At 40.5% G+C, this 119,525-nt stretch overlaps 2 protein-coding genes and 1 non-coding gene across 3 annotated transcripts; all 3 read left to right on the top strand.

Annotated features, from left to right (window-relative positions):
* Positions 1-31,126: 31,126 nt before the first annotated feature.
* Positions 31,127-51,126, top strand: LOC133080778 (RAD52 motif-containing protein 1-like). The gene is made up of 8 exons (XM_061176882.1): positions 31,127-31,251; positions 31,340-31,496; positions 31,877-32,056; positions 35,239-35,361; positions 35,737-35,905; positions 47,726-47,824; positions 49,478-49,563; positions 51,025-51,126. Exons 1-8 carry the CDS (start codon positions 31,127-31,129, stop codon positions 51,124-51,126), a joined length of 1,041 nt encoding a protein of 346 aa, XP_061032865.1.
* On the top strand, positions 32,131-32,203 carry TRNAK-UUU (transfer RNA lysine (anticodon UUU)). The gene has a single exon. It is a non-coding gene; the product is annotated as a tRNA-Lys (tRNA).
* A 5,711-nt stretch (positions 51,127-56,837) lies between the features above and the next one.
* On the top strand, positions 56,838-117,580 carry LOC133080599 (leucine-rich repeat-containing protein 37A-like). The gene is given in 14 exon segments (XM_061176583.1): positions 56,838-57,592; positions 58,046-58,217; positions 58,287-58,444; positions 60,835-60,906; positions 71,221-71,292; positions 74,560-74,631; positions 75,262-75,342; positions 89,304-89,375; positions 89,921-89,995; positions 106,923-107,041; positions 108,960-109,112; positions 110,480-110,769; positions 111,193-111,297; positions 117,498-117,580. Coding segments are annotated over 14 exon segments (2,208 nt in total). The 5' UTR covers positions 56,838-56,876; the 3' UTR covers positions 117,549-117,580.
* The last annotated feature ends 1,945 nt before the right edge of the window (positions 117,581-119,525 follow it).

Raw genomic sequence — 119,525 nt, 5'->3', positions numbered from 1 at the left:
CCCTTTGTAGTCAATCCATCCTCCTCCCACTACCAGCCCCTGGCAACCACCAATCTGATTTTTGTCCGTATAATGTTGCCTTTTCCAGAATATCTTATAAATGAAATCATGTGGCATGTAGCCTTTTGTTTTTGGCTTCTTTCACTTAGCCAGTCTCTTTGGAGATTCATCTGTTTTGTTGCACCTGTCAGTAGTTCATTCCTTTTTATTGCTGAGTAGTATTCTAGTTGTGTGGAGACACAGTTTGTTTACGCATTCATCATTTGATGAACATTTGAGTTGTTTCTAGTTTTTTGGCTATTATGAACAAAGCCTCTGAAAACACTCACATGTGTGTGTGTGAACATATGTTTTGTGCGAGCATATGTTTTCATTTCTTTGGGGTAAAATACCTAAGGGTGGGATTTCTTCATCATATGCTAAGTGCATATTTAACTTTTTATGAAAGTGCTAAACTGTTTTCTAAAGTGCCTGTGCCATTTTGCTTTCCCACTATCAGTCTATGAGAGTTGCAGTTGCTCCACATCTTCAACTGATCATTATATTTGTTTTTTAAAAACTTTTAACCTTTCTAGTAAGTGTGTAGTTGCATCTCGTGGTTTTTGCCATTTTGCATTTCTGTAATAGCTGATGATGTTGAGTGTCTATTCATGTGCAAATATCTTTTTAAATGAAGTGTCTGTTCAAATCTGTTTTTTAATTGGATGTTTATATTGAGTTTTAAGAGTGCTTTATATAAAAAGCAATGGAAAAAGTCCTTTCTCCCAGATATGTGTTTAGTAAATATCTTCTCCCAGATTGTGACTTATCTTCATTGTATTAAAGTGTCTCTGAAGACTAGAGGTTTTAAATTTTTGATGAACTCTAATTTAGCAATTTTTCTTTTTTTTTCATATTAATTTAATGTATTTATTTGGTTGTGCTGGGTCTTAGTTGTGGCTCATGGGCTTCTTAGTTGTGGCATGTGAACTCTTAGTTGTGGCATGCATGTGTGATCTAGTTCCCTGACCAGGGATCGAACCCAGGCCCCCTGCATTGGGAACTCAGAGTCTTAACCACCAGGGAAGACCCTTAGCAATTTTTCTTAGACGGTTTGTGCTTTTTTGTGTCTTATCTAAGAAATCTTTGTGTGAGACCCCATTGTCTAACCCAAAATCACAAAGATTTTCTCCTATGTTTTCTTCCAGAAGTTGTATAGTTACATTTAGGTCTATGATTCATTTTGAGTTAACTTTCATATATGTTGTGAGGGAAGGGTCAAGTTTCATTTTTTTGCAGTTTAAAAAACTATTTCTGTAGGACCGTATTGTGACAGTTTATTACATAACTAACTGCACCTTAAATTGTGCCATCCCCCCTCCAATATGGCAAGCTAATAGAAACTTTCTGTTATGCCAAGGCTAGTTGAGGGGATTGCATGAGATTAGTAGGCGGAAAGGGCCCTGCATTTAGCAGTCTGTTCCAACCGTCTTTGTCAGGTCAGCTGACAAATGACTGTCTTCACCACGCCATCACATCTGTTGGTCACTGCTCTAGCCTCATCTTCCTCAGCCTTCCACAGCATCTGCCACAGTTGCGATCCCTCTCCTGTCAGCTAGATGCCCTCCTCTCTGGATATTAAAAATTATTTCCCTATGTAACTACAGTACTGTTAACACACAGTATTGAAGAAATTAAATTCCTACACAATAATATTACCTAATAAAGAGTTGCTATTCAAATTTCCCCAATTGTCTCTCTCATATAATATCATTTCTTTTAACAGCTTTTTGAGGTATAATTGACATACAATAATCTGTGTTCACACACACACATACATACACACCATGAAGACATCATCAAAATCAAAATGTCCATCACCTCAGAAAGTTTCTTAATGTCTCTTTGTAATTCTTCCTTCCCATCGTTCCTTGCCCTTCCCAATCGCCATGCAACCGTTGATCTGCTTTCTGTTTGCATTTTCTAGAGTTTTATGTAAATGGAATCATACAGTGTATACTTTTTTCTAACTGGTTTCCTACTCAGCATGATTATTTTAATCTTCATCCATATTGTTGTATATATCAGTAATTCATTTCTGTTTATTGCTGAATAGTATTCCATTATATGGATGTACCACAATTTATCTATTCACCATTGATGGACATTTTAGTTGTTTCAGTCTTTGTCTATTACAGATAAAGTTGCTATGAATATTTGTGTACAAGTCTTTGTATGGATGTATACTTCCATTTCTCTTGGGTAAATACCTGCAAGTAGAATGGCTGGATCATTGGTAAGTGTATGTTTAAGTTTTTAAAAAATACCTGTTTTCCATAGTGGTTTGATCATTTTACATCTCTACCAGCAGTGTATGAGAGTTGCATTTTCTTCACGTTGTAGCCAACACTTGCTATGCTCAGTATTTTTAATTTTAGTTAGTTTAATAGGTGTGTAGTTGTATCTCACTGTAGCATCCCTAATGATTAATCATGTCAAACATCTTTTCATATGCTTATTTTCCATCTGTATATCTTTGAATCTTTTATCTATATTTTTCTGGAATTTTGAGAGTTCTTTATATATTCTGGAAATTAGTCCTTTATCCAATATGTAAGTTGCTAAGTATTTTCTCCCATTCTGTGACTCATCTTTTCATTCTCTCAGGAGTGTCTTTTGCAGGGCAGAAATTCTTAATTTTGATGGTGTCTAATTTATCTATTTTTTTCTTTTATGGATTATGCTTTTGGTGTTGTATCTAAGAAATCTTGCCTAACTCAAGGTCATAAAATTTTTCACCTGTTTTGTTCTAGAAGTTTCATAGTTTTATGTTTTTTAGTTTTATGTTTTACATTTAGATCTTTAAACCAATTTGAGTTCATTTCTGTATATGGTTTGGATGGAAGTTCAGTTTTTTTTTTTGCACCTGGATATTCAATTGTTCCAGCATCATTTGTTGAAAAGACTACCATTTCTCCACTTAAATGCCTTTGAACCTGAAAGTCAGTTGTCCACATCTCTCTACTTCTGAACTTTCTATTCTGTTCCTTTGATCTTTTTGTCTATCTTTACACTACTATCACAATGTCTTGAAAGTGTAGCTTCATAAGCCTTGAAATCAGTTACTGTTAGTTCTTCAACTTTGTTCTTTTTCAAAGTTGTTTTAGTTATTCTAATTTTATTTCCATATGAATTTTAGAATTAGCTTGTCAATTTCTATAGAAAAGCCTACTGGGATGTTGATCTATAAATCAATTTGGGGAGAATTGATGTCTTAACAATATTAAATCTTCTGATCCATGAATACATTATATCTCTCCAGTTAATTAGGTCTTCCTTAATTTCCCCCCAGCAGTATTTTACAGTTTTCCGTGTGCAAGTCTTTTACATCTTTTGTCAGATTTATTCTAAGTATTTTATATGTTTGATTCTATTATAAGTAGTATTTTAAAACTTTGATCTCTGCTTGTTTGTTGAGATAAATTAATCTTTTTGTATGTTGATCTTGTACCCTGAAAACTTGATAAACTCATTTGTTAGTTCCAGTAGCATTTTTGTAGATTCTATCAGGTTTTCTACATAATCATGTTATCTGCAAATAAAGATAGTTTTACTTCTTCCTTTCCATTCTGAATATCTCTTTTCTTTTTGTTGCCCTATTGCACTGGCTAGAACCTTCAGTGCAATGTCAAATAGAAGTAATGAGAGCAGACATCCTTGCCTTTGTCCTGATCCTGGAGAGAAAGTACTTTGTCCTTCACCATTAAATATGATGTTAGGTTTTTTGTCGAAGTCATTTATCAAGTTGAGGAAGTCTCCTTCCATTCCTAGTCTACTGAGGGCTGTTTTTTTCTTTAATCAGGAATGGATGTTAGATTTTTTCATTCTTTTCCTGCATCAATTGCAATGATTATGTGATTTTTCTCTTCTTTTCTTTTCTTAATTTGTTTATTTATTTTTGGCTGCATTGGGTCTTCATTGCTGCACGCAGGCTTTCTCTAGCTGTGGCGAGCAGGGACTACTCTTCGTTGCAGTATGCAGGCTTCTCATTGTGGTGGCTTCTCTTGTTGCAGAGCACGGGCTCTAGGTGCACGGGTTTCACTAGTTGTGGCACATGGGCTCAGTAGTTGTGGCTCACGGTCTCTAGAGCACAGGCTCAGTAGTTGTTGTGCATGGGCTTAGTTGCTCGGTGGCATGTGGGATCTTCCCGGACCAGGGCTCAAACCCATGTCCCCTGCACTGGCAGGTAGATTCTTAACCACTGCCCCACCAGAGATGTCCTGATTTTTCTTGTTTAGTGTACTAAGTTGGGTAAATTGATTTTCAAATATTAAACCAACCTTTCCTTCTTGAGATAAACCCCACTTGGTCATGATGTATCATCTTTTTATATATTATTGGATTTGATATGCTAAAATTTTGTTAAGAATTTTTGTCTCTGTGTTCATGAGAGATATTGGTCTATAGTTTTCTTGTAATGTCATTGTCTAATCTTGATATGGTGAAAGTTGGCCTTATAAATAAGTTGGGAAGTATTCCCTTCTCTTCAACTTTCTGGTAGAGTTTGTGTAGAATTGGCATTATTTTATTCCTTAAGTGTTCGGTAGAATTTCTCAGTTAAGCCACCTTGACTTGCAGCTTTCTTTGTTGGAAGGATTTAAACTGCACATCCAATTTCCTTAATATCTTTATTCTTGAATAAACTTTAGTAGTGCATGTCTTTCAAGGAATTTGTCCATTTCATCTTGAATTTATTGGTATAAAGTTTTCTATAATATTCTCTTACTATCCTTTTAATATCTATAGTATTTTTCTGTTCTCCATTTTATTTATTTCTACTTTGATCTTTATTGTGTTCTTTCTTCTCTTACTCTGTGATTAATTTGCTCTCGTTTTTCCAGTTTAAGGTGGAAGTTGAGGAAGCTGAGTACAGCGTTAGCAATATCCCACGTGTTGACATATTATGTTTTCAGTTTCAGTGAGTTGAAAATAGTTTCTGACTTCGCTTTTGATTTCTTCTTTGACCACAAAGTTACTCAGAAGTGTGTTGTTTAGTTTCCAAATATTTGGAGATTTTTCGGATTTGTTAATTTCTAATTTAATTCCATTGTGGTCAGAGACGTATATTGAATGACTAAAATCCTTTAAAAATTTTTTTTAAGCGTTTTTAAAAAAATTTATTTCTGCTGCGTTGGGTCTTTGTTGCTTCGCATGGGCTTTCTCTAGTTGCGGCGAGCAGGTGCTACTCTTCGTTGTGCTACATTGGCTTCTCATTGGATGGCTTCTCTCGTTGCAGAGCACAGGCTCTAGGTGCGTGGGCTTCAGTAGTTGTGGCACACAGGCTCTAGAGTGCAGGCTCAGTAGTTGTGGCATACAGGCTTAGTTGCTCTGCGGCATGTGGGATCTTCCCAGACCAGGGATCGAACCCGTGTCCCCTGCATTGGCAGGCAGATTCTTAACCACTGAACCACCAGGAAAATCCCAATTCCAGTATTCTTAATCTTTTGTGTAGATCCATATTCCAATCTGGTGTCATCTTCCTTCTGCTTAAAAATACTTCTTTTAACATTTCTTATAGTGAAAGTCTGCTAGTAATGAATTCTTTCAGCTTTTGTATGTCTGAGATAGTCTTTATTTTGCTTTTGTTTTGACAGATCTGGGTATAGAATTCTAGCTTGATAGAATTCAATTCACTACTTTAAAGATGTTATTCCACTGAGTTCTCGTTTACATTGTTTCCAACAAGAATTCTGCTGTCATTGTTATCTTTGTTCCTCTGTATGTAGTGTATAGTTTTTTCCTCTGGCTGCTTTTAAAATTTTCTCTTTATTGCTGGTTTTGAGCAATTTGATTATTTTTTGTGCCTTGGTGTACTTCTGTCCATGTTTCTTATGCTTAAAGTTCATTGTTCTTCTTGACTTTGTGAGTTTATAGTGTTTACCATTTTGGAAAAATTTTGGCTATTATTTCTTCAAATTTTTGTATTTCTCCTCTCCTTCATGGACTCTAAGTACCCATGTATTAGGCCACTTGAAGTTGTTGCACGACTCACTGATGCTCTATTCATTTTTGTTGTTGTTTTGTTTTGTTACTCTTTTTGTTTCATTTTGGATAGTTTCTATTACTATGCCTTAATGTTCACTGACCCTTTCTTCTGCAGTGTCTAATCTGCCATTAACCTCGTTCAATGTCTTTTTCATTTAGACATTGTTTTTAATCTCTAGAAGCTCAATTTGGGTCTGCTTTACATTTTCCATGCCTCTACTTAACATTTTCAGTGTTTAGTCTGGGTTTTTAAACATATGAAATACAGTTGTAATAACTTTTCTTCATGTATAATAACTTTTTAAATGTTCTTTTCTGCCAATTCTAACATCTGTATAGATTATGGGTTAGTTTTGATTGATTGCCTTTTCTCCTCAGTATGGGTCATATTTTCCTACTTCTTTGCATGCTTGGCAATTTTTCATATGATCCCAGATATTGTGAGTTTTAGTTTATTGTGTGCTATATATATTTATATTCCTGTAAGATGCTTGGGCTTTGTTTTGGGTGAAATTAAGTTACTCAAAACAATTTTATTCTTTTAGGTCTAGCTTTTAAGATTCGTTGGGTAGGAGTCCAAGTAGCCTTTAGTCTGGAGCTCATTATTTGCAAATACTGAGACAAGTCCTTTCTGAGTATCATGAGGTTTTGCAGTCTGACTTGTAGGAACAGATACTATTCCTACAACCCTGTGTGATGTCCAATTATTCTTATTATTAATCCTTTCATGTGGTTCTTTTCCTGGCATCAAGGAATTCCTCACACAAATGTACTGACCAATACTTTGTTGAATTCTCAAGAGATCCCTCTGCATATCTCCAGAGTTCTTTGTCTGTGCACTTCTTTTCTCTCTGTTACTCTGCTTTGTGAACTCTAGTTACCTCGGTTTTCCCAGACTCTCAGCTCCATTTCCTCAGTCAGGGAGTCCACCAGTCTCTGCCTGGACTTCTCTTCCCTGTATCATGACCTGGAAACTCTCTCAGAGAAGTAAGTTAGGGCAATTATAGGGATCTGTTCAATTATTTCCCATCTCCCGGGGATCACTGAACTTTATTGCGTGAGGTCCAGTTATTTGAAAACTCTTGTTTCATACGTTCTGTCTGATATTATCATTGTTTCAGGTGGGAGGTCAAATTGGACCTTGTTACTTCATCTTGGCCAGAAGCCAATAACATTCTTTAAGTCTGTTTTGTTTTGATACAGGGTCCAATTAAATATTAGGCATTGCATGTCATGTCTTTGTTTCCTTTAATCTAGAATATTTCCCTACTATTTTTTTTTCTTTTATGACATTGGCATTTTGGAAGAGTCTAAGCCAGTTGTCTTGTAAATTGCCCCACACTCTGGATTTGTCTGTTTCCTCATTAGATTCAAAGTAAACATTTTGGGAAAGAATATTATATAGGTGATGTATTCTTCATACTTCAGCACTTCAGGTGGCCCAGTGCTAAGTTTGATCACTTGACTAAGGTGGTATCTTCCATATCTCTCCATTGTAAAGTTATTTTTCCCTTTGGTAATTGATAAATAATATGTGGGGTGATACTTTGGGATCAGTGAAGATCCTACTTTCAAACAACTCTTCACCCAACTGTGCATCAATGAGAATCCTTGTCTGAATCGATTATTACATTGATAGTTGCAAAATGACACTTTCCTAATTCTATCATTCCTTTTGCATTTATTAGCTGACATTATTCTATAAAGAAGAGCTCCCCCACTTTTCATTTTGAGTATCATAAGGAACTCATGTGCTTTTTAAAAAATTAACTATGTTATACCTTATTATAATGATAATGTCTGCGCACACCCGTCTGCGCACGTGCTGTTTACAAACGGAAGCCTGAGGGGCGGAGCCAGTTTGGTGGGAGTGGGACGAGGGCGGTGGTCGGACCTCTCCCTCGCCCCTCCCACTCCGGGCTTGTCTCTGCCTCTAGTTCCCCTTCCGCAACTCCCGCGCCCAGAAGTCTTGGAGTTTACCGCTTCTATTCAAGTGTATTTTTAGCGTAGAGTCCAAAGTGTGCGTTAGCTGGATTGAATGGTGCGGACATCTAAAGCAGCTGGCTTCTTCTTCAAACTACCAGAGAAGACTAGAGTACTAAGTAATGAGCGCCAACTATCCACTGAACTTTAAAAATTTAGATTTCCTGACTCTGTGTGAGAAATGACCACCAAAGATGCAATCGTTCGACTTGAGTGTTTTCATGAGTCTTAAATATGCAAATCAAGGTATAACTCATTAAAGCCATCAACAGTCTAGTGTGAAACTCTTAAAAAGCTGGTTTCTAGCCCATTTTGCTAAAGTACCCCCAAATCACCGAGCACATTTCTCCATCCCCACCACGACTTTCTCCACCTCAATATATCAGACCCTTAGCCCCACCCATTACCTACTTCTGAGCTCTTTTACTTCAAAAATTGTTGACTTTGGAGGAATTACTTGGATCTTGATACTGTTTCAAACCAATAACTATAGATTTATTATCCATATCATTATCCATTGCATTCATTGTATGTATCCATTTATTCATTGTATCCATTATCTGTGTATGGAGAAGATCCATAATCTTCTCCAGAGCGATTATGAACACCTCATGAACAATATTTACAGATTTATCATTCTTTTTCTACTACCTAGCACACTCATACTCTATTAGGTACTCAAATATACTTGGGATTAATCCGTTGCGGAGCACGGGCTCTAGGCAAGCGGGCTTCAGTAGTTGCAGCACGACTGCTCAGTAGCTGTGGCTCGCAGAGTCTAGAGCACAGGCTCAGTAGTTGTGGCACACAGCCTTAGTTGCTCTGCGGCATGTGGGATCTTCCCGGACCAGGGCTCGAACCCATGTCCCCTGCATGGGCAGGCGGATTCTTAACTACTGCACCACCAGGGAAGTCTGGAAGGCGGATTCTTTACCACTGGACCATCAGGGAAGTCCCAGGATCAGCCTTTTAAAGAAGCATCCTAGAGATGTTTGAGTGTAGAGGTCCACAGACCATATTTTGAGAAATGATATTTCCCTATGGACACCTTTCCTCTGGCAGCCCTTTTGAATGGCAGCTATGTTCTCTCCGATGCTGCACTGCTTGCAGTCTACCCAGCTTTCATTCCAGTGAGAACATTCCAGAGACCAACTAAGGATCAACTCCAGGTGTTTCTCCAGTCACCTCTGGGGCCGACTGCATGTCACCAGCAACCAGTACCTCACCTGCTGCCCAACTACAGTGACACCTTCCAGATTTGTGACTCAGCTAGCTCTCCACCATGTTATTCTATGTGGACACCACCCCCCTTTTACAAAGCCTTGGACACCCATAAGCCTATAAAAAAAAAAAAGAAGTAGGGCTCCAGGACTACTCCAAGTACAGGTGGTGCCTCCTCACCATACCTGTATATGGACGCATGTTGGATAGTGTTGGTTGGCTCTTGACACCCATTTCTACCCCCTTCTCTGCAGGTGCTAGAAACCTGGGAACCATAATTCACAGATCCCCTCGACAGCAGGGTTCTACCAATAAAATGTACTTGTGTGAAATTTGGAAGGTGGAAAGCAGATGGAAATCATTCTTTCCTCCTCTGCAGCAGACTCCATATTCCCCATCTAGTCACCACCTTGGGGCTTTGGGGCTGCAATGACCTCATCAGTGGTTTCCCAAAGCTTCCTGACTTCTGAGTGGCAGCAGCAGTTTTGAGTCTATGGAAAGCAGCTGTGGTAAAGTAACCTGAAGGCTACTGCTGCAATGCCCCCCATCCCCAACTTTCACCACCATTGGCCCCCTCAATGATAAGCACCAACTGTTTGGATATAATCTTTCTTTCTGGCTTTTTTTTTGCTTGAAATATCTAGAGTGCTTTCTATTTTCTTGTCTATGGTAGTTTTAAAATATGTCCACAAATTCTTTGACTCTTCTTTCTTCAAAAGGTGGAGTCTAAATCCCCTCCTCTTGAATGTGAGCTGGAACGAGTGACTGACTTTTAACCATGTTATGTGGCAGAAGTGGTGCTATGTGCCTTCTGAGGCCAAGCCATAAGAGGAATAACCTCTCTCTCTCTCGGACAGCTCCCTCTGGAGGAAGCCAGCCATCATGTAGTGAGGACATTCAATCAAGTAGCAGGTGGACAGACAGGCCCATGCAGGGAGGAAATGAGGCCTCCCTCTAAGAACCAGCACCACCCTGACAGCCAGGTAAGGGAGTGAACCATCTTGGAAGTGGACCCTGCAGCCTCAGTCCAGCCATCAGATGACTGCAGCCCTGGCCGATATCTTGAGGACCTTATGAGAGACCCAGAGCCAGAACTGCCCAAGATATTCCCCTAAAGGCTTGACTCAGAAATTGTGAGGAATAAATGTTTATTGTTGTTTTGAGCCACTATTTTGGTGTGATCTGTTACATACCACCAGATAATCAATACACTGTCTGATTCAGGGGTTGAACCAGACAGACTTGAGACCATCAGTATTTTGAACTGGCATATTAATGAATGATGCCCTCATAACGGTTGGGGACTTCGGTCCTGGGCTCCAAGTCTTTTCTTCTACCACAATACTTGCCATGCCAACAAGCCACAGATTTTCCTGGGCACGAAATTCCTCAACCCCCTACTGTGCAAATATTCAGTAGGGTTTTATTGTTCGTGGGGGAACTTATAAGCAGAACAATAACAGAGTGCACTCAATCCCCCAAGCTTTCAGAGAAGGGGATTAGACCAGACTTAGCTGGATTGTGTGTCCCATGACCAGAGTTCCCGTAGAGGAGGAGCCAGCCTGGAGTGCGTCACAGTTACAGGGATGGTGAGGCAGGGAATGTCTATACTACTAACAGTGGCAACTGCTTGGTGACAGAAATGGTTGCAGTAGGAGGGGGAGCCTACTTTTTCCATTGAGCTCGCTGGTACCTGCTGAGCTAGCTTTTTGCTGAGCTACTGAAAGGGGAAAGGAATGAGTGTCCAGGACTATCCGAATTATTTCTCATCACCTTCTGGATTCCCAACACCTCACTGATCTCCATTCCCAGGTTACATTTGGAACTTATCATCATCAAGAATTTGTCATGAAAAATCTTAAAAGTACAATCTTTCATTCTCTGAACATAAGCTCTTGTCCTTTCAGTTCTCACTCATGTATATCCACCGTACATGCTCTTCAGTTGCATCAAAACCTCGAGTCTGGTGCCCCATTTTCTCCCAGTTTCTACTTGGTCTAAACACCCAAGTTGACCTCTCGGCCTCTCTACATTTAGGCCACCATCAAGGTACTCTTTATAAAACTCAAGCTTCGTCATGTCTCTTCTCTGTTTAAAACATTGTAGTTTGTGCTCTGTTTGGTCAAGGCCATGTGCCTTGACCAGGCCCTTTGGGATTGGTTCTCTGCTCACCCGCACAGCCTCACCTACTGCCCTTTCCTCCTTGTGCTTCATGCTTGGGAACACCAGACTGCACACGCTTCAAGCCCACCCAAGGTTTCATGCCTCTTGCCTCTGTACTGTCCTCCGTCTAGAATGCCTTTCCTTCATCTCATCCTCCCAAGAAACTTCTGTTTGGCTTTCTTCTTCTTCCCCTCCTCTAAGCCATCCCTCACATTTACTCCTTTGCAGCCAACCAAGAGCTGAACCACTTCTTGGTACACTGCCATTGTCATGTCAACACACTGTCTTCTCTGTATAATATGTCTTCAGGTGTCTGTGCCTCCTCTCAGTCTTAGGGTCCCACAAGAGCAGGGACTTTGTCCTAATCAACTCTTTCCCCAGCACTAGGCACAGTGTCTGGCATATAATCCAGTCCCAGATCAAGTTCTACCTTTTTCATGGACCCTCCCTAGTTTCCTAAACTTCCCTCCTCTGAATCCTACAATTTTCTTCTCTGTATCATTTTTGCCCTAATCATATATTGTCTCATTTCATTATCTTTTAAAAAGTGGCTAATTTCTCTGACAGATTTCATCGGAATCAGAATTTGCATTCATCTAGTAGCTCTTGGCCTTGTATCTCCCTCTCCCCTTCTATCTCTCAGGTCTCAGTAAGGAGTTGGGCTCTGAGCTAGTTTGTCCATCATAAGATGGTGACAGAGGCAGCACCAGGTGCCCATGTTTTGTACCACCTGACCCTGGGCACCCCTCCTGCTTCTGGGCCACAGCCAGGGATGAGTCCCTGATCCAAGGAGAGACAGCTCACTTACAGGCTGGCCAGGTGAAGTCTCTGGCTCTGGCAAAAACACTGCCCAATCTTGGTCAAGCTGGGCCAAGCAGAATCTTACTCTTGGGAATTTTAATTTAGAAATAAGGTAGGGTAGCATTTGAGACTAGTAAAAACTTGTGCAAATCTGAGGTAGTATGATACAAAAAATATCTAAACCTCATTTATGTACCAACTTTGAAATAATGGAAATATCCCAAACTAGGAACCTGGAGCTACCTGGAATCCTGGTCCACACTTTGGGAAGCCCAGCAGTACAAGGATCTCTACCCCTGGTTTCTCGTCAGCTCCCTGTCTTTGTGACCACCTCTCTTATTGAAATCAGACCCCCACTCATTACAGAGTTTGAGCGGGCATGGGGACTTTCTGCTCTTGTGACCTAATAGTGTAACCGAAGTGCCTAGTACTGTACCTGGTCCATAGCAGGTGCTCAATAAACAGCAGCTGCCTCCTTCTCCTCATTATTATCATTGTTATCAACTCTTTGGTGGCAAACACAGCTTATACTTCTCTGCATCCCTGTTGCAGTCTAACAGTTCTGGGCTCCAACCTTAACTCACACTTTTGGACGTGGGGCCTTGGGCCATTGAGCAGGTTACCTACATTCTTTAAACCCTGTTTCCTATCTGTCAAACGAGGCTAACAAGATATGCTTCCACGGACTGTTGGGCTAAATAAGACCATAAGATGCCTAACCCAGGGCTGGTCACCAAGCAAGCAAGTGGTAAATGTTAGCTGCTGCTGCTTCCTATTGTTAGTAGTATTAGTCATGCGCCTTAAACACAGTAAATACTTGTTGGCTCACTGAAGTCACCGCCCAGAGAAGAACACTTGTTTTTCATTCTCAGTAAGAACCTTTGGGAGGTGACTTGGGCAGGCACTGAGAGAACAGATGTCTCTCATGCAGCATCAGCAAACTCATAAATCAGAAAAACTGATGGGCCGTTCACTTTGCTTGGAACCCCACCCAACCGGCAGAACCTGCTGGGCTATCTCCCAGGCCCACTGATCCTCTGGGGGACCGTGTGCTATCACCCCATGGCTTGCACCATTCTTCACCCCATATTACTAAACCACCAGCACTATCTGTGGTCATTTTGGTAGATTATCAAATCTTGTTCATTCAGAATTTCTTTTACTCATTAATGTATTTAACTCTCACTGACTTTAAGAAATGTGATTAATGACTTTCTTTGCAGGACTGGAAGAGCCTTTGCACTTTTTGCAGGTGGCACTGTCACTATATAATCACTTGGAATCATGCAGCCCTGGGCCTGTGCTGGGTGAGGCAGGAGGTGGGTAGATTTGGTGCTGGGCTGAGCTGGAGGGAGCCGAGCAGCACACAGCTGACCCTCAGTGGGGTCAGGAGAGACCAGGGCCTGAGGGGGGCCGTCTTGGGCAATGGCTGCTCTCACACATTCTTCTTTACCCTGTCTTTCTGGCACCTCCCTGCTAGTTATCCAAGGGTTGGGATTTCTTTTTAAAGAAAAAAAACAACCCAATGGGAATTTTCCGCCAGCTTGAAATGGTGGAGAACCCCCTACCAAGACAGGGTACACATTTGTACATGAGTTTGAGAACTTGGGAGAAAAGTCAGGCCTTGGCTCCACAGTGGAGGGAGGCTCAGTGACCCAAATATTCTGGCATCCCCAATGACCGTATGAGAGGGGTCAGAAGTAGATGATCCTCTATGGGCAGGAGGTCGAGCATGTTGTAAATAACTGGTACTTGATGAACCAGGAGAGAGAGTACCAGAATAAACTGTTATTTGATTTAATGATCTATGCCCCTTGAGGATGGTATGTTTTCCAGTTCCCAGGGACTGATGATACTGGGGAAACAAGGGAGGGAAGCCCCTCTTCATCCTTCTACTCATCCTCCTTCGCCCACATTTCCTCTTGTGGAAGTACTGGCTACCATGAGGGATTCTAGTTTCAGCTCTGCTTCTTCTTGCAGGCCCTTGTTAGTGGTATATAAATATTCAACTATTTACATTTTAATTCCTTACCACATGGTTAGACTTGGTTATGAATTTATACATTTTATTATGAGAAAAATAAGTATTTTACAAGCAATGCTGAGAAGCCAATATTAGAAAATAAAATTTGCAGGTGGCTTGAGGCAGAACAGGGCTCACTCTGTGGCAGTCTCGTGTGCTGTCTCACTTTCCTCACCCGCCTCTTCATCAACCCAATATGCAGCCAGAAGCTTCTCTGCTGGGGCTTTGATGACTTCCCTGGGGTAAGGAGAATAATGCCAAGGCTTTTACTTTTGAAAGGAACAATTATAGTTTTCATTATTTCCTCATTTTAGATGAGAATTTTAAACTGTCCCCTATCATTTACCCTGCATCCTTATAGAATATCTCATCCTCATCAGAAGACTCCCTGTCGTGTAGCTTTTGTGCCGTTTTCCTTGCGTGTGGCGTTGAGAGGCCTATACATATCCCTAAGCCAAAGTGGCTGCCTTCTCCCAAAAAAGCCCTCCTAGAACACAGAAAGGGAAATATTAATTCAGCATCTCCCCTGATTTCTCTGGCCACAGTACTTTATCCTCCTCAAATTTAGCTGACTCTCACTTTCCCCTGATCTTCTCTTACTCAGCAAAAATCGAAAAAAGCCCCGTGGAGGAAAACACACACCGTTAGTGTTACATGTCATTTTTCATCTCTCTCACAATGTGTTATCTCTGGTCTTATTAGGACTAAATGGGTACCTCAGTCCATAATAACAATGAGCAAAATCACCACAGACCCGGGATCTTGAAAATCATTGCATGCATGCTGGCCTTCCAGAAGTTCTCTGTGTCTGTCCATAATGGCCCCCCCGTGTCTCTGGGGAGACCTTTGCATGTGGCTTAGCATGGAGTATAGGCAGGATTTTCAGCTCCGTTCACCTTTCCTGGTCCTTGGCCAAGTGCCCTCGTGCAGTGAAAACACTGCACTATGGCGCTGGGCAGAAACACGTTACTCTCTAGATGCGCTTCACACCAGTCCGCTTCGGACTTAGTCGCACATGCAGCATTTGCTGGCAGTGTGGGTGTGGGGAGAAGGTGCTTTTATTTTCCTGGCTGCTCTATCCTAACCTATAAGTTGAATCACACCAAGTAAACACCTGAACCCAACTAGCAAAGTTATCTATAGCTCTCTGACTTTCATACTGCAGGCTGTCACTGAGGTGTCAGTGAATTGTGAAATCAGTTTAAAGGCCATGACCAGCAGGGAAACACAAAATACTCTTTTTGAATACAAATAGAATAGAAAAAAAATCAGAGTTCACAATAAGTTTGTTTCAGAAACTACTTATGCCCCTATAGTATGTGTATACTGAATTGTGACATAAAACGGAGCTCACAGCCCAAGCACAGTGTGGTCAGTAGAGAAGTCCTCAGTGGAAAGGGACCATCTTCTTTTTTTTTTATTTTTAAATAAATTTATTTATTTATTTATTTATTTTTTATTTTTGGCTGCATTGGGTCTTTGCTGCGCGCGGGCTTTCTTTAGTTGCAGCGAGCGGGGGCTACTCTTCGTTATGGTGCGCAGGCTTCTCATTGAGGTGGCTTCTCTTGTTGTGGAGCACCGGCTCTAGGTGTGCGGGCTTCAGTGGTTGTGGCTCGCGGGCTCTAGAGCGCAGGCTCAATAGTTGCGGCGCACGGGCTTAGTTGCTCCGCGGCATGTGGGATCTTCCTGGACCAGGGCTCGAACTCGTGTCACCTGCCTTGGCAGGAAGATTCTTAACCACTGCGCCACCAGGGAAGCCCGACCATCTTCTTTTTGATAATCACTAGCAGTATGACCATGGGGCAAGATATATTCCCTTTCTCTTTCTCCATTTCCTTATTATAAAAGGAAGAGACAAACTGCTGTCTAAAGTTTCTCCCGGTTAAAATTCTATGAGGTTTGGATAAAGGGAATAGAGAGTAGGGGCCTGAAAAACAGTAGGGTGAGAAGGGAAGTTTTCTTGCCACTTTACAGAAGGGACTCATATGTTCTACCTTTCATCAGCTTTGAGTGAGGCCAGCCCCTAAATCCCCAACCATGTGGCCCTCCCTACCGCAGAGCCTCCTAGAAGGCCTCTGGCCTGGCCTGATGCCTAGGAACCAGGCACCAGGCCAGCAGGAACAGGTGCAACCAAAACCTCTCCCTGTCCACCCTCTTTCCTTAAAGGACTAGTGAAAGCAGATGAATCTGTGCCAGTCCTGTTCTAACTCAGCTTGGGCTGGGAAGCTAATTCTGCTGATAAATAAATTAGGGTAAACCATTAGGGTAATTAAACATTCTTCCTGCCTTTGGTGAGGAAATTGAAATAGATGAGTTCTAAGTTCTCCTCTAGTTGTAAAATTCTGCTTTAAAAGACCAATATTTACCTTCTGCTTCTCTTTTTATCTTCCCCTTTTGCAATTCTATGAGAATAAATCTGTTTTGAAAGAAAACATGATCATGATTATCCATTACAACTATTTCCAAATCCTTATTCATTCCTTTTTACTTTAAATCTTATCTACTCAGTGAGATGATAACTTTTTTAAGGAAAGGAATTCTACCCTGTTTAATAATCCTTTGACTCTTCCACAGTACCTTAGGGTCTTGCATGCAGCTGGCGATATATTTTATTGACTGTTTTAGATAACGTTCAACAGATAATTCCTAATAAAAATTCTTAGAAGTAGGAAAAGAAAATAAAAGTATCTAGCAGAAACCTAAGCATTGCTTTAAAGTCAAGAACAAGAGTAGGATGTCCATCATTACTGCTACTATCGATCATTGTGGAGGAGGTCTTAATCAGTACAATAAGAAAAACGAAGTATTGGAAAGGAAGAGACAAACATATTTGCATATGAAATGAGGGACCTAAAAAGACCAAAAGAATCAACCGAAATTTTATTGGAAGTAACATGAGCAAGATGGCTACATACAAAATCAAGAGATCAACATATAAGCCTCAATAGCTTTCCCATATAACACAAAGAACTCACTAAAAAACAGAAGAAACATCCCATTTACTATATCAATAAAAATGCATAAAGTACCTAGGAATAAACTTAACCAAAAATGTGTAAGACCTCTGTGATGAAAATATTAAAACTTTTCTGAAGGACATTAAGAAGAAGTACTTACATGGCATGAGATACCATCCTCCTAGAATGTTGTAAAGAGGTCATTTCTCCTCAAATTAACCTACAAATTCAATGCAATCCATTTATATCCAAAATAATTTTTAAATAGAACCTGGCCAGCTGACATTTGGTAGAGAATATATGTAAGAATAGTTATGAAATGGATGAAAAAGAAGGTCAAAGAGTAGGAACTTGCCCTACCAGATATAAAATATGTTACAGAGCAACTGGAATTAAGCAGTGTGATATTGGTACTGGTACAGGACAAGATAACTGGATCACAGAATACAGTCCAGATGAAGATTGTATATTAGACCAGGGAAAAAAGAATAAACCATTCAGTGAAAGATTTGAAAACAATTAGATCTTCATGTAGGGGGGAAAAGTTAGATCCCCTACCTCAACCACACTAAAAAACAAATACAACAAATTCTAGACAGATTATAAAAGTACTTGAAGAAAATATTAGAGATTATTTTTACGTCATGAGGTGACAAAGGCCTGGCTAACAAAATCCACCCCACATGAGCCATGAGGAGAGGATGGGCAGATATGGTGGCAGACTGTCAACACACCTGCTACTCTCAACAGCCCTTGCCCCCTTTTTCCCTGGACTGTTTGTCTTCTTCTTGTTGACTTATAAAACTCTTAGGAGTTCCCTGGTGGTCCAGTGGTTAGGGCTTGGCGCTTTCACTGCTGTGGCCCGAGTTTCAATCCCTGGTCAGGGAACTAAGATCCCACAAGCTGCACAGCATGGCCAAACCCCGCCACCCGCAAACAAACAAACAAACAAAAAACTCTTTATAGTAAAGAAATACTGGCTTTCATTGAATTCCAGTGTTTCGAATCTTTCCAGTGTTTTTGTCTCTAAGGAGACAACACAAAAGAGTGGAGTAGGGAGCACAAGCTTTGCAGTCGGGTGAAACTGGCTTCTGCTTTTGGTTTGGCCACTGGGGCCTTACAGTGATCTCCTTCATCTATGAAGGAGGGATAGTAATATCATCCTCACAGGACTGCGGGCATTAAATCAGACAATATATGGATAACTCTTCATCTTACGCTTGGCATGAATCAGTGCTAAGCTGGTGTCACAGACAAGATGGTGGAATATATCAAAGGCTCTGCTTGTGCCATCAGGCTCTGAAGGCTCTTTCCCACAATAAGATTATAAAAATATTGCTTTTATTTTCTTCTAATACCTTTATGTGGTCTTTTTTCACATTTATGGAAATATGTTGATTTAAGATGAAAAATGGGGATCTGCTATTCTTTACCCCCCAAGTAGTTAGGCAGCTATTCTATCACCATTTATTCATTTTCTCCCACTGATTGGAATATTAAAACATGACATTTCAAAAGTCTTAAGAACACATGGTCTATTGCTGGACTCGATGCTACTTCAAATAAATATTCGGTTGCCTGATTCCTCACTGTGGAATGAACATAACGCCTCATCTCTCTTCTGTAGAACACCATTAGTGTCTACCATAGGAAGAACACTGCATGGCCCCTGTCCTCAAAGAGCTTATCATATAAGTGGGGAGAGGAAATAACGGTTAGGACTCCTCGCTTTCACTGCCGAGGGTACAGGTGCAATCCCTACTTGGTGAACTAAGATCCCGCAGGCCAAAACAAAACAAAACAAATGCAAGGTTAAACTCCATAGAAGTTAGAAACAATAAAAAGGGGACTTTACAGAAATTCTAAAAAAGCAAAAGGCCATATGCCACCTGGAGATGTAGACGGTACAGTCTGGGCAATGGCCAATGACTAGCAAGCTGACCCCATGCTACTCCCCAGCTTCCTAGGCTCAGAAATCATACTCTTCCTCACCAAGAGAGAACTCACGTCTTCCTGTTGTGGCAGTCTCCTTTATCAATAGCACAGGATTGATCAAAAATCAGAATGCCAAATTATTACTTGACAATGAGAAATACATCTGTTCTACACACAGGGCATCCGTGTCTACACAATCAGAGAATTACCTTCTGTGGAGACAGGCCTCCGTGGCACACTAAAGCACAATCACACAAGCGAAGGCTACTTGGTGAGAACAGAATTAGAAAACGAATCAGCTGAATCCAGAATTTAATGGGAAGGCCTGAGGCAGCTGGATCCATCCATCTCCTCAACAGGCACAGCCTGGCTAGTGGGCCTGACTCTTCAGTTCTGCTGCCTAAGGTGCCATCTCTACTCTCGGGCAATGTGAGGATGGGCACTGCCCATGTTGGTCTCTCCTCACCTTTTCTATGCTTTCACTACTGACCAACCCTCCTGCAGATAGACACATTTCTCTGTAGAAGTTAGTACATCATGTCAGGTTTTATTCAAGTCTGATAGGCCAGGAAGCCATTGGTCCTTACACGTCTCTGCTCAGCTCCATGGTGTGCTAACCTTGGTGTTTCTCTCTTCGGGGGCTGCCTTTTAAAAAACTGCTTCCCACTTTTGTGAGTTCTGAGGGGAGGCGACTGCTTTGCTATGGCCCCTAAGAAATGGTGACAAACCTCACAGGACTAGGATCAGGAGGGCTGGAGTATTCAGGGAAGGCTTTATGAAGAAAGATATCTGAACTTGAGTTGGCCTTTGAGAGGTTCATAGGACTTCCACAGGCAAAGCAAAATCAAGGAAATTTAGATGGGCAAAGGCACAGACAAAAGTAGGAATGGATGTGGTGTAACTAGCGTATAGTGAGGAGCTGCTTTGGCTGCAATGGAGGGCTGCCATAACAAGAGAAAAGGTAAATAAAGTAGGTTGGACTGGTAGGGTAGAATCAAGATTGCCAGCTTATTAAAATCACTCTTTTAATGTTAGCAACTGCCTGTTGGGAAAAGTAACAAACCATTATGTAACTGACCAAAAGGTAAACAGGCTAGCTCCAGGAATAGGCTACTATAAATATGACATACTTTAGGGTAGCCTGCGGCAGGATTTTACTTGCAGTGTTTTAATGGAACCTATCTACACAATTCCTAATACACTGGAGAAGAAAGCTGCTAAGTAAACCTAAGGAATTGACAAGATCATACTTTTATCTTTTAGGCATGTCCTTTTAGCCCTCCCAGGGTGGCTAATAGCTCCGTGAGTATGGAGATCATATACCTCTCATCACTTCAGCCAACAAGGAAAGAAATCAACAGTAGACTGAGAGTGACAGGTGAGTACATCAAATCAGCATAGTTTTTTGAGTTGAAGAAATTTTACTATCATGTCAATTCTGGCCTTCTTATAAACTTGTCAAAATAGTCCAATGGCTTGTCATCATGGATCCAATTCCATAGAGATCTCCTGGCAGTGGAGTTCCTTTAAAAATCCTGTGGGGACTTCCCTGGTGGCACAATGGTTGAGAATCGGCCTGCCAGTGCAGGGGACACGGGTTCGATCCTTGGTCTGGGAAGGTCCCACATGCTGCGGAGCAACTAAGTCCGTGCGCCACAACTCCTGAGCCCGCGCGCCTAGAGCCCGCACTCTACAACAAGAGAAGCCACCGCAATGAGAAGCCCGTGCACCGCAATGAAGACCCAACACACCGAAAAAAAGAAAAAAAAAATCCTGGGGATATAATTTTCAGTAAAAGAACAAATTGTATCTCAGTCCTCATGACTAAAGAGAAGTATCAAGTAGTAGTAGGTGGAAAGGTGGCTTTCATTCTCAGTTTGTGGGTTCTGAATCTGAAAGAATTATTGTCCTTACCTCAATGAGACAGAGAATTGTAACCAAAATCGTCACTACTACAGTTACAGATATTGCCAAGATGAGTTTGTTGTTACAGCCATATCCTGGAACTTCTTCTGGGAGCTAAAAAAATAAATAACAATTTTTTAAAAACAAGGAGATAGAAGGGAGGAAAGCTAACTCTTCTTAAACCTCTTCTAAACAATAGCTAACCATTCTTAAACTACTATAAAACCCAATCCTTTCAGGCGAGTAGCTTCTATAAGAACAAGCTAAATTTAATGTTCTTAATCTTATCATTAGCATTTTCTTCTACAATTTATTTATCTACAGTTTATTTATCTTGTGTTATGTCCTTTTCTCGTCTACCCTAGGAATAGTGGCACACTCTCTAAATGAGCAAAGTGGGAGATCACTGTCTTAGCCAGTTTCATGGCTGAAGATAAGATACGGACTAGGAGCCCGTGGTACTCCTGCTTGGGCACGTTCATGGCATGTCCTAAACTGAGTAAAAGTCCAGGTCCCATGTTTCAGGGCTTCTCCTCACCTCACTTGACTCCTGCTCTTTCTGCTCACTCTGGGCTTCTGTGCTCTCACTGATAGAGTTGTCACTTTTCCACTGGTCCGTATCCCATTCCGCTTTGGACACCTTTACTTCCTGCTGCTTGCTGAGAAGCTTCATCAGGAGGCCTGTTCTAGAGATGAGGTTGGCACAGGCCAGCTGCACGTGGGTCTCCGAGCAGTCTATTTTCAAAGTCTGGATAACATGAGAAATGAGCCTTCGCATGTCATTGTTGGGGATGAGGGACTGTAGCTGCTGCTTTAGCTGAGTTTCAACTTGATCACCCGGGCATGTGAGCCCTGGAAAGTGAAGCCTGTGGGCTTAGAGGATAATTCAGTGCCCGTGTTGTGCTACTCCCATTGTGATTCGTTGGTGTGTTGAACAGTTAGCATACTGTTGTCTGCAGCAACAGTAGAATGTGCAGTGGAGAGTTTCCTATGGGTAGTGTTTCCAGGACCGGTTCCTCCTGGCAGAGTAGACTTTCCAATAGAAATAATTTCTGCAGAAACATTTTGTGCAGTATTGTTTTCTGAAGTAGTGTTTTCTGTAGAAGGGTCTGAAAGAGAAAATAATTCTGGAAAAGGATTTTCCTGAGAAGTCACTTCTCCTGAAGATGAAACAGCCTCTCGCGGAGGGGAATTTATGAGACTCCTCCCTACAGAGAACGGAGGGCTTGCAAGCATCATTCTATTGGGTGAACATTTCTTTCTGAACTTTCGACTCCTTTTGACTTTGGGTTTTCTGTGGACCCGATGAGTCCTAATTTTATGGAAGATGTATTATTTCCCAGAATGTGAGATTAGTTCAAAATCCTTAATATTTCTAACTCTAGCCTTTGCATCTTCTAAAACAAGTATAGTGTTGGATATGCCTTTTGATTTGCTTTTAACCTCAGGTGGGGATTTTGGAGGGATGGAGGCAGAAGGCCTGCCCTTGAAGTACTGTTTCAGGGTAGAGGAACCTGCTGCCTTGTGTTCCTTTATGAATGAAGACTCTGTATTGGAGGACTTTCCCACCAGCTTCCTGGGCCTCTGCACCATGAGAAGCTGTTTCAGCTTTCTTGGGGATGGCCTCCTGAGCCTTCTTTCTTCGGCAGTGCTCGCCACAGATGGCTGGGCATTCTGATTCCTCCTGACGCTCTCATCTCCCACTGCTTTGAGGTGCATTTTCTGTAGGCCCCTCCTGCCCTTGAGGACCCTGTTCACTCTCAGCAGCTTTTCCTCTGTACTCTCAGTCTTTGCTAGGCTGTCTTTTTTTCGTTGGGCAGTTTCCAATTTCTTTTGAAAGATGTAGCGTTTAAACATGGCACTTAAAAGGTTGGAACGCGTACGCGTGGCAGGTTTTTCTTCCTTTTTAACCTCATCCATTTTTTCTTGAGTTTCTGCATCTAACAAATTTTCCAGAAAATGGAGTTTCCTCAATTTATTGTTATTAGTTGAATTGTCGTGTACAGGTTTAACAGAAGGGTTCCGTGTATTGTTTTTCAAAAGGCCCAGCGCCATATCTCCATCTTGTGTATTTGAAAAAAGAAGTTGAAGGAATGGTAATAATGTTGATTCCACATCTCCTAGATTTCCCTCTGAGATGTAAGGCAGTATGTAATTTCGTGCCCCGATAATATCGCTTTTATTATGAAAGCCCAGCTGCTCATTCATGACGCCTGACAAGCTGACAGCACTTTTATCTGAGGATTCCCTCTCTGACTCAATCGTCAGCTCGGGGCTGTTGTTCTTCTTCCGCGCTTGTAACAACTTCATCAACGATCCTTCTGCATTCCCTAGAGATGTTTCTTTATCTGTCAAAAAAGAGGAGACTGTTTTTGATCACTGAAGACTGATGGGCCAGCTTTTTGTCAGTCCACAGCCAAATAAATTAGGAATCAGTCAACGTTTGAGTGCCACTTAGGACAAAAAGAAACCCACACTTAAGCCTATGACTGGCAACAACAAAATGTGAAAAAGATATCTCTTGAAAAAGTGGCTATCTACTCAGAAAATTCTGTAGCGTGAAATATAGTAACTATATTCAGGATTACTCCACTGGTTCCCAGGGGCCAGTACTCAAGAAAAGCCAAGGCTGGAAGACAAATACTCCCCTACTCAGATGGACTCTCTGCAGATCTACTGTGACTCCTCACATTCACATACCCCATCCTGTCCTGCCTCAGAGGCAGAGGAGTGTGAGGCTTTCTCTCTCCACCTCTTCAGTGTGCTTGCATTCTTGCTACTATCACAGATGACCACGACAACAACCGCTGCTAACAGGTGGTCACCTGGACATGCTCTTCTCCACCCACCCACCGAGTCCTTTGCTCAGTCCCTGCTTCCATATATCCCAGCCACCATAACAGAAGGCTCTATACAGAAAAAAACACTATGTCCGCCCTGGCTCTTTGCTAAAATTTGGGCAGAGATCTAGGGTATATGTTACGAGATTTGCCAGATGGTATGTCAATGTGGAATGTTCAACAAATCAATGTAATAATACTTGAGGTCCTAAAATGCAGAAGGGAGAAAGCAACTTGTGTCAGATGGCTACTTTGCTTTCATTTCATTTTACTTCCAATATTTCCAGCTTTACTTGGGGAATCATCCAAATCTTCTGACTTTGTGAAGGAAGTGTGTACGATTGTGTAGCTGGGCTTCTCTTCCAAAAGGATTAAAAGTACTTTTGGTCAGGGTCAAAGGAGGAGGAAAGGGTCATGAGAAAGGAGGAGCATGGGCTTGCAGAGAGCTCCAAACTGGGTACAGGAGTTTGGGCCTCTAGGGTCATAGCACTTAGCACCTCTGATCTAGTTTATCCTCACTTGTAAAAGGAGATTAAAAATGCCTTTTCTGCACACTTCTGGGCGAGAAGGGAGTAATATAATTAGTAAAAAAATTGTTAGGGGCAGTTCCCTGGTGATCTAGTGGTTAGGACCCAGCACTTTCCCTGCTGTGGCCCTGGTTCAATCCCTGGTTGGGGAACTAAGATCCCACAAGCAGTGTGGCATGGCCAAAAAAAAAAATTGTGTTGAAAAATCAGCAATATTGTCTTTATAGAAGTAGCAAAGTGTTATTATATATGATGTGCTTTAGATCACTGAAAGAGACCTGTATTCAAGCTACCTGGGCATGAAAGCACATTTTGGAAGTCATCAAGTTAGTGCCAATAAATCTAATATATAGAAAAATAGTTGAAAGCCCCTGAGTGGTTTGTGGCTAGAAAAGCTTGAGATTCAGAGCAAGTTCAGAGCTGGACAGTCCAAGAATAAACTAGCTCTCCCATCCATTAGAAGGGCTAGGTAGCAGCTTCTGGTTATGGAACCAGAAACTCTCAGGCTCCAAATAGGACATAAAACAGCATCACTTGTACTCTTTATAAAATTGCAGAAACAAACACAATAAACAAAAATATATTTACACCTGTCCTATAAGACAAAGGGTACTTGAGACCTAATGTATATAAAATCCGTTTACAAACTGTGATGCATTATATGAATAAGTTCTCATTTGCAGAGAGCACAGCATAGGATATGTGGTCATTAATGTTAATTCCCATCCCCCTTCCATTCCTTTCTCTTGTTCCTTTATGTATGCAGATCAGTTACATTATTAAGCTAACTATGTACCTGAGCTCTTTTTAGCTTAATAATGTAACCAAGAATCTGATTTTTAGCAAGGGGGTAGTTCTTAGAAACTTAGGGAGCTGCAACTCTAAATGAATGAATTAAAATAATGCAATTACATCATTAATTTGAAAATTTATCATCATTGATTAAAAATAAAAATTATTAAAAAATTAAATTAAAATTTAAAAATTTATTATCCCGCAATTGAGACTCACCACAACGTGTGACGTCTGTCAGGCATTCACTGTCACAACGCAGCTTGACTGTCTTACAGACAACCTCAATAGTATTTTTAAATTGGCAGAGGCAGCAGGCCATATGGCTAGGTAAGACCCTATAAATGGAAACACAGGTAATTAAATTCGTGGTAAAAGAGTTACTTGAGTAAGTAGAAGAGGTAGGCCAAGGCCACCACAGACCAGTGCAAAAAGGAGTTCTTGGGGCATATGGACTGGAGAACTGGATAGGGGCCGGTTGGCCAATTGCTGCTGTTGACTGTTGTAAATAAATCTAGAGGAGGAGAGAGGTGCCCAACAGAAGGATTAGGATGGCAGTAGGTATGGTATGCCTAGAAACAAAGGAATAGGGATTAGAATTGGGTGACATTGATATGTAGTTTAATTCAGAAGTATCTCCTTCCAACCCGAAAGCCTCACTTTGGGTTGAGAGTACACAGGAAGAAGGCAGACTTCTAAGAAGAGTCTGAATAAGACCGCACCTTCTGGAATCCCTTTCTCAGTTCCTATTTGTGAGTAGTAATATATTAGAAATTATTCTAGTAAGAAAAAAGCATCGTGTGGTTAAACAATAACAGAGATCGCATTGGCCAAATCTGGACAAAAGGAACATTCCAAAGAATAATATTATCATTATAATAAGGTATAACATAGTTAATTTTTTAAAAAGCACATGAGTTCATAATGATACGCAAAATGAAAAGTGGGGGAGCTCTTCTTTATAGAATAATGTCAGCTAATAAATGCAAAAGGAATGATAGAATTAGGAAAGTGTCATTTTGCAACTATCAATGTAATAATCGATTCAGACAAGGATTCTCATTGATGCACAGTTGGGTGAAGAGTTGTTTGAAAGTAGGATCTTCATTGATCCCAACGTATCACCCCACATATTATTTATCAATTACCAAGGGGAAAAATAACTTTACAATGGAGAGATATGGAAGATACCACCTTAGTCAAGTGACCAAACTTAGCACTGGGCCACCTGAAGTGATGAAGTATGAAGAATACATCACCTATATAGTATTCTTCCCCAAAATGCTTACTTTGAATCTAATGAGGAAACAGACAAATCCAGAGTGTGGGGCAATTTACAAGACAACTGGCTTAGAGTCTTCAAAAATGCCAATGTCATGAAAGATCAAAAAAAAAATAGTAGGGAAATATTCTAGATTAAAGGAAACAAAGACATGACATGCAATGCCTAATCTTTAACTGGACCCTGTATCAAAATAAAACAGACTTAAAATAGGTTATTGGCTGCTGGCCAAGATGAAGTAACAAGGACCAATTTAACCTCCTACCTGAAACAATGAAAAAATCAGACAGGACATATGAAACAACAGTTTTCAAGAAACTGGACCTCAGGCAATAAAGTTCAGTGATCCCCAGGAGATGGGAAATAAATGAACTGATCCCTCTAATCACCCTACCTTACTTCTCTGAGAGAGTTTCCAGGTCATGGTACAGGGAAGAGAGGTCCAGGCAGAGACTGGTGGACTCCCTGACTGAGGAAATGGAGCTGAGAGTCTGGGAAAACCAAGGTAACTAGAGTTCACAAAGCAGAGTATCAGAGAGAAAAGAAGTGCACAGACAAAGAACTCTGGAGATATGCAGAGGGATCTCTTGAGAATTCAACAAAGTATTGGACAGTACATTTGTGTGAGGAATTCCTTGATGCCAGGAAAAGAACCACATGAAAGGATTAATAGTAAGAATAACTGGATATCACACAGGGTTGTAGGAATAGTACCTGTTCCTACAAGTCAGACTGCAAAACCTCATGATACTCAGAAAGGACTTGTCTCCGTAGTTGCAAATAATGAGCTCCAGACTAAAGGCTACTTGGACTCCTACCCAACAAATCTTAAACGTTAGACCTAAAAGAATAAAATTGTTCTGAGTAACTTAATTTCACCCAACACAAAGCACAAGCATTTTACAGGAATATATATATATATATATATATAGCACACAATAAACTAAAACTCACAATATCTGGGATCATATGAAAAATTGCCAAGCATGCAAAGAAGTAGGAAAATATGACCCATACTGAGGAGAAAAGGCAATCAATCAAAACTAACCCATAGTCTATACAGATGTTAGAATTGGCAAAAAGAACATTTAAAAAGTTAGTATATATGAAGAAAAGTTATTACAACTGTATTTCATATGTTAAAAAACCCAGACTAAACATTGAAAATGTTAAGTACAGGCATGGAAAATGTAAAACAGACCCAAATTGCACTTCTAGAGATTAAAAACAATGTCTAAATGAAAAAGACATTGAACGAGGTTAATGACAGACTAGACACTGCAGAAGAAAGGGTCAGTGAACATTAAGGCGTAGTAATAGAAACTATCCAAAATGAAACAAAAAGAGTAACAAAACAAAACAACAACAAATATGAATAGAGCCTCAGTGAGTTGTGCAACAACTTCAAGTGTCCTAATACATGGCTACTTAAAGTCCATGAAGGAGAGGAGAAATACAAAAATTTGAAGAAATAATAGCCAACACTTTTCCAAATTGGTAAACACTATAAACCCACAAAGTCAAGAAGATCAATGAACTTTAAGCATAAGAAACATGGACAACACTACACCAAGGCACAAAAAATAATCAAATTGCTCAAAACCAGCAATAAAGAGAAAAATTGTAAAGCAGCCAGAGGAAAAAACTATATACTACATACAGAGGAACAAAGATAACAATGACAGTAGAATTCTTGTTGGAAACAATGTAAAGGAGAACTCAGTGGAATAACATCTTTAAAGTAGTGAATTGAATTCTATCAAGCTAGAATTCTATACCTAGATCTGTCCAAACAAAAGCAAAATGAAGACTATCTAAGACATACAAAAGCTGAAAGAATTCATTACTAGTAGACTTTCACTATAAGAAATGTTAAAAGAAGTATTTTTAAGCAGAAGGAAAATGACACCAGATTGGAATATGGATCTACACAAAAGATTAACAATACTGGAATTGGGACTTCCCTGGTGGTTCAGTGGTTAAGAATCTGCCTGCCAGTGCAGGGGACATGGGTTCGATCCCTGGTCTCGGAAGGTCCCACATGCTGCAGAGCAACTAAGTTCATGCGCCACAACTTCTGAGCCCATGAGCCTAGAGCCCATACTCCACAACAAGAGAAGCCACCGCAATGAGAAGCCCGTGCACCGCAATGAAGACCCAATGCAGCCAAAAAAAGAAAATTACAGACCAATACCAATGCAGCCTGGTCAGGGAACTAGGCCTCACGTGCATGCTGCAACTAAGAGTTTGCATGCCACAGTTAAGGAGCCTGCGAACCACAACTAAAGGAGCCTGCCTGCTGCAACTGGAGAGCCCACATGCCGCAACTGGGGAGCCCTTGAGCCGCAACTAAGGAGCCCGCCTGCTGCAACTAAGACCCGGTGCAACCAAATAAATAAATAAATAAAATTTAAAGAGAACGCATAATTAAAGTAGGTAACAATTTCGGGGGTGTGGGTAGTAAACTAAGGCTCTGCATTAAATATAGAAATCTAATACGAATGCCCTTTCCTCTCAACTCTATAGTGACTTGTAGAACATTTTCTTCATTACTCTATCAGTGACGGGCTTTATGCTGTGAAAATCTCAGAACCTAAGCTTATGGAATGGTCTTAATGTCCAATGTAAGAAAAGAACTCATTACTCACAACTGATACCAAGTAACTGTCTCATAATCTTTCCAGGACCATCCGTAATATCTGAGTGGTTATGTGAAATGGTCGCAGGGTCCGCAAATTAAATAATGCCTGACATGAAATCACTTCAGTCCCAGGGAGTACAGCCAGGATTGAAGAGGGTGTTAAACAGGGTACAGAAGTGGGAGGTAGTGTACCTGGAGTCACATCTGAGGAGAGTTCTCAGATTCAATAAAGGTGAAATCAGTGAGTAAAGAAATATGGGTGAGAATAGGCAGCAAGGTCAGTAGGAAGTAGCCAGAGCAAGAAGCCAATCAGAGAAGACACACAATTATAAAGTGAAAGCTCTGGGAAATCGAAGCCTCACTCACTTATTCAGAGGAATTGAAAAGGTCCTTGAAAAAGGAATGGTGGCTGAATGGAGGCACATAATGAAATGTTAATTCTGGGGAAGTAAAATTGGATGGCATGTTAATATGGAATAAGGTTTCTACAATGCATTAAAGAATATTTTAACCATTTTCTGGAATCTGAAGGGAGTTCTGAATAGGCAGTTTCAGAGTGATGATGATGACAAAGCCTCTTTTATGTTACATCTGACAAAAGTTTGTCACGCTCGGGACTTCCCGGGTGGCACAGTGGTTAAGAGTCCGCCTGCCAATGCAGGGGACACGGGTTTGATCCCCGGTACGGGGAGATCCCACATGCCGCAGAGCAACTAAGCCCGTGTGCCACAACTACTGAGCCTGTGCTCTAGAGCCCGTGAGCCACAACTACTGAAGCCCGCGTGCCTAGAACCCGTGCTCCGCAACAAGAGAAGCCATCGCGATGAGAAGCCCACGCACCACAACGAAGAGCAACCCATGCTCGCCGCAACTAGACAAAGCCGGCGCGCAGCAACAAGACCCAACGCAGCCAAAAATTAATTAATTAATTAATTAATTAATTTAAAAAACAATTTGTCAACCTCACAGATTTAAATCCACATATATAAGGAAGACTCTTGTGAAGATTTCTTAAATTAAGGGGCAGCATAAAATGACATGGTGTTTAACATCAGTGAAGTTTGGGTTTGGTCTCTACTTGCCACATTTACTGTCATGAACCTTAAGTAAGTCACTTAACCATCCTGAGTTCGAGTTTCTTCATCTAAAAAAAAGAAAGAAAGAACTGGGGAACTGGGAGATCAGTGGAGCAGTGCATCTGAGAGCATTCTGTACACCACAGTGCTGTACAAACACTGGCCTTTTTTTTCTCCCCCCCCAACCCCGGGATCTTAGTTCCCGGACCAGGGATTGAACCCGGGCCCTCAGCAGTGAAAGTGCAGAGTCCTAACCACTGGACCGCCTAGGAATTCCCGATGGCCTGTTAGTTTTAAATTCAGCACTTCATCCCAGTAGAGCGAGGAATTCCACATTTGGACCCACCTTCACTGGAGATGTCTGAAAAAGCTGCTTCTGGTCGCATGCCTTTTGGACTCTGTGGGCATCCCTTGATGATGGCATAGGACACAGGACCGGCCACTGCTGCATTTGGGAAGACTCGGACCGAATACAGCAGGCCAAACTGGGAGAAGACTGTGAACAGAGAATGCTGTAGGGTGGTCCCATGCTAAGTAAGTGCAGGAAATTTCACGCCCTGGACGCCAAACCGCCCGTTCCCTTCTATTCCCCCAGCCCTTCGCCGCAGGCAACTGTGGTGAGCCTGCAACTCCAAACACTTCTCATTTCAGGAACAGGTTTCCCTCTGAAATCCTAAGCTTCGAGAAGCATCAGGAGGCAATGCCGTCTGTTGGGAACTATATCTCAAAAATCTGTGGGGGCGAGCTGACTGCTCAGGTCGGCTCTAGAACTAAGATTCCTCTCAGCGGAGACCACAGGCAGATGAGGTGCTGAAGCAGTACCCCGGGGCACCCAGTTACTGAGGCGCAGGGTGGCTTCCTCCACCCCTCCCTCCGCCCCTGCTCGGCTCACTTGCAAGGCCTCGGCCGTGGGTCCAGAGCTCAGTTCCCATACCAGCAAGGTTTTGTCACCCACGATGGGAACCACAAAAGTTACCAACGTCACCAACCGACCGTTACCGCTCGTGCGCAGCTCGGTGCGCAAGCGGACTGCGCCTGCGCAGGCGCGTCTGCGCAGGCGCGCGTGCGCCTACGCAGACCGGTGCGCAGGTGCGCGTGCGCAGACGCGGTGAGCAGGGTGTCTGCGCAGACGCGCGTGCGCACCGCGTCTGCGCACCGCGTCTGCGCAGGCGCGCGTGCGCAGGCGCAGTCCGCTTGCGCACCGAGCCGCGCACGAGGGGTAACGGTCGGTTGGTGGCGTTGGTAACTTTTGTGGTTCCCATCGTGGGTGACAAAACCTTGCTGGTGTGGGAGCTGAGCTCTGGACCCACGGCCGAGGCCTTGCAAGTGAGCGGAGCCGGGGCGGAGGGAGGGGTGGAGGAAGCCACCCTGCGCCGCAGTAACTGGGCGCCCCGGGGTACTGCTTCAGCACCTCATCTGCCTGTGGTCTCCGCTGAGAGGAATCTTAGTTCTAGAGCCGACCTGAGCAGTCAGCTCGCCCCCACAGATTTTTGAGATATAGTTCCCAACAGACGGCATTGCCTCCTGATGCTTCTCGAAGCTTAGTATTTCAGAGGGAAACCTGTTCCTGAAATGAGAAGTGTTTGGAGTTGCAGGCTCACCACAGTTGCCTGCGGCGAAGGGCTGGGGGAATAGAAGGGAACGGGCGGTTTGGCTTCCAGGGCGTGAAATTTCCTGCACTTACTTAGCATGGGACCACCCTACAGCATTCTCTGTTCACAGTCTTCTCCCAGTTTGGCCTGCTGTATTCGGTCCGAGTCTTCCCAAATGCAGCAGTGGCCGGTCCTGTGTCCTATGCCATCATCAAGGTTTATTCAGCAAGGGATGCCCACAGAGTCCAAAAGGCATGCGACCAGAAGCAGCTTTTTCAGACATCTCCAGTGAAGGTGGGTCCAAATGTGGAATTCCTCGCTCTACTGGGATGAAGTGCTGAATTTAAAACTAATAGGCCATTGGGAATTCCTAGGCGGTCCAGTGGTTAGGACTCTGCACTTTTACTGCTGAGGGCCCGGGTTCAATCCCTGGTCCGGGAACTAAGATCCCGGGGCGGGGGGGGGAAGAAAAAAAAGGCCAGTGTTTGTACAGCACTGTGGTGTACAGAATGCTCTCAGATGCACTGCTCCACTGATCTCCCAGTTCCCCAGTTCTTTCTTTCTTTTTTTTAGATGAAGAAACTCGAACTCAGGATGGTTAAGTGACTTACTTAAGGTTCATGACAGTAAATGTGGCAAGTAGAGACCAAACCCAAACTTCACTGATGTTAAACACCATGTCATTTTATGCTGCCCCTTAATTTAAGAAATCTTCACAAGAGTCTTCCTTATATATGTGGATTTAAATCTGTGAGGTTGACAAATTGTTTTTTAAATTAATTAATTAATTAATTAATTAATTTTTGGCTGCGTTGGGTCTTGTTGCTGCGCGCCGGCTTTGTCTAGTTGCGGCGAGCATGGGTTGCTCTTCGTTGTGGTGCGTGGGCTTCTCATCGCGATGGCTTCTCTTGTTGCGGAGCACGGGTTCTAGGCACGCGGGCTTCAGTAGTTGTGGCTCACGGGCTCTAGAGCACAGGCTCAGTAGTTGTGGCACACGGGCTTAGTTGCTCTGCGGCATGTGGGATCTCCCCGTACCGGGGATCAAACCCGTGTCCCCTGCATTGGCAGGCGGACTCTTAACCACTGTGCCACCCGGGAAGTCCCGAGCGTGACAAACTTTTGTCAGATGTAACATAAAAGAGGCTTTGTCATCATCATCACTCTGAAACTGCCTATTCAGAACTCCCTTCAGATTCCAGAAAATGGTTAAAATATTCTTTAATGCATTGTAGAAACCTTATTCCATATTAACATGCCATCCAATTTTACTTCCCCAGAATTAACATTTCATTATGTGCCTCCATTCAGCCACCATTCCTTTTTCAAGGACCTTTTCAATTCCTCTGAATAAGTGAGTGAGGCTTCGATTTCCCAGAGCTTTCACTTTATAATTGTGTGTCTTCTCTGATTGGCTTCTTGCTCTGGCTACTTCCTACTGACCTTGCTGCCTATTCTCACCCATATTTCTTTACTCACTGATTTCACCTTTATTGAATCTGAGAACTCTCCTCAGATGTGACTCCAGGTACACTACCTCCCACTTCTGTACCCTGTTTAACACCCTCTTCAATCCTGGCTGTACTCCCTGGGACTGAAGTGATTTCATGTCAGGCATTATTTAATTTGCGGACCCTGCGACCATTTCACATAACCACTCAGATATTACGGATGGTCCTGGAAAGATTATGAGACAGTTACTTGGTATCAGTTGTGAGTAATGAGTTCTTTTCTTACATTGGACATTAAGACCATTCCATAAGCTTAGGTTCTGAGATTTTCACAGCATAAAGCCCGTCACTGATAGAGTAATGAAGAAAATGTTCTACAAGTCACTATAAGAGTTGAGAGGAAAGGGCATTCGTATTAGATTTCTATATTTAATGCAGAGCCTTAGTTTACTACCCACACCCCCGAAATTGTTACCTACTTTAATTATGCGTTCTCTTTAAATTTTATTTATTTATTTATTTGGTTGCACCGGGTCTTAGTTGCAGCAGGCGGGCTCCTTAGTTGTGGCTCAAGGGCTCCCCAGTTGCGGCATGTGGGCTCTCCAGTTGCAGCAGGCAGGCTCCTTTAGTTGTGGTTCGCAGGCTCCTTAACTGTGGCATGCAAACTCTTAGTTGCAGCATGCACGTGAGACCTAGTTCCCTGACCAGGGATCGAACCTGGGCCCCCTGCATTGGGAGCACAGAGTCTTAACCACTGCACCAGCAGGGAAGTTCCAATTATGTCTTCTTTTATTCATTAGCAGGTATACATACTTCTTATCTTTTTTCCCCTGTATTTTTCATAAATACAGACAAGAGAATAACATCTTCAAATAAAGTGAAGGAAAGGCCTAATGTATCTGAGTTTTTCTCAGTAGCACGAAGGGAAATGTTTGCCAGCAAGAACTGTGGCAAGGTTATCCCAGATGTCAACTGTCTCTACTACCCAGGGGCTCAGAGCCCTTCTGAAGCTTCCTAATTGTCCAGGACAGCTCCATTATGACTCACCGTACAGGGCCTAGCCTCCCTGTTTTAAATGTTGCGACACTCAACATTTAAAAATTAGTCTTCATTTCTCCTTCCCAGCAGGCAGCTTCAGTTGGAGAAAGTAATTTCATTTTCTTATGTACTCATTCATTCACTCAGTCAACAGACCATCACTCCTCTATTATATGCCAAGATCTATGCTTGTTTCTGGTAACAAGGAAAGAATAATATATGGTTCCTTCAAGCACTTAAGGAGCTCATAAACTAGTGACGGAGGAAGATGCACAAACAAATCAATAAAGAATTAACAATGCTTTGACTTTATTTGTATTATTTGAATTTTTATGACTATATTTATATACTACACCTTGTTCAAAATGGAAATAGACATTTAAGAAAGAACTAGTGATGTAAAAAATCCACAGTAATATGTAAGTTATTTAGAGAGTTAAGACTGGAAATATTTGCACTCTCAAAGAAGCTTGTTAGTGCAGATGAACCTCTAATTCTTTTGGTTGCTTTATTTACATTTATAGAAGTATATGTATTCCCTCTTCTAACAGGGGTTAGTAACTTGGGGAGGGGGTGCTACAGATTAAGGTCCTAATTCAGTGGCAGGTCTACCTTATCTCCACTTCAGGTCATATTCTCAAGCAGGAGCTACAGGATGAGACGACTAAAACAGTTCACTTCCTTTGCTTACCCCCAGCCCCGTAATAGGCTTCTGCTGGGCTTCCTTGGTTGCTTTCATCATCACTTTCACCACCAGAGGTCAGGGAACCTTCCGGTTAATCAGGGGCCCTGGAAATGATGCAGAAAAGTACTGACTTAAAAATAATAAATAACATTTATTTAGGGTTCACTGTGAACTCATTGCTTAAAATGTCCTACTTAATCTTTCTTCACAACCACTCTATGAAATTGGTATTGATAAATCTCAGGTATATCCAAAATAAGTCTCTATGTAGGGTTATGATATTTTTAGGTCTTTTATGTCTTTAGGTTCGTCTCGGCACCAGACATAAGGCGGTTCGACATAATACGCTTGCCCTAAACAGCTCCAGATGCCAAGAATTGGCAAATTACTACTTTGGTTTCAATGGGTGGTCAAAAAGGATCATCAGGGTAAACTCTGTAGATTTTCTTTGACTAACCAGACTCCTTTCAACATTGAACTCCTAGACTTTAGAGAGAAGAATAGAACAGGGCTATGGGGAGGAGATGTGAGAGGCTTGCACATGGAAGTATCTGAGCATTGGCCTGCCACCTAGAATTAGTGATAATCTCAATGACTTGGATGGTGGTGTTCATAATTTTCTCCAGTATTTGTATGGTATATAATAAAAAAGTGTTGTCTATATCTAGTCATTCATTTGCAAGTCTCACTTGATTTTGAAACTATAGCATACCTAAACTATTACCTGGGATTGCTGGAGTTTAGTTTTTATCTTTAACACCAGAATATTTTGAAGTCTAGCCTTTAATTCAAAATCCTAACAGCTTCAGGATCTTTCTAACCTTGAAGAAAGGGAAAATGAAGATATTGTGACACCACTTCAGAAGCAAAGCCTGAAGTTCTTCTGTGCTTTAGAGGTGGTGTTGCCCTCCCACGAGTGCAGGAGTCCTGGAGTTGGCATGGCTGAGGAACCTTTGGATAAGTTGGAGGAAGGTCTGTTTTCCAGTATGTGTGTGTGTGGGGGGAGGTGAGGGAGTGGGATTTCTCTTTTTTCCTTTCTTTCTGAAACTCAACTTTTAGATACATCATCACCTTGGCTAAGCAACTAAAGCCCTGGGCAGAATTTTACAAAATAGGTTTTTATCTTAGGCAATACCTGACAGCACCTTAAACTTTAGATTTTAGAACTGACTGCCTGCCAAGAAGCTTAGGAGGAGGGAAAATTAGTTATTTTTATTTATTTATTTTGGTTAATAATTTGTTTTGTGCTAAAATAGTCCTTCAAATACAGATGTCTTCTGGCCTTCAGTTATCCCAACAAAATCATTGTCTAAAGATTGAAATAAACTCTTGTGTAAATGTTCAGTCCTTTGCCTCCTATAGAGGGGCCTGAGCGGAAAAAGTAAATGTAGATCCCTAGAAAGGGGATTCCGATTGGTACTGAGTTTTTTCCTAGAATCCATGGCACTTGGGCTTAGGGTTTTAAGTCAGAGGCAGGGCTGTTCGCGAATGGAGTGGAGGAAGCTCCACCATCCACCTGAGTGGGTGATGGTTGAGGAGAGGCCAGATCATCTGCACTACCACCAAATCTATCTCACTGTATGAATCCAGCCCTTTACGCACAGGAGAGCAGGGTCTGTAGCAGTGTAGCCTCAGCTTGTCCATTTGAAATCTGTGAGTAACATGAGATTTGTGCCGCGTTCTTGGTTTGCATTTCCCATCGAGTATTTTAGGAACTTCCAGAATAGATCTGAGCGGTAAAAATGTGCCATGCCAGGGTATACCTACAACAGAGACATTCAACCGTACCCCAGTGTTGTGCCTGCCCTTAATCACTAAGATAATGATCTAAGAATGACAGATGCATTTTTAGTTTTAAACACATAACCTAGAAATCAGTTATTCAGCTAGGCATTTTAAATTCATCTGTTTTGGTTGGATTTAGGGTCATTATCATTCCTTATGAAAAGGAAGGTAACCCAGAAGCTTGCTATTCAGAAGGCTAAGACAGATGCATTCCGGCAACTGCTGATTGTGGTTTCAGGTAAGACTTTTTTTTTTTTTTTTTTTCAGTACTCAAAGTTCATTAAAATAAATGTCCTATGATATGTCCTTTAGTTGTAGTAAAAGTAGCTCTTATATACTTTATTTTTAACTTTTCTCTCTTTGAATATCAGTCACAGGCACAGACTCAACTTCTTATATAATGATAATAACTTTTTCTTACTGATGTTCAAGTATTCACAACTTAGCTACTAGTAGCAGCTTTAAGATGACTCTTTGTCCTTTCAACATTATCCTAGACAATTTCTTTTTTTTTTTTAACACACACACACACACACACACTGTATTTTATTTTTACAAGAGATAAATAGACTGACACCAAGCATTGTAAATGGATGACCACAACAAAAGCAACAATGATTGCAATTACCAAAGACGAAACACACTCATACTATGTCATAATATTGACATTCAGTCCAGTAATCCTCCACTGTAACAGCTCCTTTACTTTGCAGTGAAAATTGATTTTTATATTCTTTACCTCTGAGTCCTTGTGGAATTTTTTCTTTTTAATTCAAACAGAAAGTCACAAAAATTATAATCATCCTCATCAGTTCACTCAGTCCCATGTAATTAATTTTTTTTTCATCTTGATCTTTTGTTAGCACTTTTATGAGTTCATCAGTTTTCCATTAGAGTTCTGAAAATGCTTATTCATTCAGTTCAGCAGTACAGTTCCCAGAAACCTGTACTTGTCAGAGTCTTTTCTATGAATTCCTTGAAGATGAAACACTTTTATAGGAACATATTTGCAAAAGCATCAGAGTACATCCAGAACTGTCTGTAACTGACAAAAGACTTAAAAATGCCCATGGTTAAAGATTTGATGAAAGTTCATAATAGTGCAATTGACAATGAAATTTAGTTTTTTCTGAGATATACATTTTAAAGTAATAACTAGAATTATGACTTATAACATTATACCAGAACATATAAGATTTTTAGAAATTTCACGTAATGTCTGAAACATTTATATTAACATATTTCCATACAGATAACCCAATGAAAGTTTAGTATTAGTTGTTTTGTTTGTTTGTTTTTTTATACTGCAGGTTCTTATTAGTCATCAGTTTTATACAAATCAGTGTATACATGTCAATCCCAATCGTCCAATTCAGCACACCACCATCCCCACCCCACCGCAGTTTTCCCCCCTTGGTGTCCATATGTCTGTTCTCTACATCTGTATCTCAACTTCTGCCCTGCAAACCAGCTCATCTGTACCATTTTTCTAGGTTCCACATACATGCCTTAATATAGGATATTTGTTTTTCTCTTTCTGACTTACTTCACTCTGTATGACAGTCTCTAGATCCATCCACGTCTCAACAAATGACTCAGTTTCGTTCCTTTTTATGGCTGAGTAATATTCCATTGTATATATGTACCACATCTTCTTTAACCATTCGTCTGTCGATGGGCATTTAGGTTGCTTCCATGTCCTGGCTACTGTAAATAGTGCTGCAATGAACATTCGGGTGCATGTGTCTTTTTGAATTATGGTTTTCTCTGGGTATACGCCCAGTAGTGGGATTGCTGGATCATATGGTAAATCTATTTTTAGTTTTTTAAGGAACCTCCATACTGTTCTCCATAGTGGCTGTATCAATTTACATTCCCACCAACAGTGCAAGAGGGTTCCCCTTTCTCCACACCCTCTCCAGCATTTGCTGTTTGTAGATTTTCTGATGATACCCATTCTAACTGGTGTGAGGTGATACCTCATTGTAGTTTTGATTTGCATTTCTCTAATAATTAGTGATGTTGAGCCTCTTTTCATGTGCTTCTTGGCCATCTGTATGTCTTCTTTGGAGAAATGTCTATTTAGGTCTTCTGCCCATTTTTGGATTGGGTTGTTTGTTTCTTTAATATTGAGCTGAATGAGCTGTTTATATATTTTGGAGATTAATCCTTTGTCCATTGATTCGTTTGCAAATATCTTCTCCCATTCTGAGGGTTGTCTTTTCGTCTTGTTTATGGTTTCCTTTGCTGTGCAAAAGCTTTGAAGTTTCATTAGGTCCCATTTGTTAATTTTTGTTTTTATTTCCATTACTCTAGGAGGTGGATCAAAAAAGATCTTGCTGTGATTTATGTCAAAGAGTGTTCTTCCTATGTTTTCCTCTAAGAGTTTTATAGTGTCCGGTCTTACATTTAGGTCTCGAATCCATTTTGAGTTCACTTTTGTGTATGGTGTTAGGGAGTGTTCTAATTTCATTCTTTTACATGTATCTGTCCAGTTTTCCCAGCACTACTCATTGAAGAGACTGTCTTTTCTCCATTGTATATCTTTGCCTCCTTTGTCATAGATTAGTTGACCATAGGTGCGTGGGTTTATCTCTGGGCTTTCTATCTTGTTCCATTGATCTATGTTTCTGTTTTTGTGCCAGTACCATATTGTCTTGATTACTGTAGCTTTGTAGTATAGTCTGAAGTCAGGGAGTCTTATTCCTCCAGCTCTGTTTTTTTCCCTCAAGACTGCTTTGGCTATTTGGGGTCTTTTGTGTCTCCATACAAATTTTAAGATGATTTTTCTAGTTCCGTAAAAAATGCCATTGGTAATTTGATAGGGATTGCAGTGAATCTGTAGATTGCTTTGGGTAGTATAGTCATTTTCACAATATTGATTCTTCCAATCCAAGAACATGGTATATCTCTCCATCTGTTGGTATCATCTTTAATTTCTTTCATCAGTGTCTTATAGTTTTCTGCATACAGGTCTTTTGTCTCCCTAGGTAGGTTTATTCCTAGGTATTTTATTCTTTTTGTTGCAATGGTAAATGGGAGTGTTTCCATAATTTCTCTTTCAGATTGTTCATCATTAGTGTATAGGAATGCAAGAGATTTCTGTGCATTAATTTTGTATCCTGCAACTTTACCAAATTCATTGATTAGCTCTAGTAGTTTTCTGGTGGCATCTTTAGGAGTCCCTGTGTATAATATCATGTCATCTGCAAACAGTGACAGTTTTACTTCTTCTTTTCCAATTTGTATTCCTTTTATTTCTGTTTCTTCTCTGATTGCCGTGGCTAGGACTTCCAAAACTATGTTGAATAATAGTGGTGAGAGTGGACATCCTTGTCTCGTTCCTGATCTTAGAGGAAATGCTTCCAGTTTTTCACCATTGAGAATGATGTTTGCCTTGGGTTTGTCGTATATGGCCTTTATTATGTTGAGGTAAGTTCCCTCTATGCCCACTTTCTGGAGAGTTTTTATCATAAGTGGGTGTTGAATTTTGTCAAAAGCTTTTTCTGCATCTATTGAGATGATCATATGTTTTTTATTCTTCAATTTGTTAATATGGTGTATCACATTGATTGATTTGTGTATATTGAAGAATCCTTGCATCCCTGGGATAAATCCCACTTGATCGTGGTGTATGATCCTTTTAATGTGTTGTTGGATTCTGTTTGCTAGTATTTTGTTGAGGATTTTTGCATCTATATTCATCAGTGATATTGGTCTGTAATTTTCTTTTTTTGTAGTATCTTTGTCTGGTTTTGGTATCAGGGTGATGGTGGCCTCATAGAATGAGTTTGGGAGTGTTCCTTCGTCTGCAATTTTTTGGAAGAGTTTGAGAAGGATGGGTGTTACCTCTTCTCTAAATGTTTGATAGAATTCACCTGTGAAGCCATCTGGTCCTGGACTTTTGTTTGTTGGAAGATTTTTAATCACAGTTTCAATTTCATTACTTGTGATTGGTCTGTTCATATTTTCTGTTTCTTCCTGGTTCAGTCTGGGAAGGTTATACCTTTCTAAGAATTTGTCCATTTCTTCCAGGTTGTCCATTTTATTGGCATAGAGTTGCTTGTAGTAGTCTCTTAGGATGCTTTGTATTTCTGCGGTGTCTGTTGTAACTTCTCCTTTTTCATTTCTACTTTTATTGATTTGAGTCCTCTCCCTGTTTTTCTTGATGAGTCTGGCTAATGGCTTATCAATTTTTTTTATCTTCTCAAAAAACCAGCTTTTAGTTTTATTGATCTTTGCTATCGTTTTCTTTGTTTCTATTTCATTTATTTCCGCTCTGATCTTTATGATTTCTTTCCTTCTGCTAACTTTGGGTTTTGTTTGTTCTTCTTTCTCTAGTTCCTTTAGGTGTAAGGTTAGATTGTTTACTTGAGATTTTTCTTGTTTCTTTAGGTAGGCTTGTATAGCTATAAACTTCCGTCTTAAAACTGCTTTTGCTGCATCCCATAGGTTTTGGATCGTCGTGTTTTCATTGTCATTTGTCTCTAGGTATTTTTTGATTTCCTGCTTGATTTCTTCAGTGATCTCTTGGTTATTTAGTAATGTATTGTTTAGCCTCCATGTGTTTGTGTTTTTTACGTTTTTTTCCCTGTGATTCATTTCTAATCTCATAGCGTTGTGGTCAGAAAAGATGCTTGATATGATTTCAATTTTCTTAAATTTACTGAGGCTTGATTTGTGACCCAAGATGTGATCTATCCTGGAGAATGTTCCGTGCGCACTTGAGAAGAAAGTGTAATCTGCTGTTTTTGGATGGAATGTCCTATAAATATCAATTAAATCTATCTGGTCTATTGTGTCATTTAAAGCTTCTGTTTCCTTATTTATTTTCATTTTGGATGATCTGTCCATTGGTGTAAGTGAGGTGTTAAAGTCCCCCACTATTATTGTGTTACTGTTGATTTCCTCTTTTATAGCTGTTAGCAGTTACCTTATGTATTGAGGTGCTCCTATGTTGGGTGCATATATATTTATAATTGTTATATCTTCTTCTTGGATTGATCCCTTGATCATTATGTAGTGTCCTTCCTTGTCTCTTGTAACCTTCTTTATTTTAAAGTCTATTTTATCTGATATGAGTATAGCTACTGCAGCTTTCTTTTGATTTCCATTTGCATGGTATATCTTTTTCCGTCCCCTCACTTTCAGTCTGTATGTGTCCCTAGGTCTGAAGTGGGTCTCTTGTAGACAGCATATATATGGGTCTTGTTTTTGTATCCATTCAGCCAGCCTGTGTCTTTTGGTTGGAGCATTTAATCCATTCACTTTAAGGTAATTATCAATATGTATGTTCCTATGACCATTTTCTTAATTGTTTTGTTTTTGTTTTTGTAGGTCCTTTTCTTCTTTTGTGTTTCCCACTTAGATAAGTTCCTTTAGCATTTGTTGTAGAGCTGGTTTGGTGGTGCTGAATTCTCTTAGCTTTCGCTTGTCTGTAAAGCTTTTGATTTCTCTGTCAAATCTGAATGAGATCCTTGCCGGGTAGAGTAATCTTGGTTGTAGGTTCTTCCCTTTCATCACTTTAAGTATATCATGCCACTCCCTTCTGGCTTGTAGAGTTTCTGCTGAGAAATCAGCTGTTAACCTTATGGGAGTTCCCTTGTATGTTATTTGTCGTTTTTCCCTTGCTACTTTCAATAATTTTTCTTTGTCTTTAATTTTTGCCAATTTGATTACTATGTGTCTCGGCGTGTTTCTCCTTGGGTTTATCCTGTATGGGACTTGCTGCGCTTCCTGGACTTGGGTGGCTATTTCCTTTCCCATGTTAGGGAGGTTTTTGACTATAATCTCTTCAAATATTTTCTCGGCTCCTTTCTCTCTCTCTTCTCCTTCAGGGACCCCTATAATGCGAATGTTGTTGTGTTTCATGTTGTCCCAGAGGTCTCTTAGGCTGTCTTCATTTCTTTTCATTCTTTTTTCTTTAGTCTGTTCTGCAGCAGTGAATTCCACCATTCTGTCTTCCAGGTCACTTATCCGTTCTTCTGCCTCAGTTATTCTGCTATTGATTCTTTCTGGTGTAGTTTTCATTTCAGTTATTGTATTGTTCATCTCTGTTTGTTTGTTCTTTAATTCTTCTAGGTCTTTGTTAAACATTTCTTGCATCTTCTTGATCTTTGCCTCCATTCTTATTCCGAGGTCCTGGATCATCTTCACTATCATTATTCTGAATTCTTTTTCTGGAAGGTTGCCTATCTCCACTTCATTTAGTTGTTTTTCTGGGGTTTTATCTTGTTCCTTCATCTGTTATATAGCCCTCTGCCTTTTCATCTTGTCTGTCTTTCTGTGAATGTGGTTTTTGTGCCACAGGCTGCAGGATTATAGTTTTTCTTGCTTCTGCTGTCTGCCCTCTGGTGGTTGAGGCTATCTAAGAGGCTTGAAGGGAGGGTCTGGTGGTGGGTAGAGCTGACTGTTGCAGTGGTGGGCAGAGCTCAGTAAAACTTTAATCCACTTGACTGTTGATGGGTGGGGCTGGGTTCCCTCCCTGTTGGTTGTTTTGCCTGAGGCAACCCAACACTGGAGCCTACCTGGGCTCTTTGGTGGGGCTAATAACAGACTCTGGGAGGGCTCAGGCCAAGGAGTACGTCCCAGAACTTCTGCTGCCAGTGTCCTTGTCCCCTCGGTGAAACAGAGCCACCACCTGCCTCTGCAGGAGACCTTCCAACACTAACAGGTAGGTCTGGTTCAGTCTCCCCCGGGGTCACTGCTCCTTCCCCTGGGTCCCGATGTGCACACTATTTTGTGTGCGCCCTCCAAGAGTGGGGTCTCTGTTTCCCCCAGTCCTGTCGAAGTCCAGCAATCAATTCCCACTAGGCTTCAACGTCTGATTCTCTATGAATTCCTCCTCCCGTTGCTGGACCCCAGGTTGGGAAGCCTGACGTGGGGCTCAGAACCTTCACTCCACTGGGTGGACTTCTGTGTTATAAGTGTTCGCCAGTCTGTGAGTCACCCACCAACCAGTTATGGGATTTGATTTTACTCTGATTGCACCCCTCCTACCGTCTCATTGTGGCTTCTCCCTTGTCTTTGGATGTGGGGTATCTTTTTTGGTGAGTTCCAGCGTCCTCCTGTTGATGATTGTCCAGCAGCTAGTTGTGATTCTGGTGTTCTCACAAGAGGGAGTGAGAGCATGTCCTTCTACTCCACCATTTGAGGTCAATACCTGTGAAAAAAGGTATTTCTCCTTCCATATCCCAAAGCAACCTAATGATTGAAATTCTGTGTTTATTTTAAAAGTTAAATTTGGCAGGACCTCTTTAAAATCAGTAAGAGCCAATTTAAACTTATTTTCCATTATACAAGTAATACACGATTATATTCTCAATAGATAACAATGAAATAACAGGTATAGTGAAAACCCTCCTTGTGCCCTAATCCCCCACCCACTACTTTGAGTTTAGTATTAATCCTTCCAGACTCTTTTCCATACGTTTGAGTACATACATATTTACAGATAGCAAAATAGGTTTGTGTGTTTTTCTTATGTTTTTTTTACATAAGTAACATCCTGCAACTTGATTCCTTCATTTCATGATATGCCTTAGATTTCTTTCCTTCCCAGTACATAGAGGGTTACCTCATTCATTTAAACTCCTGCATAATATTCCATAGTATGACTGTATCACAGTTTAATAATGCCCCTATTGAAGGATGTTTAGATTATGTCCAGTTTTCTTGTTACTTGCATTGCTGCAATGAATATCCTTGTACATGCATTTTTGTGAGCCTGGTCATTTATTTCTATAGAATAGTTATCTAGAAATGGGATTGTTGGGGTGAAGACTATTTAGATATAAAATTTTAATTGCCCTCAAAAAAGTTGTGCCAGCTTATACTCCAGTCATCATGCTGTGATGCCATTCATTTCCCAACACCCTTCCACCACTGGATATTCTCCCCCCCCCCTTTTTTTTTTGCTAATGTGCTGGGTGAATAAAAGGGGTCCCATCTGAATTTGAATTTTTCTCATTACTTGTGAACTTAAATAACTTGATATGTTTACTGAACATTTGTATTTCATCTCTGAATTCTGTCCTTTGCCCATTTTTCTGTTACTATTTTTTTTTATTGATTTGTAGAAAAAGTCAGTTTAGATACATAAGTGATTTTGGAGAAAAACATTCAAAGTAATTTTTCATGACAATCTGTGGTCATATGCTTAGTTCAACTTGAATAGACAAGTCATAAAAGACTTCTGAATTAATAATAAGAGACATAACAGTCAATCTAAAAAGAGGTATTATGACCACCCTTAAAGAGATGCCCCCTTAGTCTGTCATCTTATTGGTAAGGAAAAAAATGCTATAACCAGGCAATTTTTTAAAATTTACAGATTTCCTAAATACTATATGTAGTTTATATTTCCCGTGATAGTATCTAACTTGGAGATTTTATTTCCCAAACTTGTAAGAAAAATGAAAGTCATTTGGCACAAGAAATAGATAATTTCCTCTGGGAGCGGAGAGGGGTGGTAGACTGAGGGACAGAGGTAAGAGAAAAAGTGTGAATTGTGTGCTACATATTTTTGGAATTTTGAGATGTGAATATATATGACATATTTTAAAAAAATAAATTGAATTTAAAAAAATAACTTTTAAAAAGCATGTGTTTGGGAGGCGATACACTATAACATGTGTCTGGTAAGGTTTGAAGACTTCTAAGTCAGCTTGAGGTTTCTACCTTATAAGCAGAGGTTCCTAACTTGAGGTCAGTGGTTCCCCAAAGCAGAATTTCTTAACCTCCCTCCTGCTCCCCCGTGTATACCTCTTTGGCCAGCTGCAGAAGCTTACGTTCTTGGGATAATGTTTTAAAATGTATAATAATTCAAAATATATAGAAAAACAAAGGAAATCAACTATACTGAAATAGTTTTCAGAATATTTTTAAAATTAGTGAAATAGTAATAAATATGCTTCTCTTAACACATTAAATAACAAGATATAGTGGTAGGTCTAATAAATATTATAATTCCAGGGTAGTGATGAGAATAAATGATATTTCGAGGTATCTGCAGCATATACGTGATATGAAATGACCTGTGATTTCTATTGGGGACCAAATTAACTATACTGCTGATCTACTGTGGTTTGTTGCCTACATTCATAATGGAAGGAAGTGCTGATTTTAGTTAGAGATTTGTGAAAACTGAGATGTAATTTTATTTCCCATCCAAGTTTGGCACTCTGGATTCAGTCCTCTCTATTCACAGACCTCTGCCCTAAAAGGATGATCCACAAGTCGAAATTGCATGCACACTTTTGCGTGTGTTCAAGAAAGTGCAGTTTTTTAGGGAAAAAGGCACAAAATGAAGTGTTAATTCTGGGGAAGTAAAATTGGATGGCATGTTAATATGGAATAAGGTTTCTACAATGCATTGAAGAATATTTTAACCATTTTCTGGAATCTGAAGGGAGTTCTGAATAGGCAGTTTGAGAGTGATGATGATGATGAAGCCTCCTTTATGTTACATCTGACAAAAGTTTGTCAATCTCGGGGCTTCCCTGGTGGCACAGTGGTTAAGAGTCCGCCTGCCAATGCAGGGGACACGGGTTCGATCCCTGGTCCGGGAAGATCCCACATGCCGCAGAGCAACTAAGTCCGTGTGCCACAACTACTGAGCCTGTGCTCTAGAGCCCGTGATCCACAACTACTGAAGCCCAATCTCAATGACTTGGATGGTGGTGTCCATAATTTTCCCCAGTATTTGTATGGTATATAATAAAAAATAGTTGTCCATATCTAGTCATTCATTTGCAAGTCTCACTTGATTTTGAAGCTATAGCATACCTAAACTATTACCTGGGATTGCTGGAGTTTAGTTTTTATCTCTAACACCAGAATATTTTGAAGTCTAGCCTTTAATTCAAAATCCTAACAGCTTCAGGATCTTTCTAACCTTGAAGAAAGGGAAAATGAAGATATTGTGACACCACTTCAGAAGCAAAGCCTGAAGTTCTTCTGTGCTTTAGAGGTGGTGTTGCCCTCCCACGAGTGCAGGAGTCCTGGAGTTGGCATGGCTGAGGAACCTTTGGATAAGTTGGAGGAAGGTCTGTTTTCCAGTATGTGTGTGTGTGTGGGGAGGTGAGGGAGTGGGATTTCTCTTTTTTCCTTTCTTTCTGAAACTCAACTTTTCAGATACATCATCACCTTGGCTAAGCAACTGAAGCCCTGGGCAGAATTTTTCTGCCTGACAATATAGGTTTTTGTCTTAGGCAATACCTGACAGCACCTTAAACTTTAGATTTTAGAACTGACTGCCTGCCAAGAAGCTTAGGAGGAGGGAAAATTAGTTATTTTTATTTATTTATTTTGGTTAATAATTTGTTTTGTGCTAAAATAGTCCTTCAAATACAGATGTCTTCTGGCCTTCAGTTATCCCAACAAAATCATTGTCTAAAGATTGAAATAAACTCTTGTGTAAATGTTCAGTCCTTTGCCTCCTAAAGAGGGGCCTGAGCGGAAAAAGTAAATGTAGATCCCTAGAAAGGGGATTCCGATTGGTACTGAGTTTTTTCCTAGAATCCATGGCACTTGGGCTTAGGGTTTTAAGTCAGAGGCAGGGCTGTTAGCGAATGGAGTGGAGGAGGCTCCACCATCCACCTGAGTGGTTGTTGGTTGAGGAGAGGCCAGATCATCTGCACTACCACCAAATCTATCTCACTGTATGAATCCAGCCCTTTACGCACAGGAGAGCAGGGTCTGTAGCAGTGTAGCCTCAGCTTGTCCATTTGAAATCTGTGAGTAACATGAGATTTGTGCCGCGTTCTTGGTTTGCATTTCCCATCGAGTATTTTAGGAACTTCCAGAATAGATCTGAGCGGTAAAAATGTGCCATGCCAGGGTATACCTACAACAGAGACATTCAACCGTACCCCAGTGTTGTGCCTGCCCTTAATCACTAAGATAATGATCTAAGAATGACAGATGCATTTTTAGTTTTAAACACATAACCTAGAAATCAGTTATTCAGCTAGGCATTTTAAATTCATCTGTTTTGGTTGGATTTAGGGTCATTATCATTCCTTATGAAAAGGAAGGTAACCCAGAAGCTTGCTATTCAGAAGGCTATGACAGATGCATTCCGGCAACTGCTGATTGTGGTTTTAGGTAAGACCTTTTTGATTGTCCTTGAAGTGCTTCAGTTTCAGTGAGCAAATCAACTTATTTGAAAAGTTAATTGGATGAAAATAATGGTTATCTAAAACATTACATATTCTTTCATTCACCAGATGCTTTCACAGCAGCAGTCTTAAATTTGTTCTTTGTGGCATTTATGAGAAAAACGACAGCAACTATTATTGTCCCCAGTGTTTAGATGTAGAATGACTTGCCTCAGTTCATACAGAAAGTGTTTGATCCAGTTCTTCCTCAACTGCTTGCTTATCATACAGAATAGTATAGTGATTATAAGCCTTGGACACCTGTATTTGAGTCCTACCTTTGTCTCTTAGATTTTGTTGTTGTTGTTGTTGCAATTTTAGGTTTTCCTAGCCAGAGACATTTGAAGGTATTTAATATCTGTAAGCTGCAATTTCTTTATCTGCAAATAGGGTTAGTAATTCAGCTTATCACCTAATGGGGGATATTGTAAGAGGAAATGAGAGGATGAATGTCAAAAGCTTAGAACTATGCCTGAAACATAGTAAGCAGACAAAATATATTGACTATTATTATTATCGTTGTTTTCTTGTTGAAGAGTTTATTAGATTATGTTTTTGGAATCAGCTTAAGTTCAGTTTTCATTTCTGATATATTGGGTGAATATGATTCTTATATAATAATCGGCTACGTTTTTGTGAGCCTTGAAAGGGGTCATGCTATTGAACAGCGTTGATTGTGTTCCCTATCGAGTTATACAGCAGTGAGAATGTCACAGGCTGTGCCCAAAGGAAACTTTATGATTAGTAGATTCCCGGAACAGAACTGCTCCTCTGCTTCACAGCCCTGCAGGCTTAGAGACTGAGAAATCCTAGCTAAGTTGTCAGAGACCTTATTTGCTTGTAAGAGTTGACCGTGGCTTGGTCTTGGCCTTCCAGACTGGGCAGTCCTTCCAGTGAAGTTTGACTTCCCTGGTCATCAGGCAGAATCTCCATCAGCTGTCAACTCTGGGTAACAACCTTTAAGAACCAAACTAAATGTCTGAGTTGTTTGTCCCTGATATGCAAAGGTATTGCTTATATGTACTCAAAACTCCTTAGACCAAAAAGCCTGGTGGCTCTAGCTTGCCTTGAGGAAAGCTGTATTGTCCAAAAGGTACATGGGCCAGTTTCTGCCAGTAGAGTGTTCAAATGCTCTCTCTCTCTGTCTCTGTCTCCAAAGCTTTGTTCATTGTATCTGGTAGAATTTTGGTCCCAAGGAGTAGGCACTTGCCTTGCTTCTAATATGAAGTATCTATTATAGTCCAGTGGTATCTATCCCAGGTTTGAACTCACTTTGACCCCCACCTAATGCCTTCCTATTTAATTGTATTGTGGTTGAACATTTTTGTTTCCACAGCTTTTAATTTCTATGTCATTATTCATTAGTTCTTATTTCTAAGATCATAAAAGTTTTTGAACCAAAGTTGATACTTCTTATATATTTTTTCACAAATAATTATGATAAAAACTGAAGTGTCAGATGAGGGCACTTCTAGGAAAGTGCTCTCATTTTCTGCTTTTAGAAATCAAAAGAATGTCTAATCATTGGGTGCTACCATTGTATACAGGAAGTTTTAGAACAAGAAAACTTCTGAATTGATCCTTGTTAACTTTATTTCAGAAAGTGGTAAAATAGCTGTGGCATATAGACCCTGTGAAGAGGTCACAGATGCTAGAACCGAAGAGGAGCTACAGGATTTAATTCAAGTATGTGGAGATTAAAAACTCAACGGGTACACAGCCAGTGTAGCCATAATTCAAAACAACCAGCAGGATTTGGAAGACTTTGGCATGCCTACTCAGCTCTGTCTTCCTTCGGAAAATGTGAAACTCTGAAACTGCTTTTGAGGCAGGGAATTTCTAGGACTTTTGCAAGTCCCGAGCCTTGTCTCTGGCTCCTTATTTGAAGTTTGGAGAGCAGGATTGAGGGCCATCAGTGTACGTCTACAGTTGTGGACACAGGAGAAGACACAGGCCTTTTAGAACTCCCCTCAAATAGAATTGCAGGGATTTGGGAACAAAGTAACTATGGCCTTAAGTGTGATTATGCTACAGTGTTTAAAAACTATTCATGCCTTTCAAGTAAGGTATATTACCCAGGTCTCAGCATCTCATATATATCTTGTGTTAAATATTTTGCCGAAGAACCTTTCTGTAAACCAATTATATGGATGCCTCGAATTAGGGATTAAGTTGTCAACGTAATTTCTAAAAGAAAACATTAATGTACTGCATATAGGATTTTTATTAAAAAGGAGCAAAAAAATGTGTTTCCTGTCATTGAGAGCTTAATTTGGGGCTAGATTTCTGATTATTTAACTCACCCCAATGTTGCAAAGTTTGTTCTGAAGGGAAGAAAGTAGAGAAAGAAAAGGTGGTTATGTTCTGAAAAATGTAAAAATTTTGAAAGTTTTTCCTGTACAAAATAATTATTTTAATTCAATTTAAATCAGTCAAGGAAACTTCAAACGTATCCATGTCTGGGCTTTAAGAAGTCTAGCTTCCTGTGAAATGTGAGAGGAAAGGATTCCGTATTGATACTAAAGATTTCGGAAAGCTGATTATAACAACAGATCCATTCCTAAATGAGGCCAATCTTGGAATCAGTTCCATTTAGAAACCATTATGTGCTAGGCACTGGAAATAAGATGAAGCTCCTTCTCTCTTGGAGTTTAGGTGTTAAAGGTGTACCAGACAATTAAAAATTTAGGACTAAAATTAAATAGATTATGAAAAGGACTGTGAAGAAAGTAAACTGGGTGCTAGTTACAGTATTTCAAGAAAACTACTTACCATGCTGACTTTAACATTCTAAGTGTCTTCTCCATGTGTGCACACAGGGTAGACCTCTGAAAAGTGACACTGTCGTTTTTTCTAGATTAATGGCTCTGTTGAGACAAGGTGGGTTGGGGGAAGTTTTCCCATGCTAATGTAAAGGGCCATTCACTTGGTTTTAGACTCTCTTTCCCAGAATGAATTGCTCACCTGCCCCAAAGCGCTCCTACAGAAGTTCTAGAGTCATCACTGATTCAGTGGTAACCCCTAATAACAGAGTGGTGAATTAATAATGAGACGTGAATACTGAGCGTTTGGAGGAAATGGCAACATTTTAGAATAACTGTAAGGTGTGCTCCCCTCCCGCTACCCTAACTGGTGCTCATTTTGCAGGTCAGCTACTTTTCTTGTCAGCCGTGTCGCCAAAGGGAGGAAGAATGCCTCTCAGACTTCAGCTTTGAGGAGGAAGTGTTCAGATTGCCAGAACTGGACTAGCACTTTTGAATGTCCCAGAATGCCAGGTCTTGTGGTTTCCTTGGGAAGCTCTGCATCCTTCCCAACCCCCCTCCACCCCTGGGCTGCTGGAGTTTGGGGCCACTCGGGTGTGCAGCCCAAATCCCGCCTCATTGTTCGGGGCCAGGGAGGGCAGGGAGGGGTTGGGAAGAGGGCCCGGCAGGACATAATTGTCGCCTTTGCAAGGAGAAGGATGGCTGGCGCCCTGGGGACTGTGGGAAAAAGGCCCACTCTGGTGGCGCGCATTGGATCTCCACACGAACCTAATAACGGTGGCGTAACTAAAGATGTCATAAATAACGGGTGGGACGTTAGGCAGGGGAGGGGCGCGCGATTGCTAACGGTGAGCCCTCGCGTCGCGGCGCTGGCATAGCGGTTCGGTTCGGCTCTGAAGGAGGATGTGGCTCCAGCTCCTCACTGGCCTGGGTTGCTGCGCCTGGGAGCCGCCACATGTTATGTGGCGGCTGCGCCTCTGTGTCGAGGGTGCGCCCCACGGCTCCTCCTCACATGGCAACGACGTTGGCTTCTAGTTCAGGCATTTCAGCCTCCGGAGTGGGCCCTGGGCCCCATCCAGGTGACCCCCAACCCCCCACGCGGCTGATCGAGGCTTGATCTTCACACGCCTCAGACCCCCCTCCCAAATTGCCCCATGCCCTTACACCCTGGCAGAAGCCGGGGGCTTTAATTACTTGACGTCCTCATCTCCAGTCCAGATGTTGGCCCCGCCTCATCAGGAGTTGACTGAGACTGAGGTTCCATACCCGGACACGGATTCGGTTGGAGAGCTGCCTACAGGGCCAGATCAGTTTGCTGTTCCACATCAGGATCTGAATAACAAGCAAACCCAACATCAAAAGCTCCCAGAGGAAGTTCCAGTGCTGGACTGGAATCAGAATCAGGCCTTGGTTCTGCCTTCTCAACGCAAATGTAAGACTAAAAACATGGGTCTAGATCAGGCTGAAGGTCACCAATCATTTGAAATACTTGTTCCACCTCTAGGTAGTAAGAGCTGAAAACCAATGAAGTTTATTGTTTCACCCCCAAACCTGAAGAAAGATCTAGTTCAGCATCAACGGCTTGCCAAAGTTGTTGTTGGAACTATAGGCCAATTTGAAAAAAAACACTCGGGGTCTAGAACAACAGTTGCAGGGTGATTATTTAGATCCCAGTATGGATGGATGCATTGTACCCTGAGGAGAGCCTACCTAGGGATTTTTTGGGGAGCCCAGATGAACCTCCAGAGCCCCCTGAGGAAGCTGAAATTTCTCCATCCCAGCAGGAGGCCCAAACTCGTCATCCAGAGCTCACTGAGGAGGCTGAATCTTTACCCCAGCAAGAGGCCCCTGCTCAGCATCCACAGACCCCTGAGGAGGTTGAATCTTTTTCACCCCAGGCAGAGGCCCGGGCTCAGCATCCAGAGCCCACTGAAGAGGTAGAGCTACCTCCACGTCAGCAGGAGGCTCCATCTCAGCCTTCAGAGGCCCCTGAGGAACTAGAAACTTCAAGTCCTCAGGAGGCCCTAGCCCAGCCTTTGGAGACACTTAAGGAGGTTGTAGTTCGACCAGTAGCACATCATGGGGTAAATGAAGCTCAGCAGTCAAACTTGTACAATGTCACTGTTAAACCTCTGGATCTGGCACTTACCATAACTCCACAGGTCACAAAAGAGGCTGAACCTTCTCCAGTCCAGCAGGAGACCCCATCTCATCCTCCAGAGAGCCCACAACCCAGCAGGAGACTCCAGATCAGCATCCACAGGCTCCTGAGGTTGTACCTTCTCCACCTCAGCAGGAAGCCACAGCTCAGCATCCACAGTCTCCTGGTGAGGTTGACTCCTCTCCAACCCAGTCTACAGAGCTCTCTAATGTGACTGTAGTTTTCTCTCCAGAGCATCATGTGACAACAGTTTCTCCTGTAGGTCAGGATCAAACTCCGCTTCTGCAGCGGCCTGATGTCACTGTTAAACCTGTGGATCTTGCACTTATCGTAACTGCAGCGTTCAGTAATGGGGTTGAAACTTCTCCACTCCAACAAGAAACCTCGGCTCAGTCTACAGTGTCCCCTGAGCAGTTGGAAGCTTTGTCAGTCCAGCAAGAGGTTTCAGATCAGCATCCAACCCCCTCTGAAAATGTTGAACCTTCTCCAGTTCAGCAGGGAGCTCCAACTCAACCTGAAGAGCTTCCTGAGGAAACTGAACCTTCTCCAAGCCAGCAGCAGAGCTCAGCTCAGCATCCAAAGCCCACTGAGTGGGTTGGCCCTTCTCCAGTCCAGCATCAGCACCCAACTCAGCTTCCAGGGGCCTCTACAGGTGGTGCAGCTCAACCTTCAGTACATAATGAAGTGACATTTTCACCTCTAGGTCCAGGTGAAGTTGAACATCCAGTGTTGCCTAATATCACAGTTAAACCCATGGATCTTGTGGTTGTCTTAACTCTAGAGCCCACTAAAGAGGTTGAACATCCTCCAGTGCAGCAGGAGGACCCTACTCAGACTCCAGATCCCCCTGGAGGGATCGAGCTTTCTTTAGTCCAGGAGGAGGCCCCAGCTCAGTCTCCAGTTCCCCAGGGGGGCTCAGCTATATCTCCTGAGCCCCCTAAGGAGGTGGTACCTTCTCCCACACAGCAGGAGCTTCAGGCTCAGTCACCAGAGCTCCCTGCAAAGGTGGAACCATTTCCAGTCCCTCAAGGGACCCTTCATCAGCTTCTACAGCCCCCTGAGAATATGGAATCTTCTCCAGTCCAACAGGAGTTCCCAGACCTACCTCTGGAACCTCTGAAAGAGACAGAACCTTCTCCAGCCCAGCAGGAGGCCCCATCTCAGCCTCCAGAGAGCCCTGAGGAGGTTGAACCTCCACCAGTCCAGCAGGAGGCCCTACCTCAGCCTCCAGAGAACCCCGAGGAGGTTGAACCTTCTCCAGTCCAGCAGCAGGCCCCTTCTCAGCCTCCAGAGCGCCCTGAGGAGGTTGAACCTTCTCTACTCCATCAAGAGGCCCCAACTCAGGCTCCAGGGTTCCCTACTTAATATGTACTTCAAATTCCAGTGAGTGGGGCTTCCCTGGTGGCGCAGTGGTTGAGAATCTGCCTGCCGATGCAGGGGACACGGGTTCGAGCCCTGGTCTGGGAAGATCCCACATGCCTCGGAGCAACTAGGCCTGTGAGCCACAACTATTGAACCTGCGCGTCTGGAGCCTGTGCTCCGCAACAAGAGAGGCCACGATAGTGAGAGGCCCGCGCACCGTGATGAAGAGTGGACCCCGCTTGCTGCAACTAGAGAAAGCCCTCGCACAGAAACAAAAACCCAACACAGCCAAAAATAAATAAATAAATAAAAAAAATTAAAAATGAATATCTGCTTATAAAAAAAAGGTAACCTATTAAAAATTCTTACAGATTAGTAAGAAAAAGAACAGTATTGCAATGGCAAAACCCTCATATAAATAATTCACAAAAATACAAATCAGTTCAAAATTAATTAAAAAAATAAATAAATAAAATAAAATTCCAGTGAGGGATGAGGTAGCATCTCTACCTGGCGTTCAGCATCACGCACATTCAAACTTGCCCAGTGTGACACTTCAACCTCTGGATTTGGAACTTAGCATCACTCCAGAGCCCACTCCGGAAGCTGAATTTCCTACAGCTCAGCAGGAGGCCCTGGCTCCACCTCTTGAGCATCCTGAGGAGACAGAATCTTCTCCAACCCAACAAGAGACCTCAGCTAAGTCTCCAGAGCCTCCTGGAGAGGTTGAGCCTTCACGTGAGCGGGAGCAACCAGCTCCGCCTTCTGAGCCTCCTGGGGAAGTTGAACCTTCTCCAACCCAGCAGGAGACCACAGGTCAGCCTCCAGAGCCTCTTGTGGAAGCTGAGCCTTCTCCAAGTGAACAGGAACAACCGACTCATCCTTCTGAGCCTACAGAGCCTCCTGAGGAGGTGAAACCAGCAACCCAGCAGGAGACCCCAGCTCAGCTTTCAGAGTCTTTTGGAGAAGCTGAAAGTTCTGCAACCCAGGAGGAAGCCTCAGCTCAGTCTCCAGAGCCCCCTAGTGAGGCAGAATCATGTCCAACCCAGCAGGAGATCCCAGCTCTGTCTCCAGCGGAGATAGATAGATCCTTCTGCAACCCTGCAGGAGCAACCAGCTCAGCCTCCAGAGCCTTCTTCAGGGGAGGTGGAACCTTCTCCAGCTCAACAGGAACAGCCAGCTCAACCTCCAGAGCATCATGAAATGACAGTTTCACCTGCAAGTCACCGTCACGCTCAGCATTCAAACTTATCCAGTGTCGCTGTCAAACCTGCAGATGTGGAGCTTACCATAACAAAAGAACCCACTCCAGAGGTGGGACCTTCTCCAAATCAGCACAAGCCTTCAGCTCAGCCCTCAGTGCCCCTTACTAATCAGAATTTTCTACCACCCAGCATGAGGCCCCCATGCTGCCTTCACAGCCACCTGAGGAGGTTGAACCTTTGCCAGTTCAACAGGAGGCTCCAGCCCAATCTCCAGAAGCTGGTACACATAATAAACCTTCAGTACAAGAGGAGACCCCAGCTCAGTATCCAGAGCATCCTGGAGAAGAAGTTATACCTGCCACAACCCAGCAGGAGACTCCAGATCAGCATCCACAGGCTCCTGAGGTTGTACCTTCTCCACCTCAGCAGGAAGCCACAGCTCAGCATCCACAGTCTCCTGGTGAGGTTGACTCCTCTCCAACCCAGTCTACAGAGCTCTCTAATGTGACTGTAGTTTTCTCTCCAGAGCATCATGTGACAACAGTTTCTCCTGTAGGTCAGGATCAAGCTCAGCTTCTGCAGCGGCCTGATGTCACTGTTAAACCTGTGGATCTTGCACTTATCGTAACTGCAGCGTTCAGTAATGAGGTTGAAACTTCTCCACCCCAACAAGAAACCTCGGCTCAGTCTACCGTGTCCCCTGAGCAGTTGGAAGCTTTGTCAGTCCAGCCAGAGGTTTCAGATCAGCATCCAACCCCCTCTGAAAATGTTGAACCTTCTCCAGTTCAGCAGGGAGCCCCGACTCAACCTGAAGAGCTTCCTGAGGAAACTGAACCTTCTCCAAGCCAGCAGCAGAGCTCAGCTCAGCATCCAAAGCCCACTGAGTGGGTTGGACCTTCTCCAGTCCAGCATCAGCACCCAACTCAGCCTCCAGGGGCCTCTACAGGTGGTGCAGCTCAACCTTCAGTACATAATGAAGTGACATTTTCACCTCTAGGTCCAGGTGAAGTTGAACATCCAGTGTTGCCTAATATCACAGTTAAACCCATGGATCTTGTGGTTGTCTTAACTCTAGAGCCCACTAAAGAGGTTGAACATCCTCCAGTGCAGCAGGAGGACCCTACTCAGACTCCAGATCCCCCTGGAGGGATCGAGCTTTCTTTAGTCCAGGAGGAGGCCCCAGCTCAGTCTCCAGTTCCCCAGGGGGGCTCAGCTATATCTCCTGAGCCCCCTAAGGAGGTGGTACCTTCTCCCACACAGCAGGAGCTTCAGGCTCAGTCATCAGAGCTCCCTGCAAAGGTGGAACCATTTCCAGTCCCTCAAGGGACCCTTCCTCAGCTTCTACAGCCCCCTGAGAATATGGAGTCTTCTCCAGTCCAACAGGAGTTCCCAGACCTACCTCCGGAACCCCTGAAAGAGACAGAACCTTCTCCAGCCCAGCAGGAGGCCCCATCTCAGCCTCCAATGGCACCTAAGAAGGTTGTAGCACAAACTCCAGTGCATTATGAGATGACAGTTCCAACACTAGGACAGGATCAAGCTCAGCATTCAAACTTGCCCAGTGTCACAGTTAAACCTTTGGACCAGGGGCTTCCCACAGCTCCAGAACCTACAACGGAGGGTGAACATTCCACAGCCCTGCAGCAGACTGCAGTTCCTCCAACATACCCTGAGGTGACATTTCCAAATCCAGAGCAAGTTCAGGCTCAGCATCCAACCTTGACTGATGTCACATTTCAACCTTTGGGCCTTCAACTGACCATAAGGCCAGAACCCACTAAGGAGGATGAACCTTCTCCAACCATGCAGGAGACCTTAACCCAGCCTCCATAACCACCTATGGAGGTTTTTGTAGCTCAGCCTCCAGTATATCAGAACGCAATAGTTCCAGCACCAGATCAGGATCCCACTGAGCCTCCAACATCACCCAGTGTCACAGTTCAGCCTTTAGACCAGGGGCTTACCACAACTCCAGAACCTACTATGGAGGCTGAACATTCCACACCCCTGCAGGAGACTATAGTTCCTCCAACATACTCTGAGGTGACACTTCCAAATCCACAGCAAGTTCAGGCTCAGCATCCAACCTTGACTGAGGTCACAGTTCAACCTTTGGACCTGGAACTTACGTTAACTCTGGAATCCAGTATGGAAGTTGAACGTTCTCCAACCATGCAGCAGACCCAAGCTCAGCCTCCAGAGCTCATTAAGGAAGTTGTAGCTCAGTCTCCATTGTATCCCGAGGTGACAGTTCCAGCACCAGATCAGGATCATGGTGAGCATCCAACATCACCCAGTATCACAGTTAAACCTTTGGACCTGGAGCTTATCACAACTCCAGAACCTACTACAGAGTGTGAACATTCTACAGCCCAGCAGCAGACTACAGCTCCCCCTCCAAAACACCCTGAGATGATACTTGCACAGCCAAACCTGACTCAAGTCACAATTCAACCTATGGATGTGGAACTTACCGTTACTGCAGGATCCAATATGGCGACTGTACCTTCTGCAATCATGCAGGAGACCCCAACTCAGCCTCCAGAGGCACGTCAGGAGGTTGTAGTTCAATCTCCATTCCAGCAGGAGGTGACAGTTCCAACCCCAAGTAAGGATCAAGGTCAGCATTCAACATCATCCAGCGTCATAGTTCATCATGTGGACCTAGAGCAAACCAGAACTCCAGAACCCACTATGGAGGCTGGACATTCTTCATCCCTACAGCAGACTACAGCTCCTCCTCCAAAACACCCTGAGGTGACACTTGCACCACCAAACCTGACTCAACTCACAGTTCCACCTGGGGACCTGGGAGTTAACATATCTCAGCAACCAAGGCCATCCGAGACAGTTCTTTTTCCTTCAACTCAGTATTCAGTATCCACAGGTCTTCCTGGTGTAAAATATACCCCAGAAAAGAAGCAGCCAGAACAGAATGCCACCACAAACATCAGCATATGTGAGCTCTGTACCTGCGAAAATGAGACGCTGTCGTGTGTTGGTCTCAGCCCCAAGCAGAAGCTCCACAGAGTGCCTGAGCCAGAGCCTAACGCCTACAATGGCACCTTCACCATCATGTAAGAATCGCCTTTCCTCATTTGTTCTCTGCATCCTGCCTGACATGGCAGCCTTTCTTCAGGTCTTCCTGGGTCCTCCTTATCTCCCCAATCCACATTGACTGACTTTCTGTTTCCACCTTTTGTTTGTCAATGATTCCTTATCTTCATTCTCCTTCTTACTATTTTTCCCTCTCCTCCAGTCTTTTACTTTTAATTGCCCTTATGCTTTCCTTCTCCATTTTTTGCCCCATTATTTAATTCCTTAACATCTACTCTTCTCCCATCTTTACTCCATCCTCTTTACAGTAACATGTCCCTCTCCCCATCTCATTGGTGGTAATACAACAAAGTGGTTAAGAGTAGAGATTCCGGAGCCAGACCACCTGGGTTTGAACCCAGGTCTGTCATTTATTAGCTTTATGACTCAATTTCCTCATCTGTAAAATGGGGATTATGGTAGTCATCATCTCATAGGATGACTCCTATGACTCCTAAATCTCCCCATGACTCCCATCTCATTGGGAGATTTAGATGAGTTAATATAGGTAAAGGTCTTCTATCAGTGCTTAGCATATATTTTAGTGTTAGCTATTATTATTATTCAATCCCTCAGTTATATCTAGAACTCATCTTTGTCCCCTGGCTTTCTATATGTAGCACCCATTTTGTGCCCAACCCAGGGCTAAGTACTGTGGGAGCCACAGAAGTGTATGGCATTGTCTCCAGAACATGACAATGACAAGTGGGAAGAAAGGGGATATGCCTTAAAAGGGAGGTAATATATAATTAAGTGTTAAGAGAAATACAGATAGGTGCTGTAATTCACCAGAACCTGTTATCACAGGGGTGTGGAGGTCACGGAAGGCTGCATGGATAAGCTAAATCTTTAGCTGGGACTTAAAGATTGGCTGTGATTTGTCAGCAAAATAATAGGCAGTACAGTCTAGGCAAAGGTGTGACTGCAGGGATGATCAGAATTTAATAGATTAGTCTGGCTGTAAAGAATTGGGTTAGGCAACAATGAAAGATAGGATTATGGAAAACCTTGGCTATCGGCAATGGGGGTTTGAAAGTTACGCTGTAAGATATGGGGAGCCACTGCAAGTTTTCAAGCAAGAGAGACAAATGATTAAAACAAGAGGCTTATTTTAGATTTCATATGTAGAGCGATCTAGAGACGAAAGCTTGATTCAGGGAGGCTAAATAGAATGCTTTAGCAAAATCTAGGAGTAAAGTGAGAAGGGGCCAAATTAGAGTGGTTGTGATGGAAGTAGAAAGAAAATCCCGAGAGTACTACAGAGGAGAAACTGACAAGATGTAATAATTGACTAGAGTTGGGGGATTGTAGTACAGGAAAGAGACAAATCACATGTGTTGATGGGCAGAATGATGGTGGTATAACAGGTGGAAATCCAGCAATTGAGAAGCAGAGTCAGTTTTGAGGGAGATAAGTTCAGTCTTAGGCATCTTTTATTGGTGAGCATAAAGCAACCAGAAGGCTCTGTTTGAGTGGAAATGTCCCTCAGGCAGATGGGCAGACAGGTGTCAGTTATGACGTATTTCTGACTCACGTGAAAAATGTGCATATAAACTGAACAGTTACATTGTTGCTGAGGGAAGAGGACAAAGCTAAAGCTAAAGATTCAAAGTCATCCACTGAGTTAGTGGTTCAAACTGAACCTCAGGCATTTAACAGCTTCTCTTAAACATGTCTAATTCATGGATACATTCTCACTGTTTAAAAAAAGAAATGTCACAGAAGTATGTAGGATAAAATGTGAATATTCCACCCCACCTTCCCTACCACCAATAAGGTAACTCCTGTTACTGTTTTGATGTGTGTCCTTCCTTCCGATCTCTTTCCTTTGCAGTTTGTTCCCCTAATGAGGTAATAACTTTACTCCTTGCTCAGTGACTTGTGCTTTTCCCTATGCAATATGTTTAAGAGATGTTTTCGTATTAGTCCCTCTAATTTCTAATTGCCGTATCCTTCTAACACCTGGAGAGATTCTGAGGGCACTGAGCCAAAGCTTTGGTGTTGCCTGGCATAGGATTTCTGTATATTTATTTGCTGATACTGATAAATGTTTGCCATTTTTCTCATTGATTTGTAGGAGTCATTTTAGACACATAAGTGATTTTGGAAAAAAAGTAATTGGCATTATGTATCCAAGAAATTGGACAGATAGGAAGTTCAGGTTCTGAGGAGATGCCTCATTGTTTGTGCCAGTGGCCTCACAGTATGTTTTTTATTAATTGTGCACACTGGGAAGCTGATAAGCTCTGGGAATTAGAAAGCTGGTCTTTTCTGCATTTGAATATTCCCCACACGGTGGTCATGATTCTTTTCCTTAGTCTGTACATTCTTTTCCTACCTATTCAAGGATATGAACTGTGTTTCTTCACAGAAATTTCCAAGGAAACCCTATTTCTTACATTGATGAAAGTATATGGAAGGCATACCGCTGGGCTGAAAAGCTGTGAGTATACTCTCCCCAAATATGAATACAAAAAGCTAACTGCATTGTAAGATCCTTCCTGGTCCAGAATTTTGAGGTCAATACCTGTGAGAAAAGGTATTTCCCCTTCCATATCCCAAAGCAACTTAATGATTGAAATTCTGTGTTTATTTTAAAAGTTAAATTTGGCAGGACCTCTTTAAAATCAGTAAGAGCCAATTTAAACTTATTTTCCATTATACAAGTAATACACGATTATATTCTCAATAGATAACAATGAAATAACAGGTATAGTGAAAACCCTCCTTGTGCCCTAATCCCCCACCCACTACTTTGAGTTTAGTATTAATCCTTCCAGACTCTTTTCCATACGTTTGAGTACATACATATTTACAGATAGCAAAATAGGTTTGTGTGTTTTTCTTATGTTTTTTTTACATAAGTAACATCCTGCAACTTGATTCCTTCATTTCATGATATGTCTTAGATTTCTTTCCTTCCCAGTACATAGAGGGTTACCCCATTCATTTAAACTCCTGCATAATATTCCATAGTATGAATATATAACAGTTTAATAATGCCCCTATTGAAGGGTGTTTAGATTATGTCCAGTTTTCTTGTTACTTGCATTGCTGCAATGAATATCCTTGTACATGCATTTTTGTGAGCCTGGTCATTTATTTCTATAGAATAGTTATCTAGAAATGGGATTGTTGGGGTGAAGACTATTTAGATATAAAATTTTAATTGCCCTCAAAAAAGTTGTGCCAGCTTATACTCCGGTCATCATGCTGTGATGCCATTCATTTCCCCACACCCTTCCACCACTGGATAGTCTCCCTTTTTTTTTTTTTTTGCTAATGTGCCGGGTGAATAAAAGGGGTCCCATCTGAATTTGAATTTTTCTCATTACTTGTGAACTTAAATAACTTGATATGTTTACTGAACATTTGTATTTCATCTCTGAATTCTGTCCTTTGCCCATTTTTCTGTTACTATTTTTATTGATTTGTAGAAAAAGTCAGTTTAGATACATAAGTGATTTTGGAGAAAAACATTCAAAGTAATTTTTCATGACAATCTGTGGTCATATGCTTAGTTCAACTTGAATAGACAAGTCATAAAAGACTTCTGAATTAATAATAAGAGACATAACAGTCAATCTAAAAACAGGTATTATGACCACCCTTAAAGAGATGCCCCCTTAGTCTGTCATCTTATTGGTAAGGAAAAAAATGCTATAACCAGGCAATTTTTTAAAATTTACAGATTTCCTAAATACTATATGTAGTTTATATTTCCCGTGATAGTATCTAACTTGGAGATTTTATTTCCCAAACTTGTAAGAAAAATGAAAGTCATTTGGCACAAGAAATAGATAATTTCCTCTGGGAGCGGAGAGGGGTGGTAGACTGAGGGACAGAGGTAAGAGAAAAAGTGTGAATTGTGTGCTACATATTTTTGGAATTTTGAGATGTGAATATATATGACATATTTTAAAAAAATAAATTGAATTTAAAAAAATAACTTTTAAAAAGCATGTGTTTGGGAGGCGATACACTATAACATGTGTCTGGTAAGGTTTGAAGATTTCTAAGTCAGCTTGAGGTTTCTACCTTATAAGCAGAGGTTCCTAACTTGAGGTCAGTGGTTCCCCAAAGCAGAATTTCTTAACCTCCCTCCTGCTCCCCCGTGTATACCTCTTTGGCAAGCTGAAGAAGCTTACGTTCTTGGGATAATGTTTTAAAATGTATAATAATTCAAAATATATAGAAAAACAAAGGAAACCAACTATACTGAAATAGTTTTCAGCATATTTTTAAAATTAGTGAAATAGTAATAAATATGCTTCTCTTAACACATTAAATAACAAGATATAGTGGTAGGTCTAATAAATATTATAATTCCAGGGTAGTGATGAGAATAAATGATATTTCGAGGTATCTGCAGCATATACGTGATATGAAATGACCTGTGATTTCTATTGGGGACCAAATTAACTATACTGCTGATCTACTGTGGTTTGTTGCCTACATTCATAATGGAAGGAAGTGCTGATTTTAGTTAGAGATTTGTGAAAACTGAGATGTAATTTTATTTCCCATCCAAGTTTGGCACTCTGGATTCAGTCCTCTCTATTCACAGACCTCTGCCCTAAAAGGATGATCCACAAGTCGAAATTGCATGCACACTTTTGCGTGTGTTCAAGAAAGTGCAGTTTTTTAGGGAAAAGAACCATTGCTTTTCTGAAATTCTCAAGGGATTCTTGTCTCAAAAGATTGAGGCACAAGTGTAGGGAAGAAGAAAGACATTTCTTTTCCTGTACTTATCCTCATGAGTGACGATAAATGGATAATTTGTTTTAAGTAAAAGTATCTGATAGTTGGTAACTTGTCACTTTCTGAATTCATTCAATAAATATTTTTTGAGTATCTACTATATGCCAGGAACTGTTTTACATGCTAGGGTTACAGGCCCAAGAATGAAACAGCCCAAGTATCCCAGTTCTCAGGGGGTTTACAAATATATAAAAATAAGTATATATGTATAATAAATAGGTAGATATAATTTCAAGCATTGCTAAGTACTTTGGAGAGAAAGAAAGCAGGGGAAGGAGAGTAAATCAGTTCCAGAAAGGCCTATTGTTTGCATTATATATATAGTTAAATCAATCAAACAAACCAACCCTGAGCCCTCTCAGTTTCCTAGAAGTTACAGAGGTGGAGAGAAGGATAATTGTCAATAATACAGAGTCAAGAATGAATGTGAAATTCAGAAGATTGCCTTAGACCAGAACCCTGGTCAGAAGTTAGACATGGATCTTTCTTAAATGTTACTTCATGCCTGGTTTTGATATTTTCATGGTGTGAGAAAGTGTTAGATATGGCTTTAACTCTTATTCCCCATAGTTTTAAAATTTTTTCTTCAGTCAAAATGAATATTTGGAGTTCTACAGATTAATGTATTTTCTTTCAGTTATTCAGTTATTGCTTATTTGAAGCTCTTTTTTGGGTAATTTTTTGGTGACTGACTCATTCTCAGTCTAAACTTTACTTCTAGGCTGAATTTACCATTGTCATTTTTAAAATTTCTACTATCCTGTCATCCAAACAACTTCACAGAAAGAAACCCCATTAATTTGAAATACATACTGTTTGGTTACTCCCTGTCCTACCATGATATTTAAACTCTAACCAGTCTGATATGGGCATCAGCCAATCAGAGAAGACAGTGCCATAAAGAGTTGAGAATCAGCCCCATCTCTTTGCTGTACTTACTGAATCCTTGTCAAAGTTCAAAGTCATAATTAGTATATATGAGTTCCACTTTTGGTAGCTTTTTTTCATATACCATCATTTCCTGTGACGTTTGTATATCATTTATGGTAGAAACATACAGTTTTGTTATGCGATATGGGGAGGTAGAGTTTTTTGCAACCTTTGAAGGTATGAAAAGGGTTACTATAAATGCCGTTGGACATATTGTTTTGTTTTTTTTTCTTTTCAGATCACTTCCATGGAAATATGAAACCACTACTTAGAGGTGAGAAAACAATCACTCTTAGCACCATCTGTTGACCATTCCCCCTAACATGTATTCTGACAATCACTGCGATTCCTTCTAAAATGGTGAATTTCAAATTGAGGTCAGGGTCTTTGAAGCATGCTCAGGGCTCCAAGAGTTCTTTGTGGGAATTGAAGTCTTTTGTGTTTTTGTTTTAGTGATCTTTTAAAAATGTGTGTGACTATATTCTGTATAATATGAACCACCTTAATAACTGAGTTGCAGAGTTTCCAGGTAGTAATATTTTAATTCTCATAAGCTATGAGTAAAGAATTAATTTATGAGCTGGAATTAAGCTATGAGATGGAATTAATATAAATATGTGACCAAGAGACACTGTTGAGTGAAAAGCAGAAGGTTTTAAATGCAGAACTCAGTGGAAATAGTTTCACAAGGCAACATAGCCTGTGCTCAGATCCCCAAGGCTCCTGAAGGATGTACCACTGTTAATGCTACCGGCAAGGAAGGGGATTCTTCCAGGCAAGAGAAACCTACCTTTGACATCCTATAGAGTTTCTTCTATACTGGCTCTCTCTAATACTCTCTCACTCCAGTCTTTGGATACTGGCTATGTGCCTTCCTGCTTATCAGATATAAGAAACAGGTGCAAAACACCACCCCCTCCTCCCCGCAGCATGTTCCTAGTCTTTATTGTGAGACCAGCGGAAGCAAAGGGCTTAACATTCCTCTGGCAGACCCAGGCGTCAGGCTTGACTGTGAATCGTTCCTGGTCCCTTCATTCTGCATTCTGGAGAAGTCATTGGCTGGATCTCCCAGTTTCCTAATTTATTCTTTAACTGTCATTTCTGCTTCTCATATACTGAGTTTTTTTATTATTGCTAACACTTTTCATTCGTATATTCTTGAGTTGATTAATGGATGCACTATCTGCTTACATCTGTCTGAGGGTAATAATTGTGCTATCCTAAGGTCCTCTTGTGCTTTGTTAACTCTGATTCATTGGCTATAAGCTCTTATGTTTGTTTTTGTTTTCTGTCCTTAAAGGAGTTGGCTTTCTCACATTGTTTGGTAATTCCTCAGTGTAATTCATCTTTGTAGTTGAGATTCTACTGCGTTTGTTTCCCAGCTTTAGGGGAGAAGTGAAACGAGCTGTTGGGGCTTATTACTCCCAATGGGTTCCCCTGAGAATAAGGCAGAGGTGGAAGGTGCCTTCTGGTGGCTAGTCAGGGAGTGCATACCTTTCTTCCAGGGTTCTGGGACCTTGCCCCCTTTCTAACACCAATTGCTCCTGCCTAGAGGAAGACACCTTTTGCTGCCTGGATCAAGGAGGAAAGATGTGGGGTAGATGTCTGCTGTAGGCTGCTCCTACCACACTATTCCAACTGATCACCCTGTAGGTAGCTCCAGGACGCTTCTGGTAGGGGAGCATTTGTGGAGCTGCTCCCACACATTGAGCTAAGGTTGTGACTTTTAAGTTATATCTTTTCTATCATTCTTAGGGATTTGGGTGGAAGTTGAAGGGGTGGAGACTTGACATGTTTCAATCGGCCAACTTGAAATAGCACAACTTCTTAGGAAACAATTTTGTATCCCTATTACATCCTAGACAAACTCAGGCAAATATGTATCAGGATACAAATACAAGAATGTTCAAAGCAGTATTGTTTTTAATAAATAAAAACTAGAAAAATCTCAGTATACAACAACAGTTGAATGAATAAAGTGTGGTATAATCATACTTAGAAGTCATACACCTCATCAGAAACATAATGCAAGCCACATAAGTAATCTTAAATTTTCTGGTAGCCACTTAAAAATAAAAGTAAAATGAAACAGATGAAATAAATGTTAATATCTTTTACTTAACCCTTATTTACAAAATATTATCATTTTAACATGTAATCATTATATACATTATTAATAAGATATTCTACTTTTTTTCATACTAAGTATTTTAAAATATCCAAAGTAGTATCATATCTACATGTAATCAATATAAAAATGAATGAGAGAATCTACATTTTTTTCCCCATACTAACTCTTTGAAATCACAATTTGGTTGCTAAATTTTATTACAATACTTGATCGGTATTTAGATTTCATAAAATTTACAGTCGAAAAAGTAGTATCACATATGCAAATTGTTGCTAACATAAACATTTTCCAATAATTACATTGAGTACCAGTTTTTTAAATTTTAATTTTAAAATAATTGAAATTGAGAGAAGATGGCGTCCTCATACCTCAGAGTATGGGCTTGGCTCGTTTGACGCTGCCCTCAGGAGGCTTCAAAGAGGTGGTTGGGGTTCCACCTCCAAACCTTCCACCAGGCTTGAGCTGATCTTCCTCTAAGGCAGAAGTACTCACCCTGAGAGCATCATAATCACAGGAAGAGACCGCCAAGTTCGCGTGGGAAAGACAGACGGAGAGACATAGAATGTCGACCAGCAAAGCCTTAAGGGAAATGTAGTCCAAGGACGGAAAAGCGGCATTGCTGTGGATAGAAGGGTTGCTTCCTTGTGCATTCCTGGAGACTGCACCTTCCTCATCCTTCGGAAGGCCAGGAGGCCCCAGGGCTCAGCCTGAGTTCTAGGACAGAACTTTGGCTCCAGCATTAACATTCTAGTGCTGTGTCATTTCCCCAATAGCAGGTTATAAGGTGGCCAAGCTGTATGAGATCCTCTGTTAAAGCAAGAAGACGAACTCTGGATGGTGGAGAAAGAAGTGTAAAGGAAATTTGTCCAGAAGAAGCCTGAGAAGATGATGAGCAGATAGAGAGGCAAGAAGACTTGGGAGGCAAGTTGCATCCAGCTCCAGTAAAGTACAGACTGAGGAAAAAGGCAGTGAATATAAGAAAATTGGAAAAATACTTCCTCTGATCTCAAACCTTATATCTTTTAAGGCAACACCTTTTTCATCTTAACCTAGAAAGAGTTTGAAACACAATTTAGACTTAGTTGTGTAGGAAAGAATCATCAATTAGTTTGGAAATCCTGCCACAGCTTACTCCTTGTGGTAATAACCCCCTTTAGGCGTAAATCAGTGTGGAAATGCCTTCATTTAAAAAATTTTGAACCCCATATGATATCAGAGCATTCATACTGGAGAGAAAAGCTATGAATTTACTGAATGTGGTAAAACTTTCACTCACATGTTGCACCTCATAAATGTAGAAGTCAGGCTGGAGAGAAACCCTGTGCTTCTAAGGAATGTTGAAAAGCCTTTAGCTAGATAACAAATCTCATTGAGTAGAAGAAAATTCATACTGGAGAGAAACCAGTGAATGTAACAAAACTTCATTTGAGCATTAGAAAATTTAGAGTTGAAGAGAAAGCTTTGAAGGTGCTAAGTATGATAAAGTTTTCTCTTGAACCTTATCTCTTACTCTGCATTTGAAAGGTCATACACAGAGAAGCCCTACAAATGTAAGAAATGTGGAAATGCCTTCAGCTAAAAGTAAATTCTCATTCATCAAAAAATTCATACTGGAGAGAAATCTTGTGAATGTGGGAAAGCTTCCATTCAGATGTCACACCTCAGTCAGCAGAGAATTTGTAGTGGGGAAGACCCCTTTGCCTGTAAGGTATGTGGGAAAGTCTTCAGCCACAAATCAACTCTCGCTGAGCATGAGCATTTTCATAATAGAGAGAAACCTTTTGAATGTAATGAATGTGGAAAAGCATTCAGCCAAAAGCAGTATGTTATTAAACATCAAAATACCCATACTGGGGAGAAGCTTTTTGAATGTAATGAATGTGGAAAATCCTTCAGCCGGAAGGAAAACCTTCTTACCCATCAGAAAATTCACACTGGAGAGAAACCTTTTGAGTGTAAGGATTGTGGGAAAGCTTTCATTCAGAAGTCGAACCTCATCAGACACCAGAGAACTCACACTGGAGAAAAGCCCTTTGTATGTAAGGAGTGTGGGAAAACCTTCAGTGGCAAGTCAAACCTTACTGAGTATGAGAAAATTCATATTGGAGAGAAACCCTTTAAGTGTAGTGAATGTGGAACAGCTTTTGGTCAGAAGAAGTACCTCATAAAACATCAAAATATTCACACTGGAGAGAAACCCTATGAATGTAATGAATGTGGAAAAGCCTTCTCTCAGCAAACGTCACTTATTGTACATGTGAGAATTCATTCAGGTGATAAGCCTTATGAATGCAATGTATGTGGAAAAGGCTTCTCTCAAAGTTCATCTCTTACAGTGCATGTGAGAAACCATACAGGTGAGAAACCCTATGGTTGTAATGAGTGTGGGAAAGCTTTCTCTCAATTCTCCACCCTTGCTCTACATTTGAGAATACACACAGGTAAGAAGCCTTATCAATGTAGTGAATGTGGGAAAGCTTTCAGCCAGAAATCACACCATATTAGACACCAGAAAATTCATACTCATTAAAAACCTGTGGATATCATGAAAGGTGTTCATCAGGAATTTACATCTCATAACATATCAGAAATAATCATTCTGAACGAAAGCATCACAAATGAGAGAAACAAAAGCTAAAAACTTAAAGGACACCAGAGAATTCATCCTGAAGAGAAAGACATTTGTGTGATAATATTCAGTATAAAAAAAACATACAGCAAAGGTAATGCTGAAACTTTAGATGCATTTCCACTAAAATTGGGAATGGAAAACATGTTTAACATTGCCATCTGCATGGATCTGGAGATCTTCACCAATGTAAAAAAAAAAAAGGTTGCAAGTATTAGAAAGGAAGAGACTTTTATGATATTGATTTAGCAGAACAGAAGAGATTCTGGAAACACCTATGCATTTATTAGAATTTATAATATAGAAATGGCATCAGGAGATGAGAATATAATGGGACTATTTAAAAAATGATTTGGAGGTAACTTGTTCTCCAAGGGGAAAAGAAAAACACGAACTATACACAAAGGTAAGATCCAAGGGGGTTAGGTTAAAAACAGTAATATGAAAAAGCTATATACTAAAATGGTTATGACCTTGGGAGTTGGGAAACATTCCTTATAGCAAATTGGAAAACACCTAGCAATTCTACTCTGAGTTTGTATGCTCAGGAAATGTGTACCAGGCTATTTACTGTGGCATGACATGTAGTAGTCATAAATTGGAAACAACTTAAATGCCCATCAGCAACAAAATGGAAAATACTTATGATGGAATACTGTATATCTGTAAAATGTAATAAATGAGATCTGTATGTATTACAGAAAAAGATCTCAAAAATCATGTTGAGGGGGAAAGGTAAAGTTGCAGAATGACATATAATACGATGAGTTTTGTAAATTTGAATAAAACTTTCTCAAAATTTCAGTGCTATATATTGGTAATAGATACATATATGTATGTATGTTTTTAAAATATTTTTGAAATGGTTTGGAAGGATACAGACCAAACTCTTGATAGTGGTTGCCTGTGAAGAGTGGAGAAGGGAAGGGAATGCGTGTGGGAGAGGGGGGGATTGGATTGGTCAGAGGGGACTTCAGTTTTATATATAAACGTCCATTTCTCTTTAAAAAAAAAAAAGACTGCAAGAAAATATATTGAAATACTGGTTAATTCTGGACTGTGGTATATGGATATCTTGTCTTATTTTTTGTACTTTTCTGTATTTTTAAATTTTCTCAAAATTAACAAGAATGGGGGTGAGGATGGGAACACTGTACCTTTAGAAATCATGTTCTAATGGATTCATTCGCAATCAGCTACTAAATATTTATAGAAAATATTTCTAAAATTTTATCAATGAGTGGATGGACTTGCTCTCTATGTAGTATGAAATTATCTATTTTATTAAAATTAAAAATGACAGTATAATCCAAAATAATAATAATAATAATAATTGAAATTAATTAAATTAAAAATTCAACTCCTTAGTCACATTAGCCACTTTCAAATACTCAGAAGCCTCATGTAGTTGGATATGCAACACTACATACTACAGGCAAAAATAAAATAATTTTACAAAATAATGTTGAATGAAAGAAGGAATGTGGAAATAATACATATAATATGATTCCACTTATATAAAGTTCAAGAAGAAGCAAGACTAAACTGTGTTGTTTATGGCTGATAGAGAAAAGGCAAAACTACATTTAAAAAGCAAGGAAATTATTATTAAAGTCAGGATAGTGGTTTCCTCTAGGAAGTCAGAGAGAGGGTTATGATTTGAAAAGGGCACACGGGGGGCTTCTGGGTTGCTGGCAGGATTCTTTCTTGACATGAATGGTGTTACGTGGGGATCTGTTTTGTAATTATTAAACAGTTGAACAGTTGTTCAATTGAATTATTGAACAGTTATGTATATTTTATGAACATTTTAGTTTTCAAAAATTTTTTAATGGGGGAAAAAATCAGATGGCTTCATTTGCCCTGATACAGTTCTGTGTGGGACTTCCCAATGAGGTTTGGGGAAAGAGAGGAGGGAAGGGCAGCTCTGCAACGTTGGTGCCACCCAGAGCTGGGTTCTAACAGAGACTTCGTGATCTAGAGAGTAGGCATTAACTATATGATTTGGTGGGAAGAGTGGGTGGGGTGTGTGTGTGTGTGTGTGTGTGTGTGTGTGTGTGTGTGTGTGTGTGTGTGTGTGTGCATGCGCACATGCGTGATGGAGAGAGATGGACACAAAGGAGGACGTGAAAAGAAGGTTTAAATGAAAACAGAGCAGAAATCACCATCCCTAAGTTAAATAAGAATTAGGTTGTTTAGGTGGCACCATTACCCAGCTTTCCTCCACATATAGGAGTTAGTCCTATGTAGTATATAGTTGTAGTTATTTTGCATTTTGATCCAGAAATAACCTTTTCATTTTTCAGAATTCTCAGGGAAAATTATTTGACTGAATTACATAAGGACTCATTTGAAGGCTTGCTATCCCTCCGATATTTGTAAGTTAATCATATTTATTTATGAGTTCTTATCTATAAAGTAGATTATCTATAAAGTAATTAAGGGGTTCAAGTTAGATAATCTCTTCAATTTCTTCTAGCAATAAAATTCTACAATTCTTTAAGTCTGTGTAGGGCCCCAGCCCATAACTAGCACTAAATATCTCCTATTCATTTTTAATTTTTTAATTATATAGACAAGGTATAGATAGAAAAATATACTTTAGTTGTAGAGGAAAAGTTGTAATGAGGTCTGAGCAATTATAGACTCCCATATGAACCTTGTTATATATAAGTGTTCATATACTCTCCATCTGTATTTATATTTTGTTTATGCCCTATGGATCAAATCTGGCCCACAGTTTGTTTTTATACAGCCCATAAGTTAAAAGTGATTTTTAAAGGGCTGTAAATGAGAAAAAAAAAAACAAAGAAAAATATGTGACAGAGACTGTATGTGGCCTGCAAAGCCTAAAATATTGACTTATATGGCCTTAACAGAAAAGGTTTGAAAAAGTTGGTTTAGTGAAATGAGAGAAATTAAAGTTAACCTCAAATTGTCCCCTACAGGACAAGAAAATATAGAACACTTACATTAATATGAATGCCATTAACTCATAACTTTGATAACTTAATCTAAATTAAATGAACATTTAAATATTAAATATTTAAGCAGATGAATTATGTAAACAGTATTGTCAAGGGACTTCCCTGGTGGTCTAGTGGTTAAGACTTTGCTTTCCAATGCAGGGGGTGCGGGTTCGATCCCTGGTCAGGGAGCTAAGATCCCACATGCCTCATGGCCAAAAAACCAAAACACAAAAAAAAGAAGCAATACTGTAACAAATTCAATAAAGACTTAAAAAATGGTCCACATCAAAAAAAAAAAATCTTAAAAAAAAAATCAGTATTGTCAAGAACACATTAAGTTACCAAAAGAACAAACTGTTGTTAAGGATTTCGATGCAGGAATTGTGATACCAATATTAAGAATGTTTAAGATGATGGTTAAGTGGTATATTTAGAAATGTTTACACTAAATATGCATATCAGAAATGCCCCTAACAAAAATCTCTCCAGCCTTTTTTTTTCTGCCGTTTTTGTTTGTTTGTTTTGTTTTTTGGGCCACGCCCCACGACTTGCGGGATCTCAGTTCCCTGACCAGGGATTGAACCCAGGTCCCCAGCAGTGAAAACTCCGAGACCTAACTCCTGGACCGCCAGGGAATTCCCTCTCCAGCTTCTTTATCAAAGAGGAAATGCTTGTCTAGTATTTCTTTTTATTTAGGAATAAGGAGATAACTGTGTTTTTTGCTATAAAAGCTCAGTTTTTGTCCTTTGTCCATGGCATCCAAAGCTGTGTATGTCATTAATCCTTATTAAGCCAATTAATGATCCTCTTTAGCAAATAGATTCTTCTTGCAAACATAAAAGCCTTAAGGGAAGTGGGTATTAAGAGCCTCACATGACCCTAAAAATAGTTCTTTTAATTATCAAACCTTCTAAGCCTTAAGGGGCAATCACCTTTATATTAGTCTCTTCTCTGCCATCTGGGCTCCAAACCTTACAAACACAGTTTGGAGGAAAACAAATAAGATAACTCCTTAGTGGACTAGGCCCTTCATTACTTCTACTATGAAATACTTTATAATCTGATTATTTCAGGTTAGCATAAGTATTCTCATTCTTTAAAAAAAAAAAGCCAATCAATAAAAAAGCGAAAAAAGAATATGCTAATCAGCACTATGCCTAGTGTTGTAAACACGAAGATGGGTAAGACAGGACTCCTTTTAGCAACTCATGATCTCACAGGGAAAATAAACATATAAGCTCAAACCATAATGACAAAGTGCTGTGGAGGCACCATGAAGTAATAAAACTACATTTCTTTTAAAACAGTCATTTCCTCCTTCTATCCACTCCCCAGCTATTTGTTGAGTTTATAAATATTTGAGTTTGCTTTATGTCCACGCGTTGGCTTTAAACATGATAGACGATGCACAGAAGCAGGATCTAGTCCATACTTTGAAGGAGTTTCTGCTCAGAGGAAATGGGTTGCAAAAATAGCTATATTTAAAGAAAGAAATGAATATGGGCAAAGAGAGGTATAAGTTGGTATTGGAGCACAAAAGAGGGATAAAAGACTTCAAATTGGATCAGGGAAAATGTTACTAGAGCAATGCTGTTTAAATGGGACCTCGAAGGGCCATTGGGTATCAATGACAGACATCTTGGGAAGAATAAGCTTGCAAAAGGAAAGTGGGAGAAAGGCAAAACACAGGAAAAATATTCTGAGTACCTGTAGAGTACAAGTAGGAAGAGTAGGAGATTAGAGCCACATCATCTAGGGCTTTGGAGGCCAAGCCAAGGATACCATGCCAAGCTACCATGTTACCACAGCAGTGCTTTAGGACAAGCTTTAGCCTGCAACAGAACCAACCACTTGGAGGGCTTGTGAAAACACAAGCTCCACCCCCATAATTACTGATTCAAGAGGTCCAGAGCAGGGCTGAGTATTTGTATCTTCAGTAAGTTCACAAGTGATGCTGGTATTTGAAGACCACTTCCGGAGAGTTAATCTGGTGATTCGCGTGGAGGATAGGTTAGAAAGGGAGAGGGTAGAGATGGAAACACCAGTCAGAAGACAGTTATACCCATCCAGGTGAAATGAGAGACTAAGGTGGAATCAATGGAAATAAGATAGTCAGCTATAGTCAAGAGTAGGTATTTTCGAATAAAAGCCAATATGATAGAAAGTGTAATACTGAATTAAAGCTACATATTAATGAGAGGAGTAACTTCCTTTCAAGTTGTGTGAAAGGGTATCTTTTATTTCTTCTGGTAATGAATTGGCCTAGAAAAACAGAACTCTACTGGGAAGTGTGTAAATATAAGAATATTCCTTTTAATATTAGAAATTATAATGATATATAGAGATAAAACTTTGAGCTCATAATCTAGAATTTGATGAAACCATGAAAGGTGGAATCTAATCAATGCTTTTGCTCTCAGGAAAGATTACCTCCAAAATCTATCAAGATCTATAGTTGTATAGTTAATTTATGAGGATCCTGAAGGTGAGATTCTTAAGAGAGGTGAAGGCAGGGTTAGGAGCTCTAGTTGGAAGGTTCAAATAATAATTCCTAAGGTTTGGAGTTTAGACCAAAGCTTCTTATTTATTATTATCATTCTAACCTCTACTAGTTATTCCTACTAATTAGATATCTAATAGCTAATTGAGGCAATATTTCCCTTTTCCTTTTCCTAGAGATTTATGCTGCAATAAAATACAGTCTATCGAAAGACGTACATTTGAACCACTACCTTTTTTGCAGTTTATGTATCTTACAAATATAACTTCATTATATTTGGAATTTTTATAAAGCTTAAGTTTTTATAAAATTAATTTGTTACTCATTTGGAAATATGATTAAAGTTACTACTAAATTTTGTAACAAATCCTTTCTGTCTCTAGCAAAGTTTAGTGTGAGAATTATTACACAGATCAGAGTGAATCATTATAGAGTAGTGGCTGTCAACTAGGGTGATTTTGCAAGCAGGTGACATTTGGTAGCGTCTGGAGACATTTTTGCTTGTCAGAACTGTATATGCTACTGGCATCTAGTGGACAGAGGCCAGAGATGGTACTAAACATCCAACAGTGTACAGGAGAGCCTCCCACAGCAAAGAATTTTCCAGCCCAAAATGTCAATAGTGCTGCCTTTCTAGAGAAATAAAGATCACTTAACACAAGTATTTAATGAGCATTTACTATTTTGTATCTAATGCACCACATATATAATCATGAAAGTATAAATCATAATATCTTCCACAGTGAGATTTCTTTAGCGTATGGAGGGAGTAGTGATGTTATGTTTCATCATATATAAATTAGAATTATTGCCAAAGGATAAATGTTCTGAAAGAATATATATTTTTATTCTTCTTTTGCTTGTGTCTTTTGTTGTAGAAATCTTGGTTGCAATTTACTCACAGAACTGAGCTTTGGAACGTTTCAGGCCTGGCATGGAATGCAGTTTTTACACAAGTTGTAAGTGGAATAGAAGATGAATACATGTAAAAAACTGTGTGTAAAAACACCATGCAGTTCTTGGTTAGCTGGGTGTAAGCCCAGGATGAATTCTGGAAAGTATGTCTTGAGAGCCATTTATTTTTTTTTTTCAAATGAGGAAACTAAGGTACAAAGAGGCCAAGAGACTTGTTTAACTCAAATATATGAATCGCTCTGCTTTCCATAGTACTGATCTTTGGCACGGGCAATAAAAGGCACCAAGCAAAAACACTCAAATTAGCATTGTCATGGAATCCCACTGATGCCTCTCCAATATGCGAATGGTCCATGAAGTTCCACTTTTGAATTTCACTTTGATTCCTGCTCATGTGCAAAGTTCCTAACTGCTTAAAATGTATGCAACACAGAGCTGCAAAGAACTAAGTTTAGCACTGAATTCTTCAGGGAGCAAAAGGTGTGGGTGCTTCCCCAACCATTATTAGCTCTTTTAAATGGTAAAGCAGAAAGAATTCCTGAACACCCACCACAGGGCTCTCCCCAGCCACCCAGAACATTATTTTTCAAAAAGCATATATCTCTGAAGTGAATTATCTGTGGCCAATAGGAAACTCTGAGGTATGGAAAAAGACGTTGTTTGTGTTCAGCTGTAGTGTGAAAAATATAAAGAAAATACATTGCTGTAGGCTAATTCAATATACTTTCTTTGCTGACTACTCTTCAGTAAGAAGTGTGGGTTTTACACCCCTTCAGCTCAAAAATTCTGTGATTTCTGATGACACAAGGAAATGAGAGTGGGTACGTTCAATGGCCCGAAGGCGATTTTAGACTCAAGGTAAAGAGCTCTTCTACACCTGGCTTTGGAAAAGACTCCCTTACCTGTCTTGTGGTTCAGAAATCCAGTTTCACACAGTTCATTTTGGGTTAATGAAGGTGTTGAGGCTGTGTCTGGAGCTGGATTAGCAATTCCTGCAGATGCCTATCTTTAGCGGCCTCCTTCCTTTCCCTTGTTAGTTTGCTGATGCCTACCTTGGGGAGAGAGCACCGAGGGTCAGTTTTTCTTTTGCCAGCACACCGGAGAGCAGGCTCATGAGGTCCCTTCACCAGGAGGTTTTAGTAGCGTCAATACAACGTCTTAAACTCACCGCCTTTCCTAAACATCCCATAACACCAAGAGTTCCTTATAAGAATCAGAGTTTCACTATAGTTATGTAGGCAACACAAAAAAATACATTCTGGAAATAAATATATAAATCACAGTTTAAAAATTAATGAATTCATTCAAAAACATTCACTGAGTGCCATGCCCACTGTGTGTCAGCACTATACTAAGTGCTGGCGATACAAAGATGCATAGGGCAGGGACTTTATCCCCATGAAGCTTTCATACTGGAAGGAGAAAGAGGGATGTTGATGGGAAAACATATATGAGAGCCATTCTGGCATCTGTGCAGCAGGGTAACAAGGTGAGGGAAGGGAGTGATGAAGTAGAAAATGGGTGGTAGGTTAGAAAAGATTTGTAATGGCAGAGGCACCAACTTGTTCCTTTTGAATTTGTGTTCCTCTTAAATGACAGAAAAAGGTAGTGAAAGAATCAGAACTATCTGGTGTTGGAAATAAATTAGTACTGTACTCCGAAAACTCATTCACAGTTACTTTCAAAAGATTGTCACAGTATAGTAAGTCTTTGTTTTGGGCTAAGTCTTTCTAATAGACAAAGCTAATTTGCTTCAGGAAACATTTGCCATGGTGAGATATAAACTTTATTGCATCCCTTTCCTAAGGCAAGCCACCAAGGGAAGATGCCACCCTCGAGTTAAGTTATTTTACTACCTATAATGACATATTACCGGGGTGTTTATAAGTTGCCTGTATTAAATAAGTTTGGAAAATGGCCCCAGCTGAGGTGGATTTATCATGAGTTCAATGAAACTTAGGCTTCAGGGCTCCTCACTTGCATAGTTCCCTTCCAAGGTCTTGAGAGGTCTCCTAGCGAGTTTTGTATTCATAACTTTGCATGTTTTTATTAGATAGGATTTCCCAAAGTAGAAGAGGTTCAGGCCCCACAAAATCTTGATTCATCACCGGGTTTCAGGTAATTATAAATCAGTAGGTTTCTTGAATGAAGCCTCTATGTTATTGACAAATGTCAGGTGAAGTAGTTAGCAGTGTGGTAGTCTATTTTAAATCTGAAATCTACCTCAAAGATGAGCCAAGAGCTTATTAATTAATAAAGTACCACTTTTTGAATGGTGGTAGTAATCATATTGCTTTCAGATAAAATCAGGCATGAAATATATTATGGAAAAGCAGCAGTGGTTGATAATCCTAAATGTTAAGTCTACTTTTTTTCTTGACTTTAAAGTGTTTCTCCTTCATTCACCTATGCAGGTCCAGACTGATGGCTTATTTTTAAAAATTATTTTAGTCACTTCATTGGTTCTAACAGTACAAGCTCCATGATTTTAGAAACTGGAGGGCTCTACAATGTAGAAAGACTATATAACTTAACCAGTCAGAGCACATTCACATGCTGGCTTGTCTGTGGTACATCGGTATTGTACCAAGAACATAAGCACTAAGAGAGAATAAGAGGAAAATCAAAGCCTTATCCCTATTGAATTATTTACCCCATTGTTGAGAATATTAGCGAGGTAGGTGTGGCCACACTATGAAGGCAAATTGAGCTGCGGTCACAGAGCCGCCCTAATGTTCCCCAAGTCAACTAGCATTGGTTTCCTTTAGATAGCTGTGTACACACAAAAGCGTACACACTTCAGGGTGTTGTCATCACTTTTTGCTATGTACTAGAATCCTGGCAGCTTCTCAGATTTAGAAAGGCATAAACGCTAAAAACAAAAATAACTTGGGTCTGTCCTTTGGGGTGATTTAGGGTGGCTGTTTTATTTGTAATAGTTCAAAATTTCGAGATTGTCACACCTAGCAACTACTATACTTTTCTTCTCCCAACTGCATCTTATTCTTCCCACCTGTAGTATTTTCTCCCATTCTGTATGTTTTTTCACTTTCTTGATAGTGTCTTTGAAGCACAAACTTTTTAATTTTTATAAAATCCAATTCATCTATTTTTCCTTTGTGCTTCTGGTATCATATCTAAGAAACTGTTGTCTAATGCAAGGTCATAAAGATTTACTCCTGTGTTTTCTTCTAAGAGTTTTATAGCCTTAGTTCTTACATTTGGATATTTGATCCATTTGGAGTTAATTTTCATATATGGTGGGAAGTGTAGGAGTCCAGCTTCATTATTTTGTGTGTGGAGGTACAGTTGTCCCAGCATCATTTGAAAAGACTGTTCTTTCCACATTGAATTGTTTTGGCACCCTTGTTGAAAATCAATAGACCATAAATATGAGGGTTTATTTCTATACTGTCCATTCTGTTCCATTGATTTACATGTCTGTTCTTATTCCAGTACCACACTGTGATTGCAGTCGCTTTGAACTGAGTTTTGAAACCAGGATGTGTGAGTCCTCCCCCTTTGTTCTTTACCAACATTGTTTTGGTTATTCTGTTTCCTTGAATTTCCATATGAATTTTAGAATTAGCTTGGCAATTTCTGGAAAGAAGTCAGCTGGGATTTTGATAGGAATTGCAATGGAACCATAGGTCGATTTGGGAAGTAGTGAAATTTTAATAAGATTATCTTCCAGTCCATGAACCCAGCATGTCTTTCTATTTATTTAGATCTTTTTCAATTTCTTTCAACAGTTTTGTACTTTTCAGTGTGAATCTTGCACTTACTTGGTTAAATTTTTCCCTAAGTATTTTATTTGTTTTGATGCTATTACACATGGAATTGTTTTCTTAATTTCATTTTTAGATTACTCATTGCTGGTGTGTAGAAATAATATTGATCTTATATCCTACAACCTTGCTGAACTCATTTATTAATGCTAACAGTTATTTTCCTAGATTCCCAGGAATATGTCTTGTGGTCTTCCAGTTTCCCAGGAATATATTGGAACATTTCAAAGTCTCTGTGGACATCTCATTCCTCAGCTTTTCTTTTTAAGCTTTTCGGTTGGGCTGTTTTTTGTCCCAAACTGTTATCCATTGCCTCATGCAACCGCCATGTTAAAATATTTGCTTGAAAATGTTTTCCAAAAATGCCACCTGAGGAGAGGCTTTTCTCACTAGACAACTCTCAGTCAGGTCAAAGGCAAGCCTTTCAAGTGAGGTCTTCCAGGGAACCACCAGACATGTAAAACAATGACAGTTCTTTGGGAATGAGGCTTTGAAGGACCTCCCAGTCCATGCTGCTCCTTCTGGTACCAGGGATGTGGACTGTTTTTCAAGGCTACCACTGGCATGGAGAGCAAAGGGCAAGGACAAGTTTAAGCAACACAGATCTCATTGTTCTTACAGAAATTAATTTGTTTTCCTTGAATAAATTGCTCCCCAATTTGCTGCAAACCTGTTGGTTAAATTTCCAGAGTTCAGAAAAAGTTGATTCTGACCATTTTTGCCAGTTTTGTTGTTGTTGTTGTTGTTGTTATTGTTATTGTTGCTTCTGTGGAGGGATGAATTTTCAGATGTCCTTCCTCCATCATTTTTACTGATTTTCCTGCAATAGTTTTTAAAATTGCTAAAGTCTCAATGACCATAGGCTAATTAAATATTTATCATGGGAGATGATTAAGGAAAAAATAAATAAAAAGAGAAATAAATAAATAAATAAAAAGAGAACGTATAATTCTCATACAGGCTATCCCAGATGGGTAGATGAAGTTTGAAAAGGTATTTCTATACTTAGTGCTCTCAAAATTAAGGTTAAAGTAATAGATGTTTTAACCCCCCCCCCTTTTTTTCCATTCAGGTTAAACACAGGCTTTAGAGTCAGAACTGAGTTCAAATTCCAGCTCTGCTTCTTACTAGCTTGATGACTTAGGACAAGTTATATAACTTCTCTGTGCCTCAGTTTCCTCATTTGTACAATGGGGTAATATATCTATCACATAATGTTACTTTGAGGATTAAATGTTAAATGCTGATCACAGATGCCTGGCAACCCAAAAGATATTAGTTTTGATAATTATCTTTATAATATTCGCAAAAATGCATTAATAATTCTTGAGTAGAGTTAACCTAAAGTCAGATATTCTTTTCTTTCTTCCTGTTTCTTTTGGGGTTTTTTTCCCCCTTATTTGTTTTAAAGAACTAAGAAAAAAAAAAAAAGAAAGAAAGAACTAAGAAGAAAATCTATTCCAGCATTTTGGAATAAAATTTTGTTCCCCAAAATTAATTTGTTTATTTTATTGATGTATAAACAAACTTATTTATTTATTCAGCAAACATTTATTAAATACCTTGTAAATATTAGGCACTATGTCAGGCAGAGGAATGATAATGACAATAAAGTGTGGTCCCTGCTCTCAAGTTGCTGACAGTCTAGGAGACTGACAAATAAACAGGTGATTACATACACAGTAACAAAGGCTATGATACAAGAATACCCATGGGACTATGTGATGGGAGTATGGCTTTCACCAGTTCCTCTTGGATTTATCTCTTCTTCTCTGGCTCCAAAACCAAGGAATTAGCCCTATTTTTGTCTTTAACTGGGTAGTTTATTTATTTATTTATTTATTTTTTTAAACATCTTTATTGAAGTATAATTGCTTTACAATGGTGTGCTAGCTTCTGCTTTACAACAAAGTGAATCAGTTACACATATACATATGTTGCCATATCTCTTCCCTCTTGCATCTCCCTCCCTCCCACCCTCCCTATCCCACCCCTCTAGGTGGTCACAAAGCACCGAGCTGATCTCCCTGTGCTATGCGGCTGCTTCCCACTAGTTATCTATTTTACATTTGGTAGTGTATATATGTCCATGACACTCTCTCACCCTGTCACATCTCACCCCTCCCCCTCCCCATATCCTCAAGTCCATTCTCTAGTAGGTCTGTGTCTTTATTCCCATCTTGCCACTAGGTTCTTCATGACCTCTTTTTTTTTTTTTTCCCTTAGATTCCATATATATGTGTTAGCATACTGTATTTGTTTTTCTCTTTCTGACTTACTTCACTCTGTATGACAGACTCTAACTCCATCCACCTCATTACAAACACCTCCATTTCATTTCTTTTTATGGCTGAGTAATATTCCATTGTATATATGTGCCACATCTTCTTTATCCATTCATCCGATGATGGACACCTAGGTTGCTTCCATGTCCTGGCTATTGTAAACAGAGCTGCAATGAATATTTTGGTACATGACTCTTTCTGAATTATGGTTTTCTCAGGGTATATGCCCAGTAGTGGGATTGCTGGGTCATATGGTAGTTCTATTTTTAGTTTTTTAAGGAACCTCCATACTGTTCTCCATAGTGGCTGTATCAATTTACATTCCCACCAACAGTGCAAGAGTGTTCCCTTTTCTCCACAACCTCTCCAGCATTTATTGTTTCTAGATTTTTTGATGATGGCCATTCTGACCGGTGTGAGATGATACCTCATTGTAGTTTTGATTTGCATTTCTCTAATGATTAAAGATGTTGAGCATTCTTTCATGTGTCTGTTGGCAATCTGTATCTCTTCTTTGGAGAAATGTCTATTTAGGTCTTCTGCCCATTTTTGGATTGGGTTGTTTGTTTTTTTGTTATTGAGCTGCATGAGCTGCTTGTAAATCTTGGAGATTAATCCTTTGTCCGTTGCTTCATTTGCAAATATTTTCTCCCATTCTGAGGGTTGTCTTTTGGTCTTGTTTATGGTTTCCTTTGCTGTGCAAAAGCTTTTAAGTTTCATTAGGTCCCATTTGTTTATTTGTGTTTTTATTTCCATTTCTCTAGGACCTGGGTCAAAAAGGATCTTGCTGTGACTTATGTCATACAGTGTTCTGCCTATGTTTTCCTCTAAGAGTTTGATAGTGTCTGGCCTTACACTTAGGTCTTTAATCCATTTTGAGTTTATTTTTGTGTATGGTGTTAGGGAGTGTTCTAATTTCATACTTTTACATGTACCTGTCCAATTTTCCCAGCACCACTTATTGAAGAGGCTGTCTTTTCTCCACTGTATATGCTTGCCTCCTTTATCAAAGATAAGGTGACCATATGTGCGTGGGCTTATCTCTGGGCTTTCTATCCTGTTCCATTGATCTATATTTCTGTTTTTGTGCCAGTACCAAACTGTCTTGATTACTGTAGCTTTGTAATATAGTCTGAAGTCAGGGAGCCTGATTCCTCCAGCTCCATTTTTCGTTCTCAAGATTGCTTTGGCTATTCGGGGTCTTTTGTGTTTCCATACAAATTGTGAAATTTTTTGTTCTAGTTCTGTGAAAAATGCCAGTGGTAGTTTGATAGGGATTGCATGGAATCTGTAGATTGCTTTGGGTAGCAGAGTCATTTTCACAATGTTTATTCTTCCAATCCAAGAACATGGTATATCTCTCCATCTATTTGTATCATCTTTAATTTCTTTCATCAGTGTCCTATAATTTTCTGCATACAGGTCTTTTGTCTCCTTAGGTAGGTTTATTCCTAGGTATTTTATTCTTTTTGTTGCAATGGTAAACGGGAGTGTTTTCTTAATTTCACTTTCAGATTCTTCATCATTAGTATACAGGAATGCAAGAGATTTCTGTGCATTAATTTTGTATCCTGCTACTTTACCAAATTCATTGATTAGCTCTAGTAGTTTTCTGGTAGCATCTTTTGGATTCTCTATGTATAGTATCATGTCATCTGCAAACAGTGACAGCTTTACTTCTTCTTTTCCGATTTGGATTCCTTTTATTTCTTTTTCATCTCTGATTGCTGTGGCTAACACTTCCAAAACTATGTTGAATAATAGTGGTGAGAGTGGGCAACCTTGTCTTGTTCCTGATCTTAGTGGAAATGGTTTCAGTTTTTCACCATTGAGGACAATGTTGGCTGTGGGTTTGTCATATATGGCCTTTATTATGTTGAGGAAAGTTCCCTCTATGCCTACTTTCTGCAGGACTTTTATCATAAATGGGTGTTGAATTTTGTCGAAAGCTTTCTCTGCATCTATTGAGATGATCATATGGTTTTTCTCCTTCAATTTGTTAATATGATGTATCACGTTGATTGATTTGCGTATATTGAAGAATCCTTGCATTCCTGGAATAAACCCCACTTGATCATGGTGTATGATCCTTTTAATGTGCTGTTGGATTCTGTTTGCTAGTATTTTGTTGAGGATTTTTGCATCTATGTTCATCAGTGATATTGGCCTGTAGTTTTCTTTCTTTGTGACATCTTTGCCTGGTTTTGGTATCAGGGTGATGGTGGCCTCGTAGAATGAGTTGGGGAGTGTTCCTCCCTCTGCAATATTTTGGAAGAGTTTGAGAAGGATAGGTGTTAGCTCTTCTCTAAATGTTTGATAGAATTCGCCTGTGAAGCCATCTGGTCCTGGGCTTTTGTGTGTTGGAAGATTTTTAATCACAGTTTCAATTTCAGTGCTTGTGATTGGTCTGTTCATATTTTCTATTTCTTCCTGGTTCAGTCTCGGCAGGTTGTGCATTTCTAAGAATCTGTCCATTTCTTCCAGGTTGTCCATTTTATTAGCATAGAGTTGCTTGTAGTAATCTCTTATGATCGTTTGTATTTCTGCAGTGTCAGTGGTTACTTCTCCTTTTTCATTTCTAATTCTATTAATTTGAGTCTTCTCCTTTTTTCTCTTGATGAGTCTGGCTAATGGTTTATCAATTTTGTTTATCTTCTCAAAGAACCAGCTTTTAGTTTCATTGATTTTTGCTATTGTTTCCTTCATTTCTTTTTCATTTATTTCTGATCTGATCTTTATGATTTCTTTCCTTCTGCTAGCTTTGGGGTTTTTTTGTTCTTCTTTCTCTAATTGCTTTAGGTGCAAGGTTAGGTTGTTTATTCGAGATGTTTCCTGTTTCTTGATGTAGGCTTGTATTGCTATAAACTTCCCTCTTAGAACTGCTTTTGCTGCATCCCATAGGTTTTGGATCGTCGTGTCTCCATTGTCATTTGTTTCTAGGTATTTTTTGATTTCCTCTTTGATTTCTTCAGTGATCACTTCGTTATTAAGTAGTGTATTGTGTAGCCTCCATGTGTTTGTATTTTTTACAGATCTTTTCCTGTAATTGATATCTAGTCTCATAGCGTTGTGGTCGGAAAAGATACTTGATACGATTTCAATTTTTTTAAATTTACCAAGGCTTGATTTGTGACCCAAGATATGATCTATCCTGGAGAATGTTCCATGAGCACTTGAGAAAAATGTGTATTCTGTTGTTTTTGGGTGGAATGTCCTATAAATATCAATTAAGTCCATCTTGTTTAATGTATCATTTAAAGCTTGTGTTTCCTTATTTATTTTCATTTTGGATGATCTGTCCATTGGTGAAAGTGGGGTGTTAAAGTCCCCTACTATGATTGTGTTACTGTCGATTTCCCCTTTTATGGCTGTTAGTATTTGCCTTATGTATTGAGGTGCTCCTATGTTGGGTGCATAAATATTTACAATTGTTATACCTTCCTCTTGGATCGATCCCTTGATCATTATATAGTGTCCGTCTTTGTCTCTTGTAATTGTCTTTATTTTAAAGTCTATTTTGTCTGATATGAGAATTGCTACTCCAGCTTTCTTTTGATTTCCATTTGCATGGAATATCTTTTTCCATCCCCTCACTTTCAGTCTGTATGTGTCTCTAGGTCTGAAGTGGGTCTCTTGTAGACAGCATATATATGGGTCTTGTTTTTGTATCCATTCGGCCCGTCTGTGTCTTTTGGTGGGAGCATTTAATCCATTTACATTTAAGGTAATTATCGATATGTATGTTCCTATTCCCATTTTCTTAAATGTTTTGGGTTTGTTATTGTAGGTGTTTTCCTTCTCTTGTGTTTCTTGCCTAGAGAAGTTCCTTTAGCATTTGTTGTAAAGCTGGTTTGGTGGTGCTGAACTCTCTCAGCTTTTGCTTGTCTGTAAAGGTTTTAATTTCTCCATCAAATCTGAATGAGATCCTTGCTGGGTAGAGTAATCTTGGTTGTAGGTTTTTCTCCTTCATCACTTTAAGTATATCCTGCCACTCCCTTCTGGCTTGCAGCGTTTCTGCTGAAAGATCAGCTGTTAACCTTATGGGGATGCCCTTGTGTGTTATCTGTTGTTTTTCCCTTGCTGCTTTTAATATGTTTTCTTTATATTTAATTTTTGATAGTTTGATTAATATGTGTCTTGGTGTGTTTCTCCTTGGATTTATCCTGTATGGGACTCTCTGTGCTTCCAGGACTTGATTAACTATTTCCTTTCCCATATTAGGGAAGTTTTCAACTATAATCTCTTCAAATATTTTCTCAGTCCCTTTCTTTTTCTCTTCTTCTTCTGGGACCCCTATAATTCGAATGTTGGTGCGTTTAATGTTGTCCCAGAGGTCTCTGAGACTGTCCTCAGTTCTTTTCATTCTTTTTTCTTTATTCTGGTCTGCAGTAGTTATTTCCACCATTTTATCTTCCAGGTCACTTATCCGTTCTTCTGCCTCAGTTATGCTGCTATTGATCCCATCTAGAGTATTTTTAATTTCATTTATTGTGCTTGTCATCGTTTCTTGGTTCCTCTTTAGTTCTTCTACGTCCTTGTTAAATGTTTCTTGCATTTTGTCTATTCTATTTCCAAGACTTTGGATCATCCTTACTATCATTATTCTGAATTCTTTTTCAGGTAGACTACCTATTTTCTCTTCATTTGTTAGGTCTGGTGTGTTTTGACCCTGCTCCTTCATCTGCTGTGTGTTTTTCTGTCTTCTCATTTTGCTTATCTTACTGTGTTTGGGGTCTCCTTTTCACAGGCTGCAGGTTCGTAGTTCCCGTTGTTTTTGGTATCTGTCCCCAGTGGCTAAGGTTGGTTCAGTGGGTTGTGTAGGTTTCCTGGTGGAGGGAACTAGTGCCTGTGTTCTGGTGGATGAGGCTGGATGTTGTCTTTCTGGTGGGTTCGTCCACGTCTGGTGGTGTGTTTTGGGGTGTCTGTGGCCTTATTATGATTTTAGGCAGCCTCTCTGTTAATGGATGGGGCTGTGTTCCTCTCTTGCTAGTTGTTTGGCATAGGGTGTCCAGCACTGTAGCTTGCTGGTCGTTGAGTGAAGCTGGGTCTTGATGTTGAGATGGAGATCTGTGAGAGATTTTCGCCGTTTAGTATTACGTGGAGCTGGGAGGTCTCTTGTGGACCAGTGTCCTGAAGTTGGCTCTCCCACCTCAGAGGCACAGCCCTGATGCCTGGCTGGAGCACCAAGAGCATTTCATCCACATGGCTCAGAATAAAAGGGAGAAAAAATGGAAAGAAAGAAAAAAAGAGGATAAAATAAAATAAAATAAAGCAATTATAATAAAAAATAAGAAAAAAAATTATTAAGAGTAAATTTATTAAGAAAAAAATTTTTTTTTAATTTTTAAAAATAGATTTATTAATTTTTTATACTAAAAATAAGAAAAAAATTATTTAGAAAAAATTTATTAAGAAAAAAACTTTTTTAATTTTTTAAAATAAAAAATGTGAAAAAACTTATTAAAAATTTTTTTAAAAATAGAAAATAAGGAAAAAATTATTAAGAAAACATTTATTAGGGAAAAAAAATTTTTAAGCCAAAAAAAAAAAAAAAAATGGACGGACCTAACCCTAGGACTAACAGTGAGAGCAAAGCTATACAGACAAAATCTCACCCAGAAGCATACACATCTACACTCACAAAAAAAAGGAAAAGGGGAAAAGTTAATATATCCTGCTCCCAAAGTCCATCTCCTAAATTTGGGATGATTCGTTGTCTATTCAGGTATTCAACAGATGCAGGCACATCAAGTTGTTTGTGGAGCTTTAATCCGCTGCTTCTGAGGCTGCTGGGAGAGATTTCCCTTTCTCTTCTTTGTTCGTACCGCTCCCGGGGTTCAGCTTTGGATTTGGACCCGCCTCTGCATGTAGGTCCCCTGAGGGCGTCTGTTCCCCGCCCAGACAGAACGGGGTTAAAGCAGCAGCTGATTCGGGGGCTCTGGCTCAGTCAGGCCGGGGGGAGGGAGCAGTACGGAGGAGGTGGGGCGAGCCTGCGGCGGCAGAAACCGGCGTGACGTTGCAGCAGCCTGAGGCGCGCCGTGCGCTCTCCCGGGGAAGTTGTCCCCGGACTACGGGAGCCTGGCCGTGGCGGGCTGCACAGGCTCCCGGGAGGGGCGGTGTGGAGAATGACCTGTGCTCGCCCACAGGCTGTTTGGTGGCGGCAGCAGCAGCCTTAGCGTCTCATGCCCGTCTCTGGGGTCCGCGCTGATAGCCGCGGCTCGCGCCCGTCTCTGGAGTTCGTTTAAGTGGCGCTCTGAATCCCCTCTCCTTGCACGCCGCGAAACAAAGAGGCAAGAAAAAGTCTCCCGCCTCTTCGGCAGCTGCAGACCTTTTTTCGTGCACCCTCCCGGCTAGTTGTGGTGCGCTAGACCCTTCAGGCTGTGTTCACGCAGCCAACCCCAGTCCTCTCCCTGGGATCCGACCGAAGCCCGCGCCTCAGCTCCCAGCCCCCGCCCGCCCCGGCGGGTGGGCAGACAAGCCTCTCGGGCTGGTGAGTGCTGCTCGGCGCCGAGCCTCTGTGCGGGAATCTCTCCGTTTTTCCCTCTGCGTCCCTGTTGCTGTGGGATCCGCGCTGATAGCCGCGGCTCGCGCCCGTCTCTGGAGCTCGTTTAGGCGGCGCTCTGAATCCCCTCTCCTTGCGCGCCGCGAAACAAAGAGGCAAGAAAAATTCTCTTGCCTCTTTGGCAGCCGCAGTCTTTTTCCCGGACTCCCTCCCGGCTAGCACCGAAGCCCGAGCCCCAGCTCCCAGGCCCCGCCCGCCCCGGCGGCTGAGCAGACAAGCCTCTCGGGCTGGTGAGTGCTAGTCGGCACCGCTCCTCTGTGCGGGAATCTCCGCTTTGCCCTCCGCACCACTGTGGCTGCGCTCTCCTCCGTGGCTCCGAAGCTTCCCCCCTCTGCTACCCGCAGTCTCTGCCCACGAAGGGGCTTCCTAGTGTGTGGAAACCTTTCCTCCTTCACAGCTCCCTCCCACTGGTGCAGGTCCCGTCCCTATTCTTTTGTCTCTGTTATTTCTTTTTTCTTTTGCCCTACCCAAGTACGTGGGGATTTTCTTGCCTTTTGGGAGGTCTGACGTCTTCTGCCAGCGTTCAGTGGGTGTTCTGTAGGAGCAGTTCCACGTGTAGATGTATTTCTCATGTATCTGTGGGGAGGAAGGTGATCTCCGTGTCTTACTCTTCCGCCATCTTGCCCCTCCCTCTAACTGGGTAGTTTAAATCACGAAATTTAAAAAAATTTGTAGAGATGAAAGAAACACACCTTGAATGATGGGGGACACTAGAAGTAGTACTTTTTTACACAGCAAGGGCTTCCTGCCAGTATAGTCACTTCTAGGGTTTTTGTTTTTGTTTTTTTTAAAATGGGAATTATTTATTTATTTATTTATGGCTGTGTTGGGTTTTCGTTTCTGTGCGAGGGCTTTCTCTAGTTGCGGCAAGTGGGGGCCACTCTTCATCACGGTGCGCGGGCCTCTCACTATCGCGGCCTCTCTTGTTGCGGAGCACAGGCTCCAGACGCGCAGGCTCAGCAATTGTGGCTGACGGGCCTAGTTGCTCCGCGGCATGTGGGATCTTCCCAGACCAGGGCTCGAACCCGTGTCCCCTGCATTGGCAGGCAGATTCTCAACCACTGCGCCACCAGGGAAGCCCACTTCTAGGGTTTTTAACCTGAAAAGTTCTTTGGCATATTTTTTTCTTTGCTAGCCACTTTTTTCCTATTTGTTTGTTTGTTTGTTTATTTCTCTTCTCCACTTTATCATCTAGAGACCTGGGTAATTCCCAATGAAAGAGTGTTTTACAGATTCTAAGGGTGATTTATAGGTAAAGACAGAAAATGTTTTTTTTTTAACCTTCAAGTTCCATACCAAAAAAAATCCATATAAGCTTTCATGGAAGTAATTGAAAATGCAGATAATTTTAATTCCATTCCATTTTTCAGAATTCTCAATCGTAATCCTTTGACAGGAGTTGAAGATTCTTATCTTTTTAAATTGCCAGCATTAAAATGTTTGTAAGTATTGCAACAGTTTCATGGCTCATGAGATAATTTCTGCTCTTTTTTACTTTTGTCAAAGATTGAGTACTTTGGCTAAAAAGTCATAATTTAGATTTTAACTGGGTTATTGAAAATAAGAGTTATTGGCAAAGAAAAGGATTAAGAAAGAACATATATGGGTAAGACAGCCAGCAGAGAATGAGAACAGTGTTGAAGAACACACATAGATATGGAACATGTAGATGCATGTAGGAATATTATTTATCCCAGAAAGCAAAAAGGAATAAGGGTTACAGTATTTTTTTTAAAAAGAGTGATCAAAAGAGGTAGATGCAATTGAAAATGAGAAGTTAGGATAATAAAAAATGATTGTACTGTTCAGCACCAAGCTCATTAATTTGATGACGCAAATTTAAGTTTCTTCAGTAAGAGCTCTTTGGAATTATCATGTATGGGAAGTAAGAAGCCAGAATTGAAGTAATCACATGTTAAGTATCTTTCTAAGTTTAGAATTTTTGTCTTTAGGTTTTATATCATGCATGTTTGGGCTTCTCCTTCAGAGACATGGGAACAACACAAGTGTCACTTACAACAATTGAAAGCATCCTCATGATGACCCTTGAATTGGAAAAATTGTAAGTTGATTTTTCTTACATTTATTTTCACTCAATTTTCTTTAGGTTTGTTTTATTATTTTCTTAAGTCAAGTTTATTTATGTATAAGTTTCATTTAACAAAATTCACCATTTTTACATATACAGTGTGATGTGTTTTGACAAACGTATAGTTCTGTAGCCACCACCACATTTGAGGTAAAGAAAACTTCTGCACTCCCAAAAGACCCCTCATGTCCCTTTGTAGTCAGTCCATCCTCCTCTCACTACTAGCCCCTGGCAACCACCAATCTGATTTTTGTCTGTATAATGTTGCCTTTTCCAGAATACGTTATAAATGAAATCATGTGGCATGTAGCCTTTTGTTTTTGGCTTCTTTCACTTAGCCAGTCTCTTTGGAGATTCATCTGTTTTGTTGCACCTGTCAGTAGTTCATTCCTTTTTATTGCTGAGTAGTATTCTAGTTGTGTGGATACACAGTTTGTTTACGCATTCATCATCTGATGAACATTTGAGTTGTTTCTAGTTTTTTGGCTATTATGAACAAAGCCTCTGAAAACACTCACGTGTGTGTGAACATATGTTTTGTGCGAGCATATGTTTTCATTTCTTTGGGGTAAAATACCTAAGGGTGGGATTGCTTCATCATATGCTAAGTGCATATTAACTTTTTAAGAAACTGCTAAACTGTTTTCTAAAGTGCCTGTGCCAGAGGGGCAAGATGGCGGAAGAGTAAGACGCGGAGATCACCTTCCTCCCCACAGATACATGAGAAATACATCTACACGTGGAACTGCTCCTACAGAACACCCACTGAACGCTGGCAGAAGACGTCAGACCTCCCAAAAGGCAAGAAAATCCCCACGTACTTGGGTAGGGCAAAAGAAAAAAGAAATAACAGAGACAAAAGAATAGGGACGGGACCTGCACCAGTGGGAGGGAGCTGTGAAGGAGGAAAGGTTTCCACACACTAGGAAGCCCCTTCGTGGGCAGAGACTGCGGGTAGCAGAGGGGGGAAGCTTCGGAGCCACGGAGGAGAGCGCAGCCACAGTGGTGCGGAGGGCAAAGCGGAGATTCCCGCACAGAGGAGCGGTGCCGACTAGCACTCACCAGCCCGAGAGGCTTGTCTGCTCAGCCGCCGGGGCGGGCGGGGCCTGGGAGCTGGGGCTCGGGCTTCGGTGCTAGCCGGGAGGGAGTCCGGGAAAAAGACTGCGGCTGCCAAAGAGGCAAGAGAATTTTTCTTGCCTCTTTGTTTCGCGGCGCGCAAGGAGAGGGGATTCAGAGCGCCGCCTAAACGAGCTCCAGAGACGGGCGCGAGCCGCGGCTATCAGCGCGGATCCCACAGCAACAGGGACGCAGAGGGAAAAACGGAGAGATTCCCGCACAGAGGCTCGGCGCCGAGCAGCACTCACCAGCCCGAGAGGCTTGTCTGCTCACCCGCCAGGGCGGGCGGGGGCTGGGAGCTGAGGCGCGGGCTTCGGTCGGATCCCAGGGAGAGGACTGGGGTTGGCTGCGTGAACACAGCCTGAAGGGTCTAACGCACCACAACTAGCCGGGAGGGTGCACGAGAAAAAGTCTGCAGCTGCCGAAGAGGCAGGAGATTTTTTCTTGCCTCTGTGTTTCGCGGCGTGCAAGGAGAGGGGATTCAGAGCGCCACTTAAACGAACTCCAGAGACGGGCGCGAGCCGCGGCTATCAGCGCGGACCCCAGAGACGGGCATGAGACGCTAAGGCTGCTGCTGCCGCCACAAAGAAGCCTGTGTGCGAGCACAGGTCACTCTCCACACCGCCCCTCCCGGGAGCCTGTGCAGCCCGCCACGGCCAGGCTCCCGTAATCCGGGGACAACTTCCCCGGGAGAGCGCACGGCGCGCCTCAGGCTGCTGCAACGTCACGCCGGCTTCTGCCGCCACAGGCTCGCCCCGCCTCCTCTGTACCGCTCCTTCCCCCCAGCCTGACTGAGCCAGAGCCGCAGAATCAGCTGCTGCTTTAACCCCGTTCTGTCTGGGCGGGGAACAGACGCCCTCAGGGGACCTACATGCAGAGGCGGGTCCAAATCCAAAGCTGAACCCCGGGAGCGGTACGAACAAAGAAGAGAAAGGGAAATCTCTCCCAGCAGCCTCAGAAGCAGCGGATTAAAGCTCCACAAACAACTTGATGTGCCTGCATCTGTTGAATACCTGAATAGACAACGAATCATCCCAAATTTAGGAGATGGACTTTGGGAGCAGGATATATTAACTTTTCCCCTTTTCCTTTTTTTTGTGAGTGTAGATGTGTATGCTTCTGGGTGAGATTTTGTCTGTATAGCTTTGCTCTCACCGTTAGTCCTAGGGTTAGGCCCGTCCGTTTTTTTTTTTTTTTTTTTTTTTGGGGCTTAAAAATTTTTTTTTCCCTAATAAATGTTTTCTTAATAATTTTTTCCTTATTTTCTATTTTTAAAAAAATTTTTAATAAGTTTTTTCATATTTTTTATTTTAAAAAATTAAAAAATTTTTTTTCTTAATAAATTTTTTCTAAATAATTTTTTTCTTATTTTTAGTATAAAAAATTAATAAATCTATTTTTAAAAATTAAAAAAATTTTTTTTCTTAATAAATTTACTCTTAACAATTTTTTTTATTTTTTATTATAATTGCTTTATTTTATTTTATTTTATCCTCTTTTTTTCTTTCTTTCCATTTTTTCTCCCTTTTATTCTGAGCCGTGTGGATGAAAGGCTCTTGGTGCTCCAGCCAGGCATCAGGGCTGTGCCTCTGAGGTGGGAGAGCCAACTTCAGGACACTGGTCCACAAGAGACCTCCCAGCTCCACGTAATACCAAACGGCGAAAATCTCTCACAGATCTCCATCTCAACATCAAGACCCAGCTTCACTCAACGACCAGCAAGCTACAGTGCTGGACACCCTATGCCAAACAACTAGCAAGAGAGGAACACAGCCCCATCCATTAACAGAGAGGCTGCCTAAAATCATAATAAGGCCACAGACACCCCAAAACACACCACCAGACGTGGACGAACCCACCAGAAAGACAACATCCAGCCTCATCCACCAGAACACAGGCACTAGTTCCCTCCACCAGGAAACCTACACAACCCACTGAACCAACCTTAGCCACTGGGGACAGATACCAAAAACAACGGGAACTACGAACCTGCAGCCTGTGAAAAGGAGACCCCAAACACAGTAAGATAAGCAAAATGAGAAGACAGAAAAACACACAGCAGATGAAGGAGCAGGGTCAAAACACACCAGACCTAACAAATGAAGAGAAAATAGGTAGTCTACCTGAAAAAGAATTCAGAATAATGATAGTAAGGATGATCCAAAGTCTTGGAAATAGAATAGACAAAATGCAAGAAACATTTAACAAGGACGTAGAAGAACTAAAGAGGAACCAAGAAACGATGACAAGCACAATAAATGAAATTAAAAATACTCTAGATGGGATCAATAGCAGCATAACTGAGGCAGAAGAACGGATAAGTGACCTGGAAGATAAAATGGTGGAAATAACTACTGCAGACCAGAATAAAGAAAAAAGAATGAAAAGAACTGAGGACAGTCTCAGAGACCTCTGGGACAACATTAAACGCACCCACATTCGAATTATAGGGGTCCCAGAAGAAGAAGAGAAAAAGAAAGGGACTGAGAAAATATTTGAAGAGATTATAGTTGAAAACTTCCCTAATATGGGAAAGGAAATAGTTAATCAAGTCCTGGAAGCACAGAGAGTCCCATACAGGATAAATCCAAGGAGAAACACACCAAGACACATATTAATCAAACTATCAAAAATTAAATATAAAGAAAACATATTAAAAGCAGCAAGGGAAAAACAACAGATAACACACAAGGGCATCCCCATAAGGTTAACAGCTGATCTTTCAGCAGAAACGCTGCAAGCCAGAAGGGAGTGGCAGGATATACTTAAAGTGATGAAGGAGAAAAACCTACAACCAAGATTACTCTACCCAGCAAGGATCTCATTCAGATTTGATGGAGAAATTAAAACCTTTACAGACAAGCAAAAGCTGAGAGAGTTCAGCACCACCAAACCAGCTTTACAACAAATGCTAAAGGAACTTCTCTAGGCAAGAAACACAAGAGAAGGAAAACACCTACAATAACAAACCCAAAACATTTAAGAAAATGGGAATAGGAACATACATATCGATAATTACCTTAAATGTAAATGGATTAAATGCTCCCACCAAAAGACACAGACGGGCCGAATGGATACAAAAACAAGACCCATATATATGCTGTCTACAAGAGACCCACTTCAGACCTAGAGACACATACAGACTGAAAGTGAGGGGATGGAAAAAGATATTCCATGCAAATGGAAATCAAAAGAAAGCTGGAGTAGCAATTCTCATATCAGACAAAATAGACTTTAAAATAAAGACAATTACAAGAGACAAAGACGGACACTATATAATGATCAAGGGATCGATCCAAGAGGAAGGTATAACAATTGTAAATATTTATGCACCCAACATAGGAGCACCTCAATACATAAGGCAAATACTAACAGCCATAAAAGGGGAAATCGACAGTAACACAATCATAGTAGGGGACTTTAACACCCCACTTTCACCAATGGACAGATCATCCAAAATGAAAATAAATAAGGAAACACAAGCTTTAAATGATACATTAAACAAGATGGACTTAATTGATATTTATAGGACATTCCACCCAAAAACAACAGAATACACATTTTTCTCAAGTGCTCATGGAACATTCTCCAGGATAGATCATATCTTGGGTCACAAATCAAGCCTTGGTAAATTTAAAAAAATTGAAATCGTATCAAGTATCTTTTCCGACCACAACGCTATGAGACTAGATATCAATTACAGGAAAAGATCTGTAAAAAATACAAACACATGGAGGCTACACAATACACTACTTAATAACGAAGTGATCACTGAAGAAATCAAAGGGGAAATCAAAAAATACCTAGAAACAAATGACAATGGAGACACGACGATCCAAAACCTATGGGATGCAGCAAAAGCAGTTCTAAGAGGGAAGTTTATAGCAATACAAGCCTACATCAAGAAACAGGAAACATCTCGAATAAACAACCTAACCTTGCACCTAAAGCAATTAGAGAAAGAAGAACAAAAAAACCCCAAAGCTAGCAGAAGGAAAGAAATCATAAAGATCAGATCAGAAATAAATGAAAAAGAAATGAAGGAAACAATAGCAAAAATCAATGAAACTAAAAGCTGGTTCTTTGAGAAGATAAACAAAATTGATAAACCATTAGCCAGACTCATCAAGAGAAAAAAGGAGAAGACTCAAATTAATAGAATTAGAAATGAAAAAGGAGAAGTAACCACTGACACTGCAGAAATACAAACGATCATAAGAGATTACTACAAGCAACTCTATGCTAATAAAATGGACAACCTGGAAGAAATGGACAGATTCTTAGAAATGCACAACCTGCCGAGACTGAACCAGGAAGAAATAGAAAATATGAACAGACCAATCACAAGCACTGAAATTGAAACTGTGATTAAAAATCTTCCAACACACAAAAGCCCAGGACCAGATGGCTTCACAGGCGAATTCTATCAAACATTTAGAGAAGAGCTAACACCTATCCTTCTCAAACTCTTCCAAAATATTGCAGAGGGAGGAACACTCCCCAACTCATTCTACGAGGCCACCATCACCCTGATACCAAAACCAGGCAAAGATGTCACAAAGAAAGAAAACTACAGGCCAATATCACTGATGAACATAGATGCAAAAATCCTCAACAAAATACTAGCAAACAGAATCCAACAGCACATTAAAAGGATCATACACCATGATCAAGTGGGGTTTATTCCAGGAATGCAAGGATTCTTCAATATACGCAAATCAATCAACGTGATACATCATATTAACAAATTGAAGGAGAAAAACCATATGATCATCTCAATAGATGCAGAGAAAGCCTTCGACAAAATTCAACACCCATTTATGATAAAAGTCCTGCAGAAAGTAGGCATAGAGGGAACTTTCCTCAACATAATAAAGGCCATATATGACAAACCCACAGCCAACACCATCCTCAATGGTGAACAACTGAAACCATTTCCACTAAGATCAGGAACAAGACAAGGTTGCCCACTCTCACCACTATTATTCAACATAGTTTTGGAAGTGTTAGCCACAGCAATCAGAGACGAAAAAGAAATAAAAGGAATCCAAATCGGAAAAGAAGAAGTAAAGCTGTCACTGTTTGCAGATGACATGATACTATACATAGAGAATCCAAAAGATGCTACCAGAAAACTACTAGAGCTAATCAATGAATTTGGTAAAGTAGCAGGATACAAAATTAATGCACAGAAATCTCTTGCATTCCTGTATACTAATGATGAAGAATCTGAAAGTGAAATTAAGAAAACACTCCCGTTTACCATTGCAACAAAAAGAATAAAATACCTAGGAATAAACCTACCTAAGGAGACAAAAGACCTGTATGCAGAAAATTATAGGACACTGATGAAAGAAATTAAAGATGATACAAATAGATGGAGAGATATACCATGTTCTTGGATTGGAAGAATAAACATTGTGAAAATGACTCTGCTACCCAAAGCAATCTACAGATTCAATGCAATCCCTATCAAACTACCACTGGCATTTTTCACAGAACTAGAACAAAAAATTTCACAATTTGTATGGAAACACAAAAGACCCCGAATAGCCAAAGCAATCTTGAGAACGAAAAATGGAGCTGGAGGAATCAGGCTCCCTGACTTCAGACTATATTACAAAGCTACAGTAATCAAGACAGTTTGGTACTGGCACAAAAACAGAAATATAGATCAATGGAACAGGATAGAAAGCCCAGAGATAAGCCCACGCACATATGGTCACCTTATCTTTGATAAAGGAGGCAAGCATATACAGTGGAGAAAAGACAGCCTCTTCAATAAGTGGTGCTGGGAAAATTGGACAGGTACATGTAAAAGTATGAAATTAGAACACTCCCTAACACCATACACAAAAATAAACTCAAAATGGATTAAAGACCTAAGTGTAAGGCCAGACACTATCAAACTCTTAGAGGAAAACATAGGCAGAACACTGTATGACATAAGTCACAGCAAGATCCTTTTTGACCCAGGTCCTAGAGAAATGGAAATAAAAACACAAATAAACAAATGGGACCTAATGAAACTTAAAAGCTTTTGCACAGCAAAGGAAACCATAAACAAGACCAAAAGACAACCCTCAGAATGGGAGAAAATATTTGCAAATGAAGCAACGGACAAAGGATTAATCTCCAAGATTTACAAGCAGCTCATGCAGCTCAATAACAAAAAAACAAACAACCCAATCCAAAAATGGGCAGAAGACCTAAGTAGACATTTCTCCAAAGAAGAGATACAGATTGCCAACAGACACATGAAAGAATGCTCAACATCTTTAATCATTAGAGAAATGCAAATCAAAACTACAATGAGGTATCATCTCACACCGGTCAGAATGGCCATCATCAAAAAATCTAGAAACAATAAATGCTGGAGAGGGTGTGGAGAAAAGGGAACACTCTTGCACTGTTGGTGGGAATGTAAATTGATACAGCCACTATGGAGAACAGTATGGAGGTTCCTTAAAAAACTAAAAATAGAACTACCATATGACCCAGCAATCCCACTACTGGGCATATACCCTGAGAAAACCATAATTCAGAAAGAGTCATGTACCAAAATATTCATTGCAGCTCTGTTTACAATAGCCAGGACATGGAAGCAACCTAGGTGTCCATCATCGGATGAATGGATAAAGAAGATGTGGCACATATATACAATGGAATATTACTCAGCCATAAAAAGAAATGAAATGGAGGTGTTTGTAATGAGGTGGATGGAGTTAGAGTCTGTCATACAGAGTGAAGTAAGTCAGAAAGAGAAAAACAAATACAGTATGCTAACACATATATATGGAATCTAAGGGAAAAAAAAAAAAAAAAGAGGTCATGAAGAACCTAGTGGCAAGATGGGAATAAAGACACAGACCTACTAGAGAATGGACTTGAGGATATGGGGAGGGGGAGGGGTGAGATGTGACAGGGTGAGAGAGTGTCATGGACATATATACACTACCAAATGTAAAATAGATAACTAGTGGGAAGCAGCCGCATAGCACAGGGAGATCAGCTCGGTGCTTTGTGACCACCTAGAGGGGTGGGATAGGGAGGGTGGGAGGGAGGGAGATGCAAGAGGGAAGAGATATGGCAACATATGTATATGTGTAACTGATTGACTTTGTTGTAAAGCAGAAGCTAGCACACCATTGTAAAGCAATTATACTTCAATAAAGATGTTTAAAAAAAAAAAAAAAAAAAGATTCCCATCCTAAGGATGACCATGACAAACAAAGCAGAGCCTACCTGTGTCAGAGCGTCACATTCGGCTTTGCACCTCACCTCTTTTGGCTGTAGAACAGCTTCTGTAATGAAGTGTGTGTTTTGTGACTCGCCTGCTAGATGTTATGCTCCCAAGTAGTGAATTAGGTAGTATATTGTGTAAGATAGCCCAGATAAATAAAAGGAACATCTATGCTGTCAAAGAGGAACGAAAACCTACACCAACCACAGAAGATCTATGGTCACCCCAGGAGCGATTGGCAATACTGTCACCATTCATTATGGAAATAGCCTTGAGCTAATGGCCAACTCAGAGGATATTGTTCACAGTGACAAAGAGCCCCACTCCTGCTGTTCTCTCTACCCCCTCCACTCCTGTCCAACACATACAAACCCTGAGAATTACAGCCCATTCACCTTGGTCGATTTTTTCAGTTCCATGTATAATGAAACTTTTCAACATTCCTGAGCGTCATTCTCCTATGTGTACTTGTTCTGCATTGAAAACATTCCTTCTAAGCTCATAACACTGTACCTTTAACCTTTAACCAAATATAACATTCAGCTAATCATCTGGAAAAAATAAAAAATAAAAAAAAAAAAAATAAAGTGCCTGTGCCATTTTGCTTTCCCACTAGCAGTCTATGAGAGTTGCAGTTGCTCCACATCTTCACCTGATCCTTATATTTGTTTTTAAAAAAATTTAAGCCTTTCTAGTAGGTGTGTAGTTGCATCTCGTGGTTTTTGCCACATTTTGCATTTCTGTAATAGCTGATGATGTTGAGTGTCTATTCATGTGCAAATATCTTTTTAAGTGAAGTGTCTGTTCAAATCCATTTTTTAATTGGATATTTATATTGAGTTTTAAGAGTGCTTTATATAAAAAGTAATGGAAAAGTCCTTTCTCTCAGATATGTGTTTAGTAAATATCTTCTCCCAGGTTGTGACTTATCTTCATTGTATTAAAGTGTCTCTGAAGACTAGAGGTTTTAAATTTTTGATAAACTCTAATTTAGTAATTTTTCTTTTTTTTCATATTTATTTAATTTATTTATTTGGTTGTGCTGGGTCTTAGTTACGGCAGATGGGCTCCTTAGTTGTGGCTCATGGGCTTCTTAGTTGTGGCATGTGAACTCTTAGTTTCGGCATGCACGTGGGATCTAGTTCCCTGACCAGGGATTGAACCCGGGCCCCCTGCATTGGGAACTCGGAGTCTTAACCACCAGGGAAGTCCCTTAGCAATTTTTCTTAGATGGTTTGTGCTTTTTTGTGTCTTATCTAAGAAATCTTTGTCTGAGACTCCATTGTCTAACCCAAAATCAGAAAGATTTTCTCCTATGTTTTCTTCCAGAAGTTATATAGTTACATTTAGGTCTATGATTTATTTTGAGTTAATTTTCATATATGTTGTGAGGGAAGGGTCAAGTTTCATTTTTTTGCAGTTTAAAAAACTATTTGTGTAGGACCGTATTGTGACAGTTTATTACACAACTTACTGCACCTTCTATTGTGCCATCCCCCCTCCAATATGGCAAGCTAATAGAAACTTTCTGTTATGCCAAGGCTAGTTGAGGGGATTGCATGAGATTAGTAGGCGGAAAGGGCCCTGCATTTAGCAGTCTGTTCCAACCGTCTTTGTCAGGTCAGCTGACAAATGACTGTCTTCACTACGCCGTCACATCTGTTGGTCACTGCTCTAGCCTCTTCTTCCTCAGCCTCCCACAGCATCTGCCACAGTTGCGATCCCTCTCCTGTCAGCTAGATGCCTTCCTCTCTGGATATTAAAAATTATTTCCCTGTGTAACTACAATACTGTTAACACACAGTATTGAAGAAATTAAATTCCTACACAATAATATTACCTAATAAAGAGTTGCTATTCAAATTTCCCCAATTGTCTCTCTCATATAATATCGTTTCTTTTAACATCTTTTTGAGGTATAATTGACATACAATAATCTGTGTTCACACACACACATACATACACACCATGAAGACATTACCAAAATCAAAATGTCCATCATCTCAGAAAGTTTCTTAATGTCCCTTTGTAATTCTTCCTTCCCATCGTTCCTTGCCCTTCCCAATCGCCATGCAACCGTTGATCTGCTTTCTGTTTGCATTTTCTAGAGTTTTATGTAAATGGAATCATACAGTGTATACTTTTCTCTAACTGGCTTCTAACTCAGCATGATTATTTTAATCTTCATCCATATTGTTTTATATATCAGTAATTCATTTCTGTTTATTGCTGAATAGTATTCCATTATATGGATGTACCACAATTTATCTATTCACCATTGATGGACATTTGAGTTGTTTCAGTCTTTGTCTATTACAGATAAAATTGCTATGAATATTTGTGTACAAGTCTTTCTATGGAGGTATACTTCCATTTCTTTTGGGTAAATACCTGCAAGTAGAATGGCTGGATCATTGGTAAGTGTATGTTTAAGTTTTTAAAAAATACCTATTTTCTATAGTGGTTTGATCATTTTACATCTCTACCAGCATTTTATGAGAGTTGCATTTTCTTCACGTTGCGGCCAACTCTTGCTCTGCTCAGTATTTTCAATTTGACATAGTTTAATAGGTGTGTAGTTGTATCTCACTGTAGCATCCCTAATGATTAATCATGTCAAACATCTTTTCATATGCTTATTTTCCATCTGTATATCTTTGAATCTTTTATCTATATTTTTCTGGAGTTTTGAGAGTTCTTTATATATTCTGGAAATTAGTCCTTTATCCAATATGTAAGTTGCTAAGTATTTCCTCACATTCTGTGGCTCATCTTTTCATTCTCTCAGGAGTGTCTTTTGCAGGGCAGAAATTCTTAATTTTGATGGTGTCTAATTTATCTATTTTTTTCTTTTATGGATTATGCTTTTGGTGTTGTATCTAAGAAATCTTGCCTAACTCAAGGTCATAAAATTTTTCACCTGTTTTGTTCTAGAAGTTTCATAGTTTTATGTTTTACATTTAGATATTTGAACCAATTTGAGTTCATTTCTATATGGTTTGGATGGATGTTCATTTTTTTTTTTTTTGCACCTGGATATTCAATTGTTCCAGCATCATTTTTTGAAAAGACGATCGTTTCTCCACTTAAATGCCTTTGAACCTGAAAGTCAGTTGTCCACATCTCTCTACTTCTGAACTTTCTATTCTGTTCCTTTGATCTTTTTGTCTATCTTTACACTACTATCACAATGTCTTGAAAGTGTAGCTTCATAAGCCTTGAAATCAGTTACTGTTAGTTCTTCAACTTTGTTCTTTTTCAAAGTTGTTTTAGTTATTCTAATTTTATTTCCATATGAATTTTAGAATTAGCTTGTCAATTTCTATAGAAAAGCCTACTGGGATGTTGATCTATAAATCAATTTGGGGAGAATTGATGTCTTAACAATATTGAATCTTCTGATCCATGAATACATTATATCTCTCCAGTTATTTAGGTCTTCCTTAATTTCCCCCCAGCAATATTTTACAGTTTACCATGTGCAAGCCTTTTACATCTTTTGTCAGATTTATTCTAAGTATTTTATATGTTTGATTCTATTATAAGTAGTATTTTAAAACTTTGATCTCTGCTTGTTTGTTGAGATAAATTAATCTTTTTGTATGTTGATCTTGTACCCTGAAAACTTGATAAACTCATTTGTTAGTTCCAGTAGCATTTTTGTAGATTCTATCAGGTTTTCTACATAATCATGTTATCTGCAAATAAAGATAGTTTTACTTCTTCCTTTCCATTCTGAATATCTCTTTTCTTTTTGTTGCCCTATTGCACTGGCTAGAACCTTCAGTGCAATGTCAAATAGAAGTAATGAGAGCAGACATCCTTGCCTTTGTCCTGATCCTGGAGAGAAAGTACTTTGTCCTTCACCATTAAATATGATGTTAGGTTTTTTGTCGAAGTCATTTATCAAGTTGAGGAAGTCTCCTTCCATTCCTAGTCTACTGAGGGCTGTTTTTTTCTTTAATCAGGAATGGATGTTAGATTTTTTCATTCTTTTCCTGCATCAATTGCAATGATTATGTGATTTTTCTCTTCTTTTCTTTTCTTAATTTGTTTATTTATTTTTGGCTGCATTGGGTCTTCATTGCTGCACGCAGGCTTTCTCTAGCTGTGGCGAGCAGGGACTACTCTTTGTTGCAGTATGCAGGCTTCTCATTGTGGTGGCTTCTCTTGTTGCAGAGCACGGGCTCTAGGTGCACGGGTTTCACTAGTTGTGGCACATGGGCTCAGTAGTTGTGGCTCACGGTCTCTAGAGCGCAGGCTCAGTAGTTGTTGTGCACGGGCTTAGTTGCTCGGTGGCATGTGGGATCTTCCCGGACCAGGGCTCAAACCCATGTGCCCTGCACTGGCAGGTAGATTCTTAACCACTGCCCCACCAGAGATGTCCTGATTTTTCTTGTTTAGTGTACTAAGTTGGGTAAATTGATTTTCAAATATTAAACCAACCTTTCCTTCTTGAGATAAACCCCGCTTGGTCATTATGTATCATCTTTTTATATATTATTGGATTTGATATGCTAAAATTTTGTTAGGAAGTTTTGCCTCTGTCTTCATGAGAGATATTGGTCTATAGTTTTCTTGTAATGTCATTGTCTAATCTTGATACAGTGAAAGTTGGCCTTATAAATAAGTTGGGAAGTATTCCCTTCTCTTCAACTTTCTGGTAGAGTTTGTGTAGAATTGGCATTATTTTATTCCTTAAGTGTTCGGTAGAATTTCTCAGTTAAGCCACCTGGACTTGCAGCTTTCTTTGTTGGAAGGATTTAAACTGCACATCCAATTTCCTTAATATCTTTATTCTTGAATAAACTTTAGTAGTGCATGTCTTTCAAGGAATTTGTCCATTTCATCTTGAATTTATTGGTATAAAGTTTTCTATAATATTCTCTTACTATCCTTTTAATATCTATAGTATTTTTCTCTTTTCCATTTTATTTATTTCTACTTTGATCTTTATTGTGTTCTTTCTTCTCTTACTCTGTGATTAATTTGCTCTGGTTTTTCCAGTTTAAGGTGGAAGTTGAGGAAGCTGAGTACAGGGTTAGCAATATCCCACATGTTGACATATTATGTTTTCAGTTTCAGTGAGTTCAAAATAGTTTCTGATTACGCTTTTGATTTCTTCTTTGACCACAAAGTTACTCAGAAGTGTGTTGTTTAGTTTCCAAATATTTGGAGATTTTTCGGATTTGTTTATTTCTAATTTAATTCCATTGTGGTTGGAGACTTATATTGAATGAGTAAAATCCTTTAAAAATTTTTTTAAGTACTTTTTTTCAATTTATTTTTTTGCTGTGTTGGGTGTTTGCTGCTTCACGTGGACTTTCTCTATTTGTGGTGAGCAGGGGCTACTCTTTGTTGCGGTGCACCGGCTTCTCATAAGATGGCTTCTCTTGTTGCAGAGCACAGGCTCTAGGAGCGTGGGCTTCAGTAGTTGTGGCATACAGGCTCTAGAGTGCAGGCTCAGTAGTTGTGGCGTACGGGTTTAGTTGCTCCGTGGCATATGGGATCTTCCTGGACCAGGGATCGAACACGTGTCCCCTGCACTGGCAGGCAGATTCTTAACCACTGAACCACCAGGGAAGTCCCAATTTCAGTATTCTTAATCTTTGTGTAGATCCATATTCCAATGTGGTGTCATTTTCCTTCTGCTTAAAAATACTTCTCGTAACATTTCTTATAGTGAAAGTCTACTAGTAATGAAGTTTTGCAGCTTTTGTATGTCTGAGATAGTCTTCATTTTGCTTTTGTTTGGACAGATCTGGGTATAGAATTCTAGCTTGATGGAATTCAATTCACTACTTTAAAGATGTTATTCCACTGAGTTCTCCTTTACATTGTTTCCAACAAGAATTCTGCTGTCATTGTTATCTTTGTTCCTCTGTATGTAGTGTATAGTTTTTTCCTCTGGCTGCTTTTAAATTTTTCTCTTTATTGCTGGTTTTGAGCAATTTGATTATTTCTTGTGCCTTGGTGTAGTTTTGTCCATGTTTCTTATGCTTAAAGTTCATTGTTTTTCTTGACTTTGTGGGTTTATAGTGTTTACCAATTTGGAAAAGTGCTGGCTATAATTTCTTCAAATTTTTGTATTTCTCCTCTCCTTCATGGACTCTAAGTACCCATATATTAGGCCACTTGAAGTTGTTGCACAACTCACTGATGCTGTATTCATTTTTTGTTGTTGTTTTGTTTTTTTACTTTTCGTTTCATTTTGGATAGTTTCTATTACTATGCCTTAATGTTCACTGACCCTTTCTTCTGCAGTGTCTAATCTGCCATTAGCCTCGTTCAATGTCTTTTTCATTTAGACATTGTTTTTAATCTCTAGAAGTGCAATTTGGGTCTGTTTTACATTTTCCATGCCTGTACTTAACATTTTCAGTGTTTAGTCTGGGTTTTTTAACATATGAAATACATTTGTAATAACTTTTCTTCATGTATAATAACTTTTTAAATGTACTTTTCTGCCAATTCTAACATCTGTATGGATTATGGGTTAGTTTAGATTGATTGCCTTTTCTCCTCAGTATGGGTCATATTTGCCTACTTCTTTGCATGCTTGGCAATTTTTCATATGATCCCAGATATTGTGAGTTTTAGTTTATTGTGTGCTCTCTCTCTCTCTCTCTCTCTCTCTCTCTCTCTCTCTCTCTCTCTCTCTATATATATATATATATATATATATATATTCCTGTAAAATGCTTGGGCTTTGTTTTGGGTGAAATTAAGTTACTCAGAACAATTTTATTCTTTTAGGTCTAGCATTTAAGATTCGTTGGGTAGGAGTCCAAGTAGCCTTTAGTCTGGAGCTCATTATTTGCAAGTACGCAGACAAGTCTTTCCTGAGTATCATGAGGTTTTGCAGTCTGACTTGTAGGAACAGGTACTATTCCTACAACCCTGTGTGATATCCAGTTATTCTTACTATTAATCCTTTCATGTGTTTCTTTTCCTGGCCTCAAGTAATTAATCACACAAATGTACTGACCAATACTTTGTTGAATTCTCAAGAGATCCCTCTGCATATCTCCAGAGTTCGTTGTCTGTACACTTCTTTTCTCTCTGATACTCTGCTCTGTGAACTCTAGTTACCTTGGTTTTCCCAGACTCTCAGCTCCATTTGCTCAGTCAGGGTGTCCACCAGTCTCTGCCTGGACTTCTCTTCCCTGTACCATGACCTGGAAACTCTCTCAGAGAAGTAAGTTAGGGCAATTATAGGGATCACTTCATCTATTTCCCATCTCCTGGGGATCAGTGAACTTTATTGCCTGAGGTCCAGTTTCTTGAAAACTGTTGTTTCATATGTCCTGTCTGATGTTTTCATTGTTTCAGGTGGGAGGTTAAATTGTTCCTGTTACTTCATCTTGGCCAGAAGCCAATAACATTCTTTAAGTCTGTTTTGATTTGATACAGGATCCAGTTAAAGATTAGGCATTCAATGTCATGTCTTTGTTACCTTTAATCTAGAATATTTCCCTACTTTTTATTTTTTTTTTGGTCTTTTATGACATTGGCATTTTTGAAGAGTCTAAGCCAGTTTTCTTGTAAATTGACCCACAATCTGGATTTGTGTGTTTCCTCATTAGATTCAAAGTAAACATTTTGGGGAAGAATACTATATAGGTGATGTATTCTTCATACTTCATCACTTCAGTGGCCCAGTGCTAAGTTTGATCACTTGATTAAGGTGGTATCTTCCATATCTCTCCATTGTATAGTTTTTTTCCCCTTGGTTATTGATAAATAATATGTGGGGTGATACTTTGGGATCAGTGAAGATCCTACTTTCAAACAACTCTTCACCCAACTGTGCATCAATGAGAATCCTTGTCTGAATCGATTATTACATTGATAGTTGCAAAATGACACTTTCCTAATTCTATCATTCCTTTTGCATTTATTTGCTGACATTATTCAATATGAAGAGATCCCCCACTTTTCATTTTGAATATCATTATGAACTCATGTGCTTTTTTAAAAATTAACTATATTATACCTTATTATAATGATAATATTATTCTTTGGAATGTTCGTTTTGTCCAGATTTGGCCAATGCGATCTCTGTTATTGTTTAACCACACGATGCTTTTTGATTACTAGAATAATTTCTAATATATTACTAGTCACAAATAGGAACTGAGAAAGGGACTCCAGAAAGTGTGGTCTTATTCAGACTCTTCTTAGAAGTCTGTCTTCTTCCTGTGTACTCTCAACCCAAAGTGAGGCTTTCGGGTTGGAAGGAGATACTTCTGAATTAAACTACAGATCAGTTTCACCCAATTCTAATCCCTATTCCCTTTTTTCTAGGCATACCATGCCTACTGCCATCCTAATCCTTCTGTTGGGCACCTCTCTCCTCCTCTATATTTATTTACAACAGTCAAGAGCAGCAATTGGCCAACGGGCCCCTATCCAGTTCTCCAGTCCATATGCCTCAAGAACTCCTTTTTGCACTGGTCTGCGGTGGCCTTGGCCTACCTCTTCTACCTACTCAAATAACTCTTTTACCACGAATTTAATTACCTGGGTTTCCATTTATAGGGTCTTACGTAGCCATATGGCCTGCTGCCTCTGCCAATTTAAAAATACTATTGAGGTTGTCTGTAAGACAGTCACGCTGCATTGTGACAGTGAATGCCTGACAGACGTCACAGGTTGTGGTGAGTCTCAATTGCGGGATAATAAATTTTTGATTTTTAACTTAATTTTTTAATTTTTATTTTTAATCAATGATGATGAATTTTCAAATTAATGATGTAATTGCATTATTTCAATTCATTCATTCATAGTTGCAGCTCCCTAAGTTTCTAAGAACTACCCCCTTGCTAAAAATCAGATTCTTGGTTACATTATTAAGCTAATAATAGCTCAGGTACAGAGTTAGTTTAATAATGTAACTGATCCGCATACATAAAGGAACAAGAGAAAGGAATAGAAGGGGGAAGGGAATTAACATTAATGGCCACATATCCTATGCTGTGCTCCCTGCAAATGAGAACTTATTCATATAGTGCATCACAGTTTGTAAACTGATTTATATACATTAGGTCTCAAGTACCCTTTGTCTTACAGGACAGGTGTAAATATATTTTTGTTTATTGTGTTTGTTTCTGCAATTTTATAAAGAGTACAAGTGATGCTGTTTTATGTCCTATTTGGAGCCTGAGAGTTTCTGGTTCCATAACCAGAAGCTGCTACCTAGCCCTTCTGATGGATGGGAGACCTAGTTTATTCTTGGACTGTCCAGCTCTGAACTTGCTCTGAATCTCAAGCTTTTCTAGCCACAAAACACTCAGGGGCTTTCAACTATTTTTCTGTATATTAGATTTATTGGCACTAACTTGATGACTTCCAAAATGTGCTTTCATGCCCAGGTAGCTTGAATACAGGTCTCTTTCAGTGATCTAGAGCACATCATATATAATAACATTTTGCTACTTCTCTAAAGACAATATTGCTGATTTTTCAACACAATTTTTTTTTTTTGGCCGTGCCACACAGCTTGTGGGATCTTAGTTCTGCAACCAGGGATTGAACCCAGGCCACAGCAGGGAAAGTGCTGGGCCCTAACCACTAGACCACCAGGGATCTCCCCCAAACAATTTTTTTACTAATTATATTACTCCCTTCTCGCCCAGAAGTGGGCAAAAAAGGCATTTTTAATCTCTTTTTACAGGTGAGGAAAAACAAGATCAGAGGTGTTAAGTGCTATGACTCTAGTGCCCTGATCTCCTGTCCCCAGTTTGGGGCTCTCTGCAAGCCCATGCTCCTCCTTTCTCATGACCCTTCCCTCCTCCTTTGACCCTGACCAAAAATACTTTTAATCCTTTTGGATGAGAAGCCCAGCTACACAATGGTACATATTACATTCACACAGTCAGAAGCTTTGGATGGTACCCCAAGTAAAGCTGGATATATTAGAAGTAAAATGAAATGAAAGCAAAGTAGGCAATTGAGAAAATTTGCTTTCTCTCTTCTGCATTTTAGGACCTCAAGTATTGTTCCATTGATTTGTTGAACATTCCACATTGGTATACAATCTGGCAAATCTCTTAACTTATACCCCAGAACCCTGCCCAAATTTTAGCAAAGAGCCAGGGCGGACATAGTGTTCTTTTCTGTATAGAGCCTTCTCTATAGTAGGAAGTAAGAAGAACGCAAGCACACTGAAGAGGTGGAGAGAGGAAGCCTCACACTCCTCTGCCTGTGAGGCAGGACAGGATGGGGTATATGAATGTGAGGAGTCACAGTAGATCTGCAGAGAGTCCAGCTGAGTAGGGGAGTATTTGTCTTCCAGCCTTGGCTTTTCTTGAGTACTGGCCCCTGGGAACCAGTGGAGTAATCCTGAATATAGTTACCTTATTTCACGCTACAGAATTTTCTGAGTAGAGAGCCACTTTTTCAAGAGATATCTTTTTCACATTTTGTTGTTGCCAGTCATAGGCTTCAGTGTGGGTTTCTTTTTGTCCTAAGTGGCACTCAAACGTTGACTGATTCCTAATTTATTTGGCTGTGGACTGACAAAAAGCTGTCCCATCAGTCTTCAATGATCAAAAACAGTCTCTTCTTTTGTGACAGATGAAGAAACATCTCTAGGGAATGCAGAAGGATCGTTGATGAAGGTGTTACAAGCGCGGAAGAAGAACAGCAGCCCCGAGCTGACTATTGAGTCAGAGAGGGCATCCTCAGATAAAAGTGCTGTCAGCTTGTCAGGCTTCATGAATGAGCAACTGGACTTAATAATAAAAGTGGCATTGTCAGGGCATGAAATTACATACTGCCTTATATCTCAGAGGGAAATCTAGGAGATGTGGAATCAACATTATTACCATTCCTTCAACTTCTTTTTCCAAATACGCAAGATGGAGATATGGCGCTGGGCCTTTTGAAAAACAATACACGGTGCCCTTCTGTTACACCTGTATGCAACAATTCAACTAATAAAAATAAATTGAGGAAACTCCATTTTCTGGAAAATTTGTTAGATGCAGAAACTCAAGAAAAAATGGATGAGGTTAAAAAGGAAGAAAAACCTGCCACGTGTACGCATTCCAACCTTTTAAGTGCCATGTTTAAATGCTACATCTTTCAAAAGAAATTGGAAACTGCCCAACCACAGAAAGACAGCCTAGCAAAGACTGAGCGTACAGAGGAAAAGCTGCTGAGAGTGAACAGGGTCCTCAAGGGCCCAAGGGGCCTACAGAAAATGCAACTCCAAGCAGTGGGAGATGAGAGCGTCAGGAGAAAACAGAATGCCCAGCCATCTGTGGCGAGCACTGCCGAAGAAAGAAGGCTCAGGAGACCAACCCCAAGAAAGCTGAAACAGCTTCTCATGGTGCAGAGGCCCAGGAAGCTGGTGGGAAAGTCCTTCAATGCAGAGTCTTCTGTCATAAAGTAGCACAAGGCAGCAGGCTCCTCTTCCCTGATACAGTACTTCAAGGGCAGGCCTTCTGCCTCCATCCCTGCAAAATCCCCATCTGAGGTTAAAAGCAAATCAAAAGACTTATCCAACACTATACTTGTTTTATCAGATGCAAAGGCTAGAGTTAGAAATGTTAAGGATTTTGAACTAATCTCACATTCTGGGAAATAATACATCTTCCATAAAATTAGGACTCATCGTGTCCATAGAAAACCCAAAGTCAAAAGGAGTCAAAATTTCAGAAAGAAAAGTTCACTCAGTAGAATGATGATTGCAAGCCCTCCGTTCTCTGTAGGGAGGAGTCTCATAAATTCCCCTCCACGAGAGGCTCTTTCATCTTAAGAAGAAATGACTTCTCAGGAAAATCCTTTTCCAGAATTATTTTCTCTTTCAGACCCTTCTACAGAAAACACTACTTCAGAAAATAATACTGCACAAAATGTTTCTGAAGAAATTATTTCTACAGGAAAGTCTACTCTGCCAGGAGGAACCGGCCCTACAAACACTACCCATAGGAACGTCTCCACTGCACATTGTACTGTTGCTGCAGACAACAGTATGCCGTCTATTCAACACACCAACAAAACACAATGGGAGTATCACAACACGGGCACTGAATTATCCTCTAAGCCCACAGGCTTCACTTTCCCAGGGCTCACATCCCCGGATGATGAAGTTGAAATTCCGCTAAACCAGCAGCTACGGTCCCTCATCCCCACCAATGATATGCGAAGGCTCATTTCTCATGTTATCCAGACTTTCAAAATAAACTGCTCGGAGACCCCCTTGCAGCTGGCCTGTGCCAATCTCATCACTGGAAGAGGCCTCCTGATGAAGCTTCTCATCAAGCAGCAAGAAGTAAAGGTGTCCAAAGCGGAATGGGATACGGACCACTGGAAAAGTGACAACTCTATCAGTGAGAGCACAGAAGCCCAGAGTGAGCAGAAAGAGCAGGAGTCAAGTGAGGTGAGGAGAAGCCCTGAAACATGGGACCTGGACTTTTACTCAGTTTAGGACATGCCATTAATGTGCCCAAGCAGGAGTACCACGGGCTCCTAGTGTCTATCTTATCTTCAGCCATGAAACTGGCTAAGACAGTGATCTCCCACTTTGCTCATTTAGAGAGTGTGCCACTATTCCTAGGGTAGACAAGAAGAGGAGAAAACAGAAGATAAATAAATTATAGATAAATAAATTGCAGAAGAAAATGCTAATGATAAGATTAATAACATTAAATTTAGGTTTTTCTTATAGAACTACTCACCTGAAAGGATTGGGTTTTATAGTAGTTTAAGAATAGTTAGCTATTGTTAAGAATAGGTTTAAGAATAGTTAGCTTTCATCCCGTCTATCTCCTTGTTTTTAAAAAATTGTTATTTATTTTTTTAGCTCCCAAAAGAAGTTCCAGGATATGGCTGTAACAACAAACTCATCTTGGCAATATCTGTAACTGTAGTAGTGACGATTTTGGTTACAATTCTCTGTCTCATTGAGGTAAGGACAGTAATTCATTCAGATTCAGAACCCACAAACTGAGAATCAAAGCCACCTTTCCACCTACTACTACTTGATTCTTCTGTTTAGTCATGAGGACTGAGATACACTTTGTCCTTTTACTGTAAAGTATATTCCCAGGATTTTTGTTTGTTTGTTTGTTTTTTGTTTTTCGTTTTGGCTGCGTTGGGTCTTCATTGTGGTGCACGGGCTTCTCATTGTGGTGGCTTCTCTTGTTGTGGAGTACGGGCTCTAGGCGTGCGGGCTCAGGATTTGTGGCGCACGGACTCAGTTGCTCCGCAGCATGTGGGACCTTCTGAGACCAGGGATCGAACCCGTGTCCCCTGCACTGGCAGGCAGATTCTTAACCTCTCCGCCACCAGGGAAGTCCCCACAGGATTTTTAAAGGAACTCCACTCCCAACAGATCTCTATGGAATTGGATCCATGATAACAAGCCATTGGACTATTTTGAAAAGTTAAGTTTATAAGAAGGCCAGAGTTGACATGATAGTAAAATTTCTTCAACTCAAAAAGCTATGCTGATTTGATGTACTCACCAATCACTCTCGTTCTACTGTTGATTTCTTTCCTTGTTGGCTGAAGTGATGAGAGATATACGATCTCCATACTCATGGAGCTATCAGTCACCCTGGGAGGGCTAAAAGGACATGCCTAAAAGATAAATGTGTGATCTTGTCAATTCCTTAGGTTTACTTAGCAGCTTTCTTCTCCGGTGTATTAGGAATTGTGTAGATAGGTTCCATTAACACACTGCAAGTAAAATCCTGCAGCAGGGTACCCTAAAGTATGTCATATTTATAGCAGCCTATTCCTGGAGCTAGCCTGTTTACCTTTTGTTCAGTTACATAATGGTTTATTACTTTTCCCAACAGGCAGTTGCTAGCATTAAAAGAGTGATTTTAATAAGCTGGCAATCTTGATTCTACCCTACCAGTCCAACCTACTTTATTTACCTTTTCTCTTGTAATGGCAGCCCTCCTTTCCAGCCAGAGCAGCTCCTCACTATACGCTAGTTACACCACACCCATTCCTACTTTTGTCTGTGCCTCTGCCCATCTAAAATTGCTTGATTTTGCTTTGCCTGTGGAAGTCCTATGAATCTCTCAAAAGCCAACTCAAGTTCAGATATCTTTCTTCATAAAGCCCTCCCTGAATACTCCAGCCCTCCTGATCCTAGTCCTGTGAGGTTTGTCACCATTTCTTAGGGGCCATAGCAAAGCAGTCCCCTCCCCTCAGAGCTCACAAAAGTGGTAAGCAGTTTTTTAAAAGGCAGCCCCCGAAGAGAGAAACACCAAGGTTAGCACATCATGGAGCTGAGCAGAGACGTGTAAGGACCAATGGCTTCCTGGCCTATCAGACTTGAATAAAACCTGACATGATGTACTAACTTCTAAAGAGAAATGTGTCTATCTGCAGGAGGGTTGGTCAGTAGTGAAAGCACAGAAAAGGTGAGAAGAGACCAATATGGGCAGTGCCCATCCTCACATTGCCCGAGAGTAGAGATGGCACCTTAGGCAGCATAACTGAAGAGTCAGGCCCACTAGGCAGGCTGTGCCTGTTGAGGAGATGGATGGATCCAGCTGCCTCAGGCCTTCCCATTAAATTCTGGATTCAGCTGATTCCTTTTCTAATTCTGTTCTCACCAAGTAGCCTTAGATTGTGTGATTGTGCTTTAGTGTGCCACGGAGGCCTGTCTCCACAGAAGGTAATTCTCTGATTGTGTAGACACGGATGCCCTGTGTGTAGAACAGATGTATTTCTCATTGTCAAGTAATAATTTGGCATTCTGATTTTTGATCAATCCTGTGCTATTGATAAAGTGAGACTGCCACAACAGGAAGACGTGAGTTCTCTCTTGGTGAGGAAGAGTATGATTTCTGAGCCTAGGAGGCTGGGGAGTAGCATGGGGTCAGCTTGCTAGTCATTGGCCATTGCCCAGACTGTACCGTCTACATCTCCAGGTGGCATATGGCCTTTTGCTTTTTTAGAATTTCTGTAAAGTCCCCTTTTTATTGTTTTTAACTTCTATGGAGTTTAACCTTGCATTTGTTTTGTTTTGTTTTGGCCTGCGGGATCTTAGTTCCCCAAGTAGGGATTGAACCTGTACCCTCGGCAGTGAAAGTGAGGAGTCCTAACCGTTATTTCCTCTCGCCACTTATATGATAAGCTCTTCGAGGACAGGGGCCATGCAGTGTTCTTCCTATGGTAGACACTTATGGTGTTCAACGGAACAGAGATGAGGTGTTATGTCAATTCCACAGTGAGGAATTATGCAACCGAATATTTATTTGAAGTAGCGTTGAGTAGAGCAATAGACCCATGTGTTCTTAAGACTTTTGAAATGTCATGTTTTAACATTCCAATCAGTGGGAGAAAATGAATAAATGGTGATAGAATAGCTGCCTAACTATTTGGGGGGTAAATAATAGCAGATCCCCATTTTTCATCTTAAATAAACGTATTTCCATAAATGTGAAAAAAGACCACATACAGGTATTAGAAGAAAATAAAAGCAATATTTTTATAATCTTATGGTGGGAAAGAGCTTTCAGAGCCTGATGCCACAAGCAGAGCCTTTGATATATTCCACCATCTTGTCTGTGACACCAGCTTAGCACTGATTCGTGCCAAGCGTAAGATGAAGAGTTTTCCATATATTGTCTGATTTAATGCCCACAGTTCTGTGAGGATGATATTACCAACCCTCCTTCATAGATGAAGGAGATCACTGTAAGGCCCCAGTGGCCAAACCAAAAGCAGAAACCAGTTTCACCCGACTGCAACACTCTTTTGTGTTGTCTCCTTAGAGACAAAAACACTGGAAAGATTCGAAACACTGGAATTCAATGAAAGCCAGTATTTCTTTACTATAAAGAGTTTTTTGTTTGTTTGTTTGGGGGTGGCGGGGTTTGGCCATGCTGTGCAGCTTGCGGGATCTTAGTTCCCTGACCAGGGATTGAACCTCTGTCCATAACAGTGAAAGCGCCAAGCCCTAACCACTGGACCACCAGGGAACTCCTAAGAGTTTTATAAGTCAACAAGAAGAGGACAAACAGTCCAGAGGAAAAGGGGGCAGGGGCTGTGCAGAGTAGGAGGTGTGTTGTCAGTCTGCCACCATATCTGCCCGTCCTCTCCTCATGGCTCATGTGGGGTGGGTTTTGTTAGCCAGGCCTTTGTCACCTCATGACGTAAAAATAATCTCTAATATTTTCTTCAAGTACTTTTATAATCTGTCTAGAATTTGTTGTATTTGTTTTTTAGTGTGGTTGAGGTAGCGGATCTAACTTTTTCCCCCTACATGAAGATATAATTGTTTTCAAATCTTTCACTGAATGGTTTATTCTTTCTTCCCTGCTCTAATATACGATCTTCATCTGGACTCTATTCTGTGATCCAGTTATCTTGTCCTGTACCAGTACCAATATCACACTGCTTAATTCCAGTTGCTCTATAACATATTTTATATCTGGTAGGGCAAGTGTCCGACCCTTTGACTTTCTTTTTCATACATTTCATAACTATTCTTACATATATTCTCTACCAAATGTCAGCTTGCCAGGTTCTATTTAAAAATTATTTTGGATATAAATGGATTGCATTAAATTTGTAGGTTAATTTGAGGAGAATTGACCTCTTTACAACATTCTAGGAGGATGGTATCTCATGCCATGTAAGTACTTCTTCTTAATATCCTTCAGAAAAGTTTGAATATTTTCATCACAGAGGTCTTACACATTTTTGGTTAAGTTTATTCCTAGGTACTTTATGCATTTTTATTGATATAGTAAATGGGATGTTTCTTCTGTTTTTAGTGAGTTCTTTGTGTTATATGGGAAAGCTATTGAGGCTTATATGTTGATCTCTTGATTTTGTATGTAGCCATCTTACTCATGTTACTCCCAGTAAAATTTCGGTTGATTCTTTTGGTCTTTTTAGGTCCCTCATTTCATATGCAAATATGTTTGTCTCTTCCTTTCCAATACTTCGTTTTTCTTATTGTACTGATTAAGACCTCCTCCACAATGATCAATAGTAGCAGAAATGATGGGCATCATACTCTTGTTCTTGACTTTAAACAATGTTTAGGTTTCTGCTAGATACTTTTATTTTCTTTTCCTACTTCTAAGAATTTTTATTAGGAATTATCTGTTGAACGTTATCTAAAACAGTCAATAAAATATATCACCAGCTGCATGCAAGACCCTAAGTTAGGTACTGTGGAAGAGGCAAAGGATTATTAAACAGGGTAGAATTCCTTTCCTTAAAAAAGTTATCATCTCACTGGGTAGATAAGATTAAAAGTAATAAGGAATGAATAAGGATTTGGAAATAGTTGTAATGGATAATCATGATCATGTTTTCTTTCAAAACAGATTTATTCTCATAGAATTGCAAAAGGGGAAGATATAAAAAGAATCAGAAGGTAAATATTGGTCTTTTAAAGCAGAATTTTACAACTAGAGGAGAACTTAGAACTCATCTATTTCAATTTCCTCACCAAAGGCAGGAAGAATGTTTAATTACCCTAATGGTTTACCCTAATTTATTTATCAGCAGAATTAGCTCCCCAGCCCAAGCTGAGTTAGAACAGGACTGGCACAGATTCATCTGCTTTCACTAGTCCTTTAAGGAAAGAGGGTGGACGGGGAGAGGTTTTGGTTGTACCAGTTCCTGCTGGCCTGGTGCCTGATTCCTAGGCATCAGGCCAGGCCAGAGGCCTTCTAGGAGGCTCTGGGGTAGGGAGGACCACATGGTTGGGGATTTAGGGGCTGGCCTCACTCAAAGCTGATGAAAGGTAGAACATATGAGTCCCTTCTGTAAAGTGGCAAGAAAACTTCCCTTCTCACCCTACCGTTTTTCAGGCCCCTACTCTCTATTCCCTTTATCCAAACCTCATAGAATTTTAACCGGGAGAAACTTCAGACAGTAGTTTGTCTCTTCCTTTTATAATAAGGAAATGGAGAAAGAGAAAGTATGCCCCATGGTCATACTGCTAGTGATTATCAAAAAGAAGATGGTCCCTTTCCACTGAGGACTTCTCTACTGATCACACTGTGCTTGGGCTGTGAGCTCCGTTTTATGTCACAATTCAGTATACACATACTATATGGGCATAAGTAGTTTCTGAAACAAACTTATTGTGAACTCTGATTTTTTTCTATTCTCTTTGTATTCAAAAAGAGTATTTTGTGTTTCTCTGCTGGTCATGGCCTTTAAACTGATTTCACCATTCACTGACACCTCAGTGACAGCCTGCAATATGAAAGTCAGAGAGCTATAGATAACTTTGCTAGTTGGGTTCAGGTGTTTACTTGGTGTGATTCAACTTATAGGTTAGGATAGAGCAGCCAGGAAAATAAAAGCACCTTCTCCCCACACCCACTCCCCCAGCAAATGCTGCATGTGCGACTAAGTCCGAAGCGGACTGGTGTGAAGCGCATCTAGAGAGTAACGTGTTTTTGCCCAGCGCCGCTGTGCAGTGTTTTCACTGCACGAGGGCACTTGGCCAAGGGCCAAGAAAGGTGAACGGAGCTGAAAATCCTGCCTATACTCCATGCTAAGCCACACGCAAAGGTCTCCCCAGAGACGGGGGGGCCATTTTGGACAGACACAGAGAACTTCTGGAAGGCCAGCATGCATGGAATGATTTTCAAGATCCCGATTCTGTGGTGATTTTGCTCATTGTGATTATGGACTGAGGTACCCATTTAGTCCTAATAAGACCGAGATAACACATTGTGAAAGAGATGAAAAATGACATGTAACACTAACGGTGTGTGTTTTCCTCCAAGGGGCTTTTTTCGATTTCTGCTACATAAGAGAAGCTCAGGGGAAAGTGAGAGTCAGCTAAATTTGAGGAGGATAAAGTACTGTGGCCAGAGAAAGCAGGGGAGATGCTGAATTAATATTTCCCTTTCTGTGTTCTAGGAGGGCTTTTTCGGGAGAAGGCGGCCACTTTTTCTTAGGGATATGTATAGGCCTCTCAACGCCACACGCAAGGAAAATATGGCACAAAAGGTACACAACAGGGAGTCTTCTGATGAGGATGAGATATTCTATAAGGATGTAGGGTAAATGATAGGGGACAGTTTAAAATTCTCATCTAAAATGAGGAAATAATGAAAACTATAATTGTCCCTTTCAAATGTAAAAGCCTTGGCATTATTCTTACCCCAGGGAAGTCATCAAAGCCCCAGCAGAGAAGCTTCTGGCTGCATATTGGGTTGATGAAGAGGCGGGTGAGGAAAGTGAGACAGCACACGAGACAGCCACAGAGTGAGCCCTGTTCCGCCTCAAGCCACCTGCAAATTTTATTTTCTAATATTGGCTTCTCAGCATTGCTTGTAAAATACTTATTTTTCTCATATTAAAATGTATAAATTCATAACCACGCCTAACCATGTGGTAAGGAATTAAAATGTAAATAGTTGAATATTTATACACCACTAACAAGGGCCTGCAAGAAGAAGCAGAGCTGAAACTAGAATCCCTCATGGTAGCCAGTACTTCCACAAGAGGAAATGTGGACAAAGGAGGATGAGTAGAAGGATGAAGAGGGGCTTCCCTCCCTTGTTTCCCCAGTATCATCAGTCACTGGGAACTGGAAAACATACCATCCTCAAGGGGCATAGATCATTAAATCAAATAACAGTTTATTCTGGTGCTCTCTCTCCTGGTTCATCAAGTACCAGTTATTTACAACATGCTCGACCTCCTGCCTATAGAGGATAATCTACTTCTGGCCCCTCTCGTACGGTCATTGGGGATGCCAGAATATTTGGGTCACTGAGCCTCCCTCCACTGTGGAGCCAAGGCCTGACTTTTCTCCCAAGTTCTCAAACTCATGTACAAATGTGTACCCTGTCTTGGTAAGGGGTTCTCCACCATTTCAAGCTGGTGGAAAATTCCCATTGGGTTGTTTTTTTTCTTTAAAAAAAAATCCCAACCCTTGGATAACTAGCAGGGAGGTGCCAGAAAGACAGGGTAAAGAAGAAAGTGTGAGAGCAGCCATTGCCCAAGAAGGTCCCCCTCAGGCCCTGACCTCTCCTGACCCCACTGCGGGTCAGCTGTGTGTTGCTTGGCTCCCTCCAGCTCAGCCCAGCACCAAACCTACCCACCTCCTGCCCCACCCAGCACAGGCCCAGGGCTGCATGATTCCTAGTGATTATATAGTGACAGTGCCACCTGCGAAAAGTGCAAAGGCTCTTCCAGTCCTGCAAAGAAAGTCATTAATCACATTTCTTAAGTCAGTGAGAGTAAAATACATTAATGAGTAAAAGAAATTCTGAATGAACAAGATTTGATAATCTACCAAAATGACCACAGATAGTGCTGGTGGTTTAGTAATATGGGGTGAAGAATGGTGCAAGCCATGGGGTGATAGCACACGGTCCCCCAGAGGATCAGTGGGCCTGGGAGATAGCCCAGCAGGTTCTGCCGGTTGGGTGGGGTTCCAAGCAAAGTGAACGGCCCATCAGTTTTTCTGATTTATGAGTTTGCTGATGCTGCATGAGAGACATCTGTTCTCTCAGTGCCTGCCCAAGTCACCTCCCAAAGTTTGTTACGGAGAATGAAAAACAAGTGTTCTTCTCTGGGCGGTGACTTCAGTGAGCCAACAAGTATTTACTGTGTTTAAGGCGCATGACTAATACTACTAACAATAGGAAGCAGCAGCAGCTAACATTTACCACTTGTTGCTTGGTGCCAAGCCCTGGGTTAGGCATCTTATGGTCTTACTTAGCCCCACAGTCCGTGGAAGCATATCTTGTTATCCTCGTTTGACAGATAGGAAACAGGGTTTAAAGAATGTAGGTAACCTGCTCAATGGCCCAAGGCCCCACGTCCAAAAGTGTGAGTTAAGGTTGGAGCCCAGAACTGTTAGACTCCAACAGGGATGCAGAGAAGTATAAGCTGTGTTTGCCACCAAAGAGTTGATAACAAAGATAATAATAAGGAGAAGGAGGCAGCTGCTGTTTATTGAGCACCTGCTGTGGACCAGGTACAGTACTAGGCACTTCGGTTACACTATTAGGTCACAAGAGCAGAAAGTCCCCATGCCCGCTCAAACTCTGTAATGAGTGGGGGTCTGATTTCAATGAGAGAGGTGGTCACAAAGACAGGGAACTGACGAGAAACCAGGGGTAGAGATCCTTGTACTGCTGGGCTTCCCAAAGTGTGGACCAGGATTCCAGGTAGCTCCAGGTT

Source organism: Eubalaena glacialis, chromosome 19 (assembly GCF_028564815.1).
Source record: "Eubalaena glacialis isolate mEubGla1 chromosome 19, mEubGla1.1.hap2.+ XY, whole genome shotgun sequence".
Classification (NCBI taxonomy): domain Eukaryota; kingdom Metazoa; phylum Chordata; class Mammalia; order Artiodactyla; family Balaenidae; genus Eubalaena; species Eubalaena glacialis.
Note: the sequence above shows the minus strand (reverse complement) of the source record. Positions and strands in the feature narration are given on the sequence as shown.

Excerpts from the sequence above, each read along its gene's own strand:
- LOC133080778 (XM_061176882.1), top strand. The coding sequence starts at position 31,127 with ATGGGAACCACAAAAGTTACCAACGTCACCAACCGACCGTTACCGCTC. Across the intron at positions 35,362-35,736 it reads GGTCAAAAAGGATCATCAGG|CTTCAGGATCTTTCTAACCT; the intron begins GTAAACTCTGTA and ends AAATCCTAACAG. Across the intron at positions 35,906-47,725 it reads TTTGGATAAGTTGGAGGAAG|GGTCATTATCATTCCTTATG; the intron begins GTCTGTTTTCCA and ends GGTTGGATTTAG.